General features: G+C 48.6%; 4 protein-coding genes across 8 annotated transcripts in view; 3 read left to right on the top strand and 1 right to left on the bottom strand.

The window, feature by feature from the left end:
- LOC123745941 (MAGE-like protein 2) overlaps nucleotides 1-6,162 on the bottom strand; it is an 18,945-nt gene extending 12,783 nt beyond the window's left edge. The window contains exon 1 of the mRNA XM_069314334.1: nucleotides 5,576-6,162. Within this exon, the coding sequence (XP_069170435.1) occupies nucleotides 5,576-6,162 (587 nt within the window). The remainder of the gene's footprint in view (nucleotides 1-5,575) is intronic.
- Nucleotides 6,163-21,364: 15,202 nt separating this feature from the next.
- On the top strand, nucleotides 21,365-46,063 carry LOC138357478 (uncharacterized). The gene is made up of 4 exons (XM_069314333.1): nucleotides 21,365-21,517; nucleotides 27,922-27,928; nucleotides 28,599-28,847; nucleotides 45,987-46,063. The coding sequence occupies exons 1-4, from the start codon at nucleotides 21,365-21,367 to the stop codon at nucleotides 46,061-46,063; spliced, it is 486 nt and encodes a 161-aa protein (XP_069170434.1).
- Nucleotides 46,064-48,544: 2,481 nt separating this feature from the next.
- LOC123746141 (salivary peroxidase/catechol oxidase) lies at nucleotides 48,545-97,690 on the top strand. 3 transcript variants are annotated; one of them, XM_045727438.2, is made up of 17 exons: nucleotides 48,545-48,913; nucleotides 56,444-56,606; nucleotides 81,009-81,142; nucleotides 81,381-81,447; nucleotides 82,694-82,853; nucleotides 83,703-83,834; nucleotides 84,119-84,330; nucleotides 84,632-84,808; nucleotides 85,006-85,199; nucleotides 85,396-85,582; nucleotides 88,018-88,215; nucleotides 88,491-88,638; nucleotides 92,420-92,594; nucleotides 93,005-93,157; nucleotides 93,466-93,664; nucleotides 94,936-95,041; nucleotides 97,142-97,690. In XM_045727438.2, exons 2-17 carry the CDS (start codon nucleotides 56,471-56,473, stop codon nucleotides 97,221-97,223), a joined length of 2,460 nt encoding a protein of 819 aa, XP_045583394.2. In that variant the 5' UTR covers nucleotides 48,545-48,913; nucleotides 56,444-56,470; the 3' UTR covers nucleotides 97,224-97,690. The 3 variants fall into 3 exon arrangements, with proteins under 3 accessions (XP_045583394.2, XP_045583393.2, XP_069170166.1); XM_045727437.2 differs by lacking the exon at nucleotides 48,545-48,913 and adding an exon at nucleotides 49,222-49,318; XM_069314065.1 differs by lacking the exon at nucleotides 48,545-48,913 and adding an exon at nucleotides 56,244-56,353.
- An 18,597-nt stretch (nucleotides 97,691-116,287) lies between these two features.
- Nucleotides 116,288-130,891, top strand: part of LOC123746142 (salivary peroxidase/catechol oxidase) — an 83,300-nt gene continuing 68,696 nt past the window's right edge. For 2 of the 3 annotated variants that reach the window (XM_045727440.2, XM_045727439.2), the window contains exons 1-2: nucleotides 116,288-116,424; nucleotides 120,223-120,386. In XM_045727440.2, coding sequence (XP_045583396.2) covers nucleotides 120,236-120,386 — 151 coding nt within the window. In that variant the 5' untranslated portion in view covers nucleotides 116,288-116,424; nucleotides 120,223-120,235. Of the gene's footprint in view, nucleotides 116,425-116,444; nucleotides 116,507-120,222; nucleotides 120,387-130,891 lie in introns of those variants that run through there. The other variant, XM_069314063.1, reaches the window with a different exon arrangement.

Raw genomic sequence — 130,891 nt, 5'->3', positions numbered from 1 at the left:
CTAGATTCATCTGAAATATAATTATCTAAAAAAAGATGTTAGTAAGAGGATGACCGGACACTGATACTTGAACATAAACCTAACTTTAGATAATCTCCAGGAAGGGGTTTCCCACCTCAGCTCTCCAGGTACCTGTTGATATATGCTGCCTCTGTTGCCTCTTGTCCCAACTTCTCAAGACGGTGTCAATAAGACGCAAAGGAGCTTGTGCGTTTCGTGTTTAATTTTTCTTTGTGGTCATACATTTTCACATTATACATCATGTGTTAATTATTTCGTTAATCTCACACACACACACACACACACACACACACACACACACACACACACACACACACACACACACACACACACACACACACACACACACACACACACACACACACACACACACACACACACACACACACACACCCACACACACACACACACACAGAGTAGTGGGAAAATGGAATGCACTTCAGGAACAGGTTGTGGAAGCAAATACTATTCATAATTTTAAAACCAGGTATGATAGGGAAATGGGACAGGAGTCATTGCTGTAAACAACCGATGCTCGAAAGGCGGGATCCAAGAGTCAATGCTCGATCCTGCAGACACAACTAGGTGAGTACACACACACACACACACACACACACACACACACACACACACACACACACACACACACACACACACACACACACACACACACACAAACACACACAATATTAACAACAATAATAAAACAAACAATAAAAACAAAGAAAGATAGAACGAAAAAGGGTGAGGGAGAGATGAGAGTAAGAGAGGAGGGCAGTAAACAGGAAGATGAGGGAGTAAGACAACACCCAGGACACAGCCACGCCCACCGGGAGACACACCAGCAACTCCCTCAAATAAGCAACACAGTACAAAGTCAAATGAGTGGCAACATAATGAACAAGCAGCTACAAACCCCAGGCAGAAGGATTCAGTTCCCAGTCCTAGCAATCTCCCAATGAATGTCAATCACTAGTTTCTACACTCTTCCCCCTCCTAGTCCCTAAGCCCCACAAATCCCACTTCATCACACCCCTGACTCCTACCCAGTGGCTCACAAACACCTCCCCCTCCCCCCTGCTCTCTCTCACACTTCTCAAATGCATCCCGAAGCTAACCTAGATCTTACACCAAGGCTAGAAACTAACCAATCAGATGACAGGACAACAATGCAACCCGTCCTCTCAGAAATTACGTCGCTTTTCGCTCGTATGCGTAGCGCATACGAGCGAACGAGGTCAAATATCGACGTAATTCAAAATGGAAATTTATTTTTCAATTCAATTTTGGATTTTTGTTTTCCAAAACAGCAAGTTAAGGGTCCTCTGCTAAGTTAGGAGGGCAGGAAGTTTTCCTAAAATTTCAAAACGTCATGAAAACCGTTATTTAACAGTTTCCTCTCCAAACCTAACAGCCTAAGCCAGAGGACCCAAAACAAAAAATGGGACAGTACATCACTTTCGTGAGCCAATTTCATTTTGTATTATGTCGATTTTTAGCCTGAGTGCGCATACAAGCGAAAAGCGACGTAATTTGTATGAGGACGGGTTGTGTTGACCCTGAAGATCTGGTACACTAATGCTGATGGAATGCCAAATAAAGCAGATGAACTCAAACAAAGGACTGAGGAAACAGATCATGACGTAAAAGCAGTAGTAGAGATCAAACTAACTGCTATGATTAGCAATGCAATATTACCAAGGGAATACCAAATAATGAGACGTGAAAGACTTCAAAGAAGAGAAGGAAGAGTGGCGGTGCAATTAAAAAGACACTTCATGAACTCATTGTGGGAATGAGTTCATATGGGGGTTGCTACATAGCCTTCCCGGCTTGGTGCCTTCTTTGATAATTACTTACTTCATCTGAGGAGAGAAAGTGATTGTTACTGTAATCTCCAACCCTCCAGAGAACCATAGAACACCGAGGCAAGAATATGAAACTGCGAACAGAGCATGCTTGAATATCCTTCAAAGGGTGGCAGATACAGCCCACAGACAGAAAGCAAAACTCCTAGTAATGGGAGACTTCAATCATGGCAAATCGACTGGGAAACAATAGACCCAAGAGGATAGGATGAGACACGGAAAGCGAAAGTTGTAGAAGTAGTAGAGAGGAACTTCCTGAAGCAACATGTCAGAGAGGTAGCAAGGAGAAGGGGTGATGACTAACCAGCTAGGCTACAGCTAGTCTTCACACAAAATGATTTATGGACACTGAATACATTGACCATGATATGCCAGACAGAGCCGGTGACCACTGTGTTTTAGTCTTGGAATACAAAGTGCCAAGGAAGACCAAAGTAAGATGTAACCAGAGGGAGAGTGTAAGGCTAGCATACAGGAGAGGAGAATACCGTAAAGTCAGAGAGGTGGTAGAGTGGGGGAAGAGAACTCAGAGAAAAATCAATACACTGGACATAATGGACTACGTAACAAACAAGTTCAAAAAAATTGAAGGGAGATCTATAGCACCACTAAGGGTTCAGGGAAGAAAGACGAGCATTACCCCTTGGTTCAACAAACAGTGTCTGAAATATAAAAAGAAACAAAAGGGTTTGGAAGAAATATAAAGAACACAGAACAGAAGGAAATCACAATGCGTATAAAGAGGCCAGAAATGAGTACACAGAAACTAGGAGAGTGACAGAGAAACAGTATGAGAATAACATTGCAAACAAGGCCAAAACCAAAACCAGCCAAAACTCTTCCATAGCAATATCAGAAGGAAGATGACTGTGAATTATCAAGTTATCAGACTTGAAAAAAGGAACGAAAGGAAGTAAGGACACACAAAAAATGATAAGGAGTATGTGAGGAACTTGACCAAGGCTTTCAGGAAGTGTTCAAGATGGAAACTGATTTGCTGCTGAAGCTTAGAAACCAAACCGAAAGGGCAAACCTCACTTAAATACCAGTGACGCCAGAAGAAGTAAAGAAATTACTGCAGGAACTGGATTTGACACAAGCCGTGGGACCAGACAAGATATCGCCATGGATACTGAAAGAGGCAGCTGAAGCATTGTGCAGCCCACTTGCCATAATATTTAATTCTTCTCTAGAAGCGAGAGAACTTCCTGACTGCTGGAAAATATCCCAAGTATTCCCTGCAAGTTGCTAGAGAGACTGATCATAAGCAGGCTAGTAGACTATTTAGAACAGATAAACTTTGTCTCAAGGCACCAGCACATATTTAGTAAAGGGAAATCCTGCTCGACAAACTTGCTGGAGTTCTATAACAAGATAACAGAAATCAAACAAAAGATAGAAGGATGGGCAGACTGCACGTTCCTCGACTTTCAGAAAGCATTTGATCAGGTCCCACACAAAAGACGCACACTCAAACTAGAGAAGCAGGCCGATGTATTGGGAAGAGTCCTAAGGTGGGTCAGAGAGTATCTCTCAGGAGGGAAGCAAAGGGTTACAGTGAGAGCAGAGAGATCAGAGTGGAGCGAGGTTATGAGTGGAGCCCCACAAGGGTCGGATCTAGGTCCCGTACTGTTTCTGACATATGTCATCGACCTGGTAGAGAAAATTGGCTCCTTCATATCAATGTTTGCAGATGATGCAATACTGATAAGAGTCAAGTCAGGGTTAGATTGTGATGCATTGCAAACGGATTTGGACACATTCCAGAAGTGGTGTGAAAAATGGCTGCTAGAGTTTAACCAGCCAAATTTAAAGTTATGAGGATTGGAGCAGGAGTGCGAAGGTCAGTACAGCAATATAGAATGACGGGAAGACAGATTCTTCATTTAAAAAGGAGAAAGACCTGGGAGTGAACATAACCCCAAATCTAATACCAGAATCCCACATTAGCAGAAACAAGAGTTGCATATGACATACTTGCCAACATCCGTGTATCTTTCAGAAATCTAAAGGAATGGGCTTTCTGGGTCCAATATATAGCGAAGGTGAGACCCACACTTAAATATGCAGCCCAAACATGGAACCCTTACCTTAAAACGGTCAAGGAGAAACTAGATAAAGTCCAGAGATATGCAACAAGACTCGCTCCTGAGTTGAAGTTCTTAAGCTATGAGGAAAGACTGAGGGAACTGGAGAGTACCAAAACCCAACCAAAACTGCTCCACAGTGTTACATGTACCGGCAAGATGCACTCCTCTCCCACCTATAAAGTCATACTCCCAACTGTACATAATCTAGAAGCCTCATTGTTTTATTTAACAACGTTTCAGGAGCAGAATGAACTCAGGATTTTACGTTACGCTGGTTACAAGTTGGAAGGAGGCGGGTAAGGAGGCCAACTTGAGAGGCAAGAGGGAGCGTTTCCCGCCACAAGCAGACCAGAAGCGAGGACATTAGTTCTAACTCCTACTCTTTCAGCGGAAAATACTTCTCTCAAACTTTCGGTGTTGCTATGGGTTCCCCTCTCTCTCCTGTTCTTGCCAATCTCTATATGGAATATTTCGAGACCATTCTTCTTCCCACTATTTATACTCGTCCCTCTCCCCAGCTTCGCTATGTTGATGAAATTTTTGCTTTATGGCCTCATGACCTTAGTCTTTTCCAGCCTTTCCTCTACTCTCTTAACAATCTGACTCCTTCCATCTATTTTAAAAATTAATAGGAATCTAATTCCCTCCTTCCTTTTCTTTACGTTTATGTTCACAGCTCTGTGTCCGGGTTCTCTTTCTCTGTCTACCCCAAACCCATCCATAGTGGCATGTACATTCACTTCTTTTCCTATCATCCTCCTTCTGTTAAGAAAAGTGTTCCGTCTCTTTCTTCCTCCGCGCTCTACGCTTCAGTGACCCTCAGTTTCTTGATTCTAAATTTTTATTTTATTTACAAATCTTTCTCTCGCCTTGGTTACCTCTTACATTTGATCATCTGTGCCTATTCTCAAGCTAAACGAAATTTCTTTCATCCCAAACCTGTTTCCAGCACAAGTACCACTGTGCTCTGTCTTCCCTTCATATATAAACTCAAAAATCTCACTAATACCTTTCGTTCTCTTGACATAAAGCTCACATTTCGACAAACTAACACTGTTCGTAGTAATCTGGTTCACGCTGCTCCTCCTGCTTCTAATGTTGCTGGTGTCTACTCTATTTCCTGTTCGTCTTGTCCTCTCCAATACCTTGGGGAAACTGACCGTACACTATATGACAGACTTAAGGAACACAAGAAATGTTAATTCTGCAGACACAAACAATGCTCTCTTCCGTCAAGTTAGGCACTCTAATCATCCTATTGATTGGTCTTCTAAAATAATCTTTCTTGCCTCTACTTTTCAAAGACGCCGTCTTGTCGACGCGGCTCAGATACATAACCTTCCCAACATGAACCTGAGTCCTGGCTTTGTTGCTGTTGACTCTTCCCTTCCACACTACATACTTGAATGCTCCAACCTTTCAACAAATGTGACCTGATTTAAGCTAACCTCCTTTTCTTTTCCTTACCTTCCTCTTATTCTTACCTCTTCCCATTCTTCCTTTTTTCCATTCTTACACTCCTCCCATTCCAACCTTTCATTCTATTCTTTCCTCTCACCTTACTCTTATCTTCTCCTGGAAATTACCTTCTCTTACCTGTTCCTCATTTCCCTCTCATCTTTATCTGCCCGTTTCTTCCTCTCTCTTTTTTTCACAAGACTTGATAATGTTCCAGGAGGGTCCTGGAGGATCCAGGAGGGTCCAGGAGGGTCCTGGAGGATCCAGGAGGGTCCAGGAGGGTCCTGGAGGATCCAGGAGGGTCCAGGAGGGTCCTGGAGGATCCAGGAGGGTCCAGGAGGGTCCTGGAGGATCCAGGAGGGTCCAGGAGGGTCCTGGAGGATCCAGGAGGGTCCTGGAGGATGCAGGAGGGTCCAGGAGGGTCCTGGAGGGTCCAGGAGGGTCCTGGAGGATGCAGGAGGGTCCAGGAGGGTCCTGGAGGGTCCAGGAGGGTCCAGGAGGATCCAGGAGGGTCCAGGAGGGTCCTGGAGGATCCAGGAGGGTCCAGGAGGGTCCTGGAGGATCCAGGAGGGTCCTGGAGGATGCAGGAGGGTCCAGGAGGGTCCTGGAGGATCCAGGAGGGTCCTGGAGGATGCAGGAGGGTCCAGGAGGGTCCTGGAGGATCCAGGAGGGTCCTGGAGGATCCAGGAGGGTCCTGGAGGATCCGGGAGGGACCGAAACGTCATCGCTTCTCCATCTTGTGATCTGCTGTTTGGTCACCACCTGAGAGGCTGTGTGCGGGGCAGACAGGAAGGGCAAGGGGGGGGGGGTTACGGTGGGGTGTGTGTGTGTGGTGACCTGTAAGAGTGTGTGGGAGGGGTCTGGGCAGAGGGCGTACCCGGGCACCGCCGGGTATCTTATCTGGTATACTGTAAGAGCAAGAAGACTGCCAACTTGTTCATGAAGAATGTCACGAGTTTCTGTTGTTTTTGGACATTTACCTACACTAGGAGTTTTGTGCTATGGGTAGTGTGACTTGGTCGTCCTCCGAGGGATCTATAATTAACAGCAACCTACTGATAAATATCCAGGGAAAATTCACCAAGGAGCCCATTTATTTATTTATTCTACTGGTTATCGTTATCCGCGATCATGCAAAGTCTGCTGGAACTAATTTGGTGGGCGGAGAGATATCGGCGACCTGCGGTCTGCCAGCAGCCAGCTGAAGGTCGCCTCGATGAACAGATTTGTTTTTGTATTATGTGTCTCTCTCACTAGACAACCTATGACAGGTTTTCTCTACACACAATAATATATGGTTCGTAACAAAGAACTCTAGAAATCAAACAAACTGTCTTGAAAGGGATGAATGCCATATATGCCTACACATGCCTACTTGGGGGACGTCAACCCGATGATATTAGTATATAGGCAAGACAGCAACAACTTTCTTTCACGGGAGACATCTCCCTTCACGCAGGGTGCAGTCGCACCTCCACAGATCTCCAGTATCAGCTCTTGATACTGGTAATGGCTCAAAAGGGCCACCACTTACGGGCTATTCATGCCCGTGCCACCTTTTGGGTGGCTTAATCTTTATCAGTCAAATCAATTTTTTTCAAAGCGCCTGACAATGAACAATGAACTATGGGCTCCATCACAGAACTTATCATTTCTACACACATCACCAGAGATATCCTGATAGTGAACACCGAAATAATCGACAGAAACACCGACAATAAAAGACCAGACATCGACGAAGCACTTCACATCCACCAAACTGAAGCATCAACATCCAGGTAAACGTCTGGCACACTCTGCCATCTTCACGACCCACACGCAACACCCAGCATGCTGCACCAGCCTTCACTGACACTTAGCAAATGTCCCACTGATGTTAGCAGGCGATGAGTCACAATAACGTGGCTAAAGTATGTTGACCAGACCACACACTAGAAGGTGAAGGGACGACGACGTTTCGGTCCGTCCTGGACCATTCTCAAGTCGATTGTCTTGTCACAATCGACTTTAAAATGGTCCAGGACGGACCGAAACGTCGTCGTCCCTTCACCTTTTAGTGTGTGGTTTGGTCAACATCTGATGTTAGCATATGAATTCGCTTGCTCCAGCTAAATTGTATTCACTTCTACTAATTGTATTCACGTCTGTGGAAATGTTAGCTAGATCAACAAAAGGCATCTCTTAGCGTCAGGTCAAAATCAAATTGTAAAAATAACTCAGGAGAGATTGTATTTCAACTTCTTTTACTAGTGAAGAAAAGCACAAGAAAAATAGAGATGATTGGTGCCAGGATCACTGAGCCCATCTCTCATATATTAAATAACTTATGTGTATACAACAGACAGGTACCAGAATATGGCAGTGCTGATAATGACTTGACAGTGGTCTATGACGGACTGAAACGTAGTCGTCTCCTCACTTTCTGGTGTGTTGTTTGGTGGACACCATTCCTTCCCTCCGTCCCATTCCATATCCTTATCCTGACCCCTTCCCAGTGCTATAAAGTCGTAATAACTTGGCGCTTTCCCCTGATAATTGAAAAAAATTGGTCATAATATTTTCAGTCAGGTTATTGTGACTCGTCGTCTGCATAATAGTGTATACACGGCTGCCGGTATACACATATATATATATATATATATATATATATATATATATATATATATATATATATATATATATATATATATATATATATATATATATATATATATATATATATATATATATATATATATATATATATATATATATATATATATATATATATATATATATATATATGTCGTACCTAGTAGCCAGAACGCACTTCTCAGCCTACTATGCAAGGCCCAATTTGCCTAGTAAGCCAAGTTTTCACGAATTAATTGTTTTTCGACTACCTAACCTACCTAACCTAACCTAACCTAACTTTTTCGGCTACCTAACCGAACCTAACCTACAGAGATAGGTTAGGTTAGGTTAGGTAGGGTTGGTTAGGTTCGGTCATATTTCTACGTTAATTTTAACTCCAATAAATTTTTTTTTACCTCATACATAATGAAATGGGTAGCTTTATCATTTCATAAGAAAAAAATTAGAGAAAATATAATAATTCAGGAAAACTTGGCTTATTAGGCAAATCGGGCCTTGCATAGTAGGCCCAGAAGTGCATTCTGGCTACTAGGTACGACATATATATATATATATATATATATATATATATATATATATATATATATATATATATATATATATATATATATGTCGTACCTAGTAGCCAGAACGTCGTACTCGGCCTGATATGCAAGGCCCGATTTGCCTAATAAGCCAAGTTTTCCTGAATTATTATATTTTCTTACATTTTTTTCTTGTGAAATGATAAAGCTACCCATTTCATTATGTATGAGGTCAATTTTTTTTATTGGAGTTAAAATTAACGTAGATATATGACCGAACCTAACCGACCCTACCTAACCTAACCTACCTTTATAGGTTAGGTTAGGTTAGGTAGCCGAAAAAGTTAGGTTAGGTTAGGTTAGGTAGTCGAAAAACAATTAATTCATGAAAACTTGGCTTATTAGACAAATCGGGCCTTGCATAGTAGGCTGAGAAGTGCGTTGTAGCTACTACGTACGACATATATATATATATATATATATATATATATATATATATATATATATATATATATATATATATATATATATATATATATATATATATATATATATATATATATATATATATATATATATATATATATATATAATTATAAATAATAAAACTGTAGCCACAAATATACCAGATTACCGGTTGAGATAAGTCACTCGGAAATAAATTAATCTAAAAAAATAATACTCTGGTTTGTAAACATCCTTCCCAGAGCTCCCACACTGGGAATTCCCTCTTCATTTGGAGAGTAAGTGCGACAGGTGGGGACGGGTAGGGACAGGTGGGGACGGGTAGGGACAGGTGGGGACGGGTGGGGACAGGTGGGGACGGGTAGGGACAGGTGGGGACGGGTAGGGACAGGTGGGGACGGGTGGGGACAGGTGGGGACGGGTGGGGACAGGTGGGGACGGGTGGGGACAGGTGGGGACGGGTGGGGACAGGTGGGGACGGGTGGGGACAGGTGGGGACGGGTGGGGACAGGTGGGGACGGGTGGGGACAGGTGGGGACGGGTAGGGACAGGTGGGGACGGGTGGGGACAGGTGGGGACGGGTGGGGACAGGTGGGGACGGGTGGGGACAGGTGGGGACGGGTAGGGACAGGTGGGGACGGGTAGGGACAGGTGGGGACGGGTGGGGACAGGTGGGGACGGGTGGGGACAGGTGGGGACGGGTGGGGACAGGTGGGGACGGGTAGGGACAGGTGGGGACGGGTGGGGACAGGTGGGGACGGGTGGGGACAGGTGGGGACGGGTGGAGACGGGTAGGGACGGGTGGGGACGGGTAAGGACAGGTGGGGACGGGTGGGGACAGGTGGGGACGGGTAGGGACAGGTGGGGACGGGTGGGGATAGATGGGGACGGGTGAGGACGGGTAGGGACAGGTGGGGACGGGTAGGGACAGGTGGGGACGGGTGGGGACAGGTGGGGACGGTTAGGGACAGGTGGAGACATGTGGGGTAGATGGGGGACAGATGGGGACAGGTGGGGCAGATGGGGACGGGTAGGGACAGGTGGGGACGGGTGGGAACAGGTGGAGACAGGTAGGGACAGGTGGGGCAGATGGGGACAGGTGGGGACGGGTGGAGACAGATGGGGGCAGATGGGGATAGGTGGGATAGATTGGTTGTAAATCAGGTGTTGTCAAGACTGAAGCGGATGTTTATTATTGTGACAACGTATCCTGTAGAACACACACACAGGGGGTCCGGTACCTGAGCGGACAGCGCGCAGGACTCGCAATTCTGTGACCCGGGTTCGATTCCCAGACCAGGCAGAAAGAAATGGGTAAGGCTTCTTTCACCCTGATGCCCCTGTTACCCAGCAGTAAATAGGCACCTGGTAGTTAGACAGTTGTTACGGAGCTGCTTCCTGGGTGTGTGTGTGGGGGGGGGATAAGTTAATTAGTAGTTAGATACAGTTGAATGATTAACAGTTGAGAGGCGGGCCGAAAGAGCAGAGCTCAACCACCGCAAGAACAACTAGGAGAATACAACTTGGTGAATACACACACGAAATGTAGTGTGATGAAGATAGGTGTAGGGAGCAGGAGGCCAGATACAAGGTATCATTTGGGAGATGAAATTCTTCAAAAGTCAGAGAGCAACCCGTTCTCGCACTTTCTTACAGTTAATATTGACTTATTAAATACGTGCATATGTGACATACTAAACATACTAGTTTACCTTGAAAAGCTTCTTAGAAAACACCGACCTTACCTAACCTTCTTAGTATGTTAAGATAAGCATCTTATTGCTTCGTAATTACAATTATTACTTAACCTATCCCTATAATAGGTTAAGTAATAATTGTAATTACGATGTTCCCCAACTGTTCCCTGAACCCCACCCACTGAGTGACTCCCACCAACTTCCTTACCCCTGCCCAATCTCTGACCCCCGCCCGCTCCCAGAACCCCGTCTACTCCCTATCCCCCACCAGTCCCTAACTTCCCCACTCACTCTCTGACCCCTACCCACTCCACGACCCCCCATCCACTTCTCATTCCCTGCCCTCTTCCTGACCCTCAAGCACTCCCTGACTCCCACTTACTCCCTGACCCCCCACTCAGCCCGTGACTCTCCCACATCCCCCACCCACCCACGCCCTGACACTGATGTCTCTCGGAATAGGGCGTCCAGGAAGAGCCTGAAGATGTGATGCCCGAACGCCGACGGAGTTACAAACAAAACAGAGGAAATTAAAGAAAGAGTAAGTGAAAATGATCCAGATTTGATTGCAATTGCAATTGTGGAAACGAAAATATTTTACATGATCTCCAATACAATATTCCCAGGAGGAGTCCAAGTGATGAGACAAGAAAGACAACAAAAACAAGGGGAAGGAGTTGCACTCCTAGTAAAACGGTCCAGGAAATGATGGACCAAGTAACACTGAGGTGCACAGTGGCAGGAGAGAGATTCATACCACCATTAATGGAAAACCTAGAGAACATATAATAACTCGTGGTTCAATAGACAGTGCCAGGAAGCAGAAGCAAAAAGCAGGAGGGAGTGGAGGAAATACAGAAGACAAAGGACCGGAATAGATGCAACAGGGCCAAGAACGACAACACAAACACAAGAAGACTGGCAGAGAGAAACTATGGAAATGATATTGCCACCAAAGCAAAGAGAACACCGGAGCTCCTACATAGCCATATAAGAAGGAAAATGACAGTGAACTTATCCAAGTGACCAGGTTAAGAAAAACGGGACACAAGTCTACAGAAAAATGATAAAGAAATTTGTGAGGAGCTCAATGCCACCTTTCATGGAGTGTTCACTACTGAACCTGAACAGCTGCCAGAGCTAGGTGAGGAAGCAGCCCGTGATGTAGCCCTAAATATTGAGGTAACAGCAGAGGAAGTAAGAATATAGCTAACATCACTGGATGTAACTAATGCTACTGGGTCAGGGAGAATATCATCATGGATGTTAAAAGAAGCAGCACAGACCCCCATCGTACCTCTAGCACTAATCTATAATGAGTCATTTACACAGGTGAAATTGGCAAGCTGCTGGAAGAAGGCAAATGTGCCAATCTACAAGAAAGGAGATAGAGAACAGACACTTAACTACAGACCAGTGTCGCTCACCAGCATCCCTTGCTAGGTACTTGAAAGAATTATAAGGGTAAGACTAGTTGTACACCTAGAAAGAATTAGGTTTGTAAGTAAACAACAACACAGCTTTAGAGCAGGGAAAATCATGCCTAACGAACCTCCTAGAGTTTTATGATAAGGTGACGAAAATATGGCAAGACAGAAAAGACTGGGCAGAATGCACATTTCTGGACTGCCAATAAGCACTTGAAACAGTACCACACAGAAGGCTACTGTACCAATTTGAGAGGCAGGCGGGAGTAGACGGAAACGCACTATCATGAGTGAGGAATTACCTGACAGACAGGTGTCCGAGAGTGACAGTGAGGGGCGAGGAGTCAGACTGGCGTAGAATAACAAGCGGGGTGCCTGAAGGATCGGTGCTGGGTCCCATACTATTCCTCATCTATGTAAATGACTTGACTGCAGGAGTCGAGACTTTTATGTCAGTGTTTGTAGATGATGCAAAACTAATGAGGAGGGTTGAGACAGATGAGGATTGTAAGATTCTCCAGGATGACTTGAACAGGATGCAGAGCTGATCCGAGAAATGGCTGCTAGAGCTCAACACTAACAAGTGCAAGGTGATGGAAATGGGGACAGGTGACCGAAAGGCACTAGCGATGAAAGAAAAATCCCTCCCTATCACGTCTAGGGAAAAAGACCTTTGAGTGGACATAACACCAAACCTAACTCCAGAGGCTCATATAAATAGAATAACGTCAGCCGCATACTCTACTCTGGCAAAAGTCAGAACAGCCTTCAGATACTTCAAAAAGGAGCCTTTAAGATCACTGTATACCGCCTATGTGAGGTCAGTCTTAGAATATACCGCCCCATCCTGGAGCCCCATCTTAAAAAACACATAAGGAATCTCGAAAATGTGCAAAGGTTTGCAACGAGACTCGTCCCAGAGCTGAGAAGGATGAGGTATGAAGAGAGGCTGAAGGGAATAACCTGACGATGTTAGAAAGGAGGAGCGAGGGGGGACATGATACAGACGTATACAATACTTAGAGATATTGACAAGGTGGAAAGAGAGAAAATATTTGCAATGAATAACAACAGAACAAGGGTGCACGGGCGGAAGCTTGAGACTCAGATGTGTCATAAAGATGCTAGAAAGTTTTCTTTTAGCGTGCGGGAAGTGAGTAAATGGAATGACCTAATTGAGCAGGTTGTAAGGGCTAACTACATTCATAACTTTAAAAGCAGGTATGATAGGGAAATAGACCGGAGTCTATAGACCGGCTATCTAAGGCCGCTGACCTTAGATAGCCAACGGCTGGGAAAATGGGGTCCGAGAGCTAGAGCTCGATCCTGCAGGCACAAATAGGTGTTTACACACAGCGGACAGTGTTTACAATTTTCAGGTAATAGACACAGGTTCCATTTCTGGCCGCTGCAGAAACAAATAGGCAGTTTCTTTCACCTGATATGCCTGTTCACTTAGCAGTAAATAGTGAGAGTTAGTCGGATGTTGAGGGTTGTATCTTGGGGATGAGTACGTGTAGAGAAATATGTGTAGTAGGTGGCCAATCTTGCATATGCTGCTGATAATATCCTTTTGATGTGGGTTTCTGGAGACAGGTTCGGTGTGATATCAACCCCCAGATCTTTCTCTCTAACTCTTGCAGGATTTCACCTCCCAGATGGTACCTTGTGTTCAGCCTTCTGTTCCCTTCGCCTAATTTCATTGCTTTACACTTTCCTAAGTTGAACTTTAGTAGCCATTTTCTAGACCATTCCTCCAGTTTGTCCAGGTCGTCCTGTAGTCTCTGTCTATCTTCATCTGTTTTGATTCTTCTCATAATTTTGGCATTATCAGCAAACATTAAGATGAACGAGTCTATACCCTCTGGAAGATCGTTTACATATATTAGAAACAGGATGGTCCAAGTACAGAGCTCTGTGGGACTCCGCTGGTGACATCTCACCACTCTGATGTCTCCCCCCCTCACAGTTACTCGCTTTTTCCTGTTGCTTAGATACTCCCTTATCCACTGGAGCACCTTACCTTTTACTCCTGCCTGTTGCTCCAAGGTTTTTATCAACCTTTTATGGGCTACTGTGTCTAGAGCTTTTCTGACAATCCAAAAAAATGCAGTCTGCCCACCTTTCCCTTTCTTGCCAAACTTTTGTCGCCTGGTCATAGAATTATATAAAGCGTGTGAGGCGCGATTACCATCCCTGAATCCATGCTGGTGGTGTGTTACAAAGTGCTTACCCTCCAAATGTTCTTGGAGCCTTTTCCTCACGATCTTCTCCATCACCTTGCATGGTGTACAAGTTAGGGAAACTGGCCTGTAATTCAGTGCCTCTTGCCTGTCACCTTTTTTGTATATTGGGACTACATTAGCTTTCTCCCAGCTTTCCTGTAGGTCTTCTGTCTCCATTGATCTGTTATACACCATAGAGAGAGTGACGCACTTAGTGCTTCTGCGCCTTCTTTTAGTATCCACGGTGATATTCTGTCAGGCCCAACAGCCTTTGTTACATTCAGCTCCAACAGATTCCTTTTTACCTCATCACTTGTGAGCTCAAATTCCTCCATGGTTGCTTTGCTTGTCGCCTCCTCTCTTAGTACAGGGGCTTCTCCTCGCTGTGGTGAAGACCTCCTGGAGTCTCTTGTTGAGTTCTTCACGCACCTTCTTGTCATTCTTTGTGTATCTGTTCTCCCCTTTTCTCAGTTTCATCACATGTTCCTTCACTGCTCTTTTCATCGTGATGTGGATGTGGAGCAGTTTTGGTTGGGTCTTGTCTTTACTCGCAATGTCATTTTCACACTGTCTTTCTGCTTCTCTCCTCACTCTGAGGAGAGAGTGAGAGAAGCCTCATTCCTTGCCCTCTGGTATCACTCTCTGCTCTCTGGTGTTCTGTTATTTCTGTAGGTTATCCATGTTCATGTACTCAATTGATTGCTACTTTACATTCCTGATTGAACCATAGAGTCTTCTGTTGCTTATAATATTTCTCCTTTTGGGCCGGGAAAAACCTGTCTGCAGTTTCCTGACACTTCTGGGTGACGTAGTCCATCATATCTTGTACAGTCCTTTCTCTGAGTTCTGTTTCCCAGGGTGTTCCCATTTGGAAGTTCCTCATCTCGATATATTTTCCACCTCAGGAATTCAGCCCTTTCCTTTCCGATCTATTCTTTGGATAGGTTATCCCTACCTCTACCAGATACTCAAATGTCAATACGCTGAGGTCACTCATTCCCAAGGAGGCTTCAAATTTGACTTCCCTTATATCTGATTCATTCATGGTGAATATCAGGTCGAGTCTAACTGGTTTGTCATTGCCTCTCATTCTTGTGGGTCTCTTGACATGTTGGCCCAGAAAGTTCCTTGTTGCCACTTCCAAGAGTTTAGCTCTCCATGTATCTGCACCTCCATGTGGTTCCATCTTTCCGTAGTTGAAGTCCGCCATGATTAAGAGTCTGGATACAGTTCTGCAGGCAACTGAAGCTGCTCTCTCTATTATATTAATGGCTGCCATGTTGTTCCTATCGAACTCCTGTCTGGGTCTTCTGTCATTTGATGGAAAATTGTAAATGACGGCCACTATTATCTTACGTCCTCCCATAGTCATAGTTCCTGTTATGTAGTCTCTGAATCCTTCACAGCCTAGAATATAAATCTCTTCCAAACTCTAGTCCTTCCTTATCAGTAGGGCCACTCCTCCTCCTTCAGTCGTTCACATATTGAGCACCTTCCTTAATTTCTTCATATATTGAGCACCTTCCTTCAGTTCTTCACATATTGAGCACCTTCCTTCAGTTCTTCAGATATTGAGCACCTTCCTTCAGTCCTCCACATATTGACCACCTTCCTTCAGTCTTTCACATATTGAATATCTCCTTCCTCTCCCATCCTGATGTGTGTTTGGTGAGTAATATCTCCTCTCTCTCTCATCCTGGTCTATGTTGTGAGGGTAATATCTCATCCTTCTCCCACACTTGTCTAATGTTGTGGGTAATAGCTCCTCTCTCTCTCATCCTGGTCGTTGTTGGATGGGAAATACCGCCTCCCCCTATATTACTGATCTGTGTTGAGTGGGTAATATTTCCTCGCTCGTCCATCCTGTTCAGTGTTGGGTGGGTAACAATTGGTGATGTTCACTGGTAACGGTTATACCAATCACTGCTACTACTACTGTAACACTCGTGATGTCACCAGAGTAACGACCACCGATGTCACTGCTGTAACAACAATGTTTAGGCTCACTGTAATGGTCACTATAAACTTGTCACCCTAACTGGCATCGAGTTCTTAGCCCCCTAAGAACCAGGAGAGTCCGCCCTCACAGTGGAACATACTCACACCAGTTTTCATGGGGAAGGGGGAGAAATGACCAAGATGTTAAAGGTATGTCTACACTCTATTACAGAGCTAGATGGTAACATATAAATGGCCCCACCACTCATCCTAGAACTTTAATAATTAAGCCAATTGATTCGGGCGAAGACTAGTCAACTAGCACCGAGTGCTTAGGGAATTATCCCTCTAACTTGGCTTCATTAATTACAGAGGGACAATATATGCTTTCATTCAATGCTAATAAGATCACAGGTAATGTCCAAAACAATTCAAGAACTCTGTCTCAGAAATTATTAAGGGAAAAATATATATACAATACACAGGAGATAATTCCCAGTAACTTTATTTAATATTGCAAATTAATTCAATCCTAAGCTAGTGTAACATCCTATTGCTATAGAAAGCACGGTATGTGGAATACAAATTGTACAGGTAAAACTCAACAGACATTTACCTTGTCCACTGCCTTCACAGACAATGTTGTGGTCTGGCGGAAAACACACTAAAAATGTTTTCTTCTGCGTCTTTCAATGTGACGTTTCGGGTCAACCCCTTAAGGCTATTCTTACTACAGAAGCTTCGCCCTTTTCTAGGCCTACATCCAATCTATTTGAACCGGGCCTAGGTTCTGGGATCCTAAGCTTATGACAAATTATCCCAAGCCCTTGTCTAATGAACAAACTTTAAAACTCCAGAAGGCAGAGTTTTCCCACAAAACTGGATACTTCTAACAAAGCTTACAGAGGGGAGATGTAACAGGTCTCTCTCTATGTCGAAACAGTTGTAACACGTACGCCCTCGCTGTCCAGAGGAGGGGAGAACAATTAAAACATGTGTGACTTCCAACCATGTATAGAAGGGGGCGGAGAAGGGATGAGAAGGGAGGAGGAAGGGAGAGGGGAGAAAGGAGAATGGGGAGAAGGAGGAAGAGAGTGAAGAGGCCTATCATGTCTGGCTGTTACAGGTGGGTATTACCTCTTCCTGTCCTATCATGGTCTTTGTTGGATGGATAATACCTCACCCCTCTCCCATCCTGGTCATTTATGTACAGTGCTCACTGTCTCCATGGAGACAGGAGCCCACTGTCACCATGGAGACAGGAGCCCACTGTCACCATGGAAACAGGAGCCCACTGTCACCATGGAGACAGGAGCCCACTGTCACCATGGAGACAGGAGCCCACTGTCACCATGGAGACAGGAGCCCACTGTCACCATGGAGACAGGAGCCCACTGTCACCATGGAGACAGGAGCCCACTGTCACCATGGAGACAGGAGCCCACTGTCACCATGGAGACAGGAGCCCACTGTCACCATGGAGACAGGAGCCCACTGTCACCATGGAAACAGGAGCCTACTGTCACCATGGAAACAGGAGCCTACTGTCACCATGGAGACAGGAGCCCACTGTCACCATGGAGACAGGAGCCCACTGTCACCATGGAGACAGGAGCACACTGTCACCATGGAGACAGGAGCCCACTGTCACCATGGAGACAGGAGCCCACTGTCACCATGGAGACAGGAGCCCACTGTCACCATGGAGACAGGAGCCCACTGTCACCATGGAGACAGGAGCCCACTGTCACCATGGAGACAGGAGCCCACTGTCACCATGGAGACAGGAGCCCACTGTCACCATGGAGACAGGAGCCCCGCCACCTGAAGCCTCAACTTCCCGGTATAGTCTGCCAGGTGTGGCGGAGGCGCAGTATTCCCATATTAGCTGACCGACGGAGTCATCACTGGACCCGCGGTGAGAGAGACTTGCCTCCCGTGAGCACTGACTCTCTGGACTTAACCTTACACTGAGTCCCTCTCGACTGATCATGTCACACTGAGACTGTGTCTACTGACACTATCACATGGGGACCCAGTTGACTGACACTATCACAGGGGGGACCCAGTTGACTGACACTATCACAGGGGGACCCAGTTGACTGACACTATCACATGGGGACCCAGTTGACTGACACTATCACAGGGGGACCCAGTTGACTGACACTATCACAGGGGGACCCAGTTGACTGACACTATCACATGGGGACCCAGTTGACTAACACTATCACAGGGGGGAAAAGTTGACTGACACTATCACATGGGGACCCAGTTGACTGACACTATCACAGGGGGACCCAGTTGACTGACACTATCACATGGGGACCCAGTTGACTGACACTATCACAGGGGGGACACAGTTGACTGACACTATCACAGGGGGGACCCAGTTGACTGACACTATCACAGGGGGACCCAGTTGACTGACACTATCACAGGGGGACCCAGTTGACTGACACTATCACAGGGGGACCCAGTTGACTGACACTATCACATGGGGACCCAGTTGACTGACACTATCACAGGGGGGACTCAGTTGACTGACACTATCACATGGGGACCCAGTTGACTGACACTATCACATGGGGACCCAGTTGACTGACACTATCACAGGGGGGACCCAGTTGACTGACACTATCACATGGGGACCCAGTTGACTGACACTATCACAGGGGGGACCCAGTTGACTGACACTATCACATGGGGACCCAGTTGACTGACACTATCACTGGGGGACCCAGTTGACTGACACTATCACATGGGGACCCAGTTGACTGACACTATCACAGGGGGGACCCAGTTGACTGACACTATCACAGGGGGGACCCAGTTGACTGACAATATCACATTGGGACCCAGTTGACTGACACTATCACATGGGGACCCAGTTGACTGACAATATCACATTGGGACCCAGTTGACTGACACTATCACATGGGGACCCAGTTGACTGACACTATCACAGGGGGACCCAGTTGACCGACACTATAACAGGGGGACCCAGTTGACTGACAATATCACATTGGGACTCAGTTTGACTTATTGACTGATAATATTAAACACGTTACCATATTTAATAATATACTGATGTAAGCGAAGAAGGCCTCTCGGAAGTAAGGAACTTCAAGACTAATGAGGAATGCAAAAACCGAGTTAGGTGAGCAGAGACTCACAGACAGACCTTAAGAATCTCCTGGATTGGGTGGTGGTGGTAGTGGTGGTGAGTGGTGGTGGGGGGGTTTGCGAAATGGTTGTTAGAGTTCAAGCCCCAAGCCCGTGCAAAACCATGGAATTACATTGTGGCCGCCTACATCAAGCATTAGCTGCTTGCAACACACCACTAAACATCAGAGACACATATATATGCAAGATAACTTTGGCTGGATGTGGGAAACTGGCAAAAATTGCAAACATTAGTACAGTATTAAATAACTGATAATAATTAAAGACTCTTATGAGACACTCTATATAATCTGTGTAAGGCCGATACTTGACTATGCAGCACCGGCTTGGATCCCGCAACGTCTGGAACATAAAACTAAGCTTGAAAAATGCAATATTTTGCAAGAAGACAAGTTCCTGGTTTAGAAAAAACTGGCCTTCAAGGTTGAGGAAACTCAGATGAAAATGGTGGGCATGATCACTACATTCATGATACTGAGGGGAATAATCAATGAAACAAGGTCAGGTTCTTTAAAGTGAGAGAGAATATAACAATAAGACAGGTGGAAGCTGGAAAAGTTATTTTGTTGAAATGTAAATAAAGATTCGTACCTGTACGGGTGGTCAACGAGTGAAGGGACCCGTACCTGTACGGGTGGTCAACGAGTGAAGGGACTCGTACCTGTACGGGTGGTCAACGAGTGAAGGGACTCGTGCCTGTACGGGTGGTCAACGAGTGAAGGGACCCGTACCTGTACGGGTGGTCAACGAGTGAAGGGACTCGTACCTGTACGGGTGGTCAACGAGTGAAGGGACCCGTACCTGTACGGGTGGTCAACGAGTGAAGGGACCCGTACCTGTACGGGTGGTCAACGAGTGAAGGGACCCGTACCTGTACGGGTGGTCAACGAGTGAAGGGACCCGTACCTGTACGGGTGGTCAACGAGTGAAGGGACCCGTACCTGTACGGGTGGTCAACGAGTGAAGGGACTCGTACCTGTACGAGTGGTCAACGAGTGAAGGGACCCGTACCTGTACGGGTGGTCAACGAGTGAAGGGACTCGTACCTGTACGGGTGGTCAACGAGTGAAGGAACCCGTACCTGTACGGGTGGTCAACGAGTGAAGGGACTCGTACCTGTACGGGTGGTCAACGGGTGAAGGGACCCGTACCTGTACGGGTGGTCAACGAGTGAAGGGACTCGTACCTGTACGGGTGGTCAACGAGTGAAGGAACCCGTACCTGTACGGGTGGTCAACGAGTGAAGGGACTCGTACCTGTACGGGTGGTCAACGGGTGAAGGGACCCGTACCTGTACGGGTGGTCAACGAGTGAAGGGACTCGTACCTGTACGGGTGGTCAACGAGTGAAGGGACCCGTACCTGTACGGGTGGTCAACGAGTGAAGGGACCCGTACCTGTACGGGTGGTCAACGAGTGAAGGGACTCGTACCTGTACGAGTGGTCAACGAGTGAAGGGACCCGTACCTGTACGGGTGGTCAACGAGTGAAGGGACTCGTACCTGTACGGGTGGTCAACGAGTGAAGGGACTCGTGCCTGTACGGGTGGTCAACGAGTGAAGGGACCCGTACCTGTACGGGTGGTCAACGAGTGAAGGGACTCGTACCTGTACGAGTGGTCAACGAGTGAAGGGGACTAACAGAAGCCGCGGACCTCGCCTCCATCCACAACTTCAAGGCCTCATACGACTTCGAACTTGTACTTCAATAGTTACAAAAACGCCCCAGAGGACAACAAAGCAAGTACGCGGGGCAGGAAGAGTTAGTCCTCACTCTTAGGTAGGCACTGTTAGGTCAGCGCACTTCAGTGAAGATACCTGAGCCTCTTCGCGAGAATGGAATTACTGCAAAAAGTTGCTAATACTGCATTCTTTACTGCCTGCACGACTTGTCTCAAGCGGCAGAAACCAGATGATGGGTTGTACGGAGAGGAGGAGGAGGAGAACGAGGAGGAGGAGAAGGAGGAGAAGGAGGAGGAGGAGGAGGAGGTGGACGAATAGGAGGAGGAAAATAAAAAAGAGAAGGAGAGGGATCGAGAGTAAGCGGCGGCAGACGAGGCCAGGGGAAAGTGAGGAGGCGTGAGTGTGAGCAAGAGGGTGAGGAGTCTAGGGAAACCCCGAAGGTCGAACATCATGAAGGTGCACGCTGACGCCGCCGGACTCCAGCCCTGGGCCCGGGAGGGAGCTTGGGCACCCTTCTTAGTTGTTCACCTGGGCACGGGAGGCAGCTTGGGCACCCTTCTTTGTTGTTCACCTGGGCACGGGAGGGAGCTTGGGCACCCTTCTTAGTTGTTCACCTGGGCCCGGGAGGGAGCTTGGGCACCCTTCTTTGTTGTTCACCTGGGCACGGGAGGCAGCTTGGGCACCCTTCTTTGTTGTTCACCTGGGCACGGGAGGGAGCTTGGGCACCCTTCTTAGTTGTTCACCTGGGCACGGGAGGTAGCTTGGGCACCCTTCTTAGTTGTTCACCTGGGCCCGGGAGGCAGCTTGGGCACCCTTCTTAGTTGTTCACCTGGGCACGGGAGGCAGCTTGGGCACCCTTCTTAGTTGTTCACCTGGGCCCGGGAGGGAGCTTGGGCACCCTTCTTAGTTGTTCACCTGGGCCCGGGAGGGAGCTTGGGCACCCTTCTTAGTTGTTCACCTGGGCACGGGAGGCAGCTTGGGCACCCTTCTTAGTTGTTCACCTGGGCCCGGGAGGCAGCTTGGGCACCCTTCTTAGTTGTTCACCTGGGCCCGGGAGGCAGCTTGGGCACCCTTCTTAGTTGTTCACCTGGGCACGGGAGGCAGCTTGGGTACCATTCTTAGTTGTTCATCTGGGCACGGGAGGCAGCTTGGGCACCCTTCTTAGTTGTTCACCTGGGCACGGGAGGCAGCTTGGGCACCCTTCTTAGTTGTTCACCTGGGCACGGGAGGCAGCTTGGGCACCCTTCTTAGTTGTTCACCTGGGCACGGGAGGCAGCTTGGGTACCATTCTTAGTTGTTCACCTGGGCACGGGAGGTAGCTTGGGCACCCTTCTTAGTTGTTCACCTGGGCACGGGAGGCAGCTTGGGCACCCTTCTTAGTTGTTCACCTGGGCACGGGAGGCAGCTTGGGCACCCTTCTAAGTTGTTCACCTGGGCACGGGAGGTAGCTTGGGCACCCTTCTTAGTTGTTCACCTGGGCACGGGAGGCAGCTTGGGCACCCTTCTTAGTTGTTCACCTGGGCCCGGGAGGCAGCTTGGGTACCCTTCTTAGTTGTTCACCTGGGCACGGGAGGCAGCTTGGTCACCCTTCTTAGTTGTTCACCTGGGCACGGGAGGCAGCTTGGGCACCCTTCTTTGTTGTTCACCTGGGCCCGGGAGGGAGCTTGGGCACCCTTCTTAGTTGTTCACCTGGGCACGGGAGGCAGCTTGGGCACCCTTCTTAGTTGTTCACCTGGGCCCGGGAGGGAGCTTGGGCACCCTTCTTAGTTGTTCACCTGGGCACGGGAGGTAGCTTGGGCACCCTTCTTAGTTGTTCACCTGGGCCCGGGAGGCAGCTTGGGCACCCTTCTTAGTTGTTCACCTGGGCACGGGAGGCAGCTTGGGCACCCTTCTTAGTTGTTCACCTGGGCCCGGGAGGGAGCTTGGGCACCCTTCTTAGTTGTTCACCTGGGCCCGGGAGGGAGCTTGGGCACCCTTCTTAGTTGTTCACCTGGGCCCGGGAGGCAGCTTGGGCACCCTTCTTAGTTGTTCACCTGGGCCCGAGAGGTAGCTTGGGCACCCTTCTTAGTTGTTCACCTGGGCACGGGAGGCAGCTTGGGCACCCTTCTTAGTTGTTCACCTTGGCACGGGAGGTAGCTTGGGCACCCTTCTTAGTTGTTCACCTGGGCACGGGAGGCAGCTTGGGCACCCTTCTTAGTTGTTCACCTGGGCCCGGGAGGGAGCTTGGGCACCCTTCTTAGTTGTTCACCTGGGCCCGGGAGGCAGCTTGGGCACCCTTCTTAGTTGTTCACCTGGGCCCGGGAGGCAGCTTGGGCACCCTTCTTAGTTGTTCACCTGGGCCCGGGAGGCAGCTTGGGCACCCTTCTTAGTTGTTCACCTGGGCCCGGGAGGCAGCTTGGGCACCCTTCTTAGTTGTTCACCTGGGCCCGGGAGGCAGCTTGGGCACCCTTCTTAGTTGTTCACCTGGGCACGGGAGGCAGCTTGGGTACCATTCTTAGTTGTTCATCTGGGCACGGGAGGCAGCTTGGGCACCCTTCTTAGTTGTTCACCTGGCACGGGAGGCAGCTTGGGCACCCTTCTTAGTTGTTCACCTGGGCACGGGAGGCAGCTTGGGCACCCTTCTTAGTTGTTCACCTGGGCACGGGAGGCAGCTTGGGTACCATTCTTAGTTGTTCACCTGGGCACGGGAGGTAGCTTGGGCACCCTTCTTAGTTGTTCACCTGGGCACGGGAGGCAGCTTGGGCACCCTTCTTAGTTGTTCACCTGGGCACGGGAGGCAGCTTGGGCACCCTTCTTAGTTGTTCACCTGGGCACGGGAGGTAGCTTGGGCACCCTTCTTAGTTGTTCACCTGGGCACGGGAGGCAGCTTGGGCACCCTTCTTAGTTGTTCACCTGGGCCCGGGAGGGAGCTTGGGCACCCTTCTTAGTTGTTCACCTGGGCCCGGGAGGCAGCTTGGGCACCCTTCTTAGTTGTTCACCTGGGCCCGGGAGGGAGCTTGGGCACCCTTCTTAGTTGTTCACCTGGGCCCGGGAGGCAGCTTGGGCACCCTTCTTAGTTGTTCACCTGGGCCCGGGAGGCAGCTTGGGAACCCTTCTTAGTTGTTCACCTGGGCACGGGAGGCAGCTTGGCCACCCTTCTTAGTTGTTCACCTGGGCCCGGGAGGCAGTTTGGGCACCATTCTTAGTTGTTCACCTGGGCCCGGGAGGCAGTTTGGGCACCATTCTTAGTTGTTCATCTGGGCAGAGAAGGACGTTTGGGTTCCCATCTTGGTTGTTCATCCGCTTTCAACCTACAGTAATTGGGGGAACCTGGTAATAAATAAATAGTTGGATCATGTTCCTTAGAAAGCTGGAAGAGTTGCGTTCAGTATGAGCTGAAGGAGAGAGGGGGAGATAATGCACTATACAATCAGAAAATATTATACATCATACAGTCACCCCTCCATAATTTTGACCCCCCCCCCCCCAAAAAAAAAACACAGCCTCGCGGCTGAGTGGACATCACTCAGGGGAAATTGTCCTAAGCTTGACCAGACCACACACTAGAAGGTGAAGGGACGACGACGGTTCTTAAGTCGATTCGACTTGAGAATGGTCCAGGACGGACCGGAACGTCGTCGTCCCTTCACCTTCTAATGTGTGGTCTGGTCAACATACTTTAGCCACGTTATTGTGACTCATCGCCTGCATAGTCCTAAGGTCCTGGGTTCGACTCTCAGCCGAGTCAGAAACAAAAAGGCAATGTTTCTTTCGCATAATGCGCCTGTTCACCTACCAATAAACTAAACTAAACAAACGGAGTTTGACAGCAGCAATGAACAGATTCCTCTGTATTCATCTAGTTGTGCTTGCGGGGGTTGAGCTCTGCTTTTTCTGTGTGTGTATGTATGTGTGTATGTGTATGTATGTGTATACTCACCTAGTTGTGCTCACGGGGGGTTAAGCTATGGCTCTTTGGTCCGATCCTCTCAACTGTCCATCAACTGATGTACAGATTCCTGAGCCTACTGGGCTCAATCATATCTACGTTTGAAACTGTGTATGGAGTCAGCCTCCACCACATCACTGCCTAATGTGAAACATAAAATATTATGATAATTATCGTGAGGAGACATTCACATATGGGACTAATAGAACAAGAACCCGGCAATGTGATGTTATAGTGCCCAGAATACGCCTGGGATATAGACGTATCTGGCAGCTTTCTCAAAACCCAAATGTCGAGTACACAATGTGTCAACTTTGTGAAAGAGAAAACATGCACTCTCTTGAACATTATATTGTAGAATGTCCCATACTGACTGACTTTCGCCCTCCTGGGCAAAGGTATGCTGAACTCTGTAGTTACTATATGAGTACTGGAACACTTGATGATATATTGGACTTGTACCCAAGATTGATCATGTTATGTATCAATTATACAATGTATGTATGTGATGTAACTATATAATCTGAGCTTGTAAAAGCACCTTCATCACCTTCAGTGATTAAGTGCTTAATTGCACACTAGTTTCTCTATCAGTTATCTCACCCTGTCAGAGTAAAAGAGACAAATGTATGTGAATGCATGTGTGTATATATATGTATATGAACGTATATGTGTGTGTGTATGTATATGTATGCGTATAAAGTATATATGGAAGCTGATCAGAATTACATTTCACCTTTGTAAATGCACATTAATGACACTATGTAAAAGACACAGCCGGACCAACCGGGCTGTGGTGGGTATGTGGCCCTGCGGGCCGCTCCAAGCAACAGCCTAGTGGACCAAACTCTCACAAGTCAAGCCTGGCCTCGGGCCGGGCTTGGGGAGTAGAACTCCCAGAACCCCATCAACCAGGTTTCAACCAGGTATCAACACTTTATGTAGGGCATATGTAAATCTGTGTATCTATGTACTTGCGTATGTGGGTTAGCTTAGCATTTTAAAAGCACCGAATCACCTTCTGTGATTGATTCTTCAATAAACCCCTGAACTATATGTTTAACACATCTATAACCCTGTCCATGGAGGACAGAAGAAAATGTATATGTGCTGTTTAGCATTGTAAATATGTGGCCTCGTCTGTGGTAGAAAAAAACTGCCTAATGCATTCCACCTGTTAACTACTCTGACACTGAAAAAGTTCGTTCTAACGTCCCTGTGGCTCATTTGAGTACTCAGTTTACACCTGTGTCCCCTTGTGTATGTGTGTATGTATGTATTCACCTAGTTGTATATACCTAGTTCTGCTTGCTGGGGATTGAGCTCTGCTCTTTCGGCCCGTCTCTCAACTGTCAATCAATCAACTGTTACTAACTACTAACTAATTTTTTTTTCACACACACACCCAGGAAGCAGCCCGTAGCAGCTGTCTAACTCCCAGATACCTATTTACTGCTATGTAACAGGGACATCAGGGAGAAGGAAACTCTGCCCACTTGTTTTCCGCCGGCGCCGGGGATCGAACCCCGGTCCTAGGTCCACGAGTCTAGAGCGTTGTCCACTGAGCCACACCAGCCCCCAACATGGCTGTATACATTTATGTCTCTCCTTCTCTGACAGGGTAAGGTAGCTGATATAGAAACTAGTATGTAATTAAGTACTTAACCACTGAAGGTGATTAAGATGCTTTTACAAGCTCAGGTTATATAGTTACATCACATACATACATTGTATTATTGATACATTACATGGTTAATTTTGGGTACAAGTCAAATATATCATCAGGTGCTCCTGTATTCATATAGTAACTACAGAGTTCAGCATACCTTAGCCCAGGAGGGCGAAAGTCAGTCAGTATGGGACATTCTACAATATAATGTTCAAGAGAGTGCATGTTTTCTCTTTCACAAAGTTGACACATTGTGTACTCGACATTTGGGTTTTGAGAAAGCTGCCAGATACGCTGCCTGTGAATGTCTCCTCGCGATATTTATCACAATGTTTAGAGCTACAACTTTTAGGTCTTTGTGAATTTGTTAGGTCGGTGAGATTTTCATTAGATATTTGTTTAAGTATTGTCTTTGTCACTGCCAATGAAACACCCATATCAATTTCTACCACTGGTTTTCTACAGGCTGTCTTTGCAAGCATATCAACAGTGTCATGCCTTGAGATACCAACATGAGATGGTATCCATAGGAATTTAATTTCAAATCTTTTTTATTTAGCAGCTAAAACATTCATTCGAATATCACTGACTATTTTCTGGGTGTTAAAACTATGTGCGTTCAATGCCAGGAGTGCCCTCTGCGAGTCACAGTATATAAGTCCACTGCCTTTGTCTTTTAAAAATTCAGTGGTAAGGTATATGCCTGCAAGTTCGGTATGAGTTGTTCTTGCGCAGTCATTGACGCGTTTCAGAACCGTGGGAACCTCAACACGCTACTGTATGTACGAGAGAAGATTGTTCAAATATATTACGTGCGCATCCGGTACATCATCCACTGTCTTCTATAGAACCGTCGGAATAGCACTGATACACATCGTTACCCATAACCTGAGTACTCTCAGTGATGCTTTTCATTGTTAACTTTTTAATAATGTTGAGTGTATACTATCTTTCTTGGGTGCATTTTCAAAATCAACTAATAGATCCCAGTTGTCCCATGGAGTAATTAGTTGATTAATCATTAATTGAGTTGGGTACATATTTAATATTTTGATGGAGTTGGCTACCTTGTAGAACCCAAATGCATAATCAGATTTCGCTCTTCTTCTATAGACCTCAGGTGAGTGTAGCATATTATAAAGTTTTTATGTTTTGTTTCTAGGTCAAGGAGGAAACGCCTCGTGGAAGGAACGTGTATACATAGTGACTGGCTCAGTGACCACTGGTTGGACCAGGATTGGAAGACCTGAACTTAGGGAGTGGCACGGAGAAGACACGATTGCTTCACGACACCTGAGGCCCTGCAACACGCTACTGGATCGTCAAGGAGCGGCCCAGGAACCGTGGGAACCTCACACCATCTAGGGACAGGCGTCGTGAGCAGGAATGTTGAAGGTAAATAATTTTTTCCCTCTTTACTCCTTGATGCGTAGGCTAGTTAGGCCACCAAATATCTATATATGATATAGATATTTGGACGGGAACGCATAGTCCCGTTTTCGGGACTGGGAACAGATGGGAAACCCACCTGAGGGACGTCGTCGTTTCGACCACGCCCAAGCGTACCCACTTCAAGATGACCCGACAGAGTGCAGGAGATGAGGCCTGCCCAGCTAGCCCCGAACCCCCCGAAGGAGGAGGAGCCACCCAACGACCCTGCAGGCCGTCGGAAACGACCCGAAAAGCTCACACCTAAGACCAAGCGTGAGCAAAGAACGTGAGCCTTTCCCCCATCGCCTCGTCAGCGAGGTGAACCGCGAAAAAGCCGCCACCCTGCGAAAACCCAACAGACGCACAGAGCGATCACCGCACCAACCAGACGCAGACGGGTCCGAAGGCGGTGGCGGCCCCGAAACTGGCACCTCCGGCATACCACGACGAGAGGAACCTCGAGCCCTGGTACGACTCCTCCGAGAAGACCACCCCACCCTCAGGCATCCCGGAGAACTGCCCGACCGCAGAATCTGCAAACAGCAAAGGACAAAAAGGCGACAAAAATCTAAGAGCCAGGGCCCAAGCAGATTCCAAGGAGGAAGCATGTGTGTGTGTGTGTGTGTGTGTGTGTGTGTGTGTGTGTGTGTGTGTGTGTGTGTGTGTGTGTGTGTGTGTGTGTGTGTGTGTGTGTGTGTGTGTGTGTGTGTACTCACCTAATTGTGCTTGCGGGGGTTGAGCTCTGGCTCTTTGGTCCCGCCTCTCAACCGTCAATCAACTGGTGTACAGATTCCTATCAACTGGTGTACAGATTCCTGTGTGTGTGTGTGTGTGTGTGTGTGTGTGTGTGTGTGTGTGTGTGTGTGTGTGTGTGTGTGTGTGTGTGTGTGTGTGTGTGTGTGTGTGTGTGTGTGTGTGTGTGTGTGTGTGCGTGTGTGTGTGTGTGTGTAAGATAAGTATATGAAGAGGAAAATTGTATGGGAGTCAGCACATGACAACTAGCACATGACAGCGTTCTTGTTGTGTTAGATTCAGCTACTAGGGGACAAACACTTCCAAGCAGCACGGGCTATGGTGAGCCCGTCGTATTCACCTGGCACAGGATATATGCCAGGTCAATCGTGATTAATTGATTGATGAAGATTAAGCCACCCAAGAGCTCACTCGTGCAGGCGCAGGTAGTAAATAGTGACTTCGCTGCTCACCTCACCTGAGCAACCCCCACCAGAGTGAAGATGTTGGGCGGGCGTGGTACCCTCTCAAGGCCTCCCGCCGGGACCTTGGCCACAGACAAGACTTTCTTATAACAGTAAACATTAAACAAATATATAAATTGCAAACCCAGTGTTGTGGATAATAACTGTTTATTCCCTTAGGCCATAGAACTGTGTTTTTTTTCATCCGCGGTTCCAGGCTCCGAAGGTCCAAGTGAAAATATATATATATATATATATATATAAGGCACAACTCTCCTAAACACGAGAGTGAAGTATACAACTTTAGAACACTTTCCCACCAGGAGACTCGAACCCTAGCCAGCACAGAAGCCTTCCAGCAACTGGCATAACAGGTACGCCTTAACCCTCTTCACCACCTGCTCAGACCCTTAAAAGAGATGGTAATTTCGGAGTATTTAAATACACCAAAGATCAACACCTCCCAAGAGCACTAGAGCAAGTGAGGGGTCATTTAGACGTTAATTTCATCAAGTCCCTGTTAATATGGGAAGACACAGTGTCTATGCTTAAGGCACAACTCTCCTAAACACGAGAGTGAAGTATACAACTTTAGAACACTTTCCCACCAGGAGACTCGAACCCTAGCCAGCACAGAAGCCTTCCAGCAACTGGCATAACAGGTACGCCTTAACCCTCTTCACCACCTGCTCAGACCCTTAAAAGAGATGGTAATTTCGGAGTATTTAAATACACCAAAGATCAACACCTCCCAAGAGCACTAGAGCAAGTGAGGGGTCATTTAGACGTTAATTTCATCAAGTCCCTGTTAATATGGGAAGACACAGTGTCTATGCTTAAGGCACAACTCTCCTAAACACGAGAGTGAAGTATACAACTTTAGAACACTTTCCCACCAGGAGACTCGAACCCTAGCCAGCACAGAAGCCTTCCAGCAACTGGCATAACAGGTACGCCTTAACCCTCTTCACCACCTGCTCAGACCCTTAAAAGAGATGGTAATTTCGGAGTATTTAAATACACCAAAGATCAACACCTCCCAAGAGCACTAGAGCAAGTGAGGGGTCATTTAGACGTTAATTTCATCAAGTCCCTGTTAATATGGGAAGACACAGTGTCTATGCTTAAGGCACAACTCTCCTAAACACGAGAGTGAAGTATACAACTTTAGAACACTTTCCCACCAGGAGACTCGAACCCTAGCCAGCACAGAAGCCTTCCAGCAACTGGCATAACAGGTACGCCTTAACCCTCTTCACCACCTGCTCAGACCCTTAAAAGAGATGGTAATTTCGGAGTATTTAAATACACCAAAGATCAACACCTCCCAAGAGCACTAGAGCAAGTGAGGGGTCATTTAGACGTTAATTTCATCAAGTCCCTGTTAATATGGGAAGACACAGTGTCTATGCTTAAGGCACAACTCTCCTAAACACGAGAGTGAAGTATACAACTTTAGAACACTTTCCCACCAGGAGACTCGAACCCTAGCCAGCACAGAAGCCTTCCAGCAACTGGCATAACAGGTACGCCTTAACCCTCTTCACCACCTGCTCAGACCCTTAAAAGAGATGGTAATTTCGGAGTATTTAAATACACCAAAGATCAACACCTCCCAAGAGCACTAGAGCAAGTGAGGGGTCATTTAGACGTTAATTTCATCAAGTCCCTGTTAATATGGGAAGACACAGTGTCTATGCTTAAGGCACAACTCTCCTAAACACGAGAGTGAAGTATACAACTTTAGAACACTTTCCCACCAGGAGACTCGAACCCTAGCCAGCACAGAAGCCTTCCAGCAACTGGCATAACAGGTACGCCTTAACCCTCTTCACCACCTGCTCAGACCCTTAAAAGAGATGGTAATTTCGGAGTATTTAAATACACCAAAGATCAACACCTCCCAAGAGCACTAGAGCAAGTGAGGGGTCATTTAGACGTTAATTTCATCAAGTCCCTGTTAATATGGGAAGACACAGTGTCTATGCTTAAGGCACAACTCTCCTAAACACGAGAGTGAAGTATACAACTTTAGAACACTTTCCCACCAGGAGACTCGAACCCTAGCCAGCACAGAAGCCTTCCAGCAACTGGCATAACAGGTACGCCTTAACCCTCTTCACCACCTGCTCAGACCCTTAAAAGAGATGGTAATTTCGGAGTATTTAAATACACCAAAGATCAACACCTCCCAAGAGCACTAGAGCAAGTGAGGGGTCATTTAGACGTTAATTTCATCAAGTCCCTGTTAATATGGGAAGACACAGTGTCTATGCTTAAGGCACAACTCTCCTAAACACGAGAGTGAAGTATACAACTTTAGAACACTTTCCCACCAGGAGACTCGAACCCTAGCCAGCACAGAAGCCTTCCAGCAACTGGCATAACAGGTACGCCTTAACCCTCTTCACCACCTGCTCAGACCCTTAAAAGAGATGGTAATTTCGGAGTATTTAAATACACCAAAGATCAACACCTCCCAAGAGCACTAGAGCAAGTGAGGGGTCATTTAGACGTTAATTTCATCAAGTCCCTGTTAATATGGGAAGACACAGTGTCTATGCTTAAGGCACAACTCTCCTAAACACGAGAGTGAAGTATACAACTTTAGAACACTTTCCCACCAGGAGACTCGAACCCTAGCCAGCACAGAAGCCTTCCAGCAACTGGCATAACAGGTACGCCTTAACCCTCTTCACCACCTGCTCAGACCCTTAAAAGAGATGGTAATTTCGGAGTATTTAAATACACCAAAGATCAACACCTCCCAAGAGCACTAGAGCAAGTGAGGGGTCATTTAGACGTTAATTTCATCAAGTCCCTGTTAATATGGGAAGACACAGTGTCTATGCTTAAGGCACAACTCTCCTAAACACGAGAGTGAAGTATACAACTTTAGAACACTTTCCCACCAGGAGACTCGAACCCTAGCCAGCACAGAAGCCTTCCAGCAACTGGCATAACAGGTACGCCTTAACCCTCTTCACCACCTGCTCAGACCCTTAAAAGAGATGGTAATTTCGGAGTATTTAAATACACCAAAGATCAACACCTCCCAAGAGCACTAGAGCAAGTGAGGGGTCATTTAGACGTTAATTTCATCAAGTCCCTGTTAATATGGGAAGACACAGTGTCTATGCTTAAGGCACAACTCTCCTAAACACGAGAGTGAAGTATACAACTTTAGAACACTTTCCCACCAGGAGACTCGAACCCTAGCCAGCACAGAAGCCTTCCAGCAACTGGCATAACAGGTACGCCTTAACCCTCTTCACCACCTGCTCAGACCCTTAAAAGAGATGGTAATTTCGGAGTATTTAAATACACCAAAGATCAACACCTCCCAAGAGCACTAGAGCAAGTGAGGGGTCATTTAGACGTTAATTTCATCAAGTCCCTGTTAATATGGGAAGACACAGTGTCTATGCTTAAGGCACAACTCTCCTAAACACGAGAGTGAAGTATACAACTTTAGAACACTTTCCCACCAGGAGACTCGAACCCTAGCCAGCACAGAAGCCTTCCAGCAACTGGCATAACAGGTACGCCTTAACCCTCTTCACCACCTGCTCAGACCCTTAAAAGAGATGGTAATTTCGGAGTATTTAAATACACCAAAGATCAACACCTCCCAAGAGCACTAGAGCAAGTGAGGGGTCATTTAGACGTTAATTTCATCAAGTCCCTGTTAATATGGGAAGACACAGTGTCTATGCTTAAGGCACAACTCTCCTAAACACGAGAGTGAAGTATACAACTTTAGAACACTTTCCCACCAGGAGACTCGAACCCTAGCCAGCACAGAAGCCTTCCAGCAACTGGCATAACAGGTACGCCTTAACCCTCTTCACCACCTGCTCAGACCCTTAAAAGAGATGGTAATTTCGGAGTATTTAAATACACCAAAGATCAACACCTCCCAAGAGCACTAGAGCAAGTGAGGGGTCATTTAGACGTTAATTTCATCAAGTCCCTGTTAATATGGGAAGACACAGTGTCTATGCTTAAGGCACAACTCTCCTAAACACGAGAGTGAAGTATACAACTTTAGAACACTTTCCCACCAGGAGACTCGAACCCTAGCCAGCACAGAAGCCTTCCAGCAACTGGCATAACAGGTACGCCTTAACCCTCTTCACCACCTGCTCAGACCCTTAAAAGAGATGGTAATTTCGGAGTATTTAAATACACCAAAGATCAACACCTCCCAAGAGCACTAGAGCAAGTGAGGGGTCATTTAGACGTTAATTTCATCAAGTCCCTGTTAATATGGGAAGACACAGTGTCTATGCTTAAGGCACAACTCTCCTAAACACGAGAGTGAAGTATACAACTTTAGAACACTTTCCCACCAGGAGACTCGAACCCTAGCCAGCACAGAAGCCTTCCAGCAACTGGCATAACAGGTACGCCTTAACCCTCTTCACCACCTGCTCAGACCCTTAAAAGAGATGGTAATTTCGGAGTATTTAAATACACCAAAGATCAACACCTCCCAAGAGCACTAGAGCAAGTGAGGGGTCATTTAGACGTTAATTTCATCAAGTCCCTGTTAATATGGGAAGACACAGTGTCTATGCTTAAGGCACAACTCTCCTAAACACGAGAGTGAAGTATACAACTTTAGAACACTTTCCCACCAGGAGACTCGAACCCTAGCCAGCACAGAAGCCTTCCAGCAACTGGCATAACAGGTACGCCTTAACCCTCTTCACCACCTGCTCAGACCCTTAAAAGAGATGGTAATTTCGGAGTATTTAAATACACCAAAGATCAACACCTCCCAAGAGCACTAGAGCAAGTGAGGGGTCATTTAGACGTTAATTTCATCAAGTCCCTGTTAATATGGGAAAACACAGTGTCTATGCTTAAGGCACAACTCTCCTAAACACGAGAGTGAAGTATACAACTTTAGAACACTTTCCCACCAGGAGACTCGAACCCTAGCCAGCACAGAAGCCTTCCAGCAACTGGCATAACAGGTACGCCTTAACCCTCTTCACCACCTGCTCAGACCCTTAAAAGAGATGGTAATTTCGGAGTATTTAAATACACCAAAGATCAACACCTCCCAAGAGCACTAGAGCAAGTGAGGGGTCATTTAGACGTTAATTTCATCAAGTCCCTGTTAATATGGGAAGACACAGTGTCTATGCTTAAGGCACAACTCTCCTAAACACGAGAGTGAAGTATACAACTTTAGAACACTTTCCCACCAGGAGACTCGAACCCTAGCCAGCACAGAAGCCTTCCAGCAACTGGCATAACAGGTACGCCTTAACCCTCTTCACCACCTGCTCAGACCCTTAAAAGAGATGGTAATTTCGGAGTATTTAAATACACCAAAGATCAACACCTCCCAAGAGCACTAGAGCAAGTGAGGGGTCATTTAGACGTTAATTTCATCAAGTCCCTGTTAATATGGGAAGACACAGTGTCTATGCTTAAGGCACAACTCTCCTAAACACGAGAGTGAAGTATACAACTTTAGAACACTTTCCCACCAGGAGACTCGAACCCTAGCCAGCACAGAAGCCTTCCAGCAACTGGCATAACAGGTACGCCTTAACCCTCTTCACCACCTGCTCAGACCCTTAAAAGAGATGGTAATTTCGGAGTATTTAAATACACCAAAGATCAACACCTCCCAAGAGCACTAGAGCAAGTGAGGGGTCATTTAGACGTTAATTTCATCAAGTCCCTGTTAATATGGGAAGACACAGTGTCTATGCTTAAGGCACAACTCTCCTAAACACGAGAGTGAAGTATACAACTTTAGAACACTTTCCCACCAGGAGACTCGAACCCTAGCCAGCACAGAAGCCTTCCAGCAACTGGCATAACAGGTACGCCTTAACCCTCTTCACCACCTGCTCAGACCCTTAAAAGAGATGGTAATTTCGGAGTATTTAAATACACCAAAGATCAACACCTCCCAAGAGCACTAGAGCAAGTGAGGGGTCATTTAGACGTTAATTTCATCAAGTCCCTGTTAATATGGGAAGACACAGTGTCTATGCTTAAGGCACAACTCTCCTAAACACGAGAGTGAAGTATACAACTTTAGAACACTTTCCCACCAGGAGACTCGAACCCTAGCCAGCACAGAAGCCTTCCAGCAACTGGCATAACAGGTACGCCTTAACCCTCTTCACCACCTGCTCAGACCCTTAAAAGAGATGGTAATTTCGGAGTATTTAAATACACCAAAGATCAACACCTCCCAAGAGCACTAGAGCAAGTGAGGGGTCATTTAGACGTTAATTTCATCAAGTCCCTGTTAATATGGGAAGACACAGTGTCTATGCTTAAGGCACAACTCTCCTAAACACGAGAGTGAAGTATACAACTTTAGAACACTTTCCCACCAGGAGACTCGAACCTAGCCAGCACAGAAGCCTTCCAGCAACTGGCATAACAGGTACGCCTTAACCCTCTTCACCACCTGCTCAGACCCTTAAAAGAGATGGTAATTTCGGAGTATTTAAATACACCAAAGATCAACACCTCCCAAGAGCACTAGAGCAAGTGAGGGGTCATTTAGACGTTAATTTCATCAAGTCCCTGTTAATATGGGAAGACACAGTGTCTATGCTTAAGGCACAACTCTCCTAAACACGAGAGTGAAGTATACAACTTTAGAACACTTTCCCACCAGGAGACTCGAACCCTAGCCAGCACAGAAGCCTTCCAGCAACTGGCATAACAGGTACGCCTTAACCCTCTTCACCACCTGCTCAGACCCTTAAAAGAGATGGTAATTTCGGAGTATTTAAATACACCAAAGATCAACACCTCCCAAGAGCACTAGAGCAAGTGAGGGGTCATTTAGACGTTAATTTCATCAAGTCCCTGTTAATATGGGAAGACACAGTGTCTATGCTTAAGGCACAACTCTCCTAAACACGAGAGTGAAGTATACAACTTTAGAACACTTTCCCACCAGGAGACTCGAACCCTAGCCAGCACAGAAGCCTTCCAGCAACTGGCATAACAGGTACGCCTTAACCCTCTTCACCACCTGCTCAGACCCTTAAAAGAGATGGTAATTCGGAGTATTTAAATACACCAAAGATCAACACCTCCCAAGAGCACTAGAGCAAGTGAGGGGTCATTTAGACGTTAATTTCATCAAGTCCCTGTTAATATGGGAAGACACAGTGTCTATGCTTAAGGCACAACTCTCCTAAACACGAGAGTGAAGTATACAACTTTAGAACACTTTCCCACCAGGAGACTCGAACCCTAGCCAGCACAGAAGCCTTCCAGCAACTGGCATAACAGGTACGCCTTAACCCTCTTCACCACCTGCTCAGACCCTTAAAAGAGATGGTAATTTCGGAGTATTTAATACACCAAAGATCAACACCTCCCAAGAGCACTAGAGCAAGTGAGGGGTCATTTAGACGTTAATTTCATCAAGTCCCTGTTAATATGGGAAGACACAGTGTCTATGCTTAAGGCACAACTCTCCTAAACACGAGAGTGAAGTATACAACTTTAGAACACTTTCCCACCAGGAGACTCGAACCCTAGCCAGCACAGAAGCCTTCCAGCAACTGGCATAACAGGTACGCCTTAACCCTCTTCACCACCTGCTCAGACCCTTAAAAGAGATGGTAATTTCGGAGTATTTAAATACACCAAAGATCAACACCTCCCAAGAGCACTAGAGCAAGTGAGGGGTCATTTAGACGTTAATTTCATCAAGTCCCTGTTAATATGGGAAGACACAGTGTCTATGCTTAAGGCACAACTCTCCTAAACACGAGAGTGAAGTATACAACTTTAGAACACTTTCCCACCAGGAGACTCGAACCCTAGCCAGCACAGAAGCCTTCCAGCAACTGGCATAACAGGTACGCCTTAACCCTCTTCACCACCTGCTCAGACCCTTAAAAGAGATGGTAATTTCGGAGTATTTAAATACACCAAAGATCAACACCTCCCAAGAGCACTAGAGCAAGTGAGGGTTAAGGCGTACCTGTTATGCCAGTTGCTGGAAGGCTTCTGTGCTGGCTAGGGTTCGAGTCTCCTGGTGGGAAAGTGTTCTAAAGTTGTATACTTCACTCTCGTGTTTAGGAGAGTTGTGCCTTAAGCATAGACACTGTGTCTTCCCATATTAACAGGACTTGATGAAATTAACGTCTAAATGACCCCTCACTTGCTCTAGTGCTCTTGGGAGGTGTTGATCTTTGGTGTATTTAAATACTCCGAAATTACCATCTCTTTTAAGGGTCTGAGCAGGTGGTGAAGAGGGTTAAGGCGTACCTGTTATGCCAGTTGCTGGAAGGCTTCTGTGCTGGCTAGGGTTCGAGTCTCCTGGTGGGAAAGTGTTCTAAAGTTGTATACTTCACTCTCGTGTTTAGGAGAGTTGTGCCTTAAGCATAGACACTGTGTCTTCCCATATTAACAGGGACTTGATGAAATTAACGTCTAAATGACCCCTCACTTGCTCTAGTGCTCTTGGGAGGTGTTGATCTTTGGTGTATTTAAATACTCCGAAATTACCATCTCTTTTAAGGGTCTGAGCAGGTGGTGAAGAGGGTTAAGGCGTACCTGTTATGCCAGTTGCTGGAAGGCTTCTGTGCTGGCTAGGGTTCGAGTCTCCTGGTGGGAAAGTGTTCTAAAGTTGTATACTTCACTCTCGTGTTTAGGAGAGTTGTGCCTTAAGCATAGACACTGTGTCTTCCCATATTAACAGGGACTTGATGAAATTAACGTCTAAATGACCCCTCACTTGCTCTAGTGCTCTTGGGAGGTGTTGATCTTTGGTGTATTTAAATACTCCGAAATTACCATCTCTTTTAAGGGTCTGAGCAGGTGGTGAAGAGGGTTAAGGCGTACCTGTTATGCCAGTTGCTGGAAGGCTTCTGTGCTGGCTAGGGTTCGAGTCTCCTGGTGGGAAAGTGTTCTAAAGTTGTATACTTCACTCTCGTGTTTAGGAGAGTTGTGCCTTAAGCATAGACACTGTGTCTTCCCATATTAACAGGGACTTGATGAAATTAACGTCTAAATGACCCCTCACTTGCTCTAGTGCTCTTGGGAGGTGTTGATCTTTGGTGTATTTAAATACTCCGAAATTACCATCTCTTTTAAGGGTCTGAGCAGGTGGTGAAGAGGGTTAAGGCGTACCTGTTATGCCAGTTGCTGGAAGGCTTCTGTGCTGGCTAGGGTTCGAGTCTCCTGGTGGGAAAGTGTTCTAAAGTTGTATACTTCACTCTCGTGTTTAGGAGAGTTGTGCCTTAAGCATAGACACTGTGTCTTCCCATATTAACAGGGACTTGATGAAATTAACGTCTAAATGACCCCTCACTTGCTCTAGTGCTCTTGGGAGGTGTTGATCTTTGGTGTATTTAAATACTCCGAAATTACCATCTCTTTTAAGGGTCTGAGCAGGTGGTGAAGAGGGTTAAGGCGTACCTGTTATGCCAGTTGCTGGAAGGCTTCTGTGCTGGCTAGGGTTCGAGTCTCCTGGTGGGAAAGTGTTCTAAAGTTGTATACTTCACTCTCGTGTTTAGGAGAGTTGTGCCTTAAGCATAGACACTGTGTCTTCCCATATTAACAGGGACTTGATGAAATTAACGTCTAAATGACCCCTCACTTGCTCTAGTGCTCTTGGGAGGTGTTGATCTTTGGTGTATTTAAATACTCCGAAATTACCATCTCTTTTAAGGGTCTGAGCAGGTGGTGAAGAGGGTTAAGGCGTACCTGTTATGCCAGTTGCTGGAAGGCTTCTGTGCTGGCTAGGGTTCGAGTCTCCTGGTGGGAAAGTGTTCTAAAGTTGTATACTTCACTCTCGTGTTTAGGAGAGTTGTGCCTTAAGCATAGACACTGTGTCTTCCCATATTAACAGGGACTTGATGAAATTAACGTCTAAATGACCCCTCACTTGCTCTAGTGCTCTTGGGAGGTGTTGATCTTTGGTGTATTTAAATACTCCGAAATTACCATCTCTTTTAAGGGTCTGAGCAGGTGGTGAAGAGGGTTAAGGCGTACCTGTTATGCCAGTTGCTGGAAGGCTTCTGTGCTGGCTAGGGTTCGAGTCTCCTGGTGGGAAAGTGTTCTAAAGTTGTATACTTCACTCTCGTGTTTAGGAGAGTTGTGCCTTAAGCATAGACACTGTGTCTTCCCATATTAACAGGGACTTGATGAAATTAACGTCTAAATGACCCCTCACTTGCTCTAGTGCTCTTGGGAGGTGTTGATCTTTGGTGTATTTAAATACTCCGAAATTACCATCTCTTTTAAGGGTCTGAGCAGGTGGTGAAGAGGGTTAAGGCGTACCTGTTATGCCAGTTGCTGGAAGGCTTCTGTGCTGGCTAGGGTTCGAGTCTCCTGGTGGGAAAGTGTTCTAAAGTTGTATACTTCACTCTCGTGTTTAGGAGAGTTGTGCCTTAAGCATAGACACTGTGTCTTCCCATATTAACAGGGACTTGATGAAATTAACGTCTAAATGACCCCTCACTTGCTCTAGTGCTCTTTGGAGGTGTTGATCTTTGGTGTATTTAAATACTCCGAAATTACCATCTCTTTTAAGGGTCTGAGCAGGTGGTGAAGAGGGTTAAGGCGTACCTGTTATGCCAGTTGCTGGAAGGCTTCTGTGCTGGCTAGGGTTCGAGTCTCCTGGTGGGAAAGTGTTCTAAAGTTGTATACTTCACTCTCGTGTTTAGGAGAGTTGTGCCTTAAGCATAGACACTGTGTCTTCCCATATTAACAGGGACTTGATGAAATTAACGTCTAAATGACCCCTCACTTGCTCTAGTGCTCTTGGGAGGTGTTGATCTTTGGTGTATTTAAATACTCCGAAATTACCATCTCTTTTAAGGGTCTGAGCAGGTGGTGAAGAGGGTTAAGGCGTACCTGTTATGCCAGTTGCTGGAAGGCTTCTGTGCTGGCTAGGGTTCGAGTCTCCTGGTGGGAAAGTGTTCTAAAGTTGTATACTTCACTCTCGTGTTTAGGAGAGTTGTGCCTTAAGCATAGACACTGTGTCTTCCCATATTAACAGGGACTTGATGAAATTAACGTCTAAATGACCCCTCACTTGCTCTAGTGCTCTTGGGAGGTGTTGATCTTTGGTGTATTTAAATACTCCGAAATTACCATCTCTTTTAAGGGTCTGAGCAGGTGGTGAAGAGGGTTAAGGCGTACCTGTTATGCCAGTTGCTGGAAGGCTTCTGTGCTGGCTAGGGTTCGAGTCTCCTGGTGGGAAAGTGTTCTAAAGTTGTATACTTCACTCTCGTGTTTAGGAGAGTTGTGCCTTAAGCATAGACACTGTGTCTTCCCATATTAACAGGGACTTGATGAAATTAACGTCTAAATGACCCCTCACTTGCTCTAGTGCTCTTGGGAGGTGTTGATCTTTGGTGTATTTAAATACTCCGAAATTACCATCTCTTTTAAGGGTCTGAGCAGGTGGTGAAGAGGGTTAAGGCGTACCTGTTATGCCAGTTGCTGGAAGGCTTCTGTGCTGGCTAGGGTTCGAGTCTCCTGGTGGGAAAGTGTTCTAAAGTTGTATACTTCACTCTCGTGTTTAGGAGAGTTGTGCCTTAAGCATAGACACTGTGTCTTCCCATATTAACAGGGACTTGATGAAATTAACGTCTAAATGACCCCTCACTTGCTCTAGTGCTCTTGGGAGGTGTTGATCTTTGGTGTATTTAAATACTCCGAAATTACCATCTCTTTTAAGGGTCTGAGCAGGTGGTGAAGAGGGTTAAGGCGTACCTGTTATGCCAGTTGCTGGAAGGCTTCTGTGCTGGCTAGGGTTCGAGTCTCCTGGTGGGAAAGTGTTCTAAAGTTGTATACTTCACTCTCGTGTTTAGGAGAGTTGTGCCTTAAGCATAGACACTGTGTCTTCCCATATTAACAGGGACTTGATGAAATTAACGTCTAAATGACCCCTCACTTGCTCTAGTGCTCTTGGGAGGTGTTGATCTTTGGTGTATTTAAATACTCCGAAATTACCATCTCTTTTAAGGGTCTGAGCAGGTGGTGAAGAGGGTTAAGGCGTACCTGTTATGCCAGTTGCTGGAAGGCTTCTGTGCTGGCTAGGGTTCGAGTCTCCTGGTGGGAAAGTGTTCTAAAGTTGTATACTTCACTCTCGTGTTTAGGAGAGTTGTGCCTTAAGCATAGACACTGTGTCTTCCCATATTAACAGGGACTTGATGAAATTAACGTCTAAATGACCCCTCACTTGCTCTAGTGCTCTTGGGAGGTGTTGATCTTTGGTGTATTTAAATACTCCGAAATTACCATCTCTTTTAAGGGTCTGAGCAGGTGGTGAAGAGGGTTAAGGCGTACCTGTTATGCCAGTTGCTGGAAGGCTTCTGTGCTGGCTAGGGTTCGAGTCTCCTGGTGGGAAAGTGTTCTAAAGTTGTATACTTCACTCTCGTGTTTAGGAGAGTTGTGCCTTAAGCATAGACACTGTGTCTTCCCATATTAACAGGGACTTGATGAAATTAACGTCTAAATGACCCCTCACTTGCTCTAGTGCTCTTGGGAGGTGTTGATCTTTGGTGTATTTAAATACTCCGAAATTACCATCTCTTTTAAGGGTCTGAGCAGGTGGTGAAGAGGGTTAAGGCGTACCTGTTATGCCAGTTGCTGGAAGGCTTCTGTGCTGGCTAGGGTTCGAGTCTCCTGGTGGGAAAGTGTTCTAAAGTTGTATACTTCACTCTCGTGTTTAGGAGAGTTGTGCCTTAAGCATAGACACTGTGTCTTCCCATATTAACAGGGACTTGATGAAATTAACGTCTAAATGACCCCTCACTTGCTCTAGTGCTCTTGGGAGGTGTTGATCTTTGGTGTATTTAAATACTCCGAAATTACCATCTCTTTTAAGGGTCTGAGCAGGTGGTGAAGAGGGTTAAGGCGTACCTGTTATGCCAGTTGCTGGAAGGCTTCTGTGCTGGCTAGGGTTCGAGTCTCCTGGTGGGAAAGTGTTCTAAAGTTGTATACTTCACTCTCGTGTTTAGGAGAGTTGTGCCTTAAGCATAGACACTGTGTCTTCCCATATTAACAGGGACTTGATGAAATTAACGTCTAAATGACCCCTCACTTGCTCTAGTGCTCTTGGGAGGTGTTGATCTTTGGTGTATTTAAATACTCCGAAATTACCATCTCTTTTAAGGGTCTGAGCAGGTGGTGAAGAGGGTTAAGGCGTACCTGTTATGCCAGTTGCTGGAAGGCTTCTGTGCTGGCTAGGGTTCGAGTCTCCTGGTGGGAAAGTGTTCTAAAGTTGTATACTTCACTCTCGTGTTTAGGAGAGTTGTGCCTTAAGCATAGACACTGTGTCTTCCCATATTAACAGGGACTTGATGAAATTAACGTCTAAATGACCCCTCACTTGCTCTAGTGCTCTTGGGAGGTGTTGATCTTTGGTGTATTTAAATACTCCGAAATTACCATCTCTTTTAAGGGTCTGAGCAGGTGGTGAAGAGGGTTAAGGCGTACCTGTTATGCCAGTTGCTGGAAGGCTTCTGTGCTGGCTAGGGTTCGAGTCTCCTGGTGGGAAAGTGTTCTAAAGTTGTATACTTCACTCTCGTGTTTAGGAGAGTTGTGCCTTAAGCATAGACACTGTGTCTTCCCATATTAACAGGGACTTGATGAAATTAACGTCTAAATGACCCCTCACTTGCTCTAGTGCTCTTGGGAGGTGTTGATCTTTGGTGTATTTAAATACTCCGAAATTACCATCTCTTTTAAGGGTCTGAGCAGGTGGTGAAGAGGGTTAAGGCGTACCTGTTATGCCAGTTGCTGGAAGGCTTCTGTGCTGGCTAGGGTTCGAGTCTCCTGGTGGGAAAGTGTTCTAAAGTTGTATACTTCACTCTCGTGTTTAGGAGAGTTGTGCCTTAAGCATAGACACTGTGTCTTCCCATATTAACAGGGACTTGATGAAATTAACGTCTAAATGACCCCTCACTTGCTCTAGTGCTCTTGGGAGGTGTTGATCTTTGGTGTATTTAAATACTCCGAAATTACCATCTCTTTTAAGGGTCTGAGCAGGTGGTGAAGAGGGTTAAGGCGTACCTGTTATGCCAGTTGCTGGAAGGCTTCTGTGCTGGCTAGGGTTCGAGTCTCCTGGTGGGAAAGTGTTCTAAAGTTGTATACTTCACTCTCGTGTTTAGGAGAGTTGTGCCTTAAGCATAGACACTGTGTCTTCCCATATTAACAGGGACTTGATGAAATTAACGTCTAAATGACCCCTCACTTGCTCTAGTGCTCTTGGGAGGTGTTGATCTTTGGTGTATTTAAATACTCCGAAATTACCATCTCTTTTAAGGGTCTGAGCAGGTGGTGAAGAGGGTTAAGGCGTACCTGTTATGCCAGTTGCTGGAAGGCTTCTGTGCTGGCTAGGGTTCGAGTCTCCTGGTGGGAAAGTGTTCTAAAGTTGTATATATATATATATATATATATATATATATATATATATATATATATATATATATATATATATATATATATATATATATATATATATATATATATATTTTGTGACGTGAATCGTTAGTGGTCGTGCAGTCTGTAATGCCAGTCACAAAATATTTAAAAAAAAAGTTAAACTGCAAAGGTGTCTTCACAGTGAGATAAACTGTAGGATAAAGCAGAGGGAAAAAACATGTAAAAATACTTTACTTTAAAAATAAATTAAACAAATAACAAAAATATCCAGGCTTGGTTTTAATACAAAGTGTACAAAACAAACAAGATGAATAATCAAATTTACATTACCTTAAGGTGCAAAATAAAATATGGTGTAGAATGCTGTGAACTAGTGTGACTAACTCCGTTACCACACCGAGATGTGTCAGCGGGTCTACTCAGTTGAGCACTCAGGAGTAATCTGAATCTTGGAGAGCGTGGTAGCCCTATTTATACAGAATATCGGCCGGGCAAATGGCGCTGATGTCTTCTTTAACTATGAACCGGCTAACATAAACTGCTTGTTTCGGAGGGCATGTGCCTCCCAGCGACCAGTGAATGTGATATGACGTGAGGAAATTACGTTGTTGATATTTTAGATTTAGCTACTCAGAACGAAATGTCCATGTAGCACGGGCTATGGTGAGCTCGTAAATTGAGTTCGGTTATTCGCGATAACCTTGTTAATCTGATATTTGGGTCAAAGTTTTAAATGGAGGTGGGGTTTCCTCCTTTTTCCCTGTTTCTTTTTCGCTTCTGTTTTAGTCGTGTTTTAATAACATTATTTTGGTGGCGGATGTAGGTGCAGAATGTTCACTAGTGAGTTCCATTCTTTAATGGCTTTTCTAATCATTGTAGTCGCTGTGAAATGTGCATCTAATGCAGCTGCTGTCGTTAGATTAATGTTGAGTTTGATGCGCAGGGCTTCAGTAGCTTCACATTCCAGTAAGTACTGCAATAGTGGCGCTTCTGCTTGAGGAAATTACAAATCATGTTGGATTTATACTAATATGGGGTCAGGTGAAAACAAGTAGACCAATACAAATGGATCAAGAATAAGACATGAAGGGAGGAAAAAGTAAGGAGTAAAGTTTAAAGGCCTTTAAAGAAAAAGTCCATAAATGTCCGATCCACATACAAAGATTAATCAGGTGTATTGGGCGTAGCATGTTGAGCAGTGTCTTCTATGTTGGCATTTTCGCGTTCCGTTCTCATGGTGGGTAGAGTGAATAGTTCCATAATTTGGGTATTAATGGTGGGTTGTTCTATTTTTATGTAGATTGCTTCAAAAATTTGCAATCTTCGTACATCTTGGGTTTTGTCTATTATACAAATGTTTTTATTCAACATTTCTCTTGTTAGGGTGATTGCCTTTGATAGGAGGAGAGTGTCTGGTCGCCGCTTATCTGGTAGACAAGGCATCCAGCAGTTTGACATATTTTGTGCCGGGGCTTCCTTCGTAGTGTTGCAAGGTGTAGGCAACATATTGCTCGCATACTTTTCTGTAAGCTGCTGGACGTAGCCGTACAACTGTGCAAAAGGTGTCCACCATCAATTGTGTATGTTGTATTGAGAGAAACGGAGAATACACTAGATGGAAATTTATCCAGAAGATTAACAAGTGACGATTTCGTACCCAATCAGACTGACGTATCATCAAAGAGTGATGGTACAGTGTATGGCATTCTGTGAAAAAGCTGGTTGAGTTAATCACCATGTCTTCTCTGTTCACCTTACAACCTTTCTCAGAACAGACAAGGACTTTGTCTAGTCCTAGCGCCGGTATTTGATCTCTAAAGAACTTACCAACAGTACTTTTGAGAAATGAAAGCCCGATTTCCTAAATTCGATCACAGTTTAATGAACTCTCTTCAATAATTCCGCTGGAGAGAAATATCAGATCAGGTGAAAGCATTTTCAAAGGAAGGCGGACATGCAACCAGTTCATAAACTTTTGGATGTCTGCCGTGTCGTAATCTTGAGAACATAAGAACATAAGAATGAAGGTAACTGCAGAAGGCCTATTGGTCCATACGAGGCACCTCCTATTTATATCTGGTTTTGACGACTTCAGGTCTGTGTGGTGTTCTGTGGATGCAACTTGGACTCCGGCAAATTCTTCAACAGCGTCTACAACTCTTGAGGTGAATGGTATATCAAGCATCCAGTTTGCCAGTGTAGATGCGGTCACAGTGCGACCTTGAGTAAGTCCACCTATGCTCTTCATTGACCGCATTAGACCTGCTCTAGGGTCATATCTGGCCAAACACAAGCTCGATCTGTCTATAGTGACGAAGCCTTTCAACTAAATCTCACTGTAAGGTTGAGAAGCTGGGTGTATTCCAATTAGCTTTTAATTAGTTCTATTGTAAACTGACGTTCATCGTTGGATTCTATAAATTCACAGAGATCTTTAAAATTTGCTTCTGTTTGTTTTCTTCCGCTCTTTACCGGTGTTGCAGGCTTACAGGACCCATGGACCCATGGTCGGTGATAGCAGGACCAGTGATAGCGTCCCTCAGCGCCTAGCTTCATCACCCCAGACAGTGTTATCACACCTCCACACCCCTATTACACTCTGCCATATTTTCAACCACTTGGCGAATTGTATCAGTAATGTGCAAGGTTAACACTCCGCTCCTCCTTCACAGGGTTGCCAAGTTTTGTGGTGTCTGCACAACTGTGACCGCAAAATAGACCTTGTTACAGTTAACTGATTGGGAATCTTTTCGTGATAAAGACGGTGACTTCAGTTGCTTTTTTTCCTTGTATAATCTTTCCTACAACAACTTGTGCAACGATGTGTTCACGACCTCCAAACTCTTTTAACTTCTTCCATTTATATTAAACCCCTTTTAACAAGGAACATTTAAAAAAAAAAAAAAATTAAGCCTGAAACTCTAACAGACTTTGCTCAATGACACTTCCTGTGAAAGAGTGTCAAAATCTATGATTGTGCCCTAGTGAAGTTGCCCGATGGCCGCCGGGCCGCTGCCAGGCCGGGGCTCCGACGCTGGGGAAGGAGGGGGGGTGGCAGGCCTTAGCACAACCGCTACCACACATTGAGTGTATAGAAGGATAACTATACATGATATCTGCAGTACTTTGAACACTCATCAATTTTTATTCGATTTTTTTTTCAAAGCAGTTCATCATTTACATTTTACTGAAGAAAAACGTAGCGTTTTAAACAAAGAAGGAAGCAAAAATATTTTTAAACTCATGAAAATGGGCAAGAAAATTATTAAATGTTGAACAATATTATATTATATTAAAGCGCATTCTCTTAAAACCATTAAAAAAAAAAATCAACCTTCCAGGACAATTAGTTCGGCCGTTGTAGGCACTTTCATAAACCCATGGAAAAATCCAGTATGGCCGACTGATTTTTAAAAATGACGGAAAACCCGCAACGTGACTTTTTGGAATATTCTTGGAGGCATTGAGGAGAACACCTGAACACTTGTACACTGGCACCGCTTTGTTATTTTGAATGTCTTGGTTCAGCCTGTTTCGAGCCTAATTTGACTGTACTATATGCCACTCATATTAACCAATACCAGTCATAACAGACGCACTCCAGTCCCTATAAGTAATACCAGGCATAATAATCTATACCAATAATTACAAACTATACAAGTTATAACACATTATATCAGTCATAATGTACTCTACCACTCACTGCAAACAAAACCAACCATTACAAACAATGCCAGTAATAGTAGTAGTAGCAGGCATCCATCAGTCTCAGGAGACTATGGAGTTACGTTGTGGTGTCGGCCTGGTCTCTAGTGGCCTCACCAGGGCGCAAAGCCAGGGTAGGTTGATTCGTGGGAGAAGCTGTTACCCAAGCAGCAGGTCCCCCTCTCCACGGCGCTGAAAGTCTCCAATGGAAAGGCATACGCCAATACGATTGGTTCCAGCGCCGTCGCAGGAACTGTGAGTTCCGGGGTTGACCTCGAAGGTGGTGAAAAAGGGCACAGGGCTCCAACCCTGGAGACCGCCGTGGTCGGGGCCGGAGAAGAACCACCCCATCAAGGGTATGAACGACCCCAGCCTCCTGAAGCAGAGCCTGGGGGGCCGCACGACCCTCGGGAGGTGGACGTCCGGGTCCCGCACCTACGGGTTCCTGACAGTGATCGTCACAGCCCTCTTTCACCCGAGGCCGGCCTCCTTCAAGACCAAGTAGAAGGAAGAGTGATAATTATTAAATACAACAATTATTATTATAATAAATATTATAATAATAATATAAATATTTAATAATTATCACTCTTCCTTCAACAATAATTATCACTCCTCCTAACAACAAAACTCATAGCAAACTATACAGATCAAAACAAACTATACAAATCATAACAAACTTGAGCACTCACATTGAACGGTACGAACCATAACAAACAATACCAGACATAACAACTATACTACTCATAACAAACAATATCAACCAGGCAATATCAACAAGCAATATCAGTCATTACAAACTGTACTGGAACCGGAGGTTGAGAATATTGGAAGTGTCCTTTGTGACAGAGTAGGGAGGGGGGGGGAGGATGGAAGAATTCTAAGGGGGGGAAGAGGAGTCGTAGTGTCCTCAGGGTATCTTTGAGTTGTGGGGAACGCTCGTGTTGGGGGGGGGGGGGGGCAGAGGAAGTGGGGCTGATGAGCCGCTTGTGTCCTGTCACGGGTCGAGGTGTTGGGTAAATCCCTTCTTGGTGCTCACGATTTTCTCACAACAATTGTCTACGTTCAGTTTCCAGCGCCATTATCTCCCAGAACTAACCACATAGGAACAAGCCAAATATGCAAGTCTCGGATACTAAAGACGTGCAAGATAAAGTACCTGAATGTCCCTGTACGGCGTTGTGGTTGTCAATCCAAAGTTATTCACCCCCAATTATAGTGGCCGAGCGAGCAGGTAAACAAGTATTCTGGATCCCGCCGTCAGGAGGTGTTTCTGGCAACTAGCGGCAACTGCTGGCGTCGGCGGGACGTTGGGACTTTAGGACCAGTGGGGAGGCAGACACCGCAAGGTCAGGACCACCAGATACACTGTGAGTTGAAGCTTGTCTTGAGTTTGAACGTCTTGAGTTTCAAGGCGTTTGGCTGTGTCTGTGTATGTGTGTTCATTTGTTAGGTTGTGTGCACGTCTATCTGGATGTCTGTGTGTATGCCTGCAGGCGGTGTGCTTCAAGTTACAAGTGTGCTTGTCTTTGACTATCTTCGTCTTATCCTGCTTTGTTCATTCCCAGTTGAATGATATATTGTGAAACCTGTCAAGCAAGTATGTCTTGCATTGGCAACATACCTCTGACACTTTCCTTCGAGAAGCGAGCCAGTAGCCCAGTGGTGGCTCATCTCTCATCACCTGTGACCCGGACAGTGTAAAACATATCTTAGGTCTCCAAATCAGCAGTTACGGCAATAGAAGCACGATTATGGCATTGAGGCGACGACGGGTGAGTGGGAGAGGTCAAGGTCTGTGAGGACGGATGGGTGGGAGAGATCAAGGTCTGTGAGGACGGATGGGTGGGAGAGGTCAAGGTCTCTGTGACAACGGGTGGGGGGAAGAGGTCAAGGTCTGTGAGGACGGGTGAGAGAGAGGCGTGTACTGGAGTCCTGGAATGAGTTCAGGTGTCCTGGAGTGTGTACTGGTGTCCTGGAGTGTGTTCATGTGTCCTGGAGTGTGTTCGGGTGTCCTGGAGTGTGTTCGGGTGTCCTGGAGTGTGTTCGGGTGTCCTGGAGTGTGTACTGGTATCCTGGAGTGCGTTCAGGTGTCCTGGAGTGTGTACTGGTATCCTGGAGTGCGTTCGGGTGTCCTAGAGTGTGCTCAGGTGTCCTGGAGTGCGTTCGGGTGTCCTGGAGTGTGTTCGGGTGTCCTGGAGTGTGTTCAAGTGTCCTGAAGTGTGTTCACATGTCCTGGAGTGTGTTCAGGTGCCCCTGGAGTGTGTGTTCAGGTGCCCTTAAGTGTGCTCAGGTGTCCAGGAGTGTGTACAGGTGCCCTGAAGTGTGTACAGGTGTCCTGGAGTGTGTACAGGTGTCCTGGAGTGTGTTCAGGTGTCCTGGAGTGTGTTCAGGTGTCCTGGAGTGTGTTCAGGTGTCCTGGAGTGTGTTCAGGTGTCCTGGAGTGTGTTCAGGTGTCCTGAAGTGTGTTCAGGTGTCCTGGAGTGTGTTCAGGTGTCCTGGAGTGTGTTCAGGTGTCCTGAAGTGTGTTCAGGTGTCCTGGAGTGTGTTCAGGTGTCCTGGAGTGTGTTCAGGTGTCCTGGAGTGTGTGTTTGGGGTGTCCGGGAGTGTGTTTGGGGGACAGGGTTCTATAGTATCCGTGAGTGTCTTGGCTGTATTTGAAAATCCTTAGTGTGGCAGGGGATTGTCTTATTACTTATACAGGCGCAATGGGGTGTATACAGGATATATATGAAACTCCCCAGGATATACCCGGAGGTATATCCTGGGGTGCTTCTGTTGATATTGTGTCCAGGGGATCTGAGGTGTATATTGGAATATCCTTTTGTGTATTGTTATTCGCGGGCGGTGGAATAAAAGGAACATACTTTCCTCTATTATTTCTGCTCACTCAGAGCACAACGAGAGACCAGGTGATGACACTCGTTGCCGTCACCTGGAGAGTCACCTGGCTTAGCCTCACACACCTGGAGAGTCACCTGGCTTAACATCACACACTTGGAGAGTCACCTGGCTTAGCCTTACACACCTGGAGAGTCACATGGCTTAGCTTTACACACCTGGAGAATCGAATGGCTTAACATCACACACCTGGAGAGTCACCTGGCTTAGCCTTACACACCTGGAGAGTCGCCTGGCTTAACATCACACACCTGGAGAGTCACCTGGCTTAGCCTCACACACTTGGAGAGTCACCTGCCTTAACCTCACACTTGGAGAGTTACCTGGCTTAATCTCACACTTGGAGAGTCACCTGGCTTAACCTCACACTTGGAGAGTTACCTGGCTAAACCTCACACTTGGAGAGTCACCTGGCTTAACCTCACACTTGGAGAGTTACCTGGCTTAACCTCACACTTGGAGAGTTACCTGGCTTAACCTCACACTTGGAGAGTTACCTGGCTAAACCTTACACACTTGGAGAAGGTCCCACGTTGAGAGTGTTGTAAACCAAGCAGTATACACCTGTCACCTTGAGCCAGGCCCATCCCTGGTAAACTGGAAACTCTTCTGGTGGTAGGTATACATAGGTGAACTCCTTTGAACTTCATTCAGCATATTCCACACTTAAGTGTTCTATAATACCTAGTAAGTAGAAGGCACTTATATGACCTGTTTCTCCACTACCAGTTCCGAAGTGGTTAGAAAGCAAATACTTATTAAGAAAACAACCTTCAATTACCATAAATAGTAATTAAAGCTTGGTGGTGGAGCCTAAAGTAAACTTGTGTATTCTCATTGAACCTCATGTGGAAAATCTTCCATAAAAAATATGAAGTGTCTGAGTATTCATTGTTTCACACTTCATTGTTACTGTGTGTCGCAATAAACATTAATATATCTACATAATCACTAATCTCGATTTCTTTACAAAGTATTTTAACAAAATATGGCTCAGTTTTATTAGAATAATTTTCAAATCACTGTGACAATCCAAACTTAAATACACGTCAATTAAATAATTACATTAATAATGCCCATCTCCATAAGGATATCTCCTCCAGCATGCTCGCAAATATCAATCACAGAGTCAATAAAAATGTGTCCAACAATTATGGTACCTCGTGCCACAGCCTCTCACGTGGCTGATCAGTATCAGGATCAAACTAATCCCACACAATAATAACAATTCAATACTGGAAAGATCTCATCTCTAATCACTGCAAGAGTCATTCAAATATCCAAACTGTAAACATGGTACGACCAAAGAAATGCAGAACCACGGTGGATCGATAAGGAAATACGGTGGGAAATAAGGATGCGCACACAATTCTTACTTTCAACAACAGCCTCGCCTTGATATGACTTTCTAGGTGCACATACATATCCATAACTGTCCTTTGGGACATAGACCTTCACAATGGGTCTTCGTATACTCAAGTCAGGCCACCTGACAAAATAACATTCAAGCTTAATGTCTACCCCAAGTGTGTGGGGTAGCAGGGATTAGTGATTAGAAGCTAGCTTCCTATGTACTTAAGAGGGCTTTATCGCTGCTTACACAATCAATGCTTTTTCCGTGTTCGAATAATATATGCTGCTTGCCTCTGTACCAGCTGCTGCAGATAAAATCAATGTAATGGGTAGTAATCATAGAGCAGGGCCGCTCTCAACGACTGCCCATATGGAAGTGAGCTCCTTTCAATCACAGGAGCCGACCTGAGGTGCGCCACACCAATCATTGGCTGACAAAGACAGAACATTCCCAGGGAAACCAGCAGGAGGTATTCATTATGTAAGACTCATTGAGTTGTTCTCCTCTAAGAAAATCTTTAGGAAAAGGCAAAAGATTTATGCGTTTTGAAGGGATGAACCAGGTAAATAAAATAGAAAACTATAACAAACTCCTATCTAAATTATGCTAGGATTTATCCAAGTGTTTACTGGTGTGTAGCAGTAATGTGCTGGTGCATCTTCTGGTGTACTGAAGGAAAGGTCCTTTGATGTCTGGGAGTGTCCTGGTGGTGCTTATAGGGATGATTTTTTATATATTTGTGTCAAAATGAGTATGAGGTGTCTTAAGTTGTATTTTCTGGCTCTACTGGATTTATTATGGAAATAGCAGTGCACTCTGGTGTTTGTTTTTGATCCTGGAGTGCATTTAGTGGTGTCTTGCAGTGTATACATTGATGTCCTTTTATGTATCTTGGATCATTTAGTGTATATCTGGTGTAATCTAATAGGCTGTATCCGGGATAATCTATGATGAATCTGGTGGTCCTGGGGTGTAGCCGGGTAATGCTCTGGACTGTACTGTTGTGTCCTGGGCCAGGGGAAGGGAGAGGGGCACCTGGTGGAGAAACAGGGAGGGAGACCTCATTGCTCCCTAGGTAGTGATCCAAGAGACTTCTTTGCTCACTAGGTAGTGATCCAAGAAACTTCTTTGCTCACTAGGTAGTGATCCAAGAAACCTCATTATTTACTTGGTAATGATCTAAGAGACCTCATTGCTCCCTAGGTAGTGATCCAAGAGACCTCATTGCTCCCTAGGTAGTGATCCAAGAGACCTCATTGCTCCCTAGGTAGTGATCCAAGAGACCTCGTTGCTCACTAGGTATTGATCCAAGGAACCTCATTACTCGTAGTAGGCATCCATCAGTCTCAGGAGGCTATGGAGTTGCACTCTAGTTGTTAGTCTGGAATGGCCTCTCCAGGACGCAAGGTCAGGGAGGTTGATATGGAGGAGAAGCTGTTACCCATGCAGCATGTCCCCCTCCCTCTCCACAGCGCCGAAAGTCTCCAATGGAAACGCAAACAGCAAATGTCCTCACTTGGTAGTGATCAAAGAGACCTCATTGCTCACTAGGTAGTAATCCAAGAGTGAGGGGAGTTTCCCAGTATGAATTTATTTGCTTTCCTTGTACTAAATTAATTTTCTCGAAATTTACTGAAATTTATTATACTTAACACAACTGACTGTATTTACTAAATGGACTGTATTTAAATTGTTTCTTCTACTGGGTGTTATCCAATCCACACAATTGGGGGGTTTATATACCCGTAACCTATATCCCAATCTATCAAACAGAATAACAAAAGGCTTCTAGAATATTATTAAGGTTAATCTACTGCTAGGTATGTTAGTGAAAATACAAAACACAGCTTAAGTGTTAAAGATGATCAGTAGATTCATCTCTAACACTTAAGTCATACACCCGTCCTAAACATATGAACCACACCGAGTGTTCTCAGATAATATGGCATCTGGACAAATGTGGGTAAGAAAGGACTTGTTGTAGCTCCTTCATCGAGGTCACCTGTGAAATAGTTACATCGTAATACAAGTAATAAAACCTGAGGCATATGATCAGAGGAAGACTGATATCAAATTAATAATGCTCACTCTTTATAGGTGGGAAGCCTTCGTCCTAAGTGCTTGACCTATAGCACTAGTGATCACTTGTCTGTCAAATGGAAAAGTTGCACTTCCTTATATCTAGTGAAGATCTGTAAAGCTAACTGGAAACAATGTCGTCTCACAGCTCGGATCCTCACAGATCTGTAGATCCTCACAGATCTGTAGGAAGATCTGTAGATCTTCCAGAACTCGCACAAGTGTGTCCTCTGTTACCAGTTGTGAACACAAATATGGTGTCATGTACAATAAGAACTAGCACATTTGTGTATCCCGACAGCCGTGTGCACATTGGTGTGGCGTTGCCCAAGAGACCCCTTCCCTCCTCACTCTGTCCTGGATATGTCCAGTTTTCTGTGAGTCAATTTTAATTTAAGGAGACAAAACGTTTATTTACTCATGGATTTTAATTAAATCCAGTCTTAATAAATACTTGTCTTCGTATTTCAACTCTTAGACTGGAAATATTGTATATTCATTAAGGGAAATATTAGGTACCTCGGCTGCTTGGCTGATGCAATACCTTCCCATTGTTGTGTGAGAGTCACTTGGTACTCTCTCTTTGAGAAAATTAGTAATGTTAGTATTATTTGTAAACACCAGTCATGTAAAATGTCAGAATTTCCGACAAAGAGACCTCATTGTTCATTAGGTAGTGATCCAAGAGTCCTCATTGCTCACTTGGTAGTGATCCAAGAGTTCTCATTGTTCATTAGGTAGTGATCCAAGAGTCCTCATTGCTCACTTGGTAGTGATCCAAGAGACCTCATTGCTCACTTGGTAGTGATCCAAGAGACCTCATTGCTCACTTGGTAGTGATCCAAGAGACCTCATTTCTCCCTAGGTAGTGATCCAAGAGACCTTATTGCTCATTAGGTAGTGATCCAAGAGTCCTCATTGCTCACTTGGTAGTGATCCAAGAGACCTCATTACTCCCTTGGTAGTGATCCATGAGGCCTCATTACTCCCTAGGTAGTGATTCAAGAGACCTCATTGTTCACAAGGTAGTGCTCCAAGAGATCTCATTGCTCACTGGGTAGTGATCCAAGAGACCTTATTGATCATTAGGGAGTGATCACAACTGCTGCTGTGACTACCATCACTGCTGCAACCACTATGATTACTAACTACTATGACCATTAAACCATTATTATGACTATAACTAGTGCCACGACCACATGTCACAGCTACTGCATCAACCTCTACTACAAATAATAACAACAGTATGTTCGATAATCATAATTACTGTATATATATATACATATATATATATATATATATATATATATATATATATATATATATATATATATATATATATATATATATATATATATTGATAGCAGTCTTTCCTGTAAGCATATTATTGAATGTGACCAAATGGGTGAGATCAATGATTGTAGTACGAGTCTTCTCTATTTTCCTTACACTTTTCCTCACTTGAGAAGGTAGTTGAAAAACTAACTCTCCAAAATTAATTTGTACAGTTTTATTTTGCCTGTTGCCATATTTTATTTTTTATTATTTATATTATTTATTTTTATAGTTGTGAGAAGAATTGATAAATCTCCAATATACGTCATCCTCAAAAAGGAAGAGTATATGTAGAAAATTAACCTCATCCTCATGAAATTAAGTTTCAGAGGATCACTTGGGACATTACTGCCGAACTGAAAGCAAAGGTAAACAGATTGATTGAAGATGTTAATGCCAAAATGTCCGGACTTCACATGCCATAAGCTAGGAGAGAGTACACACCTGGATATAAATATGGAACTGTCAAGACCCACAAACCTGGAAACCCACTTTGACTCATGATCAGCCAGATACCTATGTCCACGTACAGACTGGCCAAGTGACTCAACTCTTTACAAACTCCATACATACCACAAGCCTTCAGCCTTACTTCTCTAAAGAATTTTTTTTATTTATTGCAGAGGGTGCAAGCCTCAGGAGTGTGAAATATAATTTGATTGGTGTTACAAATCTACCCTGCACAGTGAATATAAGAAAGAGGAAAGAATAATGAAAGAAATAATTCGTAAAAGAGTAAAAAACACAACTCCCTAACCAAAACATAGGCATCATCATGTATTAAAAAACAAAGAAGTTCATTGACCTCTTATTAAAACAGCCCTGAGCCAACTCTTTATGTCCTGTGCCCAATTATTTGGCGCCTCCCCGGGCTCTTTATGAACTGTGCCCTATTGTTTGGTCCCTCCTAGGGCTCTTTATGAACCGTGCCCTATTATTTGGCCCAGCCTAGGGCTCTTTATGGCCCTTGCCCTATTGTTTGGTCCCTCTGGGCTTTCCCCGTCTCTCAAGATCTTTCTCCTTTCTCTCAGAGCTTCCTGTACTTCTTTAGGTTTTCCGTTCCGTGTCATGCATACTCCACACCCCCTTCCTGTGTCGGGGCACGAGACGGGAAACCAAGAACCAAGCCCCAGAGTAGAAGGTAAGGAGGCTATTAACTATCAGGCGAACCATGACGTGCTTATACAATCATTAACTGTTTTAATTCAACTTAATATTTTTCTCCTGACAGGAAGTGATAGTTGAGAGAGCAGCACAAATGATGGTGTGGTCGTGCTTGTTGGTGGCGGCCCTGGGAGCCCTCGTGGCCTCCCACGAGGCTGTCATTGACTCGAATGGCGCCTTAATTGACGAACTGCCTGTCGCCCGAGTCGTCCGTCAGATCAACTTCCCTGGTAGGTGGATTCTTATTGTCCATTACGTCAACGTATGTACGATGGTTCACATTGTTACTATAACACTATCTAAACAGGAGGATGGGTTGTGAGAAGGTTATCTGTCGAGGGATGTACTGTGTGTGTGTGTGTGTGTGTGTGTGTGTGTGTGTGTGTGTGTGTGTGTGATCATGTGTGTGTGTGTGCGTGTGTGTGTGTGTGTGTGTGTGTATGTGTGTGTGTGTGTGTGTGTGTGTGTGTGTGTGTGTGTGTGTGCGTGTGTGTCTAGGACATACCTTAGTTAATAGTTTGTAAACTGTGGGCCACGAGGCTGAAGGTATTGACATGCCGCACTAAAGCTACCGAGAATAATTAGGTAAGATTTCGTAGTTGTTAATAACAAAATCTGCCAATTAAAATGAAACACGAAGGTTTCTTGTGTTTTTTTTATGAAATACATTGAGTAGATTATTGAGGAATAATAGAGCGTCGTATGACAAGGACGCTTGGGGTGGCGTCGTCTGGTGAGGACGCTTGGGGTGGCGTCGTCTGGTGAGGACGCTTGGGGTGGCGTCGTCTGGTGAGGACGCTTGGGGTGGCGTCGTCTGGTGAGGACGCTTGGGGTGGCGTCGTCTGACGAGGACGCTTGGGGTGGCGTCATCTGACGAGGACGCTTGGGGTGGCGTCGTCTGGTGAGGACGCTTGGGGTGGCGTCGTCTGGTGAGGACGCTTGGGGTGGCGTCGTCTGACGAGGACGCTTGGGGTGGCGTCATCTGACGAGGACGCTTGGGGTGGCGTCGTCTGGTGAGGACGCTTGGGGTGGCGTCATCTGACGAGGACGCTTGGGGTGGCGTCGTCTGGTGAGGACGCTTGGGGTGGCGTCGTCTGGTGAGGACGCTTGGGGTGGCGTCGTCTGACGAAGACGCTTGGGGTGGCGTCATCTGACGAGGACGCTTGGGGTGGCGTCGTCTGACGAGGACGCTTGGGGTGGCGTCATCTGACGAGGACGCTTGGGGTGGCGTCGTCTGACGAGGACGCTTGGGGTGGCGTCGTCTGGTGAGGACGCTTGGGGTGGCGTCGTCTGGTGAGGACGCTTGGGGTGGCGTCGTCTGACGAGGACGCTTGGGGTGGCGTCATCTGACGAGGACGCTTGGGGTGGCGTCGTCTGACGAGGACGCTTGGGGTGGCGTCGTCTGGTGAGGACGCTTGGGGTGGCGTCGTCTGACGAGGACGCTTGGGGTGGCGTCATCTGACGAGGACGCTTGGGGTGGCGTCGTCTGGTGAGGACGCTTGGGGTGGCGTCGTCTGACGAGGACGCTTGGGGTGGCGTCGTCTGGTGAGGACGCTTGGGGTGGCGTCGTCTGGTGAGGACGCTTGGGGTGGCGTCGTCTGACGAGGACGCTTGGGGTGGCGTCGTCTGGTGAGGACGCTTGGGGTGGCGTCGTCTGACGAGGACGCTTGGGGTGGCGTCGTCTGGTGAGGACGCTTGGGGTGGCGTCGTTTGACGAGGACGCTTGGGGTGGCGTCATCTGACGAGAACGCTTGGGGTGGCGTCGTCTGACGAGGACGCTTGGGGTGGCGTCGTCTGGTGAGGACGCTTGGGGTGGCGTCGTCTGGTGAGGACGCTTGGGGTGGCGTCGTCTGACGAGGACGCTTGGGGTGGCGTCGTCTGGTGAGGACGCTTGGGGTGGCGTCGTCTGACGAGGACGCTTGGGGTGGCGTCGTCTTACGAGGACGCTTGGGGTGGCGTCGTCTGGTGAGGACGCTTGGGGTGGCGTCGTCTGGTGAGGACGCTTGGGGTGGCGTCGTATGACAAGGACGCTTGGGGTGGCGTCATCTGACGAGGAAGCTTGGGGTGGCGTCGTCTGGTGAGGACGCTTGGGGTGGCGTCGTCTGGTGAGGACGCTTGGGGTGGCGTCGTATGACAAGGACGCTTGGGGTGGCGTCATCTGACGAGGAAGCTTGGGGTGGCGTCGTCTGGTGAGGACGCTTGGGGTGGCGTCGTCTGACGAGGACGCTTGGGGTGGCGTCGTATGACGAGGACGCTTGGGGTGGCGTCATCTGACGAGGACACTTGGGGTGGCGTCGTCTGGTGAGGACGCTTGGGGTGGCGTCGTCTGGTGAGGACGCTTGGGGTGGCGTCGTATGACGAGGACGCTTGGGGTGGCGTCGTCTGGTGAGGACGCTTGGGGTGGCGTCGTCTGGTGAGGACGCTTGGGGTGGCGTCGTCTGACGAGGACGCTTGGGGTGGCGTCATCTGACGAGGACGCTTGGGGTGGCGTCGTCTGACGAGGACGCTTGGGGTGGCGTCGTCTGACGAGGACGCTTGGGGTGGCGTCGTCTGGTGAGGACGCTTGGGGTGGCGTCGTCTGGTGAGGACGCTTGGGGTGGCGTCGTCTGGAGAGGACGCTTGGGGTGGCGTCGTCTGGTGAGGACGCTTGGGGTGGCGTCGTCTGGTGAGGACGCTTGGGGTGGCGTCGTCTGGTGAGGACGCTTGGGGTGGCGTCGTCTGACGAGGACGCTTGGGGTGGCGTCGTATGACGAGGACGCTTGGGGTGGCGTCATCTGACGAGGACGCTTGGGGTGGCGTCGTCTGGTGAGGACGCTTGGGGTGGCGTCGTCTGGTGAGGACGCTTGGGGTGGCGTCGTCTGGAGAGGACGCTTGGGGTGGCGTCGTCTGGTGAGGACGCTTGGGGTGGCGTCGTCTGGTGAGGACGCTTGGGGTGGCGTCGTCTGGTGAGGACGCTTGGGGAAAACGCCGTGAAGAAAGTATATTATGAACCCAATAAATTCTTAAGAACTGAAGACCTGGGAGTTCGGTGTAGCGTACAGCGAGGGACGAGGTCGAGGTGACTGAGGGTCTTGACTGAGGGATGCCGGTAAGAACAGTCACGTTAAGTCGGTCAGTGTCAAGCTCAAGATGACTGTGATTTCCTCAGCCAGTCATTGTAAAGACTGAGTGAATTAGCTGTTTTTTCAGCAATATGATCTGGCTGGTGGGATTTTGACCGCTCGAAGTGTTTGACTGTCAGGTGACAGATATTGCAATGTTGATAACACCAGTGTACAATGTACTTAGTATACGGTAACTAGATTATTAACATATAAAGGGGTCTAGGATCATAGAAAACGTAGTTCTCCCACTTTAGCACAAAGGTTTAAATGATATTTACTAATAATTCATCACAGTGCAGCTGCCACTCAGTCAAAACAAGTGAACAACGACCCAATATTGTTAGTTCGTGAGGTTCTGGAGATTGGTGAGGTTAGTTATATTTAAAACCTATCTTAAAGACAATTATAACTGTCATTTTTCCTTCAGAAAAGAATCGAACCTAGGATCATTAGTATGGCTGACTGTTCTTGACCCACACTCAGTAATACCGGGTTTATTCCCTGGTGGGTCAAAAATGTAACCCGTTCTCGAACTTGCTTATAGTCAATATCTTGCTTATGAATAAGTGCATATGTGACATACTAATTTATTATGAATATTTGAGTTTACCTTGTAAAGCTGAATAGAAAACCACAACCTAACCTAACCTTCTTAGTATGTTAAGATATTACAATTAGTACTGAACCTATACCTATACTGATATTACAGTTTTATAAAAATATTAAAACAAAACTAAAATATTTAAATAAATTGTAAAGTAACTCAGGATATTGTGAAATTGTGTATAAAATCTGTATTGTTTAATAAAACTGAGAGAAAAAGTTAGTGCCTTGAAAAAAATATGGCTTGGAATATGTCACATATATACTTGTTTAAAGCAAAATAGTGACTATAAGCAATAAGTCATATATGTGTTGTCTTGTGCGAGAGCAGGTCTCAAACATGACAGCACATATATGACTTACTGTGTATAATCACTATTGTGCTTATAAATAAGTATATATGTGACATATTCTAAGCCGTATTTTTTTTAGGGCACTAACTTTTTCTCTGTTTTATTAAACAATACAGATTTTATAAACAATTTGACAATATCCTGAGTTACTTTACAATTTATTTAAATATTTTAGTTTTGTTTTATTATTTTTATAAAACTGTAATATCAGTATAGGTATAGGTTCAGTACTAATTGTAATATCTTAACATACTAAGAAGGTTAGGTTAGGTTGTGGTTTTCTATTTAGCTTTACAAGGTAAACTCAAATATTCACAATAACTTAGTATGTCACATATGCACTTATTCATAAGCAAGATATTGACTATAAGCAAGTGCAAGAACGGGTTGCAAGCCCGATATGATTACGTTGTTGCCGTATCTTCAAGCCAGGATATGATCACGTTGTTGCCGCATCTTCAAGCTAGGATATGATCACGCCGTTGTCATATCTTCAAGCCCGATAAGACCAATACACTAATAAAGGTGGAATATGAATGGCTGCTTTCCATGAGCGCCAAATATGGGGGTCGGCTCTCGACTGTTGTAAACAAATACTCAGAACTGGACCATTCTCTTATCGAGGTCCAGTTAACACCATCTTGACTGGGCCGTCGGGCGCCCAGGAGGAGTCCTCTTGACTGGGCCGTCGGGCGCCCAGGAGGAGTCCTCTTGACTGGGCCGTCGGGCGCCCAAGATGAGTCCTCTTGACTGGCCCGTCGGGCGCTCAGGAGGAGTCGTCTTAACTGGGCCGTCGGGCGCCCAGGAGGAGTCCTCTTGACTGGCCCGTCGGGCGCCCAGGAGGAGTCCTCTTGACTGGCCCGTCGGGCGTCCAGGAGGAGTCCTCTTGACTGGCCCGTCGGGGGCCCAGGAGTCCTCTTGATTATGCCTACGGGCGCGCAGGAAACAGTGGTTGAACACAACCGGAAATGCGAATTCTTCCTGGTGACTGTCCTCACCGGTGGAACCTTGTGGGAGCCACAACCTTGGGGGAGCCACAACCTTGGGGGGAGCCACAACCTTGGGGGAGCCACAACCTTGTGGGAGCCACAACCTTGGGGGAGCCACAACCTTGGGGGGAGCCACAACCTTGGGGGAGCCACAACCTTGTGGGAGCCACAACCTTGGGGGAGCCACAACCTTGGGGGGAGCCACAACCTTGGGGGAGCCACAACCTTGGGGGAGCCACAACCTTGGGGGAGCCACAACCTTGGGGGGAGCCACAACCTTGGGGGAGCCACAACCTTGGGGGAGCCACAACCTTGGGGGAGTCACAACCTTGGGGGAGCCACAACCTTGGGGGAGTCACAACCTTGGGGAAGCCACAACCTTGGGATAGCCACAACCTTGGGGGGAGTCACAACCTTGGGGGGAGCCACAACCTTGGGGGGAGCCACAACCTTGTGGGAGCCACAACCTTGGGGGGAGCCACAACCTTGTGGGAGTCACAACCTTGGGGGAGTCACAACCTTGGGGGAGTCACAACCTTGGGGGAGTCACAACCTTGGGGGAGTCACAACCTTGGGGGAGCCACAACCTTGGGGGAGCCACAACCTTGGGGGAGCCACAACCTTGGGGGAGTCACAACCTTGGGGGAGTCACAACCTTGGGGGAGCCACAACCTTGGGGGAGTCACAACCTTGGGGGAGTCACAACCTTGGGAGAGCCACAACCTTGGGGGAGCCACAACCTTGGGGGAGTCACAACCTTGGGGGAGTCACAACCTTGGGGGAGCCACAACCTTGGGGGAGCCACAACCTTGGGGGAGCCACAACCTTGGGGGAGTCACAACCATGGGGGAGTCACAACCTTGGGGGAGCCACAACCTTGGGGGAGTCACAACCTTGGGGGAGCCACAACCTTGGGGGAGCCACAACCTTGGGGGAACCACAACCTTGGGGGAGTCACAACCTTGGGGGAGTCACAACCTTGGGGGAGTCACAGCCTTGGGGGAGTCACAACCTTGGGGGAGTCACAACCTTGGGGGAGTCACAACCTTGGGGGAGTCACAACCTTGGGGGAGCCACAACCTTGGGGGAGCCACAACCTTGGGGGAGCCACAACCTTGGGGGAGTCACAACCTTGGGGGAGTCACAACCTTGGGGCGAGCCACAACCTTGGGGGAGTCACAACCTTGGGGGAGTCACAACCTTGGGGGAGTCACAACCTTGGGGGAGTCACAACCTTGGGGGAGCCACAACCTTGGGGGAGCCACAACCTTGGGGGAGTCACAACCTTGGGGGAGTCACAACCTTGGGGGAGTCACAACCTTGGGGGAGCCACAACCTTGGGGGAGTCACAACCTTGGGGGAGTCACAACCTTGGGGGGAGTCACAACCTTGGGGGAGTCACAACCTTGGGGGAGTCACAACCTTGGGGGAGTCACAACCTTGGGGGAGTCACAGCCTTGGGGGAGTCACAACCTTGGGGAGCCACAACCTTGGGGGAGCCACAACCTTGGGGGAGAGCCACAACCTTGTGGGAGCCACAACCTTGGGGGGAGCCACAACCTTGGGGGAGTCACAACCTTGGGGAAGCCACAACCTTGGGATAGCCACAACCTTGGGGGGAGTCACAACCTTGGGGGGAGCCACAACCTTGGGGGGAGCCACAACCTTGTGGGAGCCACAACCTTGGGGGGAGCCACAACCTTGTGGGAGTCACAACCTTGGGGGAGTCACAACCTTGGGGGAGTCACAACCTTGGGGGAGTCACAACCTTGGGGGAGTCACAACCTTGGGGGAGCCACAACCTTGGGGGAGCCACAACCTTGGGGGAGCCACAACCTTGGGGGAGTCACAACCTTGGGGGAGTCACAACCTTGGGGGAGCCACAACCTTGGGGGAGTCACAACCTTGGGGGAGTCACAACCTTGGGGGAGCCACAACCTTGGGGGAGCCACAACCTTGGGGGAGTCACAACCTTGGGGGAGTCACAACCTTGGGGGAGTCACAACCTTGGGGGAGTCACAACCTTGGGGGAGTCACAACCTTGGGGGAGCCACAACCTTGGGGGAGTCACAACCTTGGGGGAGTCACAACCTTGGGGGAGTCACAACCTTGGGGGAGCCACAACCTTGGGGGAGTCACAACCTTGGGGGAGTCACAACCTTGGGGGGAGTCACAACCTTGGGGGAGTCACAACCTTGGGGGAGTCACAACCTTGGGGGAGTCACAACCTTGGGGGAGCCACAACCTTGGGGGAGTCACAACCTTGGGGGAGTCACAACCTTGGGGGAGTCACAACCTTGGGGGAGCCACAACCTTGGGGGAGTCACAACCTTGGGGGAGTCACAACCTTGGGGGAGTCACAACCTTGGGGGAGTCACAACCTTGGGGGAGTCACAACCTTGGGGGAGCCACAACCTTGGGGGAGTCACAACCTTGGGGGAGCCACAACCTTGGGGGGAGTCACAACCTTGGGGGGAGCCACAACCTTGGGGGGAGCCACAACCTTGGGGGAGTCACAACCTTGGGGGAGTCACAACCTTGGGGGGAGTCACAACCTTGGGGGAGCCACAACCTTGGGGGAGTCACAACCTTGGGGGAGTCACAACCTTGGGGGAGTCACAACCTTGGGGGAGCCACAACCTTGGGGGAGTCACAACCTTGGGGGAGTCACAACCTTGGGGGAGTCACAACCTTGGGGGAGCCACAACCTTGGGGGAGTCACAACCTTGGGGGAGTCACAACCTTGGGGGAGTCACAACCTTGGGGGAGCCACAACCTTGGGGGAGTCACAACCTTGGGGGAGTCACAACCTTGGGGGAGTCACAACCTTGGGGGAGCCACAACCTTGGGGGAGTCACAACCTTGGGGGAGTCACAACCTTGGGGGAGTCACAACCTTGGAGGGAGTCACAACCTTGGGGGAGCCATAACCTTGGGGGAGTCACAACCTTGGGGGAGTCACAACCTTGGGGGAGTCACAACCTTGGGGGAGTCACAACCTTGGGGGGAGCCACAACCTTGGGGGAGCCACAACCTTGGGGGGGAGCCACAACCTTGTGGGAGCCACAACCTTGGGGGGAGCCACAACCTTGGGGGAGTCACAACCTTGGGGAAGCCACAACCTTGGGATAGCCACAACCTTGGGGGAGTCACAACCTTGGGGGAGTCACAACCTTGGGGGAGTCACAACCTTGGGGGGAGCCACAACCTTGGGGGAGCCACAACCTTGTGGGAGCCACAACCTTGTGGGAGCCACAACCTTGGGGGAGTCACAACCTTGGGGGAGTCACAACCTTGGGGCGAGCCTCAACCTTGTGGCGAGTCACAACCTTGTGGGAGCCACAACCTTGTGGCGAGTCACAACCTTGGGACGAGCCACAACCTTGGGGCGAGTCACAACCTTGTGGCGAGTCACAACCTTGGGACGAGCCACAACCTTGGGGCGAGTCACAACCTTGGGGCGAGCCACAACCTTGGGGCGAGTCACAACCTTGTGGGAGCCACAACCTTGGGGGGAGCCACAACCTTGGGGCGAGAGTGTACAACATGACGTTCTACAGAGCACTGACCACAAAAACTGGGTGAACGCCTCGCGGGAAATTTCTATAATCACACACTGGATTTCCGAGGGCGTTTAAGGTGGTTTTTTTCCTCAGTGTCTGCACCAGCTGTTGAGTCATAGGCCACTCCACCGCTGCCCAGCGAAAGTTATACAAACTACTGTAAGAGAAATGTATTTGAGTGATCACCTTAACTGTTGTTATGCAAATGGTGACGCAAAATGTCTCACCTCTTATGGAGATCTCAATTGTGTCCTGTCTTCCTTTTTAACTGTAATATCTCTTATAAACATGTTCTATACATTTGCACTATTGTCGTTAGATTTACAATTTTGACAGAGATATGGGGTTACGTCGTCTTGGCACGGGGGGGGGGGGGGTTGGATAGGTGTGTGGCCCGTCTGTACAGGGGGGGATAGGTGTGGCCCGTCTGTGCAGGGGGGATAGGTGTGGCCCGTCTGTACAGGGGGGGATAGGTGTGGCCCGTCTGTGCAGGGGGGATAGGTGTGGCCCGTCTGTGCAGGGGGGATAGGTATGGCCCGTCTGTGCAGGGGGGATATAGGTGTGGCCCGTCTGTACAGGGGGGGGATAGGTGTGGCCCGTCTGTGCAGGGGGGATAGGTGTGGCCCGTCTGTGCAGGGGGGATAGGTATGGCCCGTCTGTGCAGGGGGGATAGGTGTGGCCCGTCTGTGCAGGGGGGGATAGGTATGGCCCGTCTGTGCAGGGGGGATAGGTGTGGCCCGTCTGTGCTGGGGGGGATAGGTGTGGCCCGTCTGTGCAGGGGAGATAGGTGTGGCCCGTCTGTGCAGCGGGGATATAGGTGTGGCCCGTCTGTGCAGGGGGGGATAGGTGTGGCCCGTCTGTGCAGGGGGGGATATAGGTGTGGCCCGTCTGTGCAGGGGGGGGATAGGTGTGGCCCGTCTGTGCAGCGGGGATATAGGTGTGGCCCGTCTGTGCAGGGGGGGATAGGTGTGGCCCGTCTGTGCAGGGGGGGATATAGGTGTGGCCCGTCTGTGCAGGGGGGGGATAGGTGTGGCCCGTCTGTGCAGGGGGGGATAGGTGTGGCCCGTCTGTGCAGCGGGGATATAGGTGTGGCCCGTCTGTGCAGGGGGGGATAGGTGTGGCCCGTCTGTGCAGGGGGGATAGGTATGGCCCGTCTGTGCAGGGGGGATAGGTGTGGCCCGTCTGTGCAGGGGGGGATAGGTATGGCCCGTCTGTGCAGGGGGGATAGGTGTGGCCCGTCTGTGCTGGGGGGGATAGGTGTGGCCCGTCTGTGCAGGGGAGATAGGTGTGGCCCGTCTGTGCAGCGGGGATATAGGTGTGGCCCGTCTGTGCAGGGGGGGATAGGTGTGGCCCGTCTGTGCAGGGGGGGATATAGGTGTGGCCCGTCTGTGCAGGGGGGGGATAGGTGTGGCCCGTCTGTGCAGGGGGGGATAGGTGTGGCCCGTCTGTGCAGGGGGGGGGATAGGTGTGGCCCGTCTGTGCTGGGGGGATATAGGTGTGGCCCGTCTGTGCAAGGGGATAGGTGTGGCCCGTCTGTGCAGGGGGGATATAGGTGTGGCCCGTCTGTGCTGGGTGGATATAGGTGTGGCCCGTCTGTGCAGGGGGGGATATAGGTGTGGCCCGTCTGTGCAGGGGGGATAGGTGTGGCCCGTCTGTGCAGGGGGGATAGGTGTGGCCCGTCTGTGCAGGGGGGATAGGTGTGGCCCGTCTGTGCTGGGGGGGATAGGTGTGGCCCGTCTGTGCAGGGGGGATAGGTGTGGCCCGTCTGTGCTGGGGGGGATAGGTGTGGCCCGTCTGTGCAGGGGGGATATAGGTGTGGCCCGTCTGTGCTGGGGGGGATATAGGTGTGGCCCGTCTGTGCAGGGGGGGATATAGGTGTGGCCCGTCTGTGCAGGGGGGGATATAGGTGTGGCCCGTCTGTGCTGGGGGGGATATAGGTGTGGCCCGTCTGTGCAGGGGGGGATAGGTGTGGCCCGTCTGTGCTGGGGGGGATATAGGTGTGGCCCGTCTGTGCTGGGGAGATAGGTGTGGCCCGTCTGTGCAGGGGGATATAGGTGTGGCCCGTCTGTGCTGGGTGGATATAGGTGTGGCCCGTCTGTGCAGGGGGGATAGGTGTGGCCCGTCTGTGCAGGGGGGGATAGGCGTGGCCCGTTTGTGCTGGGGGATATAGGTGTGGCCCGTCTGTGCAGGGGGGATAGGTGTGGCCCGTCTGTGCAGGGGGGATAGGTGTGGCCCGTCTGTGCAGGGGGGAGAATAGGTGTGGCCCGTCTGTGCAGGGGGGAGAATAGGTGTGGCCCGTCTGTGCAGGGGGGATATAGGTGTGGCCCGTCTGTGCAGGGGGGATATAGGTGTGGCCCGTCTGTACAGGGAGGGGATATAGGTGTGGCCCGTCTGTACAGGGGGGGATATAGGTGTGGCCCGTCTGTGCAGGGGGGATATAGGTGTCGCCCGTCTGTGCAGGGGAGGTGATAGATGTGGCCCGTCTGTACAGGGAGGGGATATAGGTGTGGCCCGTCTATGCAGGGGGGATATAGGTGTCGCCCGTCTGTGCAGGGGGGGTGATAGATGTGGCCCGTCTGTACAGGGAGGGGATATAGGTGTGGCCCGTGTGTGCAGGGGGGGTGATAGATGTGGCCCGTCTGTACAGGGAGGGGATATAGGTGTGGCCCGTGTGTGCAGGGGGGGGTGATAGGTGTGGCCCGTCTGTACAGGGAGGGGATATAGGTGTGGCCCGTGTGTGCAGGGGGGGTGATAGATGTGGCCCGTCTGTACAGGGAGGGGATATAGGTGTGGCCCGTGTGTGCAGGGGGGGGTGATAGATGTGGCCCGTCTGTACAGGGAGGGGATATAGGTGTGGCCCGTGTGTGCAGGGGGGGTGATAGATGTGGCCCGTCTGTACAGGGAGGGGATATAGGTGTGGCCCGTGTGTGCAGGGGGGGTGATAGATGTGGCCCGTCTGTACAGGGAGGGGATATAGGTGTGGCCCGTGTGTGCAGGGGGGGTGATAGATGTGGCCCGTCTGTACAGGGAGGGGATATAGGTGTGGCCCGTCTGTGCAGGGGGGGATATAGGTGTGGCCCGTCTGTACAGGTAGCTCAAGCTATTCTCACCCCGTTCAGTACATCGTGTTAATACAAACATATACACACATCACAAACAATAAACATATTACCGAACATTCTGAGAGATAAACATATACATTTCCTAATGTGTTCATTAGTTCCCTCACTGGACGAGGGAGGTGTGAAGGCTGTTTGACATGACCACCGTGACCTTTATGACTCGAGCGACCTGTCTCCCTGGTGACAGTACTCCAACGGGTTGTCTTGAGGTTATCTTGAGTTGATTTCGGGGCTTTAGTGTCCCCGCGGCCCGGTCCTCGACCAGGCCTTCACCCCCAGGAAGCAGCCCGTGACAGCTGACTAACACCCAGGTACCTATTTTACTGCTAGGTAACAGGGGCATAGGGTGAAAGAAACTCTGCCCATTGTTTCTTGCCGGCGCCCGGGATCGAACCCGGGACCACAGGATCACAAGTCCAGCGTGCTGTCCGCTCGGCTCCTGCTAATTATGCCAGTCATACATGCCAGTTAATTGAATTATAATAATTAATAAAAATAACAATAACAATAATAAATCAATATGAATTTACACTATAGGAGAGATTATTTGTCTGCTTATCTGGCGGTCTGATCGAGGATGGGGGCCAGATGCTTGAGGCTAGTCTCACCCAAATTGGCATAGGGAATGGTCTGGGGTACGGGGTGAACATAGGCTGGTCGGGATCATCTGAATTAAAGAATTGACAGCATGCTAAAGTTACATTCAGACCCCCACGACGATTTTTTTTTGGTAGGGGATGGGAGGAGGGAACTGACAGCCAGCTACAGAGCTAAATATTTTCAACGCAAACTTTTTAAACTAATTATTTTCTAATAGTAATATGCACCATTATTCACCGATCTCGGAAAAATCAACATAAATTTCCTGCTGTCAATAATTTTCCCGCCGTACTTGCATGCAACAGAAGATTCTCCTACAGCTGCAAAGGTTCCCCCCCCCCCCGCCCCAAGCCGCGGCCCTTAAGGGGTAACTGTTATTTGTTTAGTATTTCACTATTTTAGTATAGTGGTGAAGGGTGGAGACGGCGGTGACGGAGAGAGATGGTAGTTGTTAATGGGTCCCCCGTCGGCCCCCAGGTGGTGAAGGGTGGAGACGGCGGTGACGGAGAGAGATGGTAGTTGTTAATGGGTCCCCCGTCGGCCCCCAGGTGGTGAAGGGTGGAGACGGCGGTGACGGAGAGAGATGGTAGTTGTTAATGGGTCCCCCGTCGGCCCCCAGGTGGTGAAGGGTGGAGACGGCGGTGACGGAGAGAGATGGTAGTTGTTAATGGGTCCCCCGTCGGCCCCCAGGTGGTGAAGGGTGGAGACGGCGGTGACGGAGAGAGATGGTAGTTGTTAATGGGTCCCCCGTCGGCCCCCAGGTGGTGAAGGGTGGAGACGGCGGTGACGGAGAGAGATGGTAGTTGTTAATGGGTCCCCCGTCGGCCCCCAGGTGGTGAAGGGTGGAGACGGCGGTGACGGAGAGAGATGGTAGTTGTTAATGGGTCCCCCGTCGGCCCCCAGGTGGTGAAGGGTGGAGACGGCGGTGACGGAGAGAGATGGTAGTTGTTAATGGGTCCCCCGTCGGCCCCCAGGTGGTGAAGGGTGGAGACGGCGGTGACGGAGAGAGATGGTAGTTGTTAATGGGTCCCCCGTCGGCCCCCAGGTGGTGAAGGGTGGAGACGGCGGTGACGGAGAGAGATGGTAGTTGTTAATGGGTCCCCCGTCGGCCCCCAGGTGGTGAAGGTAGTTATAGCGATGAAGACAGTTCGTAGTGAATACGGTCACAACCTTACACCGGGAAACAGAAAATTGGGTGAGGTGCGTTCAGCAGATGGCGTTAACGTCGCCACAAAGATGGCTACAGTGATGACAGTTGTGCGTAGTGAAGATGACTACAGTGATGACAGTTGTGTGTAGTGAAGATGACTACAGTGATGACAGTTGTGTTTAGTGAAGATGACTACAGTGATGACAGTTGTGTGTAGTGAAGATGACTACAGTGATGACAGTTGTGTGTAGTGAAGATGACTACAGTGATGACAGTTGTGTATAGTGAAGATGACTACAGTGATGACAGTTGTGTGTAGTGAAGATGACTACAGTGATGACAGTTGTGTGTAGTGTTGACGAAAATGTGCACTGAAAGAGGTTACAGTCATAGAGATAGTGTGTAGTGAAGATGTGGCCTCCGTCACCCAAACAATGCCTGGAACCCCCTTTAGTATACAGAAAATTGATAATAATATTACTAATAATAATGATTATTAGTAATAATGATCATTACTAAATAATAACAATATTAATTCATTAATAATATTAATTAAATAATTTAGTATTAATAATAATTTAATAATTTATTAACAATATTATTTGATTCTGTAAAAGTCGCAGCTTCAAGGACAAGCTACTCAGCCACTTGGGCTGGACGGTAGAGCGACGGTCTCGCTTCATGCAGGTCGGCGTTCAATCCCCGACCGTCCAAGTGGTTGGGCACCATTCCTTTCCCCCGTCCCATCCCAAATCCTTATCCTGACCCCTTCCCAGTGCTAAATAGTCATAATGGCTTGGCGCTTTCCCTTGATAATTACCTTCCCTCCTTCACACTCCATATCTTCCACACAACACACTACACCATCACTCATAACTACCTCCCTCACACTACACCATCACACATAACTACCTCCCTCACACTACACCATCACACATAACTACCTGCCTCACACTACACCATCACTCATAACTACCTCCCTCACACTACACCATCACTCATAACTAACTCCCTCACACTACACCATCACACATAACTACCTGCCTCACACTACACCATCACACATAACTAACTCCCTCACACTACACCATCACACATAACTACCTCCCTCACACTACACCATCACTCATAACTACCTCCCTCACACTGCACCATCACACATAACTAACTCCCTCACACTACACCATCACACATAACTAACTCCCTCACACTACACCATCACACATAACTACCTCCCTCACACTGCACCATCACACATAACTAACTCCCTCACACTACACCATCACACATAACTAACTCCCTCACACTGCACCATCACACATAAATAACTCCCTCACACTACACCATCACACATAACTAACTCCCTCACACTACACCATCACACATAACTAACTCCCTCACACAACACCATCACACAGAACTAACTCCCTCACACTACACCATCACACATAACTAACTCCCTCACACTGCACCATCACACATAACTAACTCCCTCACACTGCACCATCACACATAACTAACTCCCTCACACTACACCATCTCACATAACTAACTCCCTCACACTACACCATCTCACATAACTAACTCCCTCACACTGCACCATCACACATAATTAACTCCCTCACACTACACCATCACACATAACTAACTCTCTCACACTACACCATCACACATAACTAACTCCCTCACATTACACCATCACACATAACTAACTCCCTCACACTACACCATCACACATAACTAACTCCCTCACACTACACCATCACACATAACTAACTCCCTCACACTACACCATCACACATAACTAACTCCCTCACACTACACCATCACTCATAACTAACTCCCTCACACTACACCATCACACATAACTAACTCCCTCACACTACACCATCACACATAACTACCTCCCTCACACTACACCATCACTCATAACTACCTCCCTCACACTACACCATCACACATAACTAACTCCCTCACACTCCATCAAGACGCCCACAAACACATAAAATAAATGGGTGTAAAATACTATCAGAACTGTCATTAAAAATGGGTTAAACAAATGTCAAATATTCGCTCCATCACAACTGCTTTCACTTAGTCTTATTTTTTTACCTCTTACTCGCCCAGCAATTGCCAGTGTATGTCTCTCCCCTCTGGCCTCTTTAACCCCCTTCAATGCCCTTGAGTGCATTGAAGGGGAGTAGCCTTAATCGTATAAGTTTTGCTTCATACACTCAGTTGATGTGAGCAATGTATCTCGATACATTTTATCTCTGTACGAGTTTTTTCATTCCATTTTTTTTATCTGCACGTATGTACCTGAGATGATCCTTGACTATTGTCCAAAGCTTCACATTCATTCCACAACTGCGTCTCACGTCCGAGCCCACGTGTCGGCCCTTGCACACTCTCATTCTGCCCTTTCGCTGCATCGTTTCGTGTCCAGGGTTTCGTGTCCAGGGTTTCGTGCCCAGGGTTTCGTGTCCAGGGTTTCGTGCCCAGGGCTTCTTGCCCAGGGCTTCGTGCCCAGGGCTTCTTGCCCAGGGCTTCGTGCCCAGGGCTTCGTGCCCAGGGTTTCGTGTCCAGGGCTTTGGGTCCAGAGGTCCCTACACACAAAGCCATGACTAGGGCTTTATGTGTAGGGTTTTATGTCCAGGGCTTTGTGTCCAAGGCTTCGTGTCACCATTCCCTCACTGACTTGCTCAACTGTCAAGTTGTACAAACAGAGAAGTGATCGACCACTTGACGCCCTTCTACCGTCTCACATAGTGTCCTTCACTCCACCACCATCGCTTAAACAGTCAACCTTCACTTTCAGTTGTCTTCTGTCGCAGGCGGCAGCAAAACACTCAAATAATCCGCAGATATTTCAGTTTCCGCTGGGACTGTATGTTCTGCATACACCGAATATGATCCTAGCATTCTGTGAGCGGACAAGTTTCTGCAACGACTGCAACAGCAGCAATCCCAATGGTGGCTGTTATACAGCTTATCAATTGACAGCAATTATATGCAAGAGCAATCGCTGATAATCGCTGTATCTCAGGCGGAGGGCGTCACATAACAGTTATCTCCAGATGAGCGTGCAAGTGTTTCCCATTACTGGGTTGTCAGCCTTGCTCCAATCCCTGAAACGGTATTCAATGAGGACTTAAGGTTCTCACACCGATTATATGGTATTTACTGCTAAAGGCTGTGGGCTCTTGATACCCGATAATAGAAATATCAGAAATAAACACGGAGGCGGTATGTTGGGACATGTTGACGGAAACTCTCTGCTACTAATTTGGTTTATTAAATAAACTTACTAATACACAGGGAGCGTGACTCTATGTTAGTCAAGAGCGTCAAGACTGAACTAAGCATACCATTCACAGCAGGAACCTCACACGTCGCTAGAGTGAGACACTGGGCCACTACCCTCTGGCAAGAGTCAGTGTGAACTAATTAAACACGTGTGAGCTTTCTGACACTAACTACATATGACACGCAGTAATGAAGGGACATTGATCACAGTTCCAACAGGACGCGAGAAATACACAACAACTCTGAAATACACAATAAAACCATCACAATTATGCACACAGCAATAAATATCACACAATGATTAATCACTCATTTCACTGAGACAATAATAATAAATGATCTAACACAGTCACTGAGACACTAAATGTTTGGTGTGAGCGTTCCCACACAAGTAAATGTTCTGACAAATGTAGGTCACCTCGGGTGGTCTACCCCTCACCTGCTGTGGCTGGACAAGGAGCCACACTCACTCACTCGGTTAATCACTGAGATCAACACTAGAAAAATTGTAGATTCTTACAGTGGGTCGACCTCGACTCATTCAGTTCCAGTACACGAAGACTACACATATCGCTGCCAGCCGGATGGTGACCTTCCGGTTACACTAACACGGCGAGGTACACAGGGACTCCAGGAATGTGTCCATGGTGGTCTCTCCGTCCTTTCACCTCAAAAATTAATGAACGTGCGAGGTTACTCGTTAATGTACCAGCTGAGGCTACAATGATGCACGTGTTGCGAGCATAAGAGGCACGGAGTGGCAGGGGGGGGCTACACTTGGGTGGACAATGCAAGCTATAGGATTGGAGTGCGAGGCTGGATACTACAAATTGCTCATATGACTCGGATTTTGATGGGCTCTTGAAACGGCACTCAGGGTAGGATTTACTCAGAAAGCAGTGAGGCAGAAATCTTAGATTCACTTCAATCTTCCAATAACGAGCGGCGACGATCTGTATTATCCGTACATAATTTGGGCAACCTTTAGACCCTTCACTTTCAAATGATGACGCAGATTAAACCCGATCACTTTCTGCAGTTGTCTGTTACTCCTGGTAGTGATCATGTGACAATCTTCTCTCTACAACGGTTTCTCACTATCCCAACTTAGAATCAAGCAATTTAACTTGAATGTAAAGGACTGAATATTTTGTAAGAGGAGTTTCTAGAAGTGATCGCATCTAATTTAGCCGCTAGTATATGAGTGCACATCTTGCTAATGTGAGCTCCCGAGCAGAATGATGCTGGCTGTAGCCAAATGCCGTTGCTAGGGTTTCTCTTTGTCCAACGGTCCGGTGATCAAATAGACCAATAGCAGGCAAGCAGAGATGCCTAAATCAATGGCAATCTCATACACAAGTCGACTGGGTCTAAGCCTTTTGAGAATCATGAAAAGTATGAGCCTTGTACTAATAAATCTAGATCTTATAAAACGTTTCCGTGTCATCTGCCCTTCTCTTCCTTATTTCTATGGTCTTCCTAAGACTCATAAAGCTGGTGTTCCTCTTCGTCGTATCATGTCTTCACGGGGCTCTGTCGGCTATCCTCTTGTCTCTTGGCTCGCTAAAACTCTGACACCTTACCTTGGCCCTTTTTCTCCTGCCCACCTTCGTCAGTCTCAGGACTTGATAGGAAGACTGTGCCTGCAGCCCTCCTGTAAGATGCTTAGTCTTGACGTCGGCTCTCTGTTCTGACAGAGAGCCGACGTCAAGACTATCTCTGTTCTGACAGAGAGCCGACGTCAAGACTAAGACGTTCTTCTAAGACTAAGACGTTCTAAGACGTCAAGATGATGACGTTCTCTCTTTCCTTAGACAGAAGGCAACTGAGGGCCTTCTTCATCTCCCGCTCCCCACTGACGTTTTCCTGAGCTACTCAGACTCTGTTGACTCTAACTCCTTCTCTTCTAACTTCTCCTAACGGAAAATACTTCTCTCAAACTTTCGGTGTTGCTATGAGTTCCCCTCTCTCCCCTGTTCTTGCCAGTCTCTACATGGAATATTTCGAAACTGTTCTTCTTCCCACTATTGAAACTCGTTCCTCTCTCTGGCTTCGTTATGTTGATGACTTTTTGTTTTATGGCCTCATGACCTTAGTCTTTTCCAGCCTTTCCTCGCCTCTCTTAACAATCTGGCTCCTTCCATCCATTTCTAAGTTGAATAGGAATCTAATTCCCTCCTTCCTTTTCTTGACGTTAATGTTCACAGCTGTGTCCGGGTTGTCTACCGCAAACCCATCCATAGTACATTCACTTCTTTTCCTACCATCCTCCTTCTGTTAAGAAAAGTGTCCTCGTCTCTCTCTTCCTCCGCGCTCTACACATCAGTTACCCTCAGTTTCTTGATTCTGAAATTTCCTTTATTTACAAATCTTTTTCTCGCCTTGGTTACCTCTTACATTTTATCATCTGTGTCTATTCTCAAACTAAACGAAATTTCTTTCATCCCAAACCTGTTTCCAACACCAGTACCACTGTGCTCTGCCTTCTCTTTATATCTGAACTCAAAAATCTCACTAATACCTTTCGTTCTCTTGACATAAAGCTCACATTTCGACAAACTAACACTGTTCGTAGTAATCTGGTTCACGCTGCTCCTCCTGCTTCTAATGTTGCTGGTGTCTACTCTATTTCCTGTTCGTCTTGTCCTCTCCAATACTTTAGGGAAACTGGCCATACATTAAATGACAGACTTAAGGAACACAGGAGTAGTGTTAACTCTGCAGACACAAACTATGGTCTCTTCTGTCAAGTTAGGGACTCTAGTCATCTTATTGATTGGTCTTCTAAAATAATATTTCCTGTCTTTACACAGACGCCGTCTTGTTGAATCGGCTCTGATACACAAGCCACCCAACACGAACCTTAGTCCTGGCTTTGTTGATGTTGACTTTTCCCTTTCACAGTACACACTCAAATCCTCCAACCTTCAGAACAAACGTGACCTGACCCCCCCCCCCCTTATCAACCTTTTTTTATCTTTATTTTTTCTTTCTCATCTTGTTCTTACGTTTCCATTCTTATACACATTATTACCCACTTCTTACACCCCATTATTACACCCATCCTATCCGTACCTTTCCCTTTGCTCTTACCTTCCTCTATTAATTTCCTTCTCCTCATCTCCCTCTTGTCTTATCAAGAAAGAGGTTCTGCTGGGGCAGCAGTTTACACTAACAACCATGAAGCTTATTAAGCATGAATAGTGGGTGCTCAACATTGCAAACAGAATTATTTGCCCTGAAGGAGGCTATAAGTTATGCAATTTAGAATAATTTACATGAAGTCATCATTCATACCGACTCTAAATCTTCGCTCCAGGCATTGTCATCCAGCTAACACAGAGATAATATACAACTCATCACAGAAATCCTACATATAGGAAAAGAAGCCCATAATCTAGGGCTGTCAATCACCCTAAATTGGATACCAAGTCACATTGGCATAGATGGTAATGAAAAGGCAGACTCACTAGCAAAACCTGCCACTGCTCTACCTGTTGTACAGGTTCAAATACCACCAAGTTTTTCACAGATTAAGAAGCAAATCAAGAAGAAAATACTCTCAACTATTAAAAGTCGCCACAGAGCCAAAGTAGCGGAAGGAAGATCCACTGCGATATGGTACGAACAAGCCACTGGGTACTACTCTTTCATGCCTGACACAAACATATCCAGAGACATTGCAGTAGCCATACACAGACTTAGTTACAAGTGCTGCTGGGAGGCAATAAGCCCAATAGTAAAAGTGTCATATCTGTGGAACAGAAGCAGAGGCATCACTATTGCACAACTTACTGGAATGTGAAGCTACTGAAGCCCTGCGCATCAAACTCAACATTAATCTAACGACAGCAGCTGCATTAGATGCACATTCCACAGCCACTACAATGATTAGAAAAGCCATTAAAGAATGGAACTCACTAGTGAACACTGTGCACCAACATCCGCCACCAAGATAATGTTATTGAAACAAGACTAAAACCAGGGCACTAAAACAGAAGCGAAAAAGAAACGGGAGAAAAGGAGGAAACCCCACCTCTATATATACCTTTGACCCAAATATCACAGTAACAATTAAGGTTATCGCGAATAACAGAACTCAATTACGGGCTCACTATATGGACATCTCGTTCTGAGTAGCTAAATCTAAAACAGCAACAACAACAACAACAACAACAACAACAACAACAACAAGGAGCGTCTACCACCACCGCCAAGCTCCACTGCACAACTGTTTATTAGCTGGCTGGAGAAGGAACCTCAGTATTGGTCTTAAATATTGCCAGGTTAGTGTGTGGTGTGTGAGGGGCACCTTGAGTGTCTTCCTCTGCTGCTCTTACTCACACCGTCATCACACACGAGAAAAACACAGGTGCAGCATGTGTTGTGAGAGCAACACTGAGAGCCGCCAGGTCCAGCATGTGTTGTGAGGGCAACACTGAGAGCCGCCAGGTCCAGCATGTGTTGTGAGGGCAACACTGAGAGCCGCCAGGTCCAGCATGTGTTGTGAGGGCAACACTGAGAGCCGCCTGGTCCAGCATGTGTTGTGAGGGCAACACTGAGAGCCGCCAGGTCCAGCATGTGTTGTGAGAGCAACACTGAGAGCCGCCAGGTCCAGCATGTGTTGTGAGGGCAACACTGAGAGCCTCCAGGTCCAGCATGTGTTGTGAGGGCAACACTGAGAGCCGCCAGGTCCAGCATGTGTTGTGAGGGCAACACTGAGAGCCGCCAGGTCCAGCATGTGTTGTGAGAGCAACACTGAGAGCCGCCTGGTCCAGCATGTGTTGTGAGGGCAACACTGAGAGCCGCCAGGTCCAGCATGTGTTGTGAGAGCAACACTGAGAGCCGCCTGGTCCAGCATGTGTTGTGAGAGCAACACTGAGAGCCGCCAGGTCCAGCATGTGTTGTGAGAGCAACACTGAGAGCCGCCAGGTCCAGCATGTGTTGTGAGAGCAACACTGAGAGCCGCCTGGTCCAGCATGTGTTGTGAGAGCAACACTGAGAGCCGCCAGGTGCAGCATGTGTTGTGAGGGCAACACTGAGAGCCGCCAGGTCCAGCATGTGTTGTGAGGGCAACACTGAGAGCCGCCAGGTCCAGCATGTGTTGTGAGAGCAACACTGAGAGCCGCCAGGTCCAGCATGTGTTGTGAGGGCAACACTGAGAGCCGCCTGGTCCAGCATGTGTTGTGAGAGCAACACTGAGAGCCGCCTGGGCTAGCATGTGTTGTGAGGACAACACTGAGAGCCGCCAGGTCCAGCATGTGTTGTGAGAGCAACACTGAGAGCCACCAGGTCCCGCATGTGTTGTGAGGGCAACACTGAGAGCCGCCAGGTCCAGCATGTGTTGTGAGGGCAACACTGAGAGCCGCCTGGTCCAGCATGTGTTGTGAGGGCAACACTGAGAGCCGCCAGGTCCAGCATGTGTTGTGAGAGCAACACTGAGAGCCGCCTGGTCCAGCATGTGTTGTGAGAGCAACACTGAGAGCCTCCAGGTCCAGCATGTGTTGTGAGAGCAACACTGAGAGCCGCCAGGTCCAGCATGTGTTGTGAGGGCAACACTGAGAGCCGCCTGGTCCAGCATGTGTTGTGAGAGCAACACTGAGAGCCGCCTGGTCCAGCATGTGTTGTGAGAGCAACACTGAGAGCCTCCAGGTCCAGCATGTGTTGTGAGAGCAACACTGAGAGCCGACAGGTCCAGCATGTGTTGTGAGAGCAACACTGAGAGCCGCCAGGTCCAGCATGTGTTGTGAGAGCAACACTGAGAGCCACCAGGTCCAGCATGTGTTGTGAGAGCAACACTGAGAGCCGCCAGGTCCAGCATGTGTTGTGAGGGCAACACTGAGAGCCGCCAGGTCCAGCATGTGTTGTGAGGGCAACACTGAGAGCCGCCAGGTCCAGCATGTGTTGTGAGGGCAACACTGAGAGCCGCAAGGTCCAGCATGTGTTGTGAGAGCAACACTGAGAGCCGCCAGGTCCAGCATGTGTTGTGAGGACAACACTGAGAGCCGCCAGGTCCAGCATGTGTTGTGAGGACAACACTGAGAGCCGCCAGGTCCAGCATGTGTTGTGAGAGCAACACTGAGAGCCGCCAGGTCCAGCATGTGTTGTGAGAGCAACACTGAGAGCCGCCTACAAGGTCGCCCCGCCACTAACATGACTGGCCAGATTTCCTTACCAAAATAACGTGTTTCCCGCTCGTTACTGACAACGAGCAGGTTCTTGGCCAGCGCTGTGAATGTAGCGTATTCTTAGCACGAATAATCTTAGCAAAAATAATGTAATAAAAACCATGATATAATATATATATAATGATATATAATATAGCAACCCATCCACTTGAAAAGAGTGCATACAGTAACTAGATGGTCGATTATACTAATATATAGTAATAGAGTCCCAGTCCCAGTACCTTTGGCGCTACTTTTTATAGAGTCTGGGAAAATAAAGTTAAAACCCACACAAATATTCCTAGGCCTATTATAGTACATATATACTGAATTAAGGCTCAAATAGCGTGTATTAGACCTTTGTTAGGTAAGGTTAGGTAAAGTTTTATTAGAAACATAACTATAGCAACTTTCCTTTGACCAAATTCAGTAATACTAGTTAACTTTCCGGTGGTCCATCACGACATATGGGTACTGTCCACTATACCGTTACTATGGGTACTGTCCACTACACTGTTACTATGGGTACTGTCCACCATATTGTTACTATGGGTACTGTCCACCATATTGTTACTAAATGGGTACTGTCCACCACACTATTACTATGGGTACTGTCCACCATATTGTTACTATGGGTACTGTCCACCACACTGTTACTATGGGTACTGTCCACCACACTGTTACTATGTGTACTGTCCACTACATCGTTTTTATGGGTACTCCACCTTGAGCTGGACGGTACAGCGACGATCTCGCTTCATGCTGGTCGGCGTTCAATCCCCGACCGTCCAAGTTGTTGGGCACCATTCCTTCCCCCCGTCCCATCCCAAATCCTTATCCTTACCCCTTCCAAGTGCTATATAGTTGTAATGGCTTGGAGCTTTCTCCTGATAGTTCCATTCCATTCATCAACAAATTCCGGGCTGCAAACTCTCAGGGCTCCGAGAATCATTTCAGAAAATACTGCCCGCTTAATTAAATTAACCTGATTATGATGAGTTGAGTAAAAATGAACACGCGAGCACACATTGGTAAGTTTCCTAAACACACTGAATTTGGAACTCTTATTCAATCGACTTGAGAATGGTTCAGGACGGACTGAAACGTCGTCGTCCCTTCACCTTCTAGTGTGTGGTCTGGTCAACCTCCTACCGATTCTATGAATCATCATGTCGAAAAAAGGCAGAATACCATTCTTTTCATTCTCAATTGTGAATTTAATTGACGAGGAACCAGCGAATTAAGCTGAATGAAAATATCAGTTTGATCATGATTAACCGGCCACAGGCATAAAATATCGTCAACGTACCTATACTACACCAAATTCGAGGGTAAAATTCTGGATAAGATCTTCGTTTCAAAACATTCCATGTACACATTGCTCAAAGCCGGGGAGAGGCGATTCCCCATCGCCATGTTTGCTTATAAAATGAATCATAGAGGTGTAGGTAGGGGTGTGGGTAGGGGTGTGTGGAAGGTATTGGTGTAATTGGTGAGTTTTATCTGCTGCCTGGTGTGGTGGGTGGGTGGGGGTGGGTGTTGAGGGTGACACAATCAGTGACAAAAACATCTCCTTGACTAACTATACAAATATGTCATTAAAAATATACATAATTTCAGGTTTATGTGATTTTATAGTTTTGATAACATTTTTGTTTTTAATTTATCTGGTACAGGAAATCAGAGAAACCGTCCTGGTGGAGGGGGAAGACCTCGCCCTGGTACAGGTGGGCAGATCACCGGTCCCCCGGGTGGTGGCAGTGGCTGCAACTGTGTGCCCATCATCTTCTGTGCTCCAGAACTAGACCAGGTACCATCTGCACATATTATCACCCCCAGTTGGCAGCGCATTAATGACATATTTGCCTTTGGAGAGTTTACAAGGGGAAACTGAGCATGATAGTTTAAACTATTGCATTCCCTGTTGGTTCACTCCGCAGGCAGCCTCAGAGCCACGGTTTCTAAATCAGTGCTAACAAATTAAAGTATAATGATGATAAAAATAATAATAATGATTTGATAAACTAACTCGTTATATGTGTCTGCAGCTGCAACAAATCTGTACCACGTCTGCTGGCACACCTGGAGTCTGCTGTCCTGCAAATGCCTTGACTGGTACGTCTTTCTGCCTTGTTCCCATTACCCAGCAGCATGTCAAGGGCCGTATGACTCGGCCAAGTTGTGTGGGGGGAGGTGAGGGGGGGGGGGTAGGCCCTGGCAGGCGCAGTGGTATCGCTCGCCATGCCAGCGATTTGGTCAGGGTTCGTGCCCTGGTTAAGGACGATTGTTTGGGAGCCAATCCTAAACTGTTCGGCCCTGTTCACCCAGTAACATTTGGATACCTGGTTGTAAACCTATTGACGGGTTGTTTTCCAGGGAAAAATTAGTGGGTAAGGTTTATCAAGAGCTATGGGAAGGGAAAGCTCTCAGCCCGCTAACAAGAGTCAGCAGTGGGTACAAGAAAGTGTTCTTGTACCCACCAAGGTACAGAAAGTGTTCCTGTACCCAACAAGGTACAGAAAGTGTTCCTGTACCCACCAAGGTACAGAAAGTGTTCCTGTACCCACCAAGGTACAGAAAGTGTTCCTGTACCCACCAAGGTACAGAAAGTGTTCCTGTACCCACCAAGGTACAGAAAGTGTTCTTGTACCCACCAAGGTACAGAAAGTGTTCCTGTACCCACCAAGGTACAGAAAGTGTTCCTGTACCCACCAAGGTACAGAAAGTGTTCCTGTACTCACCAAGGTACAGAAAGTATTCCTGTACCCACCAAGGTACAGAAAGTGTTCCTGTACCCACCAAGGTACAGAAAGTGTTCCTGTACCCACCAAGGTACAGAAAGTGTTCCTGTACCCACCAAGATACAGAAAGTGTTCCTGTACCCACCTAGGTACAGAAAGTGTTCCTGTACCCACCAAGGTACAGGAAGTGTTCCTGTACCCACTTGTATAAAAAATTGGAAAGTGTTGAGCCTGACAGAGTGGCTCCATACACCGTGATGTGTATTCAGTATGACTGTAACACTCTAGGTAACTTTCCATTGTCTTATCTCTGTACTGAGACATTAAACGGTAGGTCAGCGACTGAGTATTTCTATTGTATATCTCTCAAGTTCCTTGTGGTGCCTGTTGTTCCATTCAGTGCCAACAGGTGCTCTTAATAACCTCATAAAGTGTCTCATTTTTAAGTTAATTAAAAATTCTATGATCCTAAATTCGCTGCTGTACGATAAGTCAGCTGCGATGCTATTTATATTAATATTTAAACTTAGTAGAATTAGTCAACAAGAAATAAGATTGCTATGCTTATTTGCCATTACCAATTACAAGGCGATTTCAAGTTGTGTTGACTGTGCCGACAGCTTCAGCGCCCGCCAAGGGGACGGCGGACAACCGCATCTTCACCAGCGCCTCTGTCTCTGTCAGTCTTCAGCCGCTCGATCCCAAGATGATGGAAGCATCTTTCCAAAAGGGACTTGAACTTAACAGTGAGATTAAACAGCTCGAGCAGGACCTTGTCAAGTAAGACATTTGTTGGGGAAAAGTGAGGGAGACAGGAAGGCAGATAGGGAGGGAAGAAGGCAGGTAGGGAGGGAAGAATGCAGGGAGGGAGGGAGGGAGGGAGGGAGGGAGGAAGGCAGGTAGGGAGGGAGGGAGGCAGGGAGGGAAGGAAGAAGGCAGGGAGGGAGGGAGGGAGGCAGGGAGGGAGGGAAGAAGGCAGGTAGGGAGGGAGCACGGCAGGTAGGGAGGGAGCACGGCAGGTAGGGAGGGAGGGAGGCAGGTAGGGAGGGAGGAAGGCAGGTAGGGAGGGAGGGAGGCAGGTAGGGAGGGAGGAAGGCAGGTAGGGAGGGAGGGAGGCAGGGAGGGAGGGAGGGAGGGAGGCAGGTAGGGAGGGAAGAAGGCAGGTAGGGAGGGAGGAAGGCAGGTAGGGAGGGAGGGAGGCAGGTAGGGAGGGAGGGAGGCAGGTAGGGAAGGAGGGAGGCAGGGAGGGAGGGAGGGAGGGAGGAAGACAGGTAGGGAGGGAGGGAGGCACGTAGGGAGGGAGGGAGGCAGGGAGGGAGGGAGGAAGGCAGATAGGGAGGGAGGAAGGCAGGGAGGGAGGGAGAGACAGAAAGGAAGGAAGGGTGAGACAGGAAGGAAGGAAAGGAGAGACAGGAAGGAAGGAAGAGACAGGAAGGAGGAGACAGGAAGGGAGAGACAGAACAAAAATCGAGGGGTTGAGGTTAGGAAGAGAAAGGGAGGCAGGCAACATACCAGGAGGTCTCCACTCACATATTAGACCTAAGCCAGCACAGAGAGTGACACAATGCCCGAGGACACGTGCTATATACTGTGGCTAACGTCCCTCTCCTCCTCCCCGCGCCCGCTCAGGAGGAAGGTGGTGCTGTCCTCGCTCTCCCCGGCTGGTCAGCACCTGCGGGTCTTCAGCATCAGCCCTCAGGCCAAGGCTATGGACCGTCGAGCCAGCGCCATCATCGAAGCCTCCACCAATCTTGTGGGCGAGTACGTATACACGGATCATAATTATACCATGTTGCACTTTACGGAGTTTGTAAGACGCATCAAATTCGTAATTACGTTTCATGAAATATGTGAATTGTGAAATGATTGTACTCAAAAAGGCAGACATGTTTTGAAGAACAAGGACAAAAATGTACCTTTGTTTATAGACATTTGTAATTGGAAACGTGTGCAAAAGTCATTTTGTATGAATTAAACAATGTAGCGAGGGAAGGGCTAGCGAGAAGCACTCAATAACAGCTTAATATTGTTGCTCTTCTTTGTAGTTTCAGCTTAAATCGCCAACAAGGAGCTTTTGGGCTGAGGACCTTGGCGGTAGGCGGTACAGATCTGCAACAAATGTGCCCACAGAACCCCAGGTGCACCCCCAACAGCAAGTACCGTACTGCTGATGGCTCGTGCAACAACCTGGCAAACCCAACCTGGGGCATGAGCAACACTCCCAATCAGAGGATCTTATCACCCACTTACGACGATGGTCAGTGATGCTTAATATATGCAGTCCTGGTTTCTGGCGATATTTAGGTCACTGTTAACTTAGGCACTCAGCCCACACACATCTGAAACTCAAGGAAATAACGTCTTGGTCCGTGCTGGACCGTTATAAAGTTGTGTTACATGGTAACGGTTCAGGACGGCCCGAAACGTCGTCACATCTCTTATTTTCAGATCTGTTGTCGGCCACGTTATTGTGACTTTCTGCCTGGTCATTGTTAAGTCTTAATATGAATGTGGTTCACTCCTGTGATTGTGTTGTGATCACTCTTGTGTCTCTACAGGAGTGCACGAACCGCGATCCAGGTCAGCTGATGGATCTCCTCTTCCCAATCCGCGTCAAATTAGCAACAATGTTTTATTAGATGTGAACCAGCCAGATGAGTTATACACATCCTCCTTAATGCAATGGGCACAGTTCATCGACCATGAATTTGCTCATGTTCCCTTCCCTACTCTAGGTAAGATTAATTTAGTGAAATTACGGTCGATTTTGTTAATAATGCTTAGTTGAAAGTGTCGTTAAAACTTAAATTTGACAAAAAGTGACATGTCCGACTAAAGGAAATCATCAATTTTGTTACTGTTGCACCAATTTTGTATCTGTTGTAACCATTATGTATCATTAATGTTTATGTGATGACTTTACAAATCTCAGAGAACGGAGATGGAATTGAGTGTTGCCCAAATGGCACGATTGCCACCGGGGCCCTCCGTCACCCTAGATGCCTACCCATCGATCTCACGGGGGACCCCTTCTATGGGCCCCTCGGCAGCACCTGCATGAACTTCGTCAGGAGCATGGTAGCCGTGGGCGTGGGCTCCAACTGTGTGTTTGGCTACGCGGAGCAGGTGGGTGGCGTGTCTGCCACAGTCTCTGCTCTATGGGTGGCGCGGCCGTGGCTTGGAACATATGCTTTTCAGTCTTTAAAGTGAATAATATATGGCTATAATCTTCTAAAATATTTACAACGACAATCCTTATTATCCTCTGGAAGGGCTGTGTATAAATGTTTCAGTTAATACAAAATGTATATATATTAAACAGCTGAACCAGTTGACGCACTGGATAGACGCCTCCATGGTGTACGGGTCAACGGAAGAAGAGCAACGGCCACTGAGGACCGGCCAGGACGGACTCATGAAGGTCTCCAACAACAACCTCTTGCCCATCAACCCCAACCAGGGAGGCAGCTGCGAGGCCCGCGTGCGTGGCGCCAAGTGCTTCATGGCAGGTAGGTTACCAGTCTCCTTTGGCACCAGCCTTATTTGGCACCAGCCTCCCTTGGCACCAGCCTTATTTGGCACCGGCCTCCCTTGGCACCAGCCTCCCTTGGCACCAGTCTCAAGCATGCGGGGACCCATAGTCTCGGAGAAGAAAATAAGGAGTATTCAGAGAAGACCTTGTGGATTCTCACTGAACACTTTAATACTTTCTTTTCCTACCATCCCCATTCTTTTGTGTATACACATATATATTTGTTTTATTTGAACTTTGTTACAAAAAAGGAGTTACATATAGGGTACAAAGATGATTATCATAAGTTGTCGAGTTCCTCCAGCTCCTTAGATGGCGGGCAAAAGCCCAGAATGCAGTGTGCATTTCCCCTCTGTATCGCCACGCTAAGGCGCTGGAAAAGGAAGCTGGCAGCTCTAGGGTCTCTTGTAGTTTCACTTAGCCTAGACCTCAGTTCCTTCAAAAAACTGGTACCACTCTTACCCCAGGCGCCGAGTGTCTCAGAAGCAATGGGGACAAAATTTTAGTGATGATCCAGTTCTCTGTACTTACGGGATTTGGCTGATTCCCTGTGGATGGCAGCGCCACCTGGTTGTGCAACACTGAAGTCAATGTAGGTGTTAGCCAGGGTTGATACACACGTGTAGTCCTACACCAACTGCTTGCCATTCTTCCAGGGGTTCACTGTGATACCATCCGGGCGACCAATAAGAGCATCAGAGTTACGGGGCGTTAGGTAACGGGGCTCTCTTTCAGCTGGGCATCCAGCTGTGGTGAGGCTCCTCTTGATGATGTCGTTAACTTCACTGTGCCTCGAGTGCCATCCCCCTGTGCTTTGGCAGAGTAGGCCATGGTGGCCGTACCTGTCAGCTACCACCTCGCCACAAATATATATATATATATATATATATATATATATATATGTTGTACCTTGTAGCCAGAACGTCATACTTGGCCTACTATGCAATGCCCGATTTGCCTAATAGGCCAAGTTTTCCTGAATTTATATATTTTTCTAAATTTTTTCTTATGAAATGATAAATCTGTACATTTCATTATGTTTAACTTAATTTGTTTAAATTTGAGTTAAAACTAACCTAGATATATGACCGAACCTAACCAACCCTACCTAACCTAACCTAACCTAACCTAACCTAACCTAACCTAACCTAAACTAACACAACTAAGTCAATAAATTATGGTCTTAATATAAAATAATAATAATTCAAATAAACTATTCGGAAAAAAATATTGAAAAATAAAGAAAACCACTCGGCCTATTAGGCAAATCGGGCCTTGCATAGTAGGCCGAGAAGTGCGTTCTGGCTACTAGGTACGACATATATATAATATATTATATATATAAGTTTTGGGTGAGGTGATTGACATTTACCCAAGACCGAACACGAACCAATGGGTATATTGGTTGGGTCATTGCTTTACCCGCAATGTTATTTTCATACTGTCTCTCTGCTTCTCTCCTCACTCTGAGGTACTCATTCCTTGCCCTCTGGTATCTCTCCCTGCTCTCTCTCTCTGGCACAGTTACTACACATGGCTGCCCTCTGGCACACACTGTAAGTGGCTGCCTTCTGCCATACTTACTATGAAAAAGTCTTCTTATCCCGTTTTCTTAAAGCAGATGTAAAGTAACCAAGTGGCAATAATTCTTGCATACTAATTTAATTTAAGTACAAAATAAGATTCTCAATAGACATAAAAGTAACGTTGCAACGTGAGCGTAAAGCTCCCACTAACAAACGGTTATCTTGAGGTTATCTTGAGATGATTTCGGGGCTTTTAGTGTCCCCGCGGCCCGGTCCTCGACCAGGCCTCCACCCCCAGGAAGCAGCCCGTGACAGCTGACTAACACCCAGGTACCTATTTTACTGCTAGGTAACAGGGGCATAGGGTGAAAGAAACTCTGCCCATTGTTTCTCGCCGGTGCCTGGGATCGAACCCAGGACCACAGGTCCCGCGTGCTGTCCGCTCGGCCGACCGACTCCCTAAGTTAAGACGGTTAAGATCTTTTATTTACAGGAGTCGAACCTGGGTCAGGAGTCACCAGGGATTTACGCAACCACTTAAGGAACCTATACATTGTTCTTCATTCATTGCAAATTTGTAATAATTAAACAATTTGAGTTCCGAACCAGTAAGAGGTTGTTTATAACAATAATAACCTTGGGTTAAGATGTTTCACAGTTCGTATATTCCTTAATAAATGTAAACACAGCCGCCATGATTGGTTGGAAGATATACAGATTTCGTAACTGGATGCGTAAATGCTTGATCAATCCTGGCCCTACATCGTAACGCTCTAGGTAATCGAAATCGACATTTCTAAAATTATGTATAGATCAAAGCATTATTACATGAGAGTAATTGTGACAATTACAAGCCACAATGTAACAAGCACTCCCATGATTACAGGGGACTCGCGCGTGAACGAGCAGCCTGGCCTGACGGCGCTCCACACGCTGCTGGTGAGGTACCACAACCTGGTGGCCAAGGACCTCAAGGCCCTCAACCCTCAGTGGTCGGACGAGGTCCTCTTCCAGGAGACCCGCAGGATCCTCACTGCTCAGATCCAGCATATTATCTTCAACGAGTGGCTTCCCATTGTTCTTGGTGAGTGTGTGTGGTGGAGTGTGTGTGTGGTAGAGTGTGTGTGTGGTGGAGTGTGTGTGTGGTGGAGCGTGTGTGGTGGAGCGTGTGTGGTGGAGCGTGTGTGGTGGAGTGGAGTGTGTGTGGTGGAGCGAGTGTGTGTGGTAGAGCGTGTATGGTTAAGCGAGTGTGTGTGTGTGTGTGTGTGTGATGGAGTGAGTTTCAACTTCAGTCAATGGAGATATAATAGCAATGAGCAAGCGTTAGCAGTAAATACACAAGCGTCTGTATTCCTATAGGAAAGGACTTCATGAAAGGGTTTGGGCTGAGTGTGCTGAGGTCTGGCCAGAGCTCCGACTACAACCCCAGGATCAACCCCAACATGAACAGCGAGTTCTCCACCGCTGCCTTCAGATTCGGCCACACTCTAGTACAAGGAACTCTCAGGTGAGTTATACCGGTGCTCCTTCTTACACAGCATGAAACGATTCACTATTTCTATACATCATTTAATTGTGATGTAATGACTATACAATCAAAAATTTAAAATTAAGACAAGTTGAATGAAGTGGTTCAATTTAAATTATAGGAATGGTGTGAAATATTTTCCTTATTCGTTCCTTTGGTTATTGTGAAAATATATTGCGACGTGAAAAATGGATGGTAGCGCGGTCTCTCTAGGGCAGATGCCAGTCACATAGAGCAAAAAAAAAAAAAAATGTTAGACTGCTATTTAACTTCACACTGAGACAACTGTAGGATAAAACGTACAAGAGGAAAATTTTTTAAATACTTTACTTAAACAAATTACTGAAACAAACTAACATTAAATAAAAATAGTATCCAAACTTGGCTTTACTCAAAGTCAGCAAAATGAAAAATACAAACAAACAATTAAATTTACGTTACGTTAAAGTGCAAATTATAAAATGGTGCGGGAATACTGTGAGCCAGTCTGTATAAACCTGCTACCACACCGAGGTATGCCACCAGATCTCTGCAGTAGAGCACGCAGAAGTATTCTGGCTAGGTAAGGTTTTTTTTTTTTTTATTTTTATTTTTACATGCAAGCATGCGTATAACGTACAAGAAAAACAGAACAAATATAACATAGAACAAAAGTACAAAGCACACATATGTACAAGGACAAAGGAACAAATCAATAGAAGACCAGCCAGAAGGGCTGACCACAAAAAAATGCACATACAAACAATACACAATTAGTAACACAGTGTAATACAAACATAAGGGAAAACCCCAGGACAAAATGCACACAAAACAAGCCTGCTAACACCTCAAATACATACAGAGAGGCGAGAAACATACAAGAATAAGGACAATAACAATAAAGAAAACAGATCCGCCATAACAAACGGAAGGCAAAACATAACAAAGAGCACACGCCAACAGCCTGAAGGGCACACAATATGACAAACAAGTGCACACGAAATCCACAACCGAACACACAAACGCATAGGAACCGCACACCCCCCCACGAGCCATACAAAAAAACCCACAAAACAAACCGGAGCACGCAGGAACCGGGAAACAATACCCACCCCACCCACGCACATACACACCCCACAACCAGGCAACACAAAATACATAGAAATCACTTGCGAGGAACCTCGTGAGAAATGTACTTCTCCGGGAACTGCTCACGAGGATATTTCGACTTGTAAGCTTCCCAGACGAGATCATCAAGGTCGGTAGGGTTTTTGATCCCCCGCACTCGGGCGGGTATCATAAACTCGGGAACATCTATATCTGGCGGCATCGGCCAATGCCTAAGGTCACTGACGCAAGTCGCATAACGAGGCTGGGGAGCGCCAACCACGCCCTTCGAGGAAGCAGATGACACCGGAGAAGCGGACGAGGGACGCCGAGCCTGCCACGCCTTCGCCATCGGAGCAGGTGTCGGACGCTGAGACGACAGCACTTCCACGGATACCGCAGGAGACACGGAAGGGACTGCAGGAAACGGAAGAGGCGGCAAGACCGCTGCCGAGGAAACGGGCAACGAGGAAGGGGCCACAGAACATCCAGAGCGAGCATCCTTTCTCAACATCACCACCAGGCCACCCCGCTCACCACCAACTACAGCAGGGGGAACCACCGCCCACGAAGAACCGGAGCCATCCGACGCAGGACCCTCGGACACCGGACCAGAGGTTGAGGCCGAAACGCCGGCACCGGCATCCTCAGGCAAGTGTACCTCCGCCACCACCATAGTGTGCACCACATCCGGAGCCACGCCACCGTCAACGGAAGGACGACACTCGTCGAATTCGCCAACATCAGCCCACACAGAAGAACGCCGGGAACGCTTAGGCTCGGGCCGCACATCATCAGACCCGGAGGCAGACTCAGCGACCCGCGCAGCACCAACCGAGCGAACCGACGCACGCCGCAGCACGGCAGCCTCCTCAACCACACGGGGCACCAGGCCAGGCACAGGAGGGAATTCCGGATCCACCTCAGCTCCCAGCACAGCCGGGACAGACGGCGAGGGTGCAGGGACCGGGACAGACACAGCAGAGGAAGAACTGGAAGACGAGGGGACCGAGCAAACGGCAGGCGGAAGAGGCTCAGGGACACCAGCTGGAGCACTAGGCGAGGACACAACCTCCGGAGGAGATGCGGCAACAACAGGGGGCGCAACAGGCGGAGCAACAGATGCTACAGAGGGCACCTCCTCAGCCGAAGAGACGTCCATACCCACCGAATCATCCCCCACAGGAAGGGGCGGAAAATCCTCCTCACTGAAGAGGTTCACTGGTGCAACAGGAGGCGCAGAACAGTCAGCAGCCTGATGGCCCAAAAGACCACAACGATAACACGTCCGCGGCTGACGGGCGTAAAACACCCGAACGTTGAACCCCATAAGGCGCACAGAGGACGGAATATCCGCCCGGAGTCTCATGCCCAGGGTGCGAATGTTAGTCCTCACACCCTTAAGAGGACTAGAAGACACCACGTTCACTCTCACACTAACAACTGCGCCAAACCGCCCGAAATACCGCCGTAGCAGAGCCTCTGGAAACTCCAAGGGAGCCCCATGCACACTGATGTAAGTAAGTGCACCACTTCTATCCGAGAGGGTGACAGTGCCCGCACCATCCGGCAGGGGCAGTGTCCGCCCCTCGTATCGCCGGAGAAAATCGCGATACGCCGCCCCCTCTGCAAACTTCACAATGGCCCTACGGGCCGTTACCAACTCAACCCCATAAATCGCAAACACAGGGACAGAGAGCAGTTCACAAGCCAGGCAATCTCCGGGTAACCAGCCCGCACAGAGAACTCTAGTCCCACAGACTGAGCCCGGACGACTGGGGGTAGAGGGACCCCCATCGTAACGCCACGTCAGCACAGGCGAGCAGACACACCCGCCCCCAACCGGCCGAAACGGGCAAACAACACCAAACTGCTGGAGCGCCGATTCAACACGTCTGCCCCGCACCGAAGCTAGGGCCAGACTCCCAAGCTAGGTAAGGTGATTGATTGATGAAGATTAAGCCACCTAAAAAGTGGCACGGGCCTGAACAGCCCGTAAGTGGTGGCCCTTTTGAGCCATCACCAGTATCAAGAGCTGATACTGGAGATCTGTGGAGGTGCGACTAGATAAGGCCAGGTGGCCTTTATATATAGGAGAAACGGCCGTCCAGGTGGCGCTGGTGTCGTCGATAACTGGGAGCCGGTACACTTGAACTACCATAAGCTTGTAGTGGCGTGATCCTGGAGCCGTGGCCAGGTGCGAGGGTGTGACGGGCTCTGGGGGAGGTAGACTGGGGGTACACTGTCTAGACGTCTGAGACGTAGTTGTTGTCATTGTTGCTGCTGTAAATTCTTGAATTTTTAAAATATGTTGACGTGGTGTAGTAGAATAGATGATGATGGAGCAGGCCGAATCTCCTTTTAAGAGAGATTACTGTGACAATATGTTATAAAAGATGAAGTATGTTGACCAAATCACACACTAGAAAGTGAAGCGACGACGACGTTTCGGTCCGACCTGGACCATTCTCAAGTCGATTGTGACTTGAGAATGTGATTGTGACTCGAGTCATTCTCTCAATCGACTTGAGAATAGTCCAGGACGGACCGAAACGTTGTCGTCGCTTCACTTTCTAGTGTGTGGTTTGGTCAACATATTTCAGCCACGTTATTGTGACTCCTCGTCTGCAAGATGAATTATGCTCCTTTATTGTTAACCTCTTGGCTGCTGCAGATTGTTTACCCCCGCTGGAGGCGTCGACACCATCAGAATGCGCGATCACTTCAACTCTCCTCATCTCATTGAGGTTGAGGGTCGACTAGACGACATTACTCGAAGCCTCACACAGCTTGCCATTCAGAAGTATGACTCCTTTATCACTCAGGATTTGTCAAACCATCTTTTCCAGGTGAGGAAAATTAATGTCCTGTAAAGAGGTACATCCTTAAAATATTTGCCAAATACTTGTTAAACTAGTATCTGTCCTCCTAGCTTCCTGTTTATTACTGAAAAACTCTCTTCACTTATACAAATGTTTACGTTCGAACATTCCTGAAACAGGACTTTGTTCATTTCTAAATTCTTTCTAGGTAGGTAAAAATGACACTTGAGGCCGGAAAGGACTGTTATCAGACAGCGATCATAACAAATGTTTGTGAATTATTCTTTCTTCATATTTCACACTTTTCGTACTCTTGTGTTAAAGTTAACAAGATGGCGCTGAACAACATGGAGGGCTCTCTACAGGTGTCACAAAGGAAAAGATTAACCGTTCTTGCTCATGTTCTTAAATTTTGGCTTGTGTCTCCATGGCGCCAGACGCCCAGGTTCAACTTCGGCATGGACCTGATGAGCCTGAACATCCAGCGCGGGCGAGACCACGGCATCGCCACGTACAACGACATGCGACAAGTCTGCGGTCTGCCTCGGGCCCGCACCTTCGACGACATCAAGGACCAGATCAGTGCTGAGGTAAGTCCAACGTGGTCGTGTCCATACTGACTGAACACTATAAATGTGTTCTCACTTTATTAATTGAATTGAACATTCTTCATGGTAACTTACCGTGTCGTATTTCTTTTCAATTTACATTTTGTTTCTTACAGAAATTCTAATTTATACGGAAATAAAATATTTTTAACCTTCGGAATTGTTTAACATTACGATCATTTCTTAGAGTTTATTTCACTTACCAAGATTTTACTAAATATTAAGACAGGATGGGTATTATTGGACACTGATCTGCACCACACTAACCAGAGCCACCACCTGCCCCACAGAACGTGCAGAAGCTGGCCAGAGTGTACAAGAGTGTTGATGATATCGACTTCTTCGTGGGCGGCATCTCCGAGCGGTCGGTCCCTGGGGCCCTCCTGGGCTGGACCTTCCTCTGTGTGGTGGGAGACCAGTTCGCTCGCCTCAAGAAAGGAGACCGATACTTCTACGACCTCGCTGGACAGCCAGGCTCCTTCACTGAACGTAATAATTAATTTGTAAATTATTTATAATAGTAAATGTATATTACTAGATGGGGTACCCGGTGGTGCCCGGGTCGACCCTGTGTCCAGGCTTCTCCAAACGCATCCTCCCAGGTCACCTCTTTCCACACACACCCCATCACCACCTCTTCCACACAATTTTCACAACACACTCTCTACATCACTGCAAATAACCCTTACCATCCTATGACACCATAAAGTTACCGATTACCATGCAAAGCTGCGCGAGTCTAGCCCCGAGCATCTGGCTTCCAACCTCCTTGAACAGGCAGACATTCTCTCTTACAGACAGATGAGGTACCCTGCAGAGCTTGTCTTTCTCCCTCCCTCCTTTCGTTCTCAGTTCCAGTGAACAAAACATCCCTTCATCACCTCCAAACAACATCGGACCACCTCGTAGGAGCTGGTTTCAAAGATTCCAACCCGAACTAGAAACCCAAACCTAACCTAACCTAAGCTGGAGAGGAGGCAAATTTAGAGAGAACCTAGATGTAATGGGAATCTAAACGGGTTATTCAACCGACCTAAACGAAACCTAACTTAACCTGACCTAACTTAACCTAACCTAACCTAACCTAACCTACATTCAACAACAACACACTGGTTCCTACCTTTACTTGACCCACCTGCATCAACCTACGCACACTGGCCCAACCCCCCGTACACTAGCCCCACCACCATACACTACCCCCACTCACGTACACTAGCCCTACCACCATACACTAGCCCCACTCACGTACACTAGCCCCACTCACGTACACTAGCCCCACTCACGTACACTAGCCCCACTCACGTACACTAGCCCCACCGCCATACACTAGCCCCACCATCATACACTAGCCCCACTCACGTACACTAGCCCCACCACCATACACTACCCCCACTCACGTACACTAGCCCCACCACCATACACTACCCCCACTCACGTACACTAGCCCCACTCACGTACACTAGCCCCACCACCGTACACTAGCCCCACCCCTCCACCCACGTACACTAGCCCCCACCCACGTACACTAGCCCCACCCCTCCACCCACGTACACTAGCCCCCACCCACGTACACTAGCCCCACCCCCTCCACCCACGTACACCAGCCCCACCCCTCCACCCACGTACACTAGGCCCACTCACGTACACTATCCCCACCCACGTACACTATCCCCACCCCCATACACTAGCCCCCCCCCAACGTACACTAGCCCACCCCCACCACTGGCCTGTACTGACACCATAACTCCTGCCCCCCACAGCTCAGCTGCAGCAGATCCGCGCGTCCTCCTGGGCCAGGATCATCTGCGACACTGCCAACGTTCCCGCCGTCCAGCCCCTCGCCTTCCGCCAGACCAACAGCAGATTGTAAGTGTACTGTTGCCAGATGCACGCCTTCACTACATGGTGCAATGTTGTAGTGTATTGTAGTGTATTGTTGAAATTCAACGGGATGTCAAATATGAATTTATGTCAACTTTATTTTTAATTCATTGGGTTGGGGGACAGGTAGCCAGTTTATACCTACTGTACATGTTAGGCTTATATCGAGCCCCCCCCTCCCTACGTCTCAAGGGTCGAATTACTGGATGCAGCCCCACAACAAGCTGACTCCTGAGTACCTATATACTGCTAGGTAGACAGGGGTATAAGGTGATAGGTAACGCGCCCAACCATTTCTGTCCCGCCTGGGATTCGAACCTGGAATTTTCGATTGTGAGTCGAGAACTAACTCGGCTGTACTACTGATACAGTGGGTACAGCGACTCATACCTACTGTACCTGTCGAGGTAGGAGTCGAGCCAGATTCACGCAAGCACTTACGAACCTGTACATCTTTTCTGTATCTTTGGCGACTTTGTTTACAATTATTAAACAGTTAATGAGCTCCGACTGTTTATTCTTATAAACAGCCAGGAAGCTGTTAATAACAATAACAACAGTTGATAGGGAAGTTTCCATGCTTGTAAACTGTTTAATAAATGTAACCAAAGCCGTCAAAGATTGAGGAGAGATGTAAGTACTTGCGTAACTGCTTCGTGAATTTGGCACCCACGTCTGCTACAACATGACCACGGCATCCATAATACTCTACTTTACATTTCCAATCAGGTTGAGAATTTTTCATTAAAGAAAACAGTGGCCAAAACTGTGCTATGTCAAGGGGACTAACTGGTGCAGGCTAAACCCGAAGAATAATATCCGTCAATAATTACAATCATATTCTTAATTAATTCCTCGTACTTCTTCTGAACTTCAGTAACGTATTTACTTTATTTTGAACATTTACTCCTTGATATCTTGACTTTACATCTTTCTTAATCAGGATAACACATTTTTTTTCATATAGTTTTATCTATTTCAAACTTGTCCCGCTGATGTCTGGTAACTATTGTTTCCTGAGCTTAGCCCGCTGATGTCTGGTAACTATTGTTTCCTGAGCTTAGCCCGCTGATGTCTGGTAACTATTGTTTCCTGAGCTTAGCCCGCTGATGTCTGGTAACTATTGTTTCCTGAGCTTAGAGACTTATATTTATCATCATTAAGCTGCATATATGTCCTCCCCATTTACTGTCTTGGGATATTGAGTATTCTAAATTAATCAAAGAAATGTTGCTTCTCAGTTCTGTGCCGTAAATAACTTATATACTTTGTAAATAACTAAGGCCCGAAGACAGAGTCATGGAATTCAATTAGCAACCAAATCCAATTTGGATTGTATGACATTTACGGTATTCCTGTTTACTTGTATATATTAATGTAGTAATACACCTGATGACCCAATAGCCCCCAACGTACAAGAGCAACGGGATATCACCGTTGTTACCGTTAAACCAAAACTCTCCTGGATATTGTGGTCACTTGATATCTCCAGTGTCACGCACCTTTATCTGTTGAATTATTCTTTCGTGAGGCAAAGTACAGGACTGCTAAAGTTAGGGGGAATCACGTAGCAATGTTTCCCAGTGGAAACGGATCTTTTAATATGTTTAATAAGAATGAGAGCAAATCTGTACAAAGAAGTTGCCTTCTCTATATGCTGTGAAAATGTATTAGTTTTATAAGATGTAGAGGAACGACTTTGGTAATTATGTACTAGTCATTCTCCCGCTCTTGATTTCAAATTAAATGGCGGTATTGTGTATTGATTTTGCATGACTATGAGAAGGAGAGAAGAATGATCCCACTACTAGAGCAACAACAGTCATTCTCCGTGTAAGTCTAGTAGAACGGTGAATGTTACATGTAGCCTCTTGTGATCTATTGCATAATTCCAGAGCCTACAGTTGTTGCGCTACTATTCTAAACCCGTCGTACTTTTTTCAGAGTATACCTTCTTGCTATTGTGAATTCCGGTATATATACCATAATGTACCCATGTACACATAATTTTGTGATTTTAAGGTATTGTGGCATATGAAACATCGTGTAAATAGGGCTAAATTACTTCGTTTTTTTTCCTTGCAGCAACCAGCCAGTGCCATGCGACAGTGGGATCATTGCTCGCCCCAACTGGGCCCCGTGGAAGGGGGAGAGGCCGGGCGTGTAGGCTCTCCCACGGCTCCTATCCTCTAACCATTCCCCTACCACATTCCTCATTTCAATATATCAGTTCATATTCAAGTTGTAAAAGTATTTAAAGCAACATTTATGAACTTTAAAAGCATATGAAGCAACATTTAGAAACATGAAATATATGAAGCAACATTTAGAAAAGTTAAAAGTATTTGAAGCAATACTCAAAAACATGAAAGTATATGAAGCAACATTTAGAAAGTTTCAAATATTTGAAGCAACATTTAGAAACTTTAAAATATTTAAGCAACATTTAGAAGCAAAAAAGTATTTGAAACAATATTTAGAGACTTGCAAATATCTGAAGCAATTAAGCAATATTTGAAACAATATTTGAAGCAAATGTCTGAAAAAAGAGCAAAATTTCTGCAGATTTGCTCCAAACATTGACAGAAGTGGAATCTATTTCTTTTAGCTTAAAATAAATATAAATTTATACAATTTTTGTATTTTGTTTCCTCACATTTTCCTCCCATGAAGGACCTTATTGGGCAGGATTGTCCTCTGGTGACAGGGGGAGGATTGTCCTCTGGTGACGGGGGGAGGATTGTCATCTGGTGACAGGGGGAAGGATTGTCCTCTGGTGACGGGGGGAGGATTGTCCTCTGGTGACAGGGGGAGGATTGTCCTCTGGTGACGGGGGGAGGATTGTCCTCTGGTGACAGGGGGAGGATTGTCCTCTGGTGACGGGGGGAGGATTGTCATCTGGTGACAGGGGGAAGGATTGTCCTCTGGTGACAGGGGGAGGATTGTCCTCTGGTGACGGGGGGAGGATTGTCCTCAGGTGACGGGGGGAGGATTGTCCTCAGGTGACGGGGGGAGGATTGTCCTCTGGTGACGGGGGGAGGATTGTCCTCTGGTGACGGGGGGAGGATTGTCCTCAGGTGACGGGGGGAGGATTGTCCTCAGGTGACGGGGGGAGGATTGTCCTCTGGTGACGGGGGGAGGATTGTCCTCTGGTGACGGGGGGAGGATTGTCCTCTGGTGACGGGGGGAGGATTGTCCTCTGGTGACAGGGGGAGGATTGTCCTCTGGTGACGGGGGGAGGATTGTCCTCTGGTGACAGGGGGGAGGATTGTCCTCAGGTGACGGGGGGAGGATTGTCCTCTGGTGACGGGGGGAGGATTGTCCTCTGGTGACAGGGGGGAGGATTGTCCTCAGGTGACGGGGGGAGGATTGTCCTCAGGTGACGGGGGGAGGATTGTCCTCTGGTGACGGGGGGAGGATTGTCCTCTGGTGACGGGGGGAGGATTGTCCTCTGGTGACAGGGGGAGGATTGTCCTCTGGTGACGGGGGGAGGATTGTCCTCAGGTGACGGGGGGAGGATTGTCCTCTGGTGACGGGGGGAGGATTGTCCTCTGGTGACGGGGGGAGGATTGTCCTCTGGTGACAGGGGGAGGATTGTCCTCAGGTGACGGGGGGAGGATTGTCCTCAGGTGACAGGGGGAGGATTGTCCTCAGGTGACAGGGGGAGGATTGTCCTCAGGTGACGGGGGGAGGATTGTCCTCTGGTGACAGGGGGAGGATTGTCCTCAGGTGACGGGGGGAGGATTGTCCTCTGGTGACAGGGGGAGGATTGTCCTCTGGTGACGGGGGGAGGATTGTCCTCTGGTGACAGGGGAGGATTGTCCTCTGGTGACAGGGGAGGATTGTCCTCTGGTGACAGGGGCAGGATTGTCCTCTGGTGACAGGGGGAGGATTGTCCTCAGGTGACAGGGGGAGGATTGTCCTCAGGTGACAGGGGGATGATTGTCCTCTGGTGACGGGGGGAGGATTGTCCTCTGGTGACGGGGGGAGGATTGTCCTCTGGTGACGGGGGGAGGATTGTCCTCTGGTGACGGGGGGAGGATTGTCCTCAGGTGACAGGGGGATGATTGTCCTCTGGTGACGGGGGGAGGATTGTCCTCTGGTGACGGGGGGAGGATTGTCCTCTGGTGACGGGGGGAGGATTGTCCTCTGGTGACAGGGGCAGGATTGTCCTCTGGTGACAGGGGGAGGATTGTCCTCAGGTGACAGGGGGAGGATTGTCCTCTGGTGACAGGGGGAGGATTGTCCTCAGGTGACAGGGGAGGATTGTCCTCAGGTGACAGGGGCAGGATTGTCCTCTGGTGACGGGGGGAGGATTGTCCTCTGGTGACGGGGGGAGGATTGTCCTCAGGTGACAGGGGGATGATTGTCCTCTGGTGACGGGGGGAGGATTGTCCTCTGGTGACGGGGGGAGGATTGTCCTCTGGTGACGGGGGGAGGATTGTCCTCTGGTGACGGGGGGAGGATTGTCCTCAGGTGACGGGGGGAGGATTGTCCTCAGGTGACAGGGGGAGGATTGTCCTCTGGTGACGGGGGGAGGATTGTCCTCTGGTGACGGGGGGAGGATTGTCCTCAGGTGACGGGGGGAGGATTGTCCTCAGGTGACAGGGGGAGGATTGTCCTCTGGTGACGGGGGGAGGATTGTCCTCAGGTGACGGGGGGAGGATTGTCCTCTGGTGACAGGGGGGAGGATTGTCCTCTGGTGACGGGGGGAGGATTGTCCTCTGGTGACAGGGGGAGGATTGTCCTCTGGTGACAGGGGGAGGATTGTCCTCTGGTGACAGGGGGAGGATTGTCCTCTGGTGACAGGGGGAGGATTGTTCTCTGGTGACGGGGGGAGGATTGTCCTCTGGTGACGGGGGGGAGGATTGTCCTCTGGTGACAGGGGGAGGATTGTCCTCTGGTGACAGGGGGAGGATTGTCCTCTGGTGACAGGGGGAGGATTGTCCTCTGGTGACAGGGGGAGGATTGTTCTCTGGTGACGGGGGGAGGATTGTCCTCTGGTGACGGGGGGGAGGATTGTCCTCTGGTGACAGGGGGAGGATTGTCCTCTGGTGACCGGGGGGAGGATTGTCCTCTGGTGACAGGGGGAGGATTGTCCTCTGGTGACAGGGGGAGGATTGTCCTCTGGTGACAAGGGGGAGGATTGTCCTCTGGTGACGGGGGGAGGATTGTTCTCTGGTGACAGGGGGAGGATTGTCCTCTGGTGACAGGGGGAGGATTGTCCTCTGGTGACAAGGGGGAGGATTGTCCTCTGGTGACAGGGGGAGGATTGTCCTCTGGTGACAAGGGGGAGGATTGTCCTCTGGTGACAAGGGGGATGATTGTCCTCTGGTGACAGGGGGAGGATTGTCCTCTGGTGACAGGGGGAGGATTGTCCTCTGGTGACAGGGGGAGGATTGTCCTCTGGTGACAGGGGGAGGATTGTCCTCTGGTGACAGGGGGAGGATTGTCCTCTGGTGACGGGGGGAGGATTGTCCTCTGGTGACGGGGGCAGGATTGTTCTCTGGTGACAGGGGGAGGATTGTTCTCTGGTGACAGGGGGAGGATTGTCCTCTGGTGACGGGGGGAGGATTGTCCTCTGGTGACGAGGGGCAGGATTGTTCTCTGGTGACAGGGGGAGGATTGTCCTCTGGTGACGGGGGGAGGATTGTCCTCTGGTGACGGGGGCAGGATTGTTCTCTGGTGACAGGGGGAGGATTGTCCTCTGGTGACGGGGGGAGGATTGTCCTCTGGTGACGAGGGGCAGGATTGTTCTCTGGTGACAGGGGGAGGATTGTCCTCTGGTGACGGGGGGAGGATTGTCCTCTGGTGACGGGGGGAGGATTGTCCTCTGGTGACGGGGGGAGGATTGTCCTCTGGTGACGGGGGGAGGATTGTCCTCTGGTGACGGGGGAGGATTGTCCTCTGGTGACGGGGGCAGGATTGTTCTCTGGTGACAGGGGGAGGATTGTCCTCTGGTGACGGGGGGAGGATTGTCCTCTGGTGACGAGGGGCAGGATTGTTCTCTGGTGACAGGGGGAGGATTGTCCTCTGGTGACAGGGGCAGGATTGTCCTCTGGTGACGGGGGGAGGATTGTCCTCTGGTGACGGGGGGCAGGATTGTCCTCTGGTGACGGGGGCAGGATTGTTCTCTGGTGACAGGGGGCAGGATTGTCCTCTGGTGACAGGGGGAGGATTGTCCTCTGGTGACAGGGGGAGGATTGTCCTCTGGTGACAGGGGGAGGATTGTCCTCTGGTGACAGGGGGAGGATTGTCCTCTGGTGACAAGGGGGATGATTGTCCTCTGGTGACGGGGGGAGGATTGTCCTCTGGTGACTGGTGGATGATTGTCCTCTGGTGACGGGGGGAGGATTGTCCTCTGGTGACGGGGGGAGGATTGTCCTCTGGTGACAAGGGGGATGATTGTCCTCTGGTGACGGGGGGAGGATTGTCCTCTGGTGACTGGTGGATGATTGTCCTCTGGTGACGGGGGGAGGATTGTCCTCTGGTGACTGGTGGATGATTGTCCTCTGGTGACTGGGGGGGATGATTGTCCTCTGGTGACTGGGGGGGATGATTGTCCTCTGGTAACAGGGGAAGGATTGTCCTCTGGTGACAGGGGAAGGATTGTCCTCTGGTGACGGGGGGAGGATTGTCCTCTGGTGACAAGGGGGATGATTGTCCTCTGGTGACAGGGGGACGATTGTCCTCTGGTGACAGGGGGAGGATTGTCCTCTGGTGACTGGTGGATGATTGTCCTCTGGTGACTGGGGGGGATGATTGTCCTCTGGTAACAGGGGGAGGATTGTCCTCTGGTGACAGGGGGAGGATTGTCCTCTGGTGACGGGGGGAGGATTGTCCTCTGGTGACGGGGGGAGGATTGTCCTCTGGTGACGGGGGGAGGATTGTCCTCTGGTGACAGGGGGGAGGATTGTCCTCTGGTGACGGGGGGAGGATTGTCCTCTGGTGACGGGGGGAGGATTGTCCTCTGGTGACAGGGGGAGGATTGTCCTCTGGTGACAGGGGGAGGATTGTCCTCTGGTGACAGGGGGAGGATTGTCCTCTGGTGACGGGGGGAGGATTGTCCTCTGGTGACAGGGGGAGGATTGTCCTCTGGTGACAGGGGGAGGATTGTCCTCTGGTGACAGGGGGAGGATTGTCCTCTGGTGACAGGGGGAGGATTGTCCTCTGGTGACAGGGGGAGGATTGTCCTCTGGTGACGGGGGGAGGATTGTCCTCTGGTGACAGGGGGAGGATTGTCCTCTGGTGACAGGGGGAGGATTGTCCTCTGGTGACAGGGGGATGATTGTCCTCTGGTGACAGGGGGAGGATTGTCCTCTGGTGACAGGGGGAGGATTGTCCTCTGGTGACAGGGGGAGGATTGTCCTCTGGTGACAGGGGGAGGATTGTCCTCTGGTGACTGGTGGATGATTGTCCTCTGGTGACTGGGGGGGATGATTGTCCTCTGGTGACTGGGGGGGATGATTGTCCTCTGGTAACAGGGGGAAGGATTGTCCTCTGGTAACAGGGGAAGGATTGTCCTCTGGTGACAGGGAGAGGATTGTCCTCTGGTGACAGGGGGGAGGATTGTCCTCTGGTGACAGGGGGAAGGATTGTCCTCTGGTGACAGGGGGAAGGATTGTCCTCTGGTGACAGGGAGAGGATTGTCCTCTGGTGACAGGGGGGAGGATTGTCCTCTGGTGACAGGGGGAAGGATTGTCCTCTGGTGACAGGGGGAAGGATTGTCCTCTGGTGACGGGGGGAGGATTGTCCTCTGGTGACGGGGGGAGGATTGTCCTCTGGTGACAAGGGGGATGATTGTCCTCTGGTGACAGGGGGAGGATTGTCCTCTGGTGACAGGGGGAGGATTGTCCTCTGGTGACAGGGGGAGGATTGTCCTCTGGTGACAGGGGGAGGATTGTCCTCTGGTGACAGGGGGAGGATTGTCCTCTGGTGACTGGTGGATGATTGTCCTCTGGTGACTGGGGGGGATGATTGTCCTCTGGTGACTGGGGGGGATGATTGTCCTCTGGTAACAGGGGGAAGGATTGTCCTCTGGTAACAGGGGAAGGATTGTCCTCTGGTGACAGGGAGAGGATTGTCCTCTGGTGACAGGGGGGAGGATTGTCCTCTGGTGACAGGGGGAAGGATTGTCCTCTGGTGACAGGGGGAAGGATTGTCCTCTGGTGACAGGGGGGAGGATTGTCCTCTGGTGACGAGGGGAAGGATTGTACTCTGGTGACAGGGGGAAGGATTGTCCTCTGGTGACAGGGGGGAGGATTGTCCTCTGGTGACGAGGGGAAGGATTGTCCTCTGGTGACCGGGGGGAGGATTGTTCTCTGGTGACAGGGGGGAGGATTGTCCTCTGGTGACAGGGGCAGGATTGTCCTCTGGTGACAGGGGGATGATTGTCCTCTGGTGACTGGGGGGGATGATTGTCCTCTGGTAACAGGGGGAAGGATTGTCCTCTGGTAACAGGGGAAGGATTGTCCTCTGGTGACAGGGAGAGGATTGTCCTCTGGTGACAGGGGGGAGGATTGTCCTCTGGTGACAGGGGGAAGGATTGTCCTCTGGTGACAGGGGGAAGGATTGTCCTCTGGTGACAGGGGGGAGGATTGTCCTCTGGTGACGAGGGGAAGGATTGTACTCTGGTGACAGGGGGAAGGATTGTCCTCTGGTGACAGGGGGGAGGATTGTCCTCTGGTGACGAGGGGAAGGATTGTCCTCTGGTGACCGGGGGGAGGATTGTTCTCTGGTGACAGGGGGGAGGATTGTCCTCTGGTGACAGGGGAAGGATTGTCCTCTGGTGACAGGGGCAGGATTGTCCTCTGGTGACAGGGGGAAGAATTGTCCTCTGGTGACAGGGGGGGAGGATTGTCCTCTGGTGACAAGGGGAAGGATTGTCCTCTGGTGACAGGGGAAGGATTGTCCTCTGGTAACAGGGGAAGGATTGTCCTCTGGTGACAGGGAGAGGATTGTCCTCTGGTGACAGGGGGGAGGATTGTCCTCTGGTGACAGGGGGAGGATTGTCTTCTGGTGACAGGGGGGGATGATTGTCCTCTGGTGACAGGGGCAGGATTGTCCTCTGGTGACAGGGGGGAGGATTGTCCTCTGGTAACAGGGGAAGGATTGTCCTCTGGTAACAGGGGAAGGATTGTCCTCTGGTGACAGGGAGAGGATTGTCCTCTGGTGACGGGGGGGAGGATTGTCCTCTGGTGACAGGGGGAAGGATTGTCCTCTGGTGACAAGGGGGATGATTGTCCTCTGGTGACAGGGGGAGGATTGTCCTCTGGTGACAGGGGCAGGATTGTCCTCTGGTGACAGGGGGAAGAATTGTCCTCTGGTGACAGGGGGGGAGGATTGTCCTCTGGTGACAAGGGGAAGGATTGTCCTCTGGTGACAGGGGGAGGATTGTCCTCTGGTGACAGGGGGGATGATTGTCGTCTGGTGACAGGGGGAAGGATTGTCCTCTGGTGACAGGGGGGAGGATTGTCCTCTGGTGACAGGGGGGAAGATTGTCCTCTGGTGACAGGGGGAAGGATTGTCCTCTGGTGACAGGGGGAAGGATTGTCCTCTGGTGACAGGGGGAAGGATTGTCCTCTGGTGACAGGGGGAAGGATTGTCCTCTGGTGACAGGGGAAGGATTTTCCTCTGGTGACAGAGGAGGATTGTCCTCTGGTGACAGGGGGAAGGATTGTCCTCTGGTGACTGGAGGGGGGATTGTACTCTGGTGACAGGGGGAAGATTGTCCTCTGGTGACAAGGGGAGGATTGTCCTCTGGTGACAGGGGGGGAAGATTGTCCTCTGATGACAGGGGAAAGGATTGTCCTCTGGTGCCGGGCCGAAGGATTGTCCTCTGGTGACTGGAGGGGGGATTGTCCTCTGGTGACAGGGGGAAGATTGTCCTCTGGTGACAAGGGGAGGATTGTCCTCTGGTGACAGGGGGGGAAGATTGTCCTCTGATGACAGGGGAAAGGATTGTCCTCTGGTGACGGGGCGAAGGATTGTCCTCTGGTGCCGGGCCGAAGGATTGTTCTCTTGTGACACGGCGGAGAATTCTCCTCTGGTGACGGGGGCGAAGGATTGTCCTCTGGTGACAGGGGGAAGATTGTCCTCTGGTGACAGGGGGAAAATTGTCCTCTGGTGAAAGGGGGAGGATTGTCCTCCGGTGACAAGGGGGATGATTGTCCTCTGGTGACAGGGGGAGGATTGTCCTCTGGTGACAGGGGGAGGATTGTCCTCTGGTGACTGGTGGATGATTGTCCTCTGATGACTGGGGGGATGATTGTCCTCTGGTAACAGGGGGAAGGATTGTCCTCTGGTAACAGGGGAAGGATTGTCCTCTGGTGACAGGGAGAGGATTGTCCTCTGGTGACAGGGGGAGGATTGTCCTCTGGTGACAGGGGGAAGGATTGTCCTCAGGTGACAGGGGGAAGGATTGTCCTCTGGTGACAGGGGGGAGGATTGTCCTCTGGTGACGAGGGGAAGGATTGTCCTCTGGTGACCGGGGGGGAGGATTGTTCTCTGGTGACAGGGGGGAGGATTAATTGTCCTCTGGTGACAGGGGGAAGGATTGTCCTCTGGTGACGGGGGCAGGATTGTCCTCTGGTGACAGGTGGGAGGATTGTCCTCTGGTGACAAGGGGAAGGATTGTCCTCTGGTGACAAGGGGAAGGATTGTCCTCTGGTGACAGGGGAAGGATTGTCCTCTGGTAACAGGGGAAGGATTGTCCTCTGGTGACAGGGAGAGGATTGTCCTCTGACAGGGGGGAGGATTGTCCTCTGGTGACAGGGCAAGGATTGTCCTCTGGTGTCAAGGGGAGGATTGTCCTCTGGTGACAGGGGAAGGATTGTCCTCTGGTGACAGGGGGGGGATTGTCCTCTGGTGACAGGGGGAGAATTGTCCTCTGGTGACAGGGGGAAGGATCGTCCTCTGGTGACAGGGGGATGATTGTCCTCTGGTGACAGGGGGAGAATTGTCCTCTGGTGACAGGGGGAAGGATTGTCCTCTGATGACAGGGAGAGAATTGTCCTCTGGTGACAGGGGATAATTGTCCTCTGGTGACAGGGGGGATGATTGTCCTCTGGTGACAGGGGGAAGGATCGTCCTCTGGTGACAGGGGGATGATTGTCCTCTGGTGACAGGGGGAGAATTGTCCTCTGGTGACAGGGGGAAGGATTGTCCTCTGATGACAGGGAGAGAATTGTCCTCTGGTGACAGGGGATAATTGTCCTCTGGTGACAGGGGGGATGATTGTCCTCTGGTGACAGGGGGATAATTGTCCTCTGGTGACAGGGGAAAGGATTGTTCTCTGGTGACAGGGGGAAGGATTGTCCTCTGGTGACAGGGGGAAGGATTGTCCTTTGGTGACAGGGGAAGGATTGTCCTCTGGTGACAGAGGAGGATTGTCCTCTGGTGACAGGGGGAAGGATTGTCCTCTGGTGACTGGGGGGGAGGGGATTGTCCTTTGGTGACAGGGGGAAAATTGTCCTCTGGTGACAGGGGGAGAATTGTCCTCTGGTGACAGGGGGAAGGATTGTCCTCTGGTGACAGGGGGAAAATTGTCCTCTGGTGACAGGGGGAGAATTGTCCTCTGGTGACAGGGGGGGATAATTGTCCTCTGGTGACAGGGGGGATGATTGTCCTCTGGTGACAGGGGGGATGATTGTCCTCTGGTGACAGGGGGAGGATTGTCTTCTGGTGACAGGGAAAGGATTGTCCTCTGGTGACAGGGGAAAGGATTGTCCTCTGGTGACAGGGGGAGGATTGTCTTCTGTTGACAGGGGGCAGGATTGTCCTCTGGTGACTGGGGGAAGGATTGTCCTCTGGTGACAGGGGGGATGATTGTCCTCTGGTGACAGGGGGAGGATTGTCCTCTGGTGACAGGGGAAGGATTGACCTCTGGTGACAGGGGGGAGGATTGTCCTCTGGTGACAGGGGAAGGATTGTCCTCTGGTGACCATGGGGAAGGATTGTCCTCTGGTGACAGGGGGAGGATTGTCCTCTGGTGACAGGGGGGAGGATTGTCCTCTGGTGACAGGGGGGAAGACTGTCCTCTGGTGACAGGGGGGAGGATTGTTCTCTGGTGACAGGGGAAGGATTGTCTTCTGGTGACAAGGGGAAGGATTGTCCTCTGGTGACAGGGGGGAGGACTGTCCTCTGGTGACAGGGGGGAGGACTGTCCTCTGGTGACACTGGAAGGATTGTCCTTTGGTGACAAATGGAAGGATTGTCCTCTGGTGACAAGGGGAAGGATTGTCCTCTGGCGACAGGGGAAGGATTGTTATCTGATGACAGGGGGGAGGATTATCCTCTGGTGACAGGGGGGAGGATTGTCCTCTCGTGGCGGGGAAGGATTGTCCTCTGGTAATTGAGGAGAGGATTGTTGCTCCCACCAAATCCTCCTCTTACTCCCACAATTACACCGACAGATTAGTATCAGACACTCTCTCTGGCAGCTGGAGTATCAAAACGTTAAACACCGTTGCTCAGTGGTAAAGCACTTGCTTGGCTCTTCGCAAGCACTCTGGCCTGGGTTCCTATCCTAGCCGGGGAGGATTGACTAAGTGCCAATCCTTAACTGTTAACCTCTGTTCACCCAGCAGTAAATGGGTACCTGGCTGTTAAACGAATTGGCGGGTCGTATTCCAGGGACCATAGGATTAAGGACCTGCCCGAAACGCTACGCGTGCTGGTGGCTGTACAAGAATGTAAGAACTCTTGTATGTGTAAATATTTAATCAGACCAGCCTCTCTCAGACCAATGAGAAGTGTAAACATGGCTCCTGTTCATCGTCCTCCCCAGCTGGTAATAAGACGTCGGTCGAGCTCCTGCTCTCCACCCCCGGCTCAGTGATGTACACAGAATGTTTTCTGTGTACATCACATGTTTCACATCATGGAAAGGATGTTTCTATCCTTCCCCATCCTCTGTCTAAGTCCATCCCCTTGACCGTCCATCTAAGAGACCTCCTCCCACTCTAGACTCGGCCAGTCTGTCTTCGTCCCCTCCATCTACCCTCATGACTCAATCGTCTTTCGTCCCTGATTTCACTGACCCTGAGCCTCATCCTCCTTAATATCCCGGATATACTTGAATTATTTTTTCATCTCTTTTTTTCATTTTTCTCTTATCTCTATTTTTGTCTGTTCTTCACTGGAATATCCGAGGTTTTTTATGCTGACTTCCATGAACTCCAGCGTGTGATCTCTCAGGTTTGGACACTTTGTGTTTGTTTCCACGAGCCGAGGCTTGGCGCTCGTCCTGGTCGCTCCAGCGGCTACTGCTTTCTCTCTCTACCCGCTCTCCCTCTTGCTGGGGCCCACAGCTCTACTGCTCTCTTGACCCGTCAGGTTAGTCCCTTTAGCACCCTACTTTTTCAGACGCGCATTCAGTGTTCTGCGGCCCGTATCTTTGTGAGTAAATGGTGTACAGTCGGTTCCCTGTCCTTGGTGCACCCCTCCCTGTCCTTGGTGCACCCCTCCCTGTCCTTGGTGTACCACCCCCTCCCTGTCCTTGGTGTACCCCTCCCTGTCCTTGGTGTACCCTCCTCCCTGTCCTTGGTGCACCCCTCCCTGTCCTTGGTGTACCACCCCCTCCCTGTCCTTGGGGTACCACCCCCCTCCCTGTCCTTGGTGTACCCTCCTCCCTGTCCTTGGTGTACCCTCCTCCCTGTCCTTGGTGTACCCTCCTCCCTGTCCTTGGTGTACCCTCCTCCCTGTCCTTGGTGTACCCTCCTCCCTGTCCTTGGTGTACCCTCCTCCCTGTCCTTGGTGTACCCTCCTCCCTGTCCTTGGTGTACCCTCCTCCCTGTCCTTGGTGTACCCTCCTCCCTGTCCTTGGTGTACCCCCCCCCCTCACCATTAGTTGGTATTCCTCCCGTCTAAAAGTTTTCCTACTTCCACATTTGTATTCTCGGTTGGTAATTGGTACGCCATCCATGCTATGTTGGTACACCATCCATGCTATGTTGGTACACCATCCATGCTATGTTGGTACACCATCCATGCTATGTTGGTACACCATCCATGCTATGTTGGTACACCATCCATGCTATTTTGGTACGCCATCCATGCTATGTTGGTACGCCATCCATGCTATGTTGGTACACCATCCATGCTATGTTGGTACACCATCCATGCTATGTTGGTACACCATCCATGCTATGTTGGTACACCATCCATGCTATGTTGGTACGCCATCCATGCTATGTTGGTACGCCATCCATGCTATGTTGGTACACCATCCATGCTATGTTGGTACACCATCCATGCTATGTTGGTACACCATCCATGCTATGTTGATACACCATCCATGCTATGTTGGTACACCATCCATGCTATGTTGGTACGCCATCCATGCTATGTTGGTACACCATCCATGCTATGTTGGTACACCATCCATGCTATGTTGGTACGCCATCCATGCTATGTTGGTACACCATCCATGCTATGTTGGTACACCATCCATGCTATGTTGGTACACCATCCATGTCAGTCATCAACCCATCTCAGCTGGTGTTGAAGCAGTTATCAACACGTCCCAGGTGGTGTTGAAGCAGTCATCAACACGTCCCAGGTGGTGTTGAAGCTGTCATCAACACATCCCAGGTGGTGTTGAAGCTGTCATCAACACGTCCCAGGTGGTGTTGAAGCTGTCATCAACACGTCCCAGGTGGTGTTGAAGCAGTCATCAACACGTCCCTGGTGGTGTTGAAGCTGTCATCAACACGTCCCAGGTGGTGTTGAAGCAGTCATCAACACGCCCCAGGTGGTGTTGAAGCAGTCATCAACACGCCCCAGGTGGTGTTGAAGCTGTCATCAACACGTCCCAGGTGGTGTTGAAGCAGTCATCAACACGTCCCAGGTGGTGTTGAAGCTGTCATCAACACGTCCCAGGTGGTGTTGAAGCTGTCATCAACTCGTCCCAGGTGGTGTTGAAGCAGTCATCAACACGTCCCAGGTGGTGTTGAAGCAGTCATCAACACGTCCCAGGTGGTGTTGAAGCTGTCATCAACACGTCCCAGGTGGTGTTGAAGCTGTCATCAACACGTCCCAGGTGGTGTTGAAGCAGTCATCAACACGTCCCAGGTGGTGTTGAAGCAGTCATCAACACGTCCCAGGTGGTGTTGAAGCTGTCATCAACACGTCCCAGGTGGTGTTGAAGCTGTCATCAACACGTCCCAGGTGGTGTTGAAGCAGTCATCAACACGTCCCAGGTGGTGTTGAAGCAGTCATCAACACGTCCCAGGTGGTGTTGAAGCAGTCATCAACACGTCCCAGGTGGTGTTGAAGCTGTCATCAACACGTCCCAGGTGGTGTTGAAGCTGTCATCAACTCGTCCCAGGTGGTGTTGAAGCTGTCATCAACTCGTCCCAGGTGGTGTTGAAGCAGTCATCAACACGTCCCAGGTGGTGTTGAAGCAGTCATCAACACGTCCCAGGTGGTGTTGAAGCTGTCATCAACTCGTCCCAGGTGGTGTTGAAGCAGTCATCAACACGTCCCAGGTGGTGTTGAAGCAGTCATCAACACGTCCCAGGTGGTGTTGAAGCTGTCATCAACACGTCTCAGGTGGAGTGGTTGTATTAACGTGTCGACTCAGGGCACTGAAAGCTATGACCTGGAAGGGACATGTAGCCTCTATTGCTGTGCTTAAAATGATGTCCACAGCCTATGTACCATGTCATACACTATGTTGCACCAGTTCTGTGCACTTATTCCTAAAGCGATATGAAAAATCTTGAAAGCATACAAAATGAAGCCATGACAATCATTCTTGGAGTTCCATGAACTGCCAAAACGTCTAATCTACGAGAGGAGTTGTCCCTTCCCCGTGTTAAAAGCAGAATTAATGAACTGAATGCTAAGCTTGCAATTAAGATAGCCAGAGGTCACGATTACAATGATATTGCTAAGAAAAAACTGAGTTCTGTGCTACTTTCAGGGGGAAACAGGAGAAGCAAAAAACGGCATCCCAGATCAGTCTGCTTCCTCGAAGAGCTTCACCTGCTTGAGCAAGTCCGTGAGCTCCTGCCTGTAGAGAGGTTACCTCCCTGGGAGGATGACTCGTGCAGGATCATCATCAATCAGATGGCAACGAAAAAGTCCAACATAATAACTCAAGAAATGAGGCACAATTATCTTGAGGAAATCTATTAAGAAGACAGAAATTAATTAGATCAAATCTACACTCATGGGTCATCTAATCCTGTCAATGGCAGGGCTGGTGCAGCATACACTGTAATTAGGCATAATTCATTTCAACGCGGAAATGGAGGAAAAGCACGTAATGAGAACTATGTCTCTTCAACGCAAGCGGAGTTAACTGCCTTTCTTATGGCGTTAAGATTCCCTAAACGAAACACTAATGGCGCAGTGATTTGCACTGACTCAAAAGCAGCACTACAAATCCTTAATAAAAATCGGGCAGAAAATCTTGCGATAGTCGCTGAAATCAAGAGAGCTGTGAAAGTACTAACCAGCCACGGAAGAGTCGTCAAGTTTCTGTGGATCCCCTCCCATGTTGGAATATGTGGGAATGAACGGGCAGATGTGCTGGCTGCTGAAGGTGCTGAAGGAGACCATATTTATTATTTCATACCCAAGACTCTTCTACGAATTAGAGGTATCATCAGGCAATATCACCACGTCAAGGTTACTGAGGAAAGGAGGATAAAAGAACAAATCAGTGAATCTGTATGCAGGTAACATGGTTCCAGCTGGCAATACCAATCATTATGGACGAAGAGATAGCGGTCGCGGGAGAGAATCACTAATAGCGAGAATCCGTTTTGGATACTAATATCCATGGAGATTTGGAATGGAAACAACAATTGAGCAGTGGAGTTGCAGATTCTGTGGTGAGAGTGACGGACACCGCCTTGACCACTATCTACGAGACTGTGAACATCTGAGAGACATTAAAATTATGTGTAGAATAATAAACCCCACATTGTTTGAGTTTGGAAAACTCTATTTGTCAAATATAGATACTGTTATTCAAAAATTTCCCCATTTTGCACCCGCAAGATAACGTAAGATTTTTAAGGGAAGATGAATGTTAATCTTTTTGTTTGAGAAGCTGTTCACTTGTGCCATCTACATTTACAAAACCCTGTTTTTTTAATGCGAACCCTGCTCTGAAACTCGCCCTGTACAGATGTAATAGAACCCACAATCACCAAACCCTAAATATCTCTTTGATATCCCCAGAGTCAAACTTAATCTGTGTAAACACTCTATGCAAATAAAGGAACCTAGACTATGGCACTCACTCCCTAACGAATTGAAAAGCTGCCCAACTTTTGCCTTATTCAAAAACAAAAAGAAAAAGTACCTAATTTCATCTTCATAGTTTCCTGCCTTGAGCTTAAACTCGCACTGTATCTAGTGCCACCCAATCTCCCAATATATGAACCTAAGCCATATAACTTTACCATTGTAATCGTTGATATCAGGTGATATCATTGTTATATTGAGTACATATTTTACTGCATTATTCCTTGAAATGATCCTCAAATTGTGCTACAATGAACCAGTTGATAAACTTCAAATTTTACCCTAATGTACCTACTAATCTTTGTCATTATAATGTTTTGTCATTATTGTGTATTAATCTAATCTTTTTGTAGTGTGTCAAAATGTTTTACAATGTACCTGTAAACATTATATGTAAATTGTTGCTGGAAGTTATCTACTTAAATTATCTGTTAGATAAAGGACCTGCCGGAAACACTATACGTGCTAGTGGCTTTACAAGAATGTAAAATCTTCATTACTATGTACCTTCTGGTATATAAATAAATAAATAAATAAGTAAATAAATAAATAAATAAATAAATAAATAAATAAATAAATAAATAAATAATTAAAATAAAATAAATAAACTTGTGGGTTCTCTTCCTATTGGGGAGTGTTGTACATGCTGTTATGGCGGTGTGTCCACTCACAGGATGAGTGGTGCTGCCCAATACTGTCACTATGGCGGTGTGTCCACTCACAGGATGAGTGGTGCTGCCCAATACTGTCACTATGGCGGTGTGTCCACTCACAGGATGAGTGGTGCTGCCCAATACTGTCACTATGGCGGTGTGTCCACTCACAGGATGAGTGGTGCTGCCCAATACTGTCACTATGGCGGTGTGTCCACTCACAGGATGAGTGGTGCTGCCCAATACTGTCACTATGGTGGTGTGTCCACTCACAGGATGAGTGGTGCTGCCCAATACTGTCACTATGGCGGTGTGTCCACTCACAGGATGAGTGGTGCTGCCCAATACTGTCACTATGGCGGTGTGTCCACTCACAGGATGAGTGGTGCTGCCCAATACTGTCACTATGGCGGTGTGTCCACTCACAGGATGAGTGGTGCTGCCCAATACTGTCACTATGGCGGTGTGTCCACTCACAGGATGAGTGGCGCTGCCCAATACTGTCACTATGGCGGTGTGTCCACTCACAGGATGAGTGGTGCTGCCCAATACTGTCACTATGGCGGTGTGACCACTCACAGGATGAGTGGCGCTGCCCAATACTGTCACTATGGCGGTGTGTCCACTCACAGGATGAGTGGTGCTGCCCAATACTGTCACTATGGCGGTGTGTCCACTCACAGGATGAGTGCCGCTGCCCAATACTGTCACTATGGCGGTGTGTCCACTCACAGGATGAGTGGCGCTGCCCAATACTGTCACTATGGCGGTGTGACCACTCACAGGATGAGTGGCGCTGCCCAATACTGTCACTATGGCGGTGTGTCCACTCACAGGATGAGTGGCGCTGCCCAATACTATCACTATGGCGGTGTGTCCACTCACAGGATGAGTGGCGCTGCCCAATACTGTCACTATGGCGGTGTGTCCACTCACAGGATGAGTGGCGCTGCCCAATACTGTCACTATGGCGGTGTGTCAACTCACAGGATGAGTGGCGCTGCCCAATAAACTCGCCCCTCGGAGCAAAATATAAAAAAAATTAAATCGAGTTACAGAGCTCATCAACACGTTTTCTAGGTGGTGTTATAGACGTTATTAACACAGTCCCATATGGTGTTGAGACAGTCATCAACATAGTCCCATATGGTGTTGATACAGCCATCAACACAGTCCCATATGGTTTTGATGCAGCCATTAACACAGTCCCATATGGCGTTGACCCAGTCATCAACACAATAACAGATGCTATCCATTCAAAAGGTTTGGAACATGCTCTTGCTGAACACCGACAACATGTTATTTTACATACAAATTCGAGAACCGCCATTGAAACCTTGCAACAAAAACACATACGTGATAACATCCATCTGATTACAAATGTCATATCATTAATGCAAACACTCAAACGACTAGGCCGACGGGGATTTATCAACTGGGTGCCAAGTCATGAGGGAATAATAGGAAATGACATTGCAGACGAAGCTGCAAAATTGCAACTAAGAGAAGAAATGTAGACATTTACAAACCACAGAGTCTATCACAGATTAAGAAAGTAATTTGGAACAGAGCAATGCAAAAGATGTACAGTGACCACAACACAGCAGTTGCAACATCAGGATCTGCGGGTTGGTACAAGAATTCAACCAACTACGAACCACTTAGTTTGATGAAAGGGGGCACTAGAACAACAGAAGTACACGTACATCGCATCAGGCTTGGATACCCATGTGCATGGGAAACATGTTCCAGAAGATGAGAGGAAATGTCAGCACTGTGGAGAAATGCCCGACAGACCACTGGAACATTATCTAACACAGTGCACAGTTACAAACCACATAAGATTTCAACTTAGATTCAAGAGAGAAGAAGAAGTTGTTAACACATTAGACAAAATCTTACTGAAGCGACCATACGAGTCATAAATACTCATACTCCGCCCAAGTAAAACAGAAACAAGCAACACTTAGTGGGCCAGCCAGAGGCTTAGGGCCCGCGCAGGAATATCACTGAAAAAAAAAATATATATATTTAGCACAGTCCCATATGGTGTTGGTGCCCTTCCTCAGGTCGCTGGACGGTGGTGTCCTTCCTCTGGTCGCTGGGCGGTGGTGTCCTTCCTCTGGTCGCTGGGTGGTGGTGCCCTTCCTCTGGTTGCTGGGTGGTGGTGTTCTGGTTGCTGGGTGGTGGCGTTCCGGTTGCTGGGTGGTGGTGTTCTGGTTGCTGGGTGGTGGTATTCTGGTTGCTGGGTGGTGGTATTCTGGTTGCTGGGTGGTGGTATTCTGGTTGCTGGGTGGTGGCGTTCCGGTTGCTGGGTGGTGGTATTCTGGTTACTGGGTCGTGGTATTCTGGTTGCTGGGTGGTGGTATTCTGGTTGCTGGGTGGTGGTATTCCGGTTGCTGGGTGGTGGTATTCTGGTTGCTGGGTGGTGGTATTCTGGTTGCTGGGTGGTGGTATTCTGGTTGCTGGGTGGTGGTGTTCTGGTTGCTGGGTGGTGGTATTCTGGTTGCTGGGTGGTGGTATTCTGGTTGCTGGGTGGTGGTGTTCTGGTTGCTGGGTGGTGGTATTCTGGTTGCTGGGTGGTGGTGTTCTCCCACTGGTCGCTGGGTGGTGGTGTTCTTCCACTGGTCGCTGGGTGGTGGTGTTCTTCCACTGGTCGCTGGGTGGTGGTGTTCTCCCACTGGTCGCTGGGTGGTGGTGTTCTCCCACTGGTCGCTTGGTGGTGGTGTTCTCCCACTGGTCGCTGGGTGGTGGTGTTCTCCCACTGGTCGCTTGGTGGTGGTGTTCTTCCACTGGTCGCTGGGTGGTGGTGTTCTTCCACTGGTCGCTGGGTGGTGGTGTTCTCCCACTGGTCGCTGGGTGGTGGTGTTCTTCCACTGGTCGCTTGGTGGTGGTGTTCTTCCACTGGTCGCTGGGTGGTGGTGTTCTTCCACTGGTCGCTTGGTGGTGGTGTTCTTCCACTGGTCGCTGGGTGGTGGTGTTCTTCCACTGGTCGCTTGGTGGTGGTGTTCTCCCACTGGTCGCTGGGTGGTGGTGTTCTTCCACCAGTTGATGTTCGGTGTTCTATCACGGATGGAGGAGCTTGGTAAACCCCGAGTGGCCCTGATTATTAACTTTTTCCCAGAGTGGCGCCTTTGTCATGATGTACAAGCTGATGCCCACAATTATTTCACCAATAACACGTATCAAAATATACGTAATGTGGACTCAATAGCAGCGTAGTCTAAAGTAGATCTACTTACATTTATCAACAGGTATAGCGTTTTTGTTCATGTGGATCCACTATAAATGTGTTGATGAGCCAGAGTGCAGGTGAGGCAATCCAGTTCACACTAGCTCCTGGCTGCTAAGCCTGGCAACGAAAGGCAGGCGACAGAGTTGAGGCGGTCTTTGTGGGCTGGTGGAGCGGCAGTGGTGCAGCAGACACCGCCTGGGCAGGAAGACCCCATAGTCTCTGTGAGTTGTGTGTGTGTGAGAGCGGGTGTGTGTGGGAGCGCGGGGCACTGAGAAGGTGTCGCGAGTCCGGTGTTGACCGAGCGTAACCAAAGATGTTTACCTTCAGCTTCACTTTCATTATTTCATTTTGTCTTGTTTATATGTTATTGTCTGTGTTATTCCCTGTGTCTTGCTTCTTTATTCGACTTTTGTGATTGCCTGTGAACCGAAAATAACAGGATTGTATTCAACTATTTGGTCTATAAAATTATAGTTAGATTGTTTTATACTTTCCAAGAGGAGTACCTTGCCAGCGGTTCTCTGCTGGTCCAGGTTCAATACTTGGGGTCTTGGATCCCATGACGTGTGCCAGGATGACCAGCGAGACCCACCATAGTCTGTGATTTACTTGTGATCACTGTTGTCGCCGCCGACGGCACTATGCTCCCTATTGTCATTACCCAAAAAGTCTTATTCAGACCTCAGAATTTTTACATCAATAATTGCAATCAATCTCCACACCTTGTAATTACAATGACAGCTAGTAGCAAATTTCTGTCACTGAAACTTTATGTATTAGATATAAAATATTATACATTAGAGGCAGGACTCTTTGTTGACGATAACACAGTATCCAACATTGGTCTTAACGGGATAATAGCGGAGATGTTGTTAATGGTTTATGCCTCAACATTCAACACTCGGGTGGCATTTATTTATTAAAAGCGAAATATGGATACAGTGCATTTCAGACACTTTACCAGTTACAATAAAGTGATTGGCCATTTCATGCAACTCAAATTTAGTTTGATCTCTAAATGGCTAAATTTTATTTAGAGTGTAAAATGTAGTGGTGTAGTGTGCGTCCCGGTCTTTGTAAACACACTTGACTTCATCAAACTGGCCAAACAAGCCGAACTGTCAAGTGTGCTTGTGGCCAAGTTGTACTCGAGCTGTGACAACATCTGTCAGTCTGCTCACGCTCTTGCTTGCTCCATGCAAATGTTTTGTTTAACACATTTCTCTGCGATAAAAAAGGGTCTGCTAGTTCCCGTTGGCACTCTTTTACTTGCTTCAAGTTCAACTGATAGTACTCGTCTGATGAGACAAGAGTTCTATTGAATGGCCCAGGATTGTGTTCAATATTATCTTTATTTACTGCAAGCTTTGCAAGAGCGGCAACATTATCATCCGTGCAGCCCAATGTGAGAGGGATCCTTAGTAGCCTAACTTGTGCTCCCTGGGTAAGCAGGCGAGTATATCTATACCTGCCTTCGTACACGAGCGCGTTACGATTGCGTTGTAAGCTATTTAATGTCGGTAATAAGGAGAGGGAGTCGGCGATGAGTCAGCTGTCTACTGTAATGTTTTCACTAATTTTGAGTGCTATAAGAATAGTCATCTCGTGACCACTTTAGAGTCAGCCTACTTCCGCTGCCCGGCCTGGGCCTGCTCCCGCAGTCCGGCCTGGGCCTGCTCCCGCAGCCCGGCCTGGGCCTGCTCCAGCAGCCCGGCCCGGCCCCAAAGAATGAGGTGATTTGATATATATATATATATATATATAATATATATATATATATATATATATATATATATATATATATATATATATATATATATATACCTAATATAATACCGTACCTAATAGCCAGAACGCACTTCTCACCCTACTATGCAAGGCCCGATTTGCCTAATAAGCCAAGTTTTACTGAATTAATATATTTTCTCTAATTTTTTTCTTATGAAATGATAAAGCTACCCATTTCATTATGTATGAGGTCAATTTTTTTTATTGGAGTTAAAATTAACGTTGATATATGACCGAATCTAACCAACCCTACCTAACCTAACCTAACCTATCTTTATAGGTTAGGTTAGGTTAGGTAGCCTAAAAAGTTAGGTTAGGTTAGGTTTGGTAGGTTAGGTAGTCGAAAAACACTTAATTCATGAAAACTTGGCTTATTAGGCAAATCGGGCCTTGCATAGTAGGCTGAGAGGTGCGTTCTGGCTACTAGGTACGACATATATATATATATATATATATATATATATATATATATATATAATATATATATATATATATATATATATATATATATATATATATATATATATATATATATATATATATATATATATATATATATATATATATCACTAAGAACAGGGTAGAAAGCGTTTGACACAGTACCACACAAGAGGCTTGTGAAAAAGCTGTAGATGCAGGCAAGAGTTTATTTTATTATTATTATTTTCTACCACAGACGTGGCCGCACATTTACAATGCTAACCAGCATATATACATTTTCTTCTGTCCTCCATGGACAGGGTTAGAGATGTGTTAAACATATAGTTCAAGGGTTTATTGAACAATCAACCACAGAAGGTGATTCGGTGCTTTTAAAATGCTAAGCTAACCTACATACGTAAATGCATAGATACACAGATTTACGTATGCCCTACATAAAGTGCTTGATGTATCTTTTTCAGTGTCATTAATGTGCATTTACAAAGGTGAAATGTAATTCTGATCAGCTTCCATATATACTTTATACATATACATACACACACACATATACGTACATATGTGAAAGGGAAGGTACTCCATTGGAGAAGGGAATTCCCAAGCAAAAGAAAACAGCGAGTCACTGTGAGGGGCGAGGTCTCAGATTGTCGAGGTGTCACCAGTGAGTTCCCGCAGGGTTCAGTCCTTGGTCCTTGGACCTATACTGTTTCTAATATATGTAAATGTGCTCCCAGAGGGAATAGAATCGTTCCTCTCATTGTTTGCTGATGATGCAAAAATTATGAGGAGGATTAAGACAGAGGACGATAGTAGGAGGCTACAAGATGACCGAGACAGATTGAATGAATGGTCCAACAAATGACAACTGAAGTTCAACCCGAGTAAATGTAAGGTGATGAAGCTAGGCGGTGGAAACAGGAAGCCAGACACAGGATACAGAATGGGAGATGAAGTACTTCATGAAACGGACAGAGAGAAAGATCTATTAGTTAATATCACACCAAACCTGTCTCCTGAAGCTCACATCAAAAGAATAACATCTGTGCCGTATTCGAGGCTGGCTAACATCAGAACTGCCTTCAGGAACCTGTGTAAGGAATCATTCAGAACCTTGTATACCACATATGTAAGACCAATCCTGGAATATGCGACCCTAGCATGGAGCCCGTACCTTGTCAAGCACAAGACGAAGCTGGAACACGTCCAGAGGTATGCCACTAGGCTAGTCCCAGAACTAAGAGGCATGAGTTACGAGGACAGGCTGCGTGAAATGCACCTCACGACACTGGAAGACAGAATAGAAAGGGGAGACATGATCACTACCTACAAAATTCTCAGAGGAATTGACAGGATGGATAAGGATAAATTGTTTAACACGGGTGGTACGCGAATAATGGGACACAGATGGAAAATGAGTACCCAAATGAGCCACAGGGACGTTAGAAAGAACTTTTTCAGTGTCAGAGTAGGTAGTAAATAGAATGCATTAGGCAGTGATGTGGTGGAGGCTGACTCCATACACAGTTTCAAGTGTGGATATGATAGAGCCCAGTAAGCTAAAGAACCTGTTTACCAGTTGATTGACAGTTGAGAGGCGGGCCGAAAGAGCAGAGCTCAACCCCCGCAAGCACAACTAGGTGAGTACACACACACATAGAGGGACAGGGAAGGTGGCCACGTCTGCCACTTTCCCCAATATACTTAAAGATACAATGAACAATTCCTAAGCCAAATACACAGATGATTATAATTACATATTATATTAATTCACGCTAACATTCCATCCCTTACAGGAGATCAGAGGTGATGGCGCAGCATAAGAGGTGGGTGTGGTCGGTGGTGTTGACGGGGGCCCTGGTGGCCCTCGTGGCCCCTCTCCAGCTGCTCGACAACTCTGCAGAGGACCTCGAGGAGCTGCCTGTCGCCCGGGTTGCTCGTCAGGCCGGGCGGCCTCAAGGTTAGTTGTATTGGAACTGTGTCAGTGAGGCTGGGTACTGGTGGGCGTGACCAAGTGGCTGGTGGGCGTGACCAAGTGGCTGGTGGGCATGACCAAGTGGCTGGTGGGCGTGACCAAGTGGCTGGTGGGCGTGACCAAGTGGCTGGTGGGCGTGACCAAGTGACTGGTGGGCGTGACCAAGTGGCTGGTGGGCGTGACCAAGTGACTGGTGGGCGTGACCAAGTGGCTGGTGGGCGTGACCAAGTGACTGGTGGGCGTGACCAAGTGGCTGGTGGGCGTGACCAAGTGACTGGTGGGCGTGACCAAGTGGCTGGTGGGCGTGACCAAGTGACTGGTGGGCGTGACCAAGTGGCTGGTGGGCGTGACCAAGTGGCTGGTGGGCGTGACCAAGTGACTGGTGGGCGTGACCAAGTGACTGGTGGGCGTGACCAAGTGGCTGGTGGGCGTGACCAAGTGACTGGTGGGCGTGACCAAGTGGCTGGTGGGCGTGACCAAGTGACTGGTGGGCGTGACCAAGTGGCTGGTGGGCGTGACCAAGTGGCTGGTGGGCGTGACCAAGTGGCTGGTGGGCGTGACCAAGTGGCTGGTGGGCGTGACCAAGTGGCTGGTGGGCGTGACCAAGTGACTGGTGGGCGTGACCAAGTGGCTGGTGGGCGTGACCAAGTGACTGGTGGGCGTGACCAAGTGGCTGGTGGGCGTGACCAAGTGGCTGGTGGGCGTGACCAAGTGGCTGGTGGGCGTGACCAAGTGGCTGGTGGGCGTGATCAAGTGGCTGGTGGGCGTGACCAAGTGGCTGGTGGGCGTGACCAAGTGGCTGGTGGGCGTGACCAAGTGGCTGGTGGGCGTGACCAAGTGACTGGTGGGCGTGACCAAGTGGCTGGTGGGCGTGACCAAGTGACTGGTGGGCGTGACCAAGTGGCTGGTGGGCGTGACCAAGTGACTGGTGGGCGTGACCAAGTGGCTGGTGGGCGTGACCAAGTGGCTGGTGGGCGTGACCAAGTGGCTGGTGGGCGTGACCAAGTGGCTGGTGGGCGTGACCAAGTGACTGGTGGGCGTGACCAAGTGGCTGGTGGGCGTGACCAAGTGACTGGTGGGCGTGACCAAGTGGCTGGTGGGCGTGACCAAGTGGCTGGTGGGCGTGACCAAGTGGCTGGTGGGCGTGACCAAGTGGCTGGTGGGCGTGATCAAGTGGCTGGTGGGCGTGACCAAGTGGCTGGTGGGCGTGACCAAGTGGCTGGTGGGCGTGACCAAGTGGCTGGTGGGCGTGACCAAGTGGCTGGTGGGCGTGACCAAGTGACTGGTGGGCGTAACCAAGTGGCTGGTGGGCGTGACCAAGTGGCTGGTGGGCGTGACCAAGTGGCTGGTGGGCGTGACCAAGTGGCTGGTGGGCGTGAGGCAGGGTACTGATGGGCGTGACCAAGTGGCTGGTCGGCGTGACCAAGTGGCTGGTGGGCGTGACCAAGTGGCTGGTGGGCGTGACCAAGTGGCTGGTAGGCGTTACCAAGTGGCTGGTGGGCGTGATCAAGTGGCTGGTGGGCGTGACCAAGTGGCTGGTGGGCGTGACCAAGTGGCTGGTGGGCGTGACCAAGTGGCTGGTGGGCGTGACCAAGTGGCTGGTGGGCGTGATCAAGTGGCTGGTGGGCGTGACCAAGTGGCTGGTGGGCGTGACCAAGTGGCTGGTGGGCGTGACCAAGTGGCTGGTGGGCGTGACCAAGTGGCTGGTGGGCGTGACCAAGTGACTGGTGGGCGTAACCAAGTGGCTGGTGGGCGTGACCAAGTGGCTGGTGGGCGTGACCAAGTGGCTGGTGGGCGTGACCAAGTGGCTGGTGGGCGTGAGGCAGGGTACTGATGGGCGTGACCAAGTGGCTGGTCGGCGTGACCAAGTGGCTGGTGGGCGTGACCAAGTGGCTGGTGGGCGTGACCAAGTGGCTGGTGGGCGTGACCAAGTGGCTGGTAGGCGTTACCAAGTGGCTGGTGGGCGTGATCAAGTGGCTGGTGGGCGTGACCAAGTGGCTGGTGGGCGTGACCAAGTGGCTGGTGGGCGTGACCAAGTGGCTGGTGGGCGTGACCAAGTGGCTGGTGGGCGTGATCAAGTGGCTGGTGGGCGTGACCAAGTGGCTGGTGGGCGTGACCAAGTGGCTGGTGGGCGTGACCAAGTGGCTGGTGGGCGTGACCAAGTGGCTGGTGGCCGTGACCAAGTGACTGGTGGGCGTAACCAAGTGGTTGGTGGGCGTGACCAAGTGGCTGGTGGGCGTGACCAAGTGGCTGGTGGGCGTGACCAAGTGGCTGGTGGGCGTGAGGCAGGGTACTGATGGGCGTGACCAAGTGGCTGGTCGGCGTGACCAAGTGGCTGGTGGGCGTGACCAAGTGGCTGGTGGGCGTGACCAAGTGGCTGGTAGGCGTGACCAAGTGGCTGGTGGGCGTGATCAAGTGGCTGGTGGGCGTGACCAAGTGGCTGGTGGGCGTGACCAAGTGGCTGGTGGGCGTGACCAAGTGGCTGGTGGGCGTGACCAAGTGGCTGGTGGGAGTGACCAAGTGGCTGGTGGGCGTGACCAAGTGGCTGGTGGGCGTGACCAAGTGGCTGGTGGGCGTGACCAAGTGGCTGGTGAGCGTGACCAAGTGGCTGGTGGGCGTGACCAAGTGGCTGGTGGGCGTGACCAAGTGGCTGGTGGGCTTGACCAAGTGGCTGGTGGGCGTGACCAAGTGGCTGGTGGGCGTGACCAAGTGGCTGGTGGGCGTGATCAAGTGGCTGGTGGGCGTGACCAAGTGGCTGGTGGGCGTGACCAAGTGGCTGGTGGGAGTGACCAAGTGGCTGGTGGGAGTGACCAAGTGGCTGGTGGGAGTGACCAAGTGGCTGGTGGGAGTGACCAAGTGACTGGTGGGCGTGAGGCAGGGTACTGGTGGGCGTGACCAAGTGGCTGGTGGGCGTGACCAAGTGGCTGGTAGGCGTGAGGCAGGGTACTGATGGGCGTGACCAAGTGGCTGGTGGGCGTGACCAAGTGGCTGGTGGGAGTGACCAAGTGGCTGGTGGGCGTGAGGCAGGGTACTGGTGGGCGTGACCAAGTGGCTGGTGGGCGTGACCAAGTGGCTGGTGGGCGTGAGGCAGGGTACTGATGGGCGTGACCAAGTGGCTGGTGGGCGTGACCAAGTGGCTGGTGGGAGTGACCAAGTGGCTGGTGGGCGTGAGGCAGGGTACTGGTGGGCGTGACCAAGTGGCTGGTGGGCGTGACCAAGTGGCTGGTGGGCGTGACCAAGTGGCTGGTGGGCGTGACCAAGTGGCTGGTGGGTGACAGGTGTTGGTGGTTGGGTCACAATTGCTGGTGAGTGACGTAGTTACTGGTTGTTGTACCTAGATCACTGGTATATATACACGCTGAAGGTTGTGTCAAGGTTGTGATGGTTGACAGATGCTGGTAGCGGTAATATGGTTGTTGGTGGTTGTGACAAGGTCCTGGAAGCTGGCTGCCATAACACCAAAATAAACACACATACACACACACAAACCACAATAGCGTGATGCATCAAATGAACAAATCCACAAGGGCCGTGGACTCACCATGTCGTGGCAAAGTCGATTAAGGCGCGTCTGGGATAATCTCGGACGTAGGTTCGAACCCTCATCACGGCCCATTCGTTCATTTAAACACACATACATAAATATATATCAGCGTCTTGGCCTTCCTCCGGCTTCAAGAACTCGAGCAAACACTTGAGAGTGTCAACAAACACTTGAGAGTGTCAACAAACACCTCACTGAAGACACGAGTAGAACTGGGTAATATATTTGACAATAAACAGAACTGTCAGTGTTAAATGAGTCAGTCAGATGCCATTAACTCTCAAGGGGCAAGAATGAATCTGTCTCTTGACACTATATTGACAGAATGAATCTATGTCTCTTGACAGACAGACATACAGAGATGATACTGATCATCATGTATATGTCTCCTAGAATGGTCACTATACAATATTTACATAAGATAACAGAGGGGTAAGATCTCTACTCTAGAGAGACTATTAGAATAGACTTGGGCTCTAGAGAGCACATGTATTCACACTTATAGAGCAGGGACACAGTCATATTCAGGTCCTATAATGGTCCATAGTGAAGGGACAGTCACAACGAGGTCCTATAATGGTCCATAGTGAAGGGACAGTCACAGCGAGGTCCTATAATAGTCCATAGTGAAGAGACAGTCACAACGAGGTCCTATAATAGTCCATAGTAAAGAGACAGTTACAGCGAGGTCCTATAATGGTCCATAATAAAGAGACAGTTACAGCGAGGTCCTATAATGGTCCATAATAAAGAGACAGTTACAGCGAGGTCCTATAATGGTCCATAGTGAAGGAAAACCGTCGTAGCGAGGTCCAAAGTGACCTCTTAACCTCGCATACTAAACCAGTTATTGAGTTCTGAGAACGCATCATATTTTTTTACTTTCATCTTACTTTCTCTGAGCGAGTTCCTGTCTCGCTGTACCCGGCTGGTCCTTGACGCCCGCCCGGTGACCCCACGAGCCAAGGGTAACGTTATTTCAACGTTGAATCAACGGTGATAACGTTGATTCAACGTTGAATTAAGACTGATAACGTTGAATTAACGTTACTCTTTGATATTTGGCCCAGAGGGTACCAGCACTCAGAACAGGTTTTTCTCTCGGCTCTTAATACATAACACCAAGATTACTTAGTGTTATGTCAACATTTAAAAAGAGACCAGTCGTGGATATTACATTTGAGTTGTTCCAGTGATAGACCTTTGTAGCGCAGTGCCTTCATGATCTCGGGTTCAGCTACAGTGATGTGACAATGGCGTTTGGGACAACGTTTTTCCTTTTATCTGATGCTTCTGTTTACTTAGCAGTAAATAGGTAACAGGGAAGGGGAAAATGAACTATCAGGGGGAAAAGCCCCAAGCCATTATGACTTATTTAGGACTGGATAGGGATCAGGAGAAGGATTTGGGATGGGACGGGGGGAAAGGAATGGTGCCCAACCACTTGGACGGTCTAGATAACAAGGAGTTCGGGGAGAGTGTTGTGGTGGTTTGGTGGTAGAGCACTGAGTGGTGCGCCACGCGAGAGGAGGTTCGAGTCTCAGCCACCGGGATTGGAATGATCAAATATTTATAAAATGCAACTTGTGGACCGCTCAAGTTTATCAGATGATATATATAGTACATTCTGATGCCTAAATTTGGGGTCAGATTCACGAAGCAGTTACGCAAGTACTTACGAACGTGTACATCTTTCCTCAATCTTTGACGGCTTTGGTTACATTTATTAAACAGTTTACAAGCATGAAAACTTTCCAATCAACTGTTGTTATTGTTATAAACAGCCTCCTGGTGCTTCAAAGCTCATTAACTGTTAAATAATTGTAAACAAAGCCGCCAAAGAATGAGAAAAGATGGACAGGGGCCAGATTCACGAAGCAGTTACGCAAACACTGACGAACCTGTACATATTTTCTTAATCTTTGGCGGCTTTGTTTACAATTATTAAATAGTTAATAAGCTCTGAAGCACCAGGAGGCTGATTATAACAATAACAACAGTTGATTGGAAAGTTTCCATGCTAGTAAACTGTTTAACAAATGTAACCAAAGCCATCAAAGAATGAGAAAAGATGGACAGATTCGTAAGTGCTGTCGTAACTGCTTCGTGACTCTAGCCGAAATACTTGATCTGTCGTAACCGGTATGCATCTGAGTAAGGGGTTGAATCAAATAAAAAATACTTTACATACTAAAAGATTGTGTCATGCTGTAAGGGTGAAAGGGACTTTCACTTTTTAAGTCTGAAATTTCAAGCTGGTGTGAGACATGTTGTTTTAGGAATATTTGAAGGTGTCTTGGTGACGGGTTATCTTCTTGAGGTTATCTTGAGATGATTTCGGGGCTTAGCGTCCCCGCGGCCCGGTCCTCGACCAGGCCTCCACCCCCAGGAAGCAGCCCATGACAGCTGACTAACACCCAGGTACCTATTTTACTGCTAGGTAACAGGGGCATAGGGTGAAAGAAACTCTGCCCATTGTTTCTCGCCGGCGCCCGGGATCGAACCCGGGACTACAGGATCACAAGTCCAGTGTGCTGTCCGCTCGGCCGACCGGCTCCCTGTCCTTGGTAGTGGTCAGTAAGGTGACGCTGGTAGTGACCAATAAGGTGACGGGATTCCTTCCGGCTTGGCTTGATGCGCATTTCTTTTTACTGAGAGTCTTCTGATTGGTTGAAGTAAGGTCTGTCAGCCCATTAGATGAGCATAATGGTAATACTAACAGTAATGTAGGTGGGAGGTGGCTGTCTTGCCTCCATGGGGAACTTGGGTGTAGTCACCTAGTTGAACTCACCTAGTTGTGCTTGCAGGGGTTGAGCTTTGCTTCTTCGGTCCCGCCTCTCAACCGTCTATCAACTGGTGTGCGGATTGTTGAGCCTACTGGGCTCTGAAACTGTGTATGGAGTCAGCTTCAACCACATCACTGCTTAATGCCTTCAAATTTTTAACTACTCTGGCACTGAAGAAATTCTTTCTAATGTCTCCGTGGCTCGTCTGGGTACTAAGTTTCCACCTGTGTCCCCTTGTTCGTGTTCCACTCATGCTAAATATTTTGTCTTTATCCACACTGTCAATTCCCCTGAGGATTTTGTAGGTGGTTATCATGTCTTCCCTTACTCTTCTGTCTTCCAGGGACGTGAGGTTTAGCTGCCTTAGCCTTTTCTCGTAGCTCTTACCTCTCAGCTCTGGGACTAGTCTGGTGGCATACCTTTGATCCTCTGAATCATCTCTAACTTTGTCTTGTGTTTAACTAGGTATGGACTCCAGGCTGGAGCTGCATACCCCAGGATTGGTCTGACATAAGTGGTATACAGGGTCTTGAACGATTCTTTACCCAAGTTTCTAAAGGCAGTTCTTATGTTGGCCAGTCTAGCATATGCCGCTGATGATATCCTTTTGATTTGGGCCTCTAGGGACAGGTTCGGTGTGATACCAACCCCCAGATCTTTCTCTCTCTATTTAACTCTTGCAGGATTTTCCCTCCCAGATGGAATCTTGTGTTCAGCCTCCTGCTCCCTTCGCCTAATTTCATTACTTTACACTTTCCTGAGTTGAACTTTAGTAACCATTTTCTAGACCATTCCTCCAGTTTGTCCAGGTCGTCCTGTAGTCTCTGTCTATCTTCATCTGACTTGATTCTTTTCATAATTTTTGTATCATCAGCAAACATTGAGGGGAATGTTTGGGGAGGTGTCTGTGCTCCATGGACTGATCAACCAGGTTGTTGGACGCGACTGCTCGTAGCCTGACGTATGAGTCACAGCCTGGTTGATCAGGTATCCTTTGGAGGTGTTTATTTAGTTCTCTCTTGAACACTGTGAGGAGTCGGCCAGTTATGCCCCTTATGTGTAGTGGAAGCGTGTTGAACAGTCTCGGGCCTCTGATGTTGATAGAGTTCTCTCTCAGAGTACCTGTTGCACCTCTGTTTTTCAACGGGGGTATTCTGCACATCCTGCCATGTCTTCTGGTCTCATGTGATGTTATTTCTGTGTGCAGGTTTGGGACCAGCCCCTCTACCCCTCAAGCTCAAGTAACAGAGCCGGGCCTCAAGGGCGGCCCAGCTCTGGACCCCAGGGTGGGTGAGGGCGCCCCAGCTCAGGACCCCAGGGTGGGTGAGGGCGGCCCAGCTCAGGACCCCAGGGTGGGTGAGGGCGGCCCAGCTCTGGACCCCAGGGTGGGTGAGGGCGGCCCGGCTCTGGACCCCAGGGTGGGTGAGGGCGGCCCAGCTCTGATACCCAGGGTGGGTGAGGGCGGCCCGGCTCTGGACCCCAGGGTGGGTGAGGGCGGCCCGGCTCTGGACCCCAGGGTGGGTGAGGGCGGCCCGGCTCTGGACCCCAGGGTGGGTGAGGGCGGCCCGGCTCTGGACCCCAGGGTGGGTGAGGGCGGCCCGGCTCTGGACCCCAAGGTGGGTGAGGGCGGCCCAGCTCTGAAACCCAGGGTGGGTGAGGGCGGCCCGGCTCTGGACCCCAGGGTGGGTGAGGGCGGCCCGGCTCTGGACCCCAGGGTGGGTGAGGGCGGCCCGGCTCTGGACCCCAGGGTGGGTGAGGGCGGCCCAGCTCTGAAACCCAGGGTGGGTGAGGGCGGCCCGGCTCTGGACCCCAAGGTGGGTGAGGGTGGCCCGGCTCTGGACCTCAAGGTGGGTGAGGGTGGCCCGGCTCTGGACCCCAGGGTGGGTGAGGGTGGCCCGGCTCTGGACCCCAAGGTGGGTGAGGGCGGCCCAGCTCTGAAACCCAGGGTGGGTGAGGGCAGCCCGGCTCTGGACCCCAAGGTGGGTGAGGGTGGCCCGGCTCTGGACCCCAAGGTGGGTGAGGGTGGCCCGGCTCTGGACCCCAAGGTGGGTGAGGGTGGCCCGGCTCTGGACCCCAAGGTGGGTGAGGGTGGCCCGGCTCTGGACCCCAAGGTGGGTGAGGGCGGCCCAGCGGCCACTGTCACCCGCTCTCCATGATAACCTACGTGTAAATCTGTGTATATATATGTATGTGGGTTAGATTAGCATTTTAAAAGCACTACAATCGCTTTCTGCGGTTGATTGTTCATTCTAACACTGAACTATATGTAGAACAGATCTATAACCTTGTCCATGGAGGACAGAAGAAGATGTATATAAGCTGGTTAGCATTGTAAATGTGTGGCCACGTCTGTGTCTCATTCCCTCCCCTCTCGTGCACTATGGAGCATCTTCTCTGCTGATTCACAGGCAGTAATGGACGAGGATAAGGACGCTGGCACTGTTACCTCTGTTGCTTTATGTATGCTTATTCCCTCTAAGTCTGACTGGTAGTTAGATTGATCTCTATGATTGTCTTCTAGGGGCTAGGATGAGAACCTTCTTCAGTTCTGACTCCAGGAGTTCGTCACATTAACTAAGTAGTGGGCTGGCAAAAGTGGGTCCGCCTCTTAAGAAGTTAGTCTGGGTAAGGTTAGGTACCTTGTGAGAATGTTCAGGGCATCATGGGAGTCCAAGACATATTATGTACTATATTTCATCCTATTCAGGTCATCGGGTTCTCCTCGAGGGCTGGAGTAGTGGCGTTGTGGCCCACTGTAGTGTGCTGCCACTGGCTACAATGACCAGGCTTTCAGTAAACTTGATCCCACTGCATCAATATCGCCTTCGTCGAATTAAATTATTTCGCACTTGAAATGTTGAGGATGAGACCCAAACCATCTTCGTGGGCCTTCACCTACTATGTGTACTCACCTAGTTGAGGACGAGACCCAAACCATCTTCGTGGGTTTTCACCTACTATGTGTACTCACCTAGTTGAGGACGAGACCCAAACCATCTTCGTGGGTTTTCACCTACTATGTGTACTCACCTAGTTGAGGACGAGACCCAAACCATCTTCGTGGGTTTTCACCTACTATGTGTACTCACCTAGTTGTACTCCTCTAGTTGTGCTTGCGGGGGTTGAGCTCTGGCTCTTTGGGCCCGCCTCTCAACTGTCAATCAACGGAATTTTTTCAAACACACACACACACACACACACACACACACACACACACACACACACACACACACACACACACACACACACACACACACACACACACACACACATACACACACACAGAAAGCAGCCCATAGCAGCTGTCTAACTCCCAGGTAACTATTTACTGCTAGGTGTACAGGTGCATCAGGGTGAAATAAACTCTGCCCATTTGATTCCACCTCCGCCGGGGATCGAACCCGGACCCTTAGGATTACGAACTAAGTCCACTATCTTCAAGTATACGTCATCCCCTTTTCAAATAGTCATAACACCTGCGAGTTCACTTTACTCAACATGGGCCAGTCCCACACCGTATCGTCACGATGACCCAATACCCCACATCTGCCCTCCAGCAACACACTGGCAGAGGTCACTGGTATGTTGTTGTTAATTTAAGGGCAACGACGATCGTGGGATCGGATACGTCCCGTCGTACCCGTGAAGGGTTAATCGCGAAGCCCGGAAAGATAAACACCAAGCCCAATCGCGAAACGAGTGACGCCAATCACTGGAAAATAATATGCGTAGCGGCAAAGAAACACAGAGGGACAGATGATTGGGGAGCCCCCAGGAGTTCCTCAGTGTGACAAGCACCGGCCCCGCCCCACACAGAGAACACTGGGTAGTAAAACCAAAAACTCGGCCCCCAGCTAAAACGCAAAACTCCTCCTGTGCCCCCCTGCAGAGCAGAAGCCGGTCGCCCACCACGACTGAGGGCACACCAGGAGCCCATGAAGACCCGCCAACCCCTGGCACCTCTCGGCCGAGCCGGCGCCGTACCCCGTCACCCCGCCGGGAGATCTAGTCAGAACACGTAAAAAAATGCTCCAGGCGTCGTACAAGCGGACTGTAGAATAGAGCTGCTAACCGACAGTATCAAATCCAAATCCCAAAACAAAACGTGATTTGGGGGTTTCCAGGCGGAGCATCGCGTCCGGGGGCCAGATTCACGAAAG

Source organism: Procambarus clarkii, chromosome 78 (genome assembly GCF_040958095.1).
Source record: "Procambarus clarkii isolate CNS0578487 chromosome 78, FALCON_Pclarkii_2.0, whole genome shotgun sequence".
Classification (NCBI taxonomy): Eukaryota; Metazoa; Arthropoda; class Malacostraca; order Decapoda; family Cambaridae; genus Procambarus; species Procambarus clarkii.
This window is presented reverse-complemented; position numbering and strand designations above follow the sequence as displayed.

Excerpts from the sequence above, each read along its gene's own strand:
- LOC138357478 (XM_069314333.1), top strand. The coding sequence starts at position 21,365 with ATGGAATTACTGCAAAAAGTTGCTAATACTGCATTCTTTACTGCCTGC. Across the intron at positions 28,848-45,986 it reads AGATTCCAAGGAGGAAGCAT|CGTCTACAACTCTTGAGGTG; the intron begins GTGTGTGTGTGT and ends ATTCTTCAACAG.
- LOC123746141 (XM_045727437.2), top strand. The coding sequence starts at position 49,298 with ATGGCATTGAGGCGACGACGG. Across the intron at positions 82,854-83,702 it reads CTCGAGCAGGACCTTGTCAA|GAGGAAGGTGGTGCTGTCCT; the intron begins GTAAGACATTTG and ends GCGCCCGCTCAG. Across the intron at positions 85,583-88,017 it reads CGCCAAGTGCTTCATGGCAG|GGGACTCGCGCGTGAACGAG; the intron begins GTAGGTTACCAG and ends CCATGATTACAG.